Raw genomic sequence first — 144179 nt, forward strand, 5'->3', positions numbered from 1 at the left:
AGGAACCGAAAATACAAATAAAATGGAATTAACCTTTACTTTTGAAAATGACAAATATATGGTGCAACTTCAAAGACCATGTAAATGTACATAAAATATGTACATAAGGTGGATTTTGTTATAGGATCAAACGTATGTATAACACACGTTTTGAAACGTCTGTTTTACATGCGTTTACGTTTTACGTCTGTTTACCATGCGTATTACGCATGTTTAACACACGTATTACATAAGTTTCGTACGTACGTTTTACATGCGTGGTCCTCAACATGCGTTTTACATGCGTTTTATAACGTACGTAAAGTGTATGCACTTTTTCCTGTGTATGCATGTTCCTATATTGTACTGTATGGGTGAAATGACTAAATGCACGAAAAACCTCTGCAAACTGTTTTCCTCTCCGTGACCATATTTGGAAGTAATAATTTGATTTGCCAATCCGAAAGATCACAATAAAGTTACCTTTATAAGTGGATGCTATCAGATCATATATAAAAAGGAATTAGATTAGTAAAATTTTTATGACAATGTGATATACAAAAAGCATTTCTCTTTCAAAATTATTTTTTATTAATATTATTAACTTATTGTCCTTTTCAACGATAACAGGCTATAGTGAACGAAAAGATTATGACAATTAAACTCATTCACCCCTGAAGACCCATTTAGTCTCTTCTAAATCAAATCAAAATCATTCGATTATAAAATTTCAGGGGTGAAAGTAAAAAGTAAAACAAGAAAAAGTAAGTAATATATCGGGTATTCTGTATATCTAACGTGCACATTTAACAGCCGATGAATCTTAAATACAAAATGTATCTAGAGTTATCAAAGATTCTGTACTTGGATCATTTACATCTATCGGAGCGATTTCCATTGTGATGTCATTATTTTGTGAGTGAAAATAACGTCGCCTTATCTTAAATATATGACGTTACACTTACAAACACATGACGTCACAACCAATAACTACCCCCAAGGGAGGAAAACTGTAATAATATTCAAGTACAGAATGCCACGTATACATGTAACTATTTCAATAATGTATCTTTAAAAATAGATTAAGCACGACATAAAAGTGTTAGATGTTATACGATATATTCATCTTACAACACAGAAGTAATCCTTCCACTGTTGACAAAGATTGATGTCCAAATGTCAAAGTTATCGTACGTCTCGTTCCTCGTTATCAGGGCACATAGAGCACAAATATGATCAAATATCATAACAACAGCACTTGAGACATATTGCTAATATATGTATACGTTATAAAAAGCATAATATCACTGGACAACAATAGAATATTGTCACAGAGTAAAAGTTATTTTTGGCACTTAGACATTGTTTTCTGTAGATAAAACTTATGGTCAAATACCATATAAACAACACTTGAAGCATACTGCTAATTGATATACAAATCATAATATCACTCAATAACAATAGAATAATGTCAAGATGTAAAAGTGAGTTTCAATTTGGTACTTTGACATTGTTTTCTGAAGATTAGATTTACGTTGAATCGTTCTTTAATGCAACGCTTCGGATACAGATAGAATGAAAATATCACTTCTAAACAGTTCATATGTTTTACTCTAGATCAACAGTACCCTGGTGACCAATCTTTTTCATCTGTTGATACGGTAATATTACATCAAAGATATTCCGCTGCCAACAAAGCGCATTTGTACTTCATTTAATATAGGACATAGTGCCATGGATTTTTTTTCGGGATGCAAGTTATCATTTTAAATACTTTTATATTGAAGTAAAATGCGAACTCAGAATGTTTCAATGATAACAATTGTGTAAAAGAAGTAACTTATGCTATCGCAGAAAAATACTAGATCATGTGTTCCTGTTTTTGATAAAAAATACCATATTACCATTCGTCGGTGGTGAAGCATCTTTAAGCTTTCTTTGCTTCTCATAAACAACTAGTGAACACTACCTTAAATGTATCGACCATAATCAAAAGAAAACATTACATCAGCAGGAAGAACAATTCATTAATGAGTTAAAAGGATTTTTCCTTTCAAGAACACATTTGAAGTTTAGGACTACTCTTGTACCATACAGCAATTCAATAGATTTCTTAATGAGATTAGGAACAAGAAGTGTTATCTTGAGTGAATTACCTCTTTAATTGCAGTAATAATGTCAGCAAGTATGTGTAAACATAAGTTAACAGAATACCTATCAAAAAATTCCATATATAAAGACAGTAAAACGTTAGGCAATCAAATTTGAGAACAAAGAGTTAGCTCCCTTGTGGATAGATGTCCATTATGACGTCATTATTGTGTGGGCACAATTCAGGTTTACTCCGACATATATGACTTTACGCTCGCAAACACATGGCGTCACCATCGATACCTATTTGCAAGGACAGATAACTTTAGAATAACTGTAAAATAATGAATATTGCTAAAATAATATTACCGCTAAAATATGTAGGTCTACAGAAATGTGATATAAAATATTATGTCTACATAAATGTGATATAAAATAGTATGTCTACAGTAATGTGATATTACCATTGCTAGATTATTTCTCATATCAAAACATTTACAGCATATATATATTTTATAAAACATAAAAGAACCATGTTAAATCAATTCACAATTTTTAAAAGAAAGAAAGACTTAAGTCCATTGTTGTGTTGTTGTTCGGTAAGTAGTAAATGCCGAGATTAAGGATAATCTGCGGGTTTTTTTTTACAAACATTTGAACTTTTGAACAAACAATGTCTTTAACAGCTCATAATTGCACTTCATAAAATTGGTTTGGAGGTTTATGTAATGAGGTATATAGAAAAATTTACAAAATCCGGGGAGAATATCAAAGTGGTAAAACATGTATATCTATAACAATTTCCATAAGGACAAATCAGCAAGAGTTTTTTCAGCACAAAATTTTCTTAGAATCTTAGAATGGGAAGACAAGCATTTGAAACAAATAATAAGATAACAAACAGGATATCAATTCAAAATTAATAATCGAAATCAATATATGATCAAAACTTATTTATCTACATCTGTATCACTCCATCGATATGTCTTCCTACATCCTATAAATATTATTTACCACAATCTAGCTAATAAAATTCGTAGTAACGTATTCAATTTTAAAAGCTAATAACTAATCTCTTCATATATTACATTTTATATGTAATAATACATGGACAACAGTGAATATCCATAAATTCGGTACGAAACCCCAAAATCTCCTGTAAATATTGTAAACCAACTTATTTTCGCATGTGAATAAATTTCCTGTATTTCGCAGTAGTTAGAATTCACGAAAAAAAATCACGACGAAGGAGTTTAAACTACAAATACAATACAGTTTTTATCGTGTGAAGTGCGAAATTAATATCGCCGTGAAAAATTGTTAGGTGCGAAATTCAGTCGCTACTAAAAAATTGTTTGGTGTGAAAACGCGAAATTCAGTCTCTGCAAAAAATTATTAGGTGTGAAAACTCGAAATTCAGTCACTGCGAACAAGTTGTTTGGTGTGAAAACTTGTAATTCAGTCGCCACGAAAAAGTTGTCATGTTTACTATATGTGAAAACGCAATATTCAGTCGCCGTGAAAAAGTTATGTGTGAAAACGCGAAATTCAGTCGCCGCGATAAAGTTGTTAGGTGTGAAAACGCGAAATTCAGTCGCCGCAAAAAGTTGTTAGGTGTGAAAACACGAAATTCAGTCGCCGCGAAAATAAGATGGTTGGCATAACTATTCTTCTATACACTGTGATGTACAATGAATAATGGACTACTGGGTTCTATAGAATGACCGTCAGCTACATCATTAACATGTAAAGGTCAAACATTTCACATAAAGGGTCATTTAGGAGTAAAATCCCTCAAATCCATTAACATTTTGTTGTCTGGACAGAATAATGCATGCTAATAGTGTAAAATAAATATTATTTATAAATATTAAAATATGTTTAATTTAGCAATAATGTGGCCATATGTTCATAATACGAGTAAGATGAAATGTTACGTACGAGGCATCAATTAATGCTTATCAAAAAATAAAATTAGGGAGCTCAATAAAAATGGTTTGAAACTTTCTAAACTGGGATTAACTTACGCAAACATATATTTATATATGTTTTTAAAACATCGCCAACATTTTGAATATGTAACACAACCATTGATCAAAACATTTCTACATTTGACGAAACACTTCTACTTTTGACGGAAATTTCTACATTTGACGAAACACTTCTACTTTTGACGGAACATTTCTACATTTGACGAACATTTCTACATTTGACGTTGACAAACGCTTCTACATTTGACGAAACATTTCTACATTTGACGGAACATTTCTACATTTGACGAAACGCTTCTACATTTGACGAAACATTTCTACATTTGACGGAACATTTCTACATTTGACGGAACATTTCTACATTTGACGAAACACTTCTACATTTGACGAAACACTTCTACTTTGACGGAACATTTCTACATTTGACGGAACATTTCTACTTTGACGAACATTTCTACATTTGACGAAACATTCTACATTTGACGAAACACTTCTATTTGACGGAACATTTACATTTACGGAACATTCTACTTTGCGGAACATTTCTACATTTGACGAAACACTTCTACATTTGACGAAACATTTCTACATTTGACGAAACACTTCTACATTTGACGAAACACTTCTACATTTGACGAAACACTTCTACATTTGACGAAACACTTCTACATTTGACGAAACACTTCTACATTTGACGGACCATTTCTACATATGAAGGAACATTTCTACATTTGACGGAGCACTTTTATTAACAGTTTTAGGCGGGAGGGGCCATACAAAAGTTATGGAACTTTCCTTTACTTCTGTAATACTTTCCTAAGGCGAACTTAAGTATTTTGTTTTAATTTAAGATTGGTAAAACTGGGCCAATGACTGTACTTCTTGATAGAGGTCGGGTGACTACAACTTATTAATCTGCTATAGAGCATTTTCTATGGTGGCATACATAGCGTCTTGCGTCTATTATGCAATATTCATTGTTTTCATGAAGCTTCTTCTTGATAGCGCCAGAGGACTGAACCAGTCAAGTGCCAACCTTGAAGGCAAACAAGTAACAACCTTAAATAATCTCGGTTGTATTTTAATCGTCCAGTACGTCTAACAAGCTAACTGGTCCCAATGATAGAAATTATCTTGGCAACTTGTGTCTCCATCACTCCAAAAACATCGGTATCGGTCGCAAACACACACCTCATATGTCTATGGATTGCAGCAAAATTCCATCATTTGAATGGTCCGCTCTAGTGGCGCCATCCTAGGCCCTATTACTGTCCAATCTATATTTATTTACCCTTGTTTCAAAAGTATCCAATCATGGCCCGACAACCATGAACGTTCTGAAAGCTTTCCAATCAGATAATGAACCTTTCAATTAACCGGAATTGCGCTCCAAACAAAACTTTATAAATCGTCCAATCAAAATAAAACCAGCTACGTATTCGAATTGTCCAATCAGAAATAGATTTGTCTTCACACCGATCCTGTAGAGATAGTTTCAGCTGTTATTTTCTTAAACGTAAAATAGTGATGGAACAGGAAGTAGTCGTATTTTGTATTGACGTCACCAATGCCTTCTCTGTCTGTTAGCTTTCCGTACCGATAGGGCGAAAACTGGACACTGTGTCTGTAAAACGTCGAGGGCCAATGGATCTCGGGACGGCTTCGTACAAATTGTTCCCGTAAAGTTTTCAGCTCTTTCAACTTTTGACAAGCTGACCCGACAGCCTGCACAGCTCTTGCCTTTTCTAACATATTTCGGTGATAACTGAGATCGGCTTCCAGTTGATCTAGATGGCTTGTCATGTCGGCGTTTTTCTCTGTATAACAAGACTCAATTTGACGCAAAGTTGCATCTTTTTTGTCATCGATCATTGCGTGCAGTTCTTGTGCTCTCATGTTCGCCTTTTCGCGCATAGAATTGTGTGAACCTTCAAGTTTCGAGTGGAGGTAAGCCCAATATGCGCGGCACTTTTCCAATTCTTTAAGTGTCCTTTCTATGCCTTCTTCCAAACGGGAAATATCTCTTTGTGCACTTTCTACAGTAGATGTAAGTGGCGAAGCACGATGTCGCTCATGGGAGGAAAGACAACATTGATCACACACTGGCTTTCTACAGGGAACACAAAAACGCGTCATTCTAAAGCCCGGATGATCCGGGCAATCCTCGTCGTCCTTGCAACTTCTTAGTAATCCATATATCTTCGTATCTCGAATTTCATTAAGATCCATGGCCACATGCGCAGCATGAAGCCTCCGGTGTTTCTTTTCACATTTCCGACACAAATATCTGGAACATTCCACGCAGTAGTTTGTTGCTTGAACAGCTTCCGTGTCATCACACATTTCACACTGTTCGTCCTCCGGAATGTCTCTTCCTTCTTCGTCGTATTTTTCCAACATAGACAAACAATCCATGACAACATAGTTCTTTGGGAAATTCCCCGCGTTTTGTCCTTTGGGGAAAAATCTGGTTTTGCATAATGGACACAGGGCTGATCTGATCCCATCGTCATAGTTCAGGTAGACGGTCTGGATACATACAAGACAGAAAGTGTGACCACATTCCAGGATCCTCGGGTCCTTTAGTGTATCTCTACACACTCGACAGGTCAGACACTCTCTCGTCTCCTCACACAAATCCAACATAGGCCCCTGTCCACCAACTGCCATCCTACAAGTTCTGAAAGATAACAAAAACTGTCGATAAGTCTTAACGTGTTATAGATAAAAATGCGACTTCTATAATATTAGAGGTCCTTTTCAATCAAATAAATGTACATGCGTTGTTTAAATCAGAAAATCGCTAAAAATAAATGTACATGCGTTGTATCAATCAGAAAATCACTAAAAATTAATGTACATGCGTTGTATAAATCAGAAAATCACCGATACCTTTTGATCGAACGCATGGAACGTGACGGCCTGTCTTCGGTGCCTGTCAGAGGACCTTTCTAAATAATCGACGTAAAATCAATGGTTTATGGGCAATCTATTCCTTTCAAATCAAAGGTAGGTTTCACCCAACCAAATAAATATAGTTTTGTAAAATCCGATAAACGGGAGAAAAGATTAAAAAACATATTTAAAATACCTCAATTTAATTTCTTTATGCGTATGAGATTGAACACATGTGTTTTGAATACAAAATTGAAGGAAGTCCCTGATTTATTACGATGTCAGCCAGACAGAATAGTATGCAAATGAAGCTACGATGGATTGTGTTGTCGAAGTTTCGCGCATGAACAATGTTACGAATTAAAAGTAAACAAAATGGCTGAACGAAAGCGTGTGAGATGAAAAAAAATATATCTGAATCGGCAACAAAGAGGGGGGAATTGGAATGGAATCGGTAGCACCCTAGGATATCTCTAGTGAATGAAATTCAGAGATGGCATGTAGCAATCATCCTGAACTCATCGGGTATTATCGCGAAATATTCCCCGAAGAGTTCCGGATGATGTAGAAATAGAACAAACAAAAGCCACATCGAATCAAGCGGAACTTGCCCGGATCTGTTGGGACTCGTGTTGCACGTGGTGAGTTAACTTTCAACACATATGCCAGCGCACATACAGCCACAGACTAACTACATATATGTTTGGTGTACTAAGCTAGCGAGCGTATGTAAGTAACATGAAGTGTCATAGATTATATGATATGTATAAACAGTCCATCGCACTTCGATTTGTTGTTGTTATTTTTTAACTAAACATGCTCTGGCAAACTGTCACTGCTATCTGACTTTTTGTTGCACGCTTCTGTTTGTTGATGCGGCCTCGTTTTGGGAAAAAAATACATCATGTTCTATGTAAAGCTTGACTTCGCCTGTTCGTTTCAAATCTTTATCTCAACTGTTCACGTGTAACAAGAGAATTACAATGAAGGGGAATAACTCGTACGCGTGATACACGAAAACTAAATTATCTATTCTTAGACTGTTATACCAGTCTTGCAACACTAATACGGCTTATTTATAAACACTTAAGGATAAACTTGGATAGATTTTTTATGTTATGGAGATATACCACAAAAATCTGAGTGTACTCTAAATAAACCGCTTACACTAAGATGTTTGTGTTATATCTCCATAACATATTCTCTATTCAAATTAATCCTTATAATTCAATTTAATAAAGATAATCTCTTAAATATTCAAAATCCATTTTGAGACTATTTTGTCTATGAAATCATTACGCCATCATCTCAGCCAATCAGAAGCAACGTTACAAACGACGACGCCATTTTTCCCTTATGAGCTGATAAAGTAATTTTTTTAAACCAATGAAAATGCTCGTAACAAGCAAAGTTGAATTATTATTAAATAATGATAACCCAAATTAAGTCGCCTTTTACATCATATGTAACTCTTTCATTTAGATACTGAATGAAAATTCAAGCTTATAACATTAATCAAACTAAGACATTTAGATTGTTCAGACTACGCTATCGATGTGTTGGCAATACACGTATATTTAGATAACTTCTGGCGTGTGTATTCGTATAGATATAATTACATCTATAGATTAGATATAGATATATATACATAATTCTAATGAAAAATATGAAGCCTATTACAATTTTGGTGACAGCAGTACAAATATTGTACATACAAAGTTAAGACATCTATGTAGCCCGTTAAATTTCTATTTATTTCGTGTAAACCTAATCAAAAGTCCAAATTGTATCTGTTGACATAAGTATAAGAGTGCCTATCATTTTTTCTTCCAATGTAATAAATATGTAAATGGCAGAATTATTTTATTTGATAACTTGAGAAACTTGAATGTTGATGTAAATTTGAAAGTTTTACTATGTGGCAGTGAGCTTTATGCTGATCGTATAAGCCAAAGTATTTCAGACACGTATATCAATTTATAAAGTCCAGCAAAAAGATTTTGATTTTATAAAAAATGTTAATTTTGTATTAATTTTGTAATGTTATTAATATTGTCTGGGTCCATTGTCACTTGTCTCGTCATTGTATGCTAGGAGAAGGCTTTTATAAGTTGTAATAACTTTTGCCTTATCCCTTTTTCTTTTGTTTTGACAATAAAATATGTTATGATTATCCTATAGATGTGAGGAAGATGAGTCGTTTTAAAGGACAATTCAATACAATGGGTCCATCGCCGACAGAGCATAAATGATATTCATCATTTGAACAATAATTGGTGTTTAATCGTGTATATATATATGTCAAATTAACACAGAAAATAATATAAAATAATTCATTTTGCCTTTGGTACATGCGCAATCAGTACTTCATTCCGTATAGGATATAGTGCCACGGATTCTTTTCGGGATGCAATTAATTACTTTTCATACTTTTAACTTGAAATAAAATTAGAAGCTCAAACTTTTCAATGTTGGTAATGGTGTAAAGTAAGTATTTCTTGTAACTGAAGAAAAATATTAAATCGTCTGCTCCTGTTTTAGATAGTGAAAAATACCATTTGTCAGCGGTGGAGCATCTTTAAATTATTCAGCGGTCTACTGGAATTCTCTATTAGAAAAGTCTGAGCAGCTGCCGCATCGTTGTAAGTCATATATGTGCGTTGTTATAAACATTGTGTATTACATGTTCGCTAAAGCAGACAGTCTGAAGTATTCAAATGTTTGATAAAATAGTATGTAATGAATGTAAACCGTGAACTGACACTGGAGACTTCCTTGTAGCTGAACAGGACATACTCAGTGTAAAGCCCTCTACGTGTCTAATTAAAGAGAATAATATTGACAAAATATCCGGATACAAACGCTTTAGCTCTCAATTCAAGATGGTTAAGCATTAAATGAACACTTTTAACTATCTTATTAAGAAAATTAATATTTTCGATACCCCAGGCATGCCATGGTTACTTTCACTTTCGTTATTTGGATTTATAACGACAGTGATAGTAACCCCTGAAATATCGAGGATGACATACTCATAGAATATAGCCGATTTCTGTTCATTCTACAAAAACTGCTCCTTTGTATAAGGTAAATAAGAATCTCGTTTTAATGTTGGTTTTTCACATGGAGATTTGCGCTATTGTGTAAGTTTAAAAAAGTATCGTATTGGATTTGAACTTCTTACACATTAAAAGACACGCGTACATGTGTATGTGACGAGTAACGTATATAAACTTATAATATATAGATGCTTCGAGATATATAATCACTTGAAACCGAACTCGTAGTTAAAAGTATACATTGTCAAGCAAAATACTTTCAGTCAGTTTGAACTGAAAAGAGATGGACTTGAAATTAACATGAAACTCACATGATGAAAATGAACTTAAATTGAGATCAATTTCACGTGTCTTTAAAAAAATTAAGGACAATTGATGTACGTCAATGGACTAAATTACCTGTTCTGTTCTGTTGCCTTCAGTTTTACTATGAGATAGTCCAGGGGTGTAGAGATCGGACTAAATTACCTGTTCTGTTCTGTTGCCTTCAGTTTTACTATGAGATAGTCCAGGGGTGTAGAGATCGTAAGTGATCGGAACCCCTGGAACATCGAGGATGCGTTTTCGCAAGCTAGAGCTTTAAGATGTACCAGTGACAGCTGACAGAGCGTAAATAATGTTAATATTTGGATGTTCAATCGTGTGTATATTTCTTATTAACATAAAAATCCATACATGTATTTTTTTTCTTTTTTTTTTCTTTAGTTGTCTGCGCAATCATTACCACATTCCATAAAGGGTGTAGTTTCAATGATTTTTTCGGGGTGTAAGTGAATATTTCAAATTATTTTAAATATTGAAGTAAAATAAGAAGGTCAAATTTTTCAATGATTTTAATGGTGTAAAGAAGGTAACATTTGTTTTTAAAGAAAAATACTAAATAAAGTCTTCTGCTCCTGTTTTGAAGATGCTCCACCGGCGACAGAGCATAAACGATTCTCATCAATTTAACCATAATTGGTATTTAATCGTGTATATACATTGTATATATGTCTAATTAACACAAAAAATAATATATGGTAATTTATTTTGCTTTTGATGCATGCGCTATCCGTACGTTATTCCAAATAGGACAAAATGCAACGTATTATTTTCGGGATACAATTAATCATTTTTGATATTTTTATTTTGAAGTGAAATTAGAATCTCAAACTTTTCACTGGTGATAATGGTGTAAATAAGTAACTTTTGTAACAGAAGAAAAATACTAATTCGTCAGCTCCTGTTTTTGATAGCGAAAAATGCCATTTGTGAGCGGTGGAGCATATTTAATACAATATACACAGCGCCATATATATCTACCAACCGGCTCAACATATGCCTTTGTTTTGAATAGGTGTACGATCATGCATTTATTTTTTTGTTTCTCTTGTTTTTATTAGTGCAACCAATTTATCTAAATTATATACATGTATACATGCATGCATATTATTTTATGTAATATACAAATAATACAAAATGTATTATATAATTCTATTGTGAAATAAAGATCTACCAAATTGATAACTGCTTGCGATAATGACGCCATTTTGACTAGCAAATCGAAATGAGAATGCTGAGGGGCGTGTCTCATTAGTCTAGCTGATACATAACGTAAGTCTATAGATTTAACAGAGATTAATTTTATACAACTAATTGTAAGGCTAGTTAATTAGTTGATATGATTATTTGAAATACTTACCACAGGAAAGTGGAGACAGATTCGACACTGTAAAAGCACTGGCTCCTACTCTAGATATGTCGTTTCCTGGAAGAGGTTCACTCTGTACTTTAGTTCTATAATTCACACATGTCCGACACTCTATCTCAATGCTACCGTTTAGTGACATAAAATCACAAAACAAACAAACATTCGGAGTAACGGTTTGTTTACAACGGAAAATATTTCATCAGTCCTTCACACTTTCCATTTCGCTGAGGCAATATGGATCAGTGGAAATACCCTCTTTCTAAATTTAACTCGCTGACTTTCTGTAAGCCTGTTCGAGTTGTCTCCCTTCGTACGTCATCCATCAAGGCTTTTTATTTTTTTCTAATATATAGTCTATAGGCCACAGTACGAAAAAAAAAGAAAAGCAAACCTAATAGTATAAGAGTATTTAGTGGACTTTTAGACTATTACAAAATTATCAATTTCAATTTTATTGTCTTGGGGATCAGGTACATTTTGTATCAGTGAAGACAACGGCGTATGTTCTAGAGATGTGTGTTCATACCATGAAGACTGTTGGAAGTTTTTGCGGTCGACGAATTCCTTTTCATTATGCCACACTATTTCAGACTCTGTTCCGACCGATTATATATATAACTCGGATTTGACTTATTTGAAGTTGTGAGCTTACAGCTTACTCATCCTCGATACTCCATGGGTTCCGATCACTTACGATCTCTACACCCCTGGAAATATCTCATAGTGAAATTGAAGGCAGCTCAGTTGAAAATAATTGACCAATCACAGGCTAGCAAAGATTTCCTTTGGAGACTACAGAGAGAGCGACGCCTAACATCTAAGTCACACAGTCAACCACAGTGTACCGTTATACGCCTCTTTGGATGTACATCAAATGACTAAATTACCTGTTCTATTTTGTTGACTCCAGTTTTACTATGAGATAGTCCAGGGGTGTAGAGATCGTAAGTGATCGGAACCCCTGGAATACAGAGGATGGAAACACATTTTTTCCACATAAACAGACAACACCATCATGAAGTATTCATCAACAGCTCCAGACATTCGGAAATCTGGACGCACAGTGGACTAGAACATGCACACAGTCACGAACGACTACTGGTTGGGTCCCAGTACTGAGTATAAGCTTTATATCCATTGTGTCTTGAAGCATTTTTCTTCAAGTCAAATAGACAATTATCGGTTTTTTTCTCTCTCTAAAATATCAAGTAACTTCTAACTAACAAAAAAAAAAAAAAAAAAAAAAAAAATGAAAATCACAGAATGTCTTTTCAAATTTCAAAGTTGGTAAATCATTACTTTGAAACAATACTAATCTATGATAACAGAAACACATATTAGAGAGATTGGCAACTCCGCCTTTTTACGATCGGCAGATTTACCTCTGTGTTTGCTTAGGGGCTTTTAGATATACTTTTAAATAGTTAAATACAAGGGAATAACTTTGATATGTTACAAAAGTAATTTTCAGATGGTTTGAGTACGATTTTGGAAAGAAAAACTGATATTTTAACTTATATACTAAAAAAACAAAATGCACTTCCTGTTTTGAATGGTTGATTTTCGAAAAAAACAACAGGTAAAATTGGTCATTTCATGTTTTCAAAAATCATTAATAGGGAAAATTGGACATATGAATCAATTATGTAATATTAAACTTTGTATTGATGCAGAAATATCATGTTTCTTTTGTTAACCAAGGCAAAATGCCTATTTATAAACCGGTAGCCCATGGGCATCTGCCTGTCAGCAAAAGAAAAGGAGTTTCCAATCTCTATACATATGTTTTTAATGATACCAAAGTTTGCTTTTTAATCGGCGACTAATATTCTGTACTTGCATATTGAGTCATCTGCCCTTGCGGGTAGGTAATGATTGTGAAGTCATGTGTTTGCGAGCGTAATGTCATATTTTTTGGAGAAAACGACGTGCGCTCACAAAATAATGACGTAACAAATCGATACCTACAGTGTACCCACAAGAGAGCTAACTCTGTAATATGTCAATTGTTGATGACGTCATTGGTAATGACGTTGGCTTTTGACGTTTTTGGAAACGTCACATTTCTTGTGTATCTACGGTGGACCTTGTCCTTCATTGAAAAAGTCGCAAGTGTATGATATTTCTTCGTTCACGGTGCCTTCTCAGACGATGTAAAGTATCGATAAAGTTATTTCGGCGAACAATCGCTTGCCTTGGAACCAGGGATTCAGAACATAATTGTGTAAGGGTGATTTTTGTCGTGTAAAAACAGCTGTATTTATTTTCATGCATTCATGAACGGTTGAAAACGTCGGTTGCTAACCTTGGTTCCTTTTGTCAGTTGCCATATGGGTTAAATTTTAACGCAGATTAAAATGGAAATAGACTTCATATGGTGTCTACCTTGTCTAGTTCCATGTCTGATTTTGTCTTATTTGACAAGTTGGTGGTGAATGGATTTAAATGGACTTTTTCGATTATTTAAAAAATGACCGAAACTGGGAAAAACCACTTGCGTACACTCGACAATGAATTAGGCCTACGATGCGTTCAAAATTTCAGGATATAAAACTAAATAAATTACTTGACGATGCATGGACACGCATAAATCCACTTAGAGTTGCAGAGATACAGTAAATGGTGTGGAATATCTACCATGCTCCATGCAACGTTAGACGTCTAGGCCTAAATTGTACGTTAGTAAATCCTTATTTTAAAACATCTAGGCCTACTTGATCACATTTTTCAAAGTCATAGCGTTGCCTTGAAAGATGATTGAAAGATGAACAAAGCCTAAATGTGTTAGTTGTGATGGATCTAGGCTAACAGATTTGATAGTAGGCCTACAGTACACATTATTATTAATTTAAATTTCCCGCCATATTTAGTTTATTTTATACGAAACTAATGCATTCAAAAAAATAAAACGTTAAAATTGCTGCAATGAACGGGCTCAAAGCCAAACCAAAATATGCTATCAAATGTACATTATTTCAGGAATGTTATAATATGATTTTTAAATATGCCCGGTCGTTAATTCGAAGGTTATTTACATCGGTGCAAGGTCACCGATCACTTACCGGAAGTATGCATTCGGCGACTTGAAGGTTGTCTGTAGCTGAGCGAGGGAGATTCGTAGAGAAAATTTGTGCTGATAAATTAGGTGCATCTTCGTTGACAACGTATTTGGACTAAAGCAGAAAGGTGATTAGACACAGGGATTAAATGTTTTCTCATTTTAGCACTTTTACCTGTTGAAACTAACAAATTAACTCGAGTTTTGGTAGGTTCATTGTAAATATCAACTGAGTATTTTTTGACTGGCCATGCTCCATCGGTCAGCTGTTCACGGATGATGTTTTAAGCAGTTTAGTGAGTTTACGTGATTTATTATGACCAAAATGTCACACTGTTTATGTAACAACCGTTGTGTATTATAATAATATTGTCAATTCACATGTTCCCATGCTCATATTTATTTCTGTGATGATTTATGACAAAGCCTCAAACATTGATTCGCTTGCTTTTTGTGTACCTGACACTGTACACAGCTGTACAATGAATCATATTACACTCTCTAAAACCTACGTGTTGATACTCATGCACAGTTGTAACTACAGTTCACTCTTCAATATACAATGTCCATGTATATCAGTCTTATAAACGGTGCTGTCTTTGTTTAAAAAAAAAATAATTTGAAAAATCAATTTAACTTCATTTAAACCCAATCACCCCCCACGCCCTCATGAGTTACCCTAGAACATCAGGATAAGCAGTACAATTGCAATTTCATAGGGTACTTTTCTGTACTATCTGTATGCTATCTAATGTAATTTAGCCCAAATCAGGCGGTACCGCAGCCAGGTTTAACCGGCAAAAGTACCGGGTACGGCCTGATATTGAAACCCCAGAATGTATCATAGTACTTGCATAACACGGGAGTTGACTGATCAGTCCATTTCTTAAATAAATTATCAAACGTTATTTTTCTGACTGTCGACGCGACATGATGTGTCAAAAGTTGTATTGCGGTGCTATACCTTTTACCATTGTTGGAGTAAGTTTGCCAGCAGACATGTAAATTTTGCAAGCTGCTAATATATACACATAACAGATTTGTCAAGAACGATTTGTTCCATAAGACAAATTAATTTCTGAATTTCAAATTTGAGTCCACCAGTAATCTTATGCATTTATGTCCCTGGAGGCAGTGTGATATGAAGGGCAAACCCTCGGGAAATATTCATATCACACAGTCACTGGGAATAAATTGTATATTATACCAAAAATCCTTGATTTCCTATTTTGGAAATAATTTAATTAATTTGTAACTCCATTAGAAAGATGGGCAGTCACCATTCAGTGCTTGTAAATTTAAGAACTTTATGTCAGCTAATTATCCGTTATTGTGAAAGATTTATGTTCAAAAGCCCAGTCTAATATTTTGAACAATAAAACTGCTCCAGAACTGGGTGTGTATAATCACATTTCTTTATTTCAGTAAAATTCAATATGAATGCTGACTGTTTCAGCTACACTCCGACTAATGCTGTATTCCGAAAAGCAAAGAAAGCAAATGCATTGTAAAAATTGATACCTAAATGAAGCAAAATTGTTACAGGATATGAAATTATGTGTTTGTGTTTATTTTGCAAAGAATTTCATCATAAAAAAGCAGATATCAAATTTATTCATATATGTCGCGCGTATACGTATACCTCCCTTATTTCAGACCAAAATCCCTTAAAATGGTTATCAATCTCCCTTTTTTTTTTTAATTACCAACCCTAGAAAAATATGGCATGTATGCCATTGGGGCTTGCGCCCCAAGGAAATATGATGCTTTATTTCCCGGCTTTGTGATCTGTGTTTCAACTAATCACAAACACTGTATGTTAAAAAATGTTAAAGGTAGGTTTCGCCCAACCAAATAAATTTTTTTTTGTGAAATGCGATAAGCGGAAGAAAAGATGAAAAAACATATTAAAATATCTCAATTTAATTTCTTTATGTGTTTGAGATTGAACAAATGTGTCTTGAATACAAAATTGAAGGAAATCCTTCGGAATATTACGGTGTCCGTCAGACAAAATAATATGCAAATGAAGCTGCGATGGATTGCGTTGTCGAAGTTTGGCGCATGCGCATTGTCACGCACTAAAAGTAAACAAAATGGCTGAACAAAAGTGTGTGAGATGAAAAAAAATATCTGAATCGGCAACAAAGTGGAGGAAATTATAATGGATTCGGTAGCACCCTAGGATAGATCTATAGGGATTTAAATTCAGAGATGGCATGTAGCAATAGAAGAAACAGAAGCCACATCTCAAGCGGAACTTGCCGGGATCTGTTGGGACTCGTGTAACGGCATTGCACGTGGTGAGTTAAATTTCAACACATATGCATATGCCAGCGCACAGATAGCCGCAGACTAACTACATGTATATTTGGTGTACAAAGTTATCGAGCGTATGTAAGTAACATGACGTGTTTTAGATTATATGATATGTATAAACAGTCCCTCGCACTTCGATTTGTTGTTGTTGTATTTTAACTAAACATGCCGTGGCAAGACTGTCACTTCCATCTGACATCTCGACATTTTGTTGCACGCTTCCGTTTGTTGCTGCGGCCTCGTTTTGGAAAAAATACGTCATGTTCTATGTTGGGAAGCTTGACTTCGCTCTATTTTTAGAGAAGTATTTTCCTGGTCAAGCTAGGCAACTGACCACCCATATTGTTCGCTGTATGCATTGAAAATGATCTGAAGATTATATCTATGTATAGGATAAATTTCAATTTCGTAGTCTTTATATTTCATTGGGCGAAACCTACCTTTAAAAATTTGGGGTGTACATTGAATTATTTGGTTTGTTTATTTTTACGTCCTATTAACAGCCAGGGTCATGTAAGGACGTGCCAGGTTTGTTGGTGGAGGAAAGCCGGAGTACCAGGAGAAAAACCACATTGTACATTGTACAGTGTACATTGAATGGGCTGATTTATACCTGAAATGTGATCATGAACAGGCAATCTCATTGAAATACAGACTCTTATTCTTAGTCTGTTTTATTATTCTCAGAGGATCAGACAACATCATTTTCCCAGTAGAGGTCACATTCTGGTGACCTTTCAAATTGACCAATCAAATTATTTTCATTTATGAAGTCATTTCACCCTAACAGCACAACACATACGGTACCTACATCTATAATATACATGCGGTGATGAATTTTTTTCAGTTGATGTACAGGGAGAAAATGTTTATGAACAGGGCTCGAATTTTGCATTTTTTGTCACTTGCTAAAAATAGCAAGTGCCCTAAATTTTTACTTGCTGAAATATATTTTTACTTATAATTAATATCCGTATTCAAATTACAGTTATGTTATATATAAAATCCTTTATTTTTGCATGATGATGTAAGGTGTATAAGTACATAATGTATATCAACAACATGACTGTAAGAACTGGGTCCCCATATTTTTCATTAAAACAATTTTTCACAATTATTAATAATTATGCCATTTTTACAGTTGTCCCTGATAAAACCACTTGCTAAACTATGCAAGTGCATATTTTTCCACTTGCTATTCTGGTATATCTACTTGCAAAAAGCAAGTAAAACAGCCTGAAATTCGAGCCCTGTTTGAATTATTGACTTAATATAGGACTCATAAAGATCACAAGAACGTAGTCGACCTTGCATAAATGCAATGTTTTCAGATCCTCTATTAAACAAAGTGAGGCCATATTTGAATCAGATTGGTGAGGAGGTAAAATAGCTATAAGTAAGCTTAGGGCAAAACAAAATGTACTAGGCAGTATTCAGATTGTGCTGCGACTAAAGGTCAGCTTGTGTGGCCAAGAAATTCTATAAATATTATATATATATTTATGTAAAAGTAGATGGCCATTGGTTCAACATTTCGTGTGAAACAGTTTGGGCGAGAGCAGTCTGCCGCCAGCCGGGATCAAAGCTAGAAAGCGAATATATTGATCACTTATTTTTGTTTACTTGCAATTAATAACCTGCTCCATAGGATTATAATGAGTGGATTTCGCCATTGAAGAATTAAATTTAGGTAGAGTATCAGTTACACTGGGATAATAGATTTGGAATACCAGTATATTGAACAACCCTAACCCTGCCATCGCCATGTCATGAGATATATAATTAATCTTATGTATGGCAAAATGAAACAAAACCAGGGTGTCGACAAATTTTCAAAAGATGTTGATGAAATTACTAGGGGCTTTTTTTGGGATTTAACCCCATAGATATCTATGGATATAAATGATTTCATTATTATTGAGAGACAAGAGGGGCGTTTTGTTGATGAATTACGTGCTATGGTAGTTACCGTAATATTATCTTCTATATTAATAATTACATGTATATAATCAGAAAAGATATGGTGTGAAAAGTAAGTTATAAAAGTTGGCCTGACTGTAAATATGTAAATTCCTATAAACTTATGATCTGTGATTTGATGTCTCCTCAGTGTATATTTTATCTTTAATCAAGGGTAATATGGCTGCATATATCATAGACAATTTTATGATTGTATTCAATAATTATAAGTATCTCTTTGATGAAATCAAAGGTTTCATTGATCAAAGGGAAATAACTCTAATGTGAATTACCTGGATGACAAGTACAGTTTGTTCTTTTCTATCTTTTCAGATGGCTGCCCAAAAACAGGTGAGTAATTAATTGTACAGTTTAATATTCATTCCTTATGTACTGAAGAAATAATTACAATGCATATAAACTTGTACATTATAGAGAGTGAATTAAAAAATAATTACAATGCATATAAACTTGTACATTATAGAGAGTGAATACAATGTACTCGTATACATGCTTACCCTGCAGGGTTTCGAGATCCAAAAACGACTGTGGCTATTAAAGAAATATTTATATGTCCAACTTGGTTTCGGATGATTGTGACGTCATATTTTGATGATTTTTGTGGTGTCATAGACCATATGGTACTCCATAATGGAAGGTAAATGATCGTTTTTAGTTCTCAAAACCCCCATATCAATCATACAGGTAAAAACCTTATCATTTATGAACATATTTATATAAAAATGTTGATTACCAGGTATTACATACAATGTATTTATACAGGAGCAGGTTGGGCATAGTTTGACGTCGTTTCAAACTGGCCCCAACACACTCCTGTTACAAAAACCACACGACTCGCTCCTTTTACAAAAATTATATCTCTAATTTCGAACTGCAAGTATTACAAGTTAAAAACTGATCATTGCTGGCTAAATACATACTACAAACAGTGATACACGTCTACAAAAAAAACCTACCAGGCGTGGGAGTGGGAGGGGGGGGGGGGGGGGTCATGGTCAGCTTATAGTTCATAAAAACTGTACATACTGATAATACAGTTTCAAATAAATATTTTAATATATTAAAGTTAACATTTCTCTCCATATGGTTGTTCTGGAATAAATTTAAAGATCAGAGTTCATTTGTAAGAGATTTATATGTATGCCAGTATGGAAATGAACTGCATCGATCAGCATGGATCATACATTTATAATCCACCTACACTTGATCAAAGGGATGGATGTGTAATTGAAATACACAACAACATTATATCGTAACACATTGCTTGCATATGGTGTGCACATTGAACTGCTGTTATACTGATTTACTATATTGATCAGTCAGGACTCAAATTTCAGGCTGTTTTACTTACTTTTTGCAAGTAGATATAGCAGAAAAGCAAGTGAAAAAAATATGCACTTGCTTATTTTAGCAAGTAGTTTTTTTTCATGGACAACTACAGAATTGAGATAATGATTGTGAGAAATTGTTATAATGGAAAATATGAAGATATAATTCTTACAATATTGTTGTTGATATTCATAATGTACCCATACACCTCATATCATCATACAAAAATAATTGATTTTATGTTTAACAAAACTGTGATTTGAATTCTGATATTTAATTGCAAGTTAAATTTTTTAGCAATTACAAATTTAGGGCACTTGCTATTTTTAGCAAATGACAAAAAAGGTAAAAATTCGAGCCTTGGATCTAACAGGAGATAATTGTAGAGTGATCTTATTTCTGTGACAATTTTAAAAGGATTCTAGATCTGTAATGTGGAGATGCATGATTGTATATTTTCCAATGATGGCAAAACTCGCAAACTTATTTCATTTGCTTGTTGACATAGCAGGGATTTTTTTTAGATACATTTGGGGTTAAATAAATTTAAGGTTCCAATCCCTAGAAGAGAAATTTTGCTGTATTTTGCCAATTTTATACATTTTTCCAATTTAACAAAAACTCTAACGTATATATACTATGTTTCAAGAAAGTGTGAAATGTTTTTTTTCCCCAATTTAAAAGATACAGGCCTCTGAAAAAAATTGAGTAAGAAAGCATGACTTCTAGCTAGATTTTGTGGAGTGATTGGTACATAGTAGTAAACTTTCCACTTCATTTGCTGCGGCTGGGATCCAGTCTGTGTTCACTTGCTGAATTGAATGAATTTTCTTCTGGCCCACCAGTTTCCTCCCTTTCTTAAGACCCATCATATGGTTATATATATCCAAGCCGTCAAAAGTGATTGGTATAAGTTATACGCTTGTTTCACGATCAATGTAGTAGAAGTAAAATTTATACAGTAATTTTATAGCTAGATACCTGGTATGTTTCCCTGTAAGAGAAAACCAGAGAGTGCTTTGGTATGCAAAAGAAAAATGGTGTATAGTAACCGTGATGAGGAATTATGCAATTTAACATCAGGTCGATGGAATTGAACTAAGCTGACATCTGGCTGACTGTCAAACCGGAAAATATGCTGATTAGTCGTCACTTACCATAAATAGCTTTAATTCACCTACATTACTGTTACACCAGCTATTACAGAGGATTTTAGTTTACTTAATTCATCAACCATGCCCCTAGCTATATATATATTAATTACTTGATTTAGAATATAGTTTTTATTGGAAATTGAATGATTCTGGTTTCTGTATTTATCCTATATGCGATTATGTATCACTGCAGTTTATACTCCACATTTCACCTTTCCTTTAATATCTGTTTGTACTATTTCTTTAACATTGTAAGAATGCTGAATAATAGATTAAAGGTAGGTTTCGCCCAACCAAATAAATATTTTTTTTGTGAAATGCGATAAGCGGAAGAAGAAAAAATGAAAAAAACATATTAAAATATCTCAATTTAATTTCTTTATGCGTTTGAGATTGAACAAATGTGTCTTGAATACAAAATTGAAGGAAATCCTTCGGAATATTACGGTGTCCGTCAGACAAAATAATATGCAAATGAAGCTGCGATGGATTGCGTTGTCGAAGTTTGGCGCATGCGCATTGTCACGCACTAAAAGTAAACAAAATGGCTGAACAAAAGTGTGTGAGATGAAAAAAATATATCTGAATCGGCAACAAAGTGGAGGAAATTATAATGGATTCGGTAGCACCCTAGGATAGATCTATAGGGATATAAATTCAGAGATGGCATGTAGCAATAGAAGAAACAGAAGCCACATCTCAAGCGGAACTTGCCGGGATCAGTTGGGACTCGTGTAACGGCATTGCACGTGGTGAGTTAACATTAAATTTCAACACATATGCATATGCCAGCACACAGATAGCCGCAGACTAACTACATGTATATTTGGTGTACAAAGTTAGCGAGCGTATGTAAGTAACATGAAGTGTTTTAGATTATATGATATGTATAAACAGTCCCTCGCACTTCGATTTGTTGTTGTTGTGTTTTAACTAAACATGCCGTGGCAAGACTGTCACTTCTATCTGACATCTCGACATTTTGTTGCACGCTTCCGTTTGTTGCTGCGGCCTCGTTTTGGAAAAAAATACGCCATGTTCTATGTAAAGCTTGACTTCGCTCTATTTTTAGAGAAGTATTTTCCTGGTCAAGCTAGGCAACTGACCACCCATATTGTTCGCTGTATGCATTGAAAATGATCTGAAGATTATATCTATGTATAGGATAAATTTCAATTTCGTAGTCTTTATATTTCATTGGGCGAAACCTACCTTTAAGAAATACAAACCTTTAGTAAATTTATACATTTTTGAAAAGTAACAAAATTACTTTCAAAAATTTATTGACGTAAGCGGGTCTGCTTTTTTAATTAAATAAACCAACTAATTTACTGTTAAATCTGTGTGCTGCCTACAGGTTAGTATTGACTGGTAGATCTTGCTGAATTTCCTGTGTGTAAATTGCATGCTTGAGTTTTGTTGAATGATTGTTAATTCCATCCCACTCTGCAAACACAAAAGGTAGTCTACAGGTAATATACTGAATCCAATTTGTTTATATTTCGTTTGAACATGCTTGTAACCAAACTAGGCCATTTAATGAGGTGCCAGCTAGGTTAAGAGATGGAACAAGTTGGAGTACTTAAAGAAAAACCACCAACCTGCAGGCAGTATCTGTCAACTATCCCAAGTAGGGTTTTGAACTCGTGATCCAGAGGTTGAGGGCTGCTTTGGTAAAATTTTTGGATGACAACTTGGCTACAGCTAATTCACTGTTATAGATTTATTTTGAGTAAAAAAAGTCTTAAGTTCACTGGATACTTATCTGGACAGAAGTTTCATATAAGTGCACATATATGTACATGCCTACTTCCTGATATGTGCAATTACGTGATTAATGTACATGTATATGTATGATATGATACATATGGTAGGCAATTTTATTAATTTGCATATTTTATTACCTTCAAGACTTTATACTCTTAAAACTGTTTATGCAGTATGCAAATATGATATCAGCAAGATAATTTTACCTGGTGTCAGTGTCAACATATACATTGTTGTATATTCAATTTTAAAATATATTCGTGTGTTGGTTTAATTTTAAAATATATTCGTGTGCTGGTTTAATTTTAAAATTTGTATTGATGAATATTTCAATTAATTTTTTCAGTTATGATATATATATTTATAAGCATCAGTATATGATGTATTGTAAACTGCAATGAAGTAATCAATAAGTAGATCTACTAGATATAAACGAACAGGAGGCACGACTGTAAGCTAGTAATGTTGTTACAGCGAGACCATGCATACAATTGTACATTGTCGTGTGACATAAGGTAAGGTAAATATACCATATTATTCTACTTGTAATATAGACATTAAGTTGTATTGATGATTATAATTAGCGAGGAATTTTCATAATTTTTGCAACTGATTGCCACAATCGACTAAACTTTAAATCTGCAAAAATTGAGAACATTTGTACAAAATAATATGCATACTACACTATAGCCACATCATCAAATCTTGACGAACATTGTCTAAAAAAATTACGCAAATTTCATCGTTCATTGTTTCTTAGGTCAAAATCACCAAAAATTTAACCCTCGAAAATAACCGGATACAGTAAGTCAGTATTCTATTATAAAATGAGTATATACTTAGTTCTTATATAATTACCACTGATGTTATAAACCACAACTCAGATAATCCTATCATTTTTGTTTACATTCTGTTGAATCTTGTGAATTGGAATTTTCTAAGACATTCAATGTAAATCTCTTGCGCAGGACTTGATTGATAGGCACAAGTAGCTATTTGTATTATAATACCTCTTTGGACCATATCTCTTCCATGCTTTATCAAATGAAGTATCAAGTTTTGCCTTGATCTGACAGTTCAATGTATGGTGTATTATCAGGACAGATTATGATTTGCCATTTCTGTGAGTGCCATATTTTATATCTGGCTTTCATCTAATGGAAGTGTTGTGCTGGCCAAGTTGTCAAAATATCCCGACATATTTATCACAAGCCCTTCACCTGTCCTCTGAATTCCATGTAGGGTACATAGTTGATCCTTCCATGCGATCTCTTTTACTTATGATTATGAATCCCATGTGGGGCTATTGTAAGGTACTGACTACTTCTTGGTGGTTTTTCTGTGGGTACTCTGGCTCTCCTCAACTACCTAAATTGGGCCTGTCTTTAAATGATCTTGGCTGTTGATATGGTGATGAAACAAACAAACCATCTGATAGATACACCTTTTTGTCTATGATATGTCTGGTCTCCAGTCCACATTCTACAGTTTCTTCATGTACTTCTTGGGGTGATTCAGAAATCATTGAACCTAACAATCTTTAAGATTTTGATGTTAGTGCTATCTATCCTCTTGTATTCATCTGTCATTATACTGTTGAGGGTATCTGGGCCCAGTTTATGAGCATTCCTTAAGTTTAAGGAATCCTTTAACTTAAAATTCTCGATTGGAAAGCATTACAGATTTTATGAAGGTTCCTTCACTTAAGATTTTTCTTTAACTTTTTGTAATGGTTTTTCTATGGAGAAGATTAAGTTAGGTTTAAAGTTAAGAAATGTTCATGATACTTGCCCAAGCCCCTTTCAGCTGCCTTTGTATGCCCATATCGATATCTATCGGCTACTATTCTGTAAAGGACTTGCATTGTGTGTTAATTTCAATCACTTAAAATTGATTTGTAAAAGACCTGAATGTTAATTTCAATCACTCAAAATTGATTTGTAATGTATCTGTGTGTTAATTTCAATCACTCAAAATTGATTTGTAAAGGACCTGTATTTTAAATTCAATCACTCAAAATTGATATGTAAAGGATCTGTGTGTTAATTTCAGTCACTCAAAATTGATTTGTAAAGGACCTGTATTTTAAATTCAATCACTCAAAATTGATATGTAAAGGATCTGTGTGTTAATTTCAATCACTCAAAATTGATTTGTTTCATCATGTCAAGTTCCAACACAATTGTCATTTAATTTCATTCTTTATTTCTTTTTTCATACGCTTCATGTAATATGTAATATGAAGACCCATTATTAATGCCTAAGAATTTTATATTTAATTATAATGTACACATTTTTACATAATAAAATAGTAAATTACTAAACTGCCTGATAATGCGAACTTATTTATGGGGGTATATATGGATAATAAACCTTTGTATTCCCATTTATGAGTTGTACTTCATAAATCTTTGAAATGGTCCGTTAAATACTCTTATGTGAAAAATTTTATGAAGCATTTTATTGAAATCTGGGATAATTAGTAACTTCTGTTGTCATGGGGGCAACAAATGGAATACACACACAGAAGATAGATGGAAGCATAAATTGATAGCAAAAAAAGGCAGACAAAAACACACACACAAGGATTAAAATTGATCATATGTAAATTTGTATCCAAAGTTTCTTCAATTATTTCATTTTGCACCGATGCTGGGACTAAATCTAGGACCTCTGGCAAAAGTCAGTTAAATTGAAACCTGTGATGCTCTAATATGATATATAATGACAGGCAAGCTTAGTTCATCTTAATAACCAGGCAATTTTTGTGTGGTATGGTAAATGTTTGTTAAAATTTACATGCATGACAATAGATAATGTGAACTGATGCATAAGTTTGATATTGTTGACAGGATGGTTATAGTGAAGTGAATTTCCTGTTATGCATAGTTGTACAGTGTCTAAGTAGTTTTACAATATAACTTAAGGTCCCAGGAACAAATACATCTTAATTTGGTTTGCAATGGGTCGTTTATATCCAATTAACTACCCTTAAATCTGTTTAATTCTTCATCCCAAACTACCCTACATGTATTATAAACTATTGTAGGCCCAGAACTACTTCAGTGTACGTTACAAAGACAGTAGCTATATATATAGGCTATACTGTTATACTTGTACCAGTAAGGATAGTCCTTTTGTCTAAGTGAGGTGTCATAGTGGCAGACCTAGACATTAGGTGTGTTTCAGTGAAATAACACTATAATGTAGTTAGCCCAGAAATACTTCAGTGTATATACATCACAAAGTAGTCTGTGTCCCTTTTATACTTGTACCAGTAAGGATAGTCCTTTTGTCATCATAGTGGCAGACCTCGACAATAGGTGTGTTTCAGTGAAATAACACTATAATGTAGTTAGCCCAGAACTACTTCAGTGTTGTAATCACAAGTACATTTACTTGTACCAGTAAGGATAGCTTTTGTCTAAGTGAGGTGTCATAGTGGCAGACTCGACAATAGGTGTGTTTCAGTGAAAATAACACTATAATGTAGTTAGCCCAGAACTACTTCAGTGTAATACATCACAAAGTCTGCGTCATTTTATACTTACCGGTTAAGGATGGTCCATCTTTTAATACATGTATGTCTAAGTGAAGCATCCTACTGACAGTCCTCAGCAGCAGGTGTGTTTCAGTAAGATAACACTATAATGTAAACATGAACATACTATTGACAGTGTTCCTATATTCTTAACCAGGGTATCTTTTATATATACATTGTAGATCCAAACACATTGCTCTTACATACAACTTAATAAAATAGTTTAACACAGCACAAAACAATCATTTGAACAATTTATCACAACTATCCTGATATTAATACTGTAATATATATAGAGAGCTTATCTGTCCTGTCTTAGAACTAGAATGTCCGGCTTACATAAACAATACATTATGGCATTCCTGTTTCTTTTATTGGCACAGCTTCAATCTTTATCCTAATGTACCAGACCTCAGACTGCTTAGAAAAAAAAACTATGTTTTGTGATGCATAGCAAACCTGTTAATCAGAAAATATAATCCATTTTCTTCTTCAATTTGAGACTGTGATACAGTGAGGTGCTGCTGTATAAATCGAGATGACACTGGGTAGATCTGACGGATGTCGTGTTGTGTAAGTCTGTCTGTAATACCAGATTTGTTATTCAGAATAACCACTTGTGTGGGATTTTTGCCAATCCTATATTCCTGTTTCCATCATTGCCAGTGATGCAGTGTGCAGCCTGGTGGTTGTTTGTGTGTGGGTCTATAGGTACACATTGTCTGAGACATATGTACACATATTGTTACAAGTGAAGGGCGTTAATGTTCCTGGCTAGGCCTGCCAAACTCAGCAACAAGATACCAACGCAAGGTCTGCAGTTTGTGGACATATCTATCTCAAGGTAAATATATCTGTTGTCATTGATATTGACCTTAATTGTCATTTAAATCTGCTGATAACTGCGGCGGTCAGTTTGACCTTGTCTATCTGACCAATTTACTTCCCTGCACTGGACATATGACTGTTGTGTAGAGTGAGCAGAAATCTGATCTAAAAGCTTTCTACCACCTGTTGGTTTTAAGGCAATTGAAGATTCTACATTATCATCAACAACAAAAAAAAACACTTGCTATAAAAAAAAACCAACTGTTAAATACTCACAGGTAAGATAGAACCAGGTAATAAGGTAATCCTGGCACTAGTTACTGAAGATCACTCATTTCTGACTCGGCCAGGAATGACATGATTTGTTTCTGTAGGTGTTATGTACATGATCCTGAGTACTGGTTACATCAGTCAAACTCCTCATCAGCAAAGTCTCAATTTCCTTACAGGAGTTGCTTCCCTTTGATCACACTTCACTCTGTATTAAAACAATAATGAATTGCATTCAAATTTTATCTGACTGCGCCAAATCATGGGTATATACACTATATATATATTGATAACGTACTGATTTTTAGCTCACCTGGCCCGAAGGGCCGGTGAGCTTATGTCATGGCGCGGCGTCCGTCGTCCGTCCGTCGTCCGTCGTCCGTCGTCCGTCTGTCCGTCAACATTTCCTTTAAATCGCTACTAGTCATAGAGTTCTGCATGGATTGTAACCAAATTTGGCCACAAGCATCCTTGGGGGAGGGGGAACAGAACTTGTATAAATTTTGGCTCTGACCCCCCGGGGGCAGGAGGGGCGGGGCCCAATAGGGGAAATAGAGGTAAATCCTATAAATCGCTACTTGTCCTAGAGTTCTGCATGGATTGTAACCAAATTTGGCCACAAACATCCTTGGGGGAGGGGGAACAGAACTTGTATAAATTTTGGCTCTGACCCCCGGGGGCAGGAGGGGCGGGCCCCAATAGGGGAAATAGAGGTAAATCCTTTAAAACGCTACTTGTCCTAGAGTTCTGCATGGATTGTAACCAAAATTAGCCGCAAACATCCTTGGGGGAAGGGGAACAGAACTTGTATAAATTTTGGCTCTGACCCCCCAGGGGCAAGAGGGGCGGGGCCCAATAGGGGAAATAGAGGTAAATCCTTTAAAATCGCTACTAGTCATAGAGTTCTGAATGCAATGTAACCAAATTTGGCCACAAACATCCTTGGGGGAAGGGGAACAGAACTTGTATAAATTTTGGCTCTGGTCCCCCGGGGGCAGGAGGGGCGGGGCCCAATAGGGGAAATAGAGGTAAATCCTTTAAATCGCTACTAGTCATAGTGTTCTGAATGGAATGTAACCAAATTTGGCCACAAACATCCTTGGGGGAAGGGGAACAGAACTTGAATAAATTTTGGCTCTGACCCCCCAGGGGCAAGAGGGGCGGGGCCCAATAGGGGAAATAGAGATAAATCCTTTAAATCGCTACTAGTCATAGAGTTCTGAATGGAATGTAACCAAATTTGGCCACAAACATCCTTTGGGGAAGGGGAACAGAAATTGTATAAATTTTGGCTCTGGTCCCCCGGGGGCAGGAGGGGCGGGGCCCAATAGGGGAAATAGAGATAAATCCTTTAAATCGCTACTAGTCATAGAGTTCTGAATGGAATGTAACCAAATTTGGCCACAAACATGCTTGGGGGAAGGGGAACAGAAATTGTATAAATTTTGGCTCTGGTCCCCCGGGGGCAGGAGGGGCGGGCCCAATAGGGGAAATAGAGGTAAATCCTTTAAATCGCTACTAGTCATAGAGTTCTGCATGGAATGTAACCAAATTTGGCCACAAACATCCTTTTTGGAAGGGGAACAGAACTTGTATAAATTTTGGCTCTGGCCCCCGGGGGCAGAACAGGTGGGGTCCAATAGGGGAAATAGAGGTAAATCCTATAAATCGCTACTTGTCCTAGAGTTTTGCTTGGTTTGTGACCAAACTTGGCCATAAACATCCTTGGGGGAAGGGGAACAGAACTTGTATAAATTTTGGCTCTGACCCCCCTGGGGGCAGGAGGGGTGGGGCCCAATAGGGGATTTAGAGGATAATATTATAATTCCTTCAGAAAAGAAACAATGAACCTGTATTCAGAACATTACCGTACTTGGCATTACAAACCAGGTGAGCGATACAGGCCCTCTGGGCCTCTTGTTAGGGTGGAGGTCAGATTATAAGACATTGACTCTGATAAACACTGTACTGGACATACAAGTAGCTGTTTTAGAGTTAGCTAGACTATACTGCCAACATAACTAGGTGATTACCGTGTACTCTAGATCTGGACTTGTGAATTTTACACCATTTGGACTAATAGCCTTTAACAGGTTTTCCAGTCTGTTTATGAGTTTATGGGTATCGCTATTTAGCAGGTTTTGATTGTAAATATAGTATACAGTAAAACATTGTTAAACAAACACAAACAAATTCATGGTTATAACATAGTTTTTTTTGTTCCTATAAGTTGTTTTTAGTAATTATATGTATAACAAATTTCCTTGGTCCACTGGAGATTTGTTAAACAACAATATTTTAGCGTTCAGTAATTGGGAATATTATCTTTCATTTTTTAGCTGCAGAATTTATTTAATAAACATTGTTAAGAAATTCTATTAAAACATTAAACCCCCCAAAATCTATTATGCTTTGAAATCTCTTCACAACAAACTTGTGGTACCTGTTTCATTAATGAAAACAATTTTTGATTATGCACACACAAAAAGTAATTGATAGACAATTGTCCTGGTGATGAAATGTGTCCAATTTAACAAAAAAAATCTGTCATATGATATGAATGCATCTAATTTTACAACAAAACAGCTGTCAGGTGCTTATAATCCCATGGCTTAGCTGTAAAACCATGTGTATCTATACACGTGTGTTATTATTGCATACGTAAATAGCATTGAGGGGAAAACAACATAAGCTTGCAACATTTCTGTTCTGTTGTTTGGAGGCTCACACTCACCCTGGAACAGGAGTTGGCATGTTGAAATGTGGAGATGAGTTTTAATATTTCATAGGATTTAATGCAAAAAGGAATTGTTTGTAAGTATATGAATAACTTTGTAATTGGAGTGGTTGTAATTGTAAGCTTTATTAGTTCATATATTTTGTATGTTGTAATCAACACATCAAAATACCAATTGTTTTATGTAACAGAATTTAAATCAATATTATTTTTCAATTATGATCTCGATTTGTTTGTCACAAGGTAAAAAAAATATGCATTCAGATTTTTGTAAACATGATTGGAGGGAAAGTGTGGGGATTAATAGAACCTCGCATGGGTCTGTCAATTGGACAGGGATATCTCAACCCGAGTGAAAGATTTTGGCTGGTCAACCCAAGGCTTGCCAACATCTTTCATGAGGGTTTGAGAGATATCCCTGTTCACTTGACAGACCCATGTGAGATTCTTTTTTCTCTCCATACTTTCACGAAACATTGTGAAAATGCAGTTTATAGAAACATTTCCAAAGCGCCGCCATCATAGGAACGTCACAGTGCGTCCTGTATTGATGACGTCACATCATTGTCTAAGCGCGTGTGAGCTGTCTTTTTTCCCTACCCCGGTAAAATTACAGAGTTATGTTTTCCCTAGTAACCGCGGGATAACCCTGTCAAGTATGGGAGTAAATTAGTTTATTGTGTAGATGCCGGGATGGCTGCGTGTTCTTAAGAATTCTCAATACCATATACTTAATATGTATTCTAACCTATAAATTACCCAGGATACATCAGCTTGTGTTGTAAAATATTACACATGAATAGCTCCTGGAGAGGAGAGTTACATAATTCATCATATGGTTTAGTACTTAGCTAGGAATAATGTCCCTACATGCACTATAGGTACCGTGTTATATGCATCGTAAGATCAGAATGGTCAGCTTTGGCTATAGTGATCGGGAAATGAGGAAGGCGATAACACCAGAATGATCAGCTTTGGTTATAGTGATCGGGAAATGAGGAAGGCGATAACACCAGAATGATCAGCTTTGGCTATAGTGATCGGAAATGAGGAAGGCGATAACACCAGAATGATCAGCTTTGGCTATAGTGATCGGGAAATGAGGAAGGCGATAACACCAGAATGATCAGCTTTGGCTATAGTGATCGGGAAATGAGGAAGGCGATAACACCAGAATGATCAGCTTTGGCTATAGTGATCGGGAAATGAGGAAGGCGATAACACCAGAATGATCAGCTTTGGCTATAGTGATCGGGAAATGAGGAAGGCGATAACACCAGAATGATCAGCTTTGGCTATAGTGATCGGGAAATGAGGAAGGCGATAACACCAGAATGATCAGCTTTGGCTATAGTGATCGGGAAATGAGGAAGGCGATAACACCAAATGATCAGCTTTGGCTATAGTGATCGGGAAATGAGGAAGGCGATAACACCAGAATGATCAGCTTTGGCTATAGTGATCGGGAAATGAGGAAGGCGATAACACCAGAATGATCAGCTTTGGCTATAGTGATCGGGAAATGAGGAAGGGCGATAACACCAGAATGATCAGCTTTGGCTATAGTGATCGGGAAATGAGGAAGGCGATAACACCAGAATGATCAGCTTTGGCTGAGTGATCGGGAAATAGGAAGGCGAATGTGTCCAATTTACAAAAAAAATATCTTTGTCTATGATATGAATGCAGTCCAATTTACAACAAAAACAGCTGTCAGGTGCTATAATCCATGGCTTAGCTGTAAAACCCAATGTGTATCTATACATCGTGTGTATATTGCATGACGCAAATTGCATGAGGATGGAAACAACATATCAGCTTGCAACATTTCTGTTCTGCTTGTTTGGAGGCTCACAACTCACTGGACAGGAGCTTTGGCATGTTGAAAATGTGGAGATGAGTTTTAATATATTCATAGCCATAAGGATTTTAATGCAAAGAGGAATTGTTTGTAAAGTATATAAATGAATTAACTTTGTAATTGAGAGTGGTTGTAATGAAGTAAGCTGATATTATATTATACATATATTTTGTATGTTGTCGGGAAATCAAGCACATCAAAATACCCAATGTGTATTATGTAACAGAATTTAAATCAATCAATATATTTTTCAATTATTGATCTCGATTTGTTTGGTCACAAGGTAAAAAAAATATGCATTCAGATTTTTGTAAACATTATTGGAGGGAGAGTGTGGGATTAATCAGAACCTCACATGGGTCTGTCAAGTGGACAGTGAAATCTCAACTCGATTGAAAGATTTTGGCTGGTCAACCCAAAGGCTTGCCCAACATCTTTCACGAGGGTTAGAGATATCCCTGTCCACTTTGACATACCCATGTGAGATTCTTTTTCTCCCATACTTTCACGAAACATTGTGAAAATGCAGTCTTTATAGAAACATTTCCAAAGTGCAACGCCATCATAGGAAACTCGCAGTGGGTCAAAATTAATGATGCCTGTATTGATGACGTCACACACACCATTGTCTAGCGCGTGTGAGCTGTCTTTTCCCTACCCTGGTAAAAGACCAGGAGGCAACCCACGGGAAAAAAAAAAATAACCCGCTTTGGAAAATTGGGTTTTAATTTGTGTATAGGATACTGACTTGCGTTTCTTTAAGAATTCTCAATGCCTATACTTAATAGGAATAAATAACATCCCAGAATGATCAGCTTTGGCTATAGTGATCGGGAAATGAGGAAGGCGATAACACCAGAATGATCAGCTTTGGCTATAGTGATCGGGAAATGAGGAAGGCGATAAGATCAGAATGATCAGCTTTGGCTATAGTGATCGGGAAATGAGGAAGGCGATAACACCAGAATGATCAGCTTTGGCTATAGTGATCGGGAAATGAGGAAGGCGATAACACCAGAATGATCAGCTTTGGCTATAGTGATCGGGAAATGAGGAAGGCGATAACACCAGAATGATCAGCTTTGGCTATAGTGATCGGGAAATGAGGAAGGCGATAACACCAGAATGACATGTATTTATAACTGCTGTATAGACACAGCTTATCGTGACAGAGACATCAAAATTACCTCCGTAACTTCCTCAAAGCTAAAACATTGAATGACAAACATATCTATAGTGGAAACTTTTAAGTGTTCTGTTTACATCCACATTACATCAATGTTTAACTTCCGATAAGTGATGGCCCATATTAAATGACATTGGTGTAGGTTGTTACATTACTGTCAATTGACAGATGATCAACTTTCTAGGTTCTCCATTGATTGATTTTATGAAGACCATTTTTCTTTGGCCCTTGAATGGACTTTTTAGACAGGTTCAGACTGATTTAGTTATATAGAGTTACCCACCCTTAGAGCATGCACAGGTAATAATTGTTCCAAGTCATACTGTAAAATAAGTGCCTTCTCACAAGATAGCTTGGCAGAAGAGGAAATTGATCAGACTTAGAGATTATGATATTCAATCTTTTCTTCTTCTGTATGGTCCTACTGACTCTATTGCTGACTGTCCTGTCCTGCTCCTTGTTGACCCCTGTGACCTTGATTAATAAGGTCAATAATTAGCATATCAATTACATACTCAGGTAAAGGTAACGGATGATAAGCATACTGTTCTTTCCCTTGATTCATTTTACACCTGTGACCTGGAATAAAGGTAAAGGTCACTGATGATAGCATACTCTCTATTGATTCATTTTACACCTGTGACCTTGAAGAAAAGGTAAAGGTCACTGATGATAGCATACTTTCTATTGATTCATTTTACACTGTGACCTTGAATATTAGATTTTAAGGTTAAGGTCACTATTGATAAGCATACTGTCTCTTGATTCAATTCCTACCTGTGACCTTGAATAAAGGTTAAGGACAATGTTATTGTCTTACTTCTTCGGTCTGTGAATGACACTGATAGTTGGCAGCACTGTTCCTTTCTGTCTGTCCCAACCACTTAGCAGACAGAGAGTGTGTATAGCTGTTTATGATTGATTAAGTCTGTGGTCCAGAGGCTGACTAGACACATCAGTCCATACACCATCACTCAAGGATCTGTAGTGCTGTCAGGATGACAGTAGGGCACTGATATTGGAATATTGTATGATCAACTCGTCAATGTATTGTAGTGTTTAAGGTAGGTTGATATCAGGAGAGTGTAAAAATGATTCTATCCTAGATATTTTAATGTTTAAATAATCAGAAATGCTGTCCATTAAACATTATGCTTTGGGAATTGAAATATAGCAATGGTGTATCGTTAGTCTGTATCATCACCACCAGTCAATCTAGGGCCATTCTAGTTGGGTAGTACTCGCAGTAGTTGATCGTAATTCATGTACACTCAATTCACTAATGAACTAATACGTTTCTTTGGATGATTGTGATTTTTGCCTTTTGGGTTCAATTTTAATTGGAAATAATAAACCAAATTAAAATTTTGAGCTTGACAATACTTTTCTCAGGGTAAACATGACAAGTAGACTTACAAGTATACTTATCTAGCCATTGTCCCCCTTGACGGTTGTGTGTAACTCTTAATCATTGAGGCTGTTAGCTTCCAACCCCCTGATCACCTAGCCCACTGCCACAAGGAGGATTGTTGATAAAGACATATAAACATGGTATGTTGTATTGAAAGTTTCCAGTCCCATGATTTCACTGTAAATTGTCATCTGTTTACATTTTAAATTATCTGACACAGGTGTAATTCTTCCTGAAGCTGGAGTGTACTTGTATAATGTTTGACAGTGTCCGTTTTTCTCTCTTCTTTTCCCAAATGTTGTATTTTCTGACAATAAATTGTGACTGTGAGTGTGTTTGAAAATAGTTTTTTTTTTTTATAATTTTTTTATTTTTGAAATCATTTTCATTTTTACAGACAATACAGACAAAGTACAATTAAATTGTACATCATAAATACAAAACAAAAATTATGTTCATTTGTATCAATTTTACATGACATTCACATTTATACTTTTACAACACACAAACACAATCACCCTCACACATATACCAAAGAGTTTACTTAAATTATTATATATATTCAAAGGTTTCCATACACCCACCATTCGTTCAGACAATACATGAAATTTTATAAGAGGTAAGAAAGATAGGTTAGAGAGGAAAAAGTTGTACTAGGAGGATAGAGTCGAGATGTGGAAATATGTTATTTTTTTATCTAATGGTAGCAGGAATTTGTTGTGAAAATAGTTATCTGAGTAGTAATGGCCACATTGTCATAGTTTTGGGGATGAGGGTTCAAACCCCACATTTGTAATTATTTAGGTCATCAAACCCAAAGGGTCAGGATAGCTTATAGTTATCATGTTATGTCCATCCATCGCCATCCGCTATGCTAATACTCTTTCCATTTAAAACAACTTCTCTTCTCATTTAATCAAAAGGCCCCACAGTACTTAAACTTGGTCTGTAGCATGCTGGGACGAAGGGCTAATTACCATGTTTGTTCAAATGAATGACCTTAGGACTTTTATTGAAGGTCACAGGGATAAAATAGACTGAAATCTTTCAACAATTCCTTGTTTAATAAACTAACAGGCCTAGAGACTGATATTGGGCCTGTGACATGCTGGGATAAAGGACTACCAAGTTTGTTCAAAAAGAATGACGCCCTTGACCTTTACTTTGGTATAAAAAAAATCTTTCCTACCGATAACTATGAGGTTTAGAGGTCTCATATGAGGGTCTGTGACAATTTCTTCTGAAAAGTTTTTGTGGTAAAAAAAAGTCTTAATTGTTTGTCAAAGAAAAACAAAAGATAAGGAGGTTTTTGCCCAATTTGTGTTTATTTTATCATGTTTCTTCTATTACTGGTACTGAATAGACTGTATGTTGTATTGCATTAAATGGTAAAGATGACTGTTAAGGTCCCATTGGGCCTCTTGTTTTGGTCTAAGTGTTAAGTGTGATTGTGTCTTCTGTGATTATAGAAGCTCGGCAGTCCCCACAAGGAGGACAGTTACGAACAGGATTATACTGCAGTCTCCTAAAGTACCGAATGGAAAACGTCGCCACAAAATGGTTAGTAGAATGTCAATGAAACTAATTTATAAAATTGCTATAGTTTACTAAAAACACCATAACTGTTTGCCATCGCTTTTAAGACACTGTCATTATATCTAAATTGCTAATGTCTATTTTTGTATACAGAGTAAGTTTGTTTACGCAGCAATGAAATATAAAATTGTACCCAAACCTGTCAGGAACAGAATTGGAAATTATAAATAATATATGGCGCTGGATGAGACTTTCTCTCAGATCCAAGTGACCTGCTGAAGATTCCCGTAGTTGCTCCAGTTTTGTTGTGTTAACAGTGGTTCATTTAAAGTAACTTCTCACACTGTGAATTGATCGTACCGAGGAAGGGCTGATTATTTTACTCTCTAAGTCAAGGTGTATGAAGTCCAAGTGTTTTAAAAGTCATCACATATGTTCGCTACTGTAGTTACAGCAGGATATCTACATTATAAACTCCAGTGGTGCACAGCCATAGACTTTTGGACGTTGTGAAGTTTTACGTAATTAAAAGTTTAATTGAATTGGATTATTTGTAATCTTGATCACTGATCGCTAACATCGTGACTTGAAGTGATGTTATGGTCACTGCATTTTGGATTCTTTAATTTGTAACTCAATTCTGATTCCATGATTGAACTTTGGAGTGAGATCAATTTTATTTTTTGAATTGAAGACTTAATTTAAAACTGATTTTGCGGTCTAGTAAGTCCATTCGGACTGGACAACGGGGAGACTGACATAGAGAAAATAAAGAAGTTTATTAAGAAGTGTCACCAATTTTTCTCACCTGGCAGATGTTAAACAAATTTGTACAATATTGTCTGTGATATGGTGTACTTATATATCGAGGGACTGCATCCACTGGAGCAATTGACATGTTTTCCTGGGAAGAACAGGAAAAAGACTTTCAGAAGAAAAACTCCCTCATTCATCCATCCGATGAAAGTACTTCATCATGATTATCAGAAACACAGCAGTAGTGAGTGAGGTGAATATGGATCATTTAAGTTATAATTTAGGATTTTCATTCAAATTAAAAAAAACCATGTTTACGCATTCTCAACTCAGAATAATGCTTACATATATATATGTGTATTGTGTTATATGACGTGTAATGCTAGATATTCTTGAAATGAGATGTTGCAATATATATTTTACTGTTTTTAATCAACAAGTGCATCATGGAACTTCAAACAATGATTGTTGATAAATTTTTATCCTGGGGAATTACTAATGTTTCATAAAATTCTACACATTTAAATTCAGCTTGGTAAATTTTACAAAAATCATCCTTATAAATGTAAGAATCTTAAGTTAAAGAATCCTCTACTATGGTATTTGGATATTATGGCTTAGAATTGAGGAATAACCACTCGAATGGCTGTAAGAATTACATACATAATGTTTAAGCTAACGAATGCTGCTGGTGACTTTTGCGTGGGGGGGGGAGGGGTTACCCTCGCCATTGTGATCGTGGTTGCAAAATTCTGTCAAACGATCAATTGTTTCCTTCAATTAAGATTGGCTAAGAACTTGCTATCGCAGAAATTAGCGCTCCTAGCGGCAGTGGTATTTCAAGAGTCAACTTTTGATTTTTACCGGGAATTTTAAATAGCAAGAATTTTGAGTAAGTGAAAGTTACTGAAATAAGCGTATCTGTAATGTTGAAATAAGGTAATGAGTAGATAACTGCGTACAGCATTCATTATCCTTATTCCATATACAATCTTTATGTCCCCAAATGATCTTAGATTTGGAAAATTTTTCACTTGAAATTGGTGTACAATGTATCTAGACTTTTCGTCCTGAAAAATGTTGTTTTCAATACATGAAGACGTTTCGTCCCCGAAAATGCTTCGCATTCGGCCCCACGCCGTTTAGTCCCCTTACTAAGTGACGAATTATCCCGCAACGGAAAAAATGAAATCTAATTATATCAACCTCAAGACTTTAAAAATTGTTACAATGAATAGATTTTTGCACTTTGAATCACATTAGTTCGGGAGCAAATATTATTTCAGGACGATATGGAGATTTGTTTATCCGACCGCGTGAGGTCTATGCACATCAATGTACGTGTAAATCCACAATGGAAGAAAGATACAACTCTAACAAAATTTTGGACAAAACTTGGACTACCGATAAATTTAGCACGTGACAGACGGGAACCATTATGTAAATGTCCAAGGGTGCGTTAATCTTTAAACTAACGGGCAGTTAATATAGGTGATGAATGTCTACCCACATCCATTATTATCGATAATTTTATAAGCACATGTATAAATATCAGGAAAAAAAATTATATCTAATATAACTAAAAAGCAAGTTCAGAGATTACCCACGTAAAACCATACTTTATAAAACATTTTAGTTATTTTCACCACAGGAGCTTGACGTTCTGATCATATACATACAGCGATATTCATTAAACTAGGTAATACGAAGTATAAATTTTGGAGCCCTGGCCGAATGACATAAATCATATGTTGGAATGTTCAATATAACTCGAAGTGATATTTTTTGGACTACTAGATCGACGAAAATGCTGATTTCTTTCTTAATAAATTCTTCCGTAAGAAACGGCACTTTAAAAGCTGTTTCAATCTGTAACAAATGTAGGAGAAAACAGGTTAATTGTTTAGCATATTATCCTGAGTTATATTTTACCAACAAGCATCAGAGATTAGCAATTAAAAACTTACATAAACATATTTCCCGACTCTTCACTTGCATTGTGTGATCACTCGAGCGGAAACTAATCTCTACCACCTGGGCAACGCCAGTCTTACAAATGCCCACATGATCACTGTTTTTAGTGCGGATTACATCTTAGGGTGTGAAACAATGTTAGTTTTTTTTAACTTTTTTACTCAACAAAATAGGACTTTGATCAGCACCCTCAATTTTCTGTATAACTTATTATATTTACACTGTACCCCATGCTACGTGTGTATTTTTCTATACTTCTTTGTGCACATTATATAACAACGGCTAAAGACTGTATATTACAATCAATTTTATGAAGGACAAAACTCTTACATGTAAGTAACAGGAGGACTGAAGAACAGCGGCGAATTAAACTTCAATAATATTTCCTCTATGCTGGTATTGCCTATTTATGATTAAAATGGTTTTGATTATATGATATTAGCCTTTTCAGTAATTACTCTGTTAATTACATTTATTTGTTTCCTTATGTTTTTACAGAATGTCAGCATGCATGTATCTATTTCAACTGGTGAAACAGCCTAGGAGAAGATATTTGTGTGAACAAAAAGAAGTAAGTTATTTTCAACTGTGGAAGCTTAATATTGTAATGATTTTCAAATCCGAAAATAATTACTATCATCATCTTCAAATTCCTAATTCTGAATTTAACTGTAATATGATTTTAAGCATATACCTGATATTTGTTTAATATTCTATGACAAGGTACATGCTTGAATGAAATGGAATGAATAAATAAAAGATTAATTTAAATATAAAAACACATTACTACATAAGCTCGTTTAATACTTTTTGTCAAAAAATATTAAGTCTTATCGTTCATAAACACACTCGTCATCACCGTCGTGGACCAATTTAATGAAAATCAATTAAACATTTAATTTGTATAACACAGGTCGTCTTATCGTTTTTCCCCGCCTTGGCTATCAATGTATCCCTAATCTCTCTGAACCTTTTGATCGTTTACCACTTTTTTTGCCTTTAAATCAATCACATCCTAAGATACCATCTAACATTAACTTCATTCATAAAACACTTTAACTTAAAACCTCTTCAATAACATCTAAACATTTTTATATAAACCATCCACACTACCCATCCCTACATTCCCCCCTTTTTTTTTTCCCCTATTTTTTCCTTCCCCCCCCCCCCCTTCGCCCCCCCCCACCCGTGTGCCCCGGTACACGATATGTATGGGCAACAGGAGGAGGAAGAAAATATGTAGCGGGCATAAAAGACCGGGATTACTCGATCCCGGGACTCTCCGAACACATAGCAAAGTGCTCTAGTCACAGCAATCTACGACTGAAGCTACCTGTCGTCATCGATAATCGAACCCAGTTCCGAGTCCCGCTACAACTCCTCCCTCATTTTTTGAATAAATACTTGATCGAGACCCTTTTCAAACAACACAAGCCGTTGGTTATTTAGTTGGGTGCCAATTCTGTAAAACAGGAGGGAAGAAATTGTAGCTCATCTTCTGACATGAGCTTACCTGAAATCGCCGATAATAAACCCAGTCTGATCCCGCGCAACAAATATTTATCTATGGTTATTTTATATCCCTTCCCTTTTTTCAAATCTACCTTTATGATACTTAGAATCTTACCATGGTGGGAAGATAAAGAATATTTTGTCTTACATAATCTTGACAAATTATGCACAAATGTGATTGTTGCAAGCTAAAACTACGTATCCGCTAGCTAGGTTGCTGTTGATATTGTTAAATGATCTCAAACACAATAATAATATAATTACTTATTGTGCCAATTTAAGTAAATATATTCTACTCTTTTCAAAAATATTCCTGATACTACTATTCATGTGTAATTCTCAAAAAATTGAACATGTATGCACCGGATAGGTACGGCGGACCAGACCGCCAATGTTTTTGGACTTCTGCTAGATATTTCGCAGTTTTCAGGTTACGGATGTTACCATTAAAGGAAAAACCAAACAACTATGCGGAATTCGTTTTTTCAATATGTTAGTTTCATTCTAAATAACAGAACACTTTTTGTGCAAGTTGTCAAGCATTTTGATGGGGAATATTTTGCCATTGAAATTGTCTCTCTTCATACATCGGTTCTTGGTGACTTCCTGGACATTGTTTTGCCCCATTTGTTGATGCGCAAATTATACTGATTGTAGATTTTTTTACGCATTTTCAGCCCTAAAAAGTACCTGCGCAAAAATTATACACAGTTTTTTCGGTATATGATTATTGGAATGTATCCCAAACTTTTTATCAGTCTATTTGCACATAAACACTGTTTATGATATCAGAAATATGTTATGGTCTACAAACAAATGTTACCTGAATTTTAACAAATATTGCATAACATGGAAATTAGAACTTAATATCAGAAAGATAAAAAATTGTGATATTCTCAAGACGTAAATCGGCTCACAACACCAGTTGATGGTTTTGGAATACAGTATTAGATTTATACAGACTTGTTTACATTTCTAGGTACAGAACACATTATGTTAATGGTAGCAGTTTTTAAAGATAAGGGATAAAACTGCTGAACAATACATTTTAATCGGTTTTTGCTATTTATAAGAAATAGAGGAATCGTATCTCTTCCTGTTTAATCTTAAACTGAAAATATTGATCACTTGTAATGACAGTTTTAGTATACTCATCAGAGGTATGGGGATTTGAAAATAAAAAAATGTTGTAGAAAAATTCAGTTGTAATTTTGTAAAACAATCCTGAAGTTAAGAAAGTGTACAAACAATTTCATGGTCTATGGTGAGCTAACAAGTTATCCGGTTTGAATTGAAGTTCGGATACAATGTATATCAATCAACTTGCTGTTTTACAAAAGAATAGTTACAAAACTTGTTAAAAGTAGACCAATTGACCAATTTATTAAAAAATCACGTGGTGATATTGATAAGTCTTCTAGAGGACAGACATATTCTATATTTAAGACATTTTGTCATAGAAAAGTACGCCTCTTGTCTTTCTCTGCTGCAAACGATACTTGTTAACTGATACTGTGGTCCCAGGAACTTGATGACAATAGTCATTAAGAATGGATATTTTCATTAACATCAAATTAACAAGGAAAATGCTGAATGTGTTATAAAATCATTTGACATATAACATCATAGGAAATATTAGAATAGGCTTCCAAGATTTTAGTATTTTAGGAACACCAGCCAAATTTATTTCTTATTGTACAAAACTACAGTAGTATTGACCTTAAAAATATATTTCTCCTATCATCAAGACCGAGCCATTTTGTACTTTCGAGTACTGTTGTTTATTTCTGAATAGGTCAAATTCAATTATTTGTTTTAACCTGTGTACGACATTATTATTTTTCGGTAATATATATATATTACCTTGGTATGCATCATGGATATATTTTATTTCCATTTGCTTTTACATCTTCATTTTAAAAATGGAGGGCGGTGACAATAAAAAACCTAGAGCTACAGATGTACGAAGGTTGTCCATAATTCAAATCACAATTAATCCAATTTGAATGTCCTAACCTAGGTTGTCAGTAAGACAATAGCAAATACCCGATATTGTCCTCCGAATAGCTAATTGCCCGGAGGCCAGGTTGTAATTACAGGTGAGTTCGATGAATGGCGTTGTGTTGTAAAACAACATCCTGGTCCAGTATACATAACCATCAAACCAGAGGCCATGCTAATTATTATATCTATATCTACTCGTTTATCGATTTAAAATGAACGCTAACCGCACGGTCCATACGTCCTGAACAATATAATTAGTTTTATTTTGCTTAATATCTCAATATTTTGATCTTTTATAATATCAAAAATAAATTCTTTTACCTACCAAATATTGAAACGTTTTATCGGTACTGTAATAAATGTATCTCAATTTATATTCGGTTAGCAAACACACAACACAATGTTTTGTAATGATCAATCATTTGTGTAACGTTAACGGTCAGGCATCATACATTGATGCTTGTAATCAAAGATTTCTTAAATTTTTTACGTAAAATTTCATTTTAACAGTCACAAACTTTGCAATTCACAATGTAATCAAAGATACAGACTACAGGAAAATATTATCTAATTAAAGCTTATTCGTTGCTAAAATCCGAAACTTTATTTTTGTATGGAATTTCTTTCATAGTTACACGAAGATCCTGCTTTCTTAGTGCATTAAATGTAGAGTATTTGAAAAAATAAAAATTCACTCTTTTAGTTATTTTCATATTCTGAGCCAAAGTCTATTGCTCAAGCGATTAATTACATCACTCAAAAGTAATCATAAATAGAATCTATACGAATATGATCAAGGCTGTCTTCCTCTGTGAACCGGTTGTTGTAAGTTCGTTGATAGCACAATCAAAGTATAGTGATCAGCCTATATAGCCAACGGACTATTATGCACGCTCACAGCGAACGTTTTCTAGATGCTAGAAAATATGCATAAGGGTCGCGTGTGCGTCAGAAAAATTTGACCTCATGATTAATCGGCGGTCAGTTTACAGGTTTTTCCGATCGCGCGCAGTCGGAGTCGGTTTATACACGTGCTGAATAAAGCCCTTTCCAGGCATAAACTGAAATTATCATTTTTTGATGCACAAATCCTTTAAGGATATATGTGTTGCAGCAGGAAAGGAAATTATCTTTCCTCATTGAAGAAACCCCTAATTACTTCCAATGTATCATCACCATGCAGCCTGAACTGGTTTTCAACGATTCAACCCATGGCCATTGATTGATAGATAGAAATAACGATCTCGACCACGACTACTTCCCAAACTACTTGATGTACTTACACAAAATGTGGCTTTTGATACAGTAGTTTGTAGTGATATAACAATATGATAATTTATTTCGATAGTTTTGCAAGGTTTAACTTATTGCAATAGTTTTTGCTCTAGATTTAGCAGTGAGTTTGATTGTATATTTTCAAGACCATAAATATCACAATATTTGCGATTAGAGGCCAAATGTCCTATAAAGAGTAACCTTTCCGAAAAGGCGTTTAAGGACGTAGTGAATTGAGTGTAAAAGTAAATTGATTAAGATAGAAATTTTACCATAGCAAACTTTTGTAGTTGCAAAAGTGATAAGCTTTCTGTTAATACTTTTTCACTTTGTACTTTGATTTGCTTGATGACAAAACTGATAAAAAATTATTTTTAGTAGGCCCTGATTTTATACATAAGGGTCAGTGGTTATCACTCAATATGGTTACCGAAAACCTTTCCAAAAATTTATAAATTTTTGTATGTTATGCTCGCAAACACATGACATCACAATCCATGCTTACTTGCAAGGACAGATACTCTGTTATATGCAAATACAGAATACTATATCATGAATATCAAAGGAGTCACTTGTGTTGCCTATATAGACCGAAATCAGGTAAATCAAGTCACCCCTCGTAGTCTGTGTAGATTTGCATAATCTATATATATTGGACAACAAGATACCATACACTAACATCCAACTTTCAGAGTTTATCCTTTTGTTTCAAAACAATTATGACTATGCCTTCCTCAATCTAATTTGGCCTTAATCTTTCAACTTCAATAGTAGTAAAATTAATTTTGATTACATTATACCCCAATAAATATAATTTCCACTTACAGATTGGTTGTCAACTTGTAAAGTCTCAGATGTGGCTTTTAATATAGTAGTTTGTAGTGATTGTAACAATATGTTAACATTTATTGCTACAAGTTTTGCTCACAGATTCTGAAACTGCCACATATTACAGTAACTATTCTTGTTTTATTTGTTTAGGAAAAGGGTATCAGAGCCAACACAGCCCAGTTCCGCACTACCAAGTTATCCGACACAGACCAAGTTATCCGACACAGCCTAGTTATCCAGGCCAACCTCCTGCTGGATACCCACAACACTACCAACAGCAAATGCCGCAAGGCTATGGTATATGGGGGCCATATCAACAGGCACCAAGTAAGTTTTTCGTCGAGGGACATGAGACTTGATACTAAAGGGTTTCACTCTTTCACTCACCGTCTTATGTTATTGTGCCATAACCGGTATATAAATTTGTTCTGGTTAAATCTCTTTGTGAGTTAAAGATTCATTTAAAAAATGTTTATTTTCTGTCAAAAAGTATGCCTGCTATTCAATCCTTTTGATTGCAACATCATGTCAATAAAATTTGTTCAAATGGAATGAAAAAAGTATGGCTTCAAACATTATGAACAAATATTTGTTAGAGTTTCCAAAGTATAGTATATATAATACAAACTCTTATCAGCTTCTAATATAGTCTACTTAAAGCTCATGTTACTACATAATAAATCTGGAAATGTGGAAAGTACTATAATTATTCAATGATTTCAACAACATCAGGTGTAAATAAATCAGTGTTGTATTTTCAGTGATGCAGCCTCCAGCTTATGCTTCTGCTCCACCACCACCCTACACACCAGTGGCCCAGTTTGAGTGTATGACAATATTTGAGTTACTGCCCTTTTTAAAATGAATGGTTGATTTTGTTCTCAATTTAATCAATAATATTATAGTCTTAATAAAACAACAGCGGCTGTACAAAATATAGACCAAATGCTTGAAAAGACTAAGTTTCATCATTTCTCTAAGCAAAGGCTGTTCAAAAGATTTTTGGCAAGGATCCCAAAATTAAAAATAAATCGGTAATTAGTTGTAAAGTTAATTTTGAAGAACACACTGCCCTGTCCATGTGTAAACTTACCTATCAGTTATTTTGGTTCCTCAAATCTAATACATATATATATATAATTGCTAATGTTTGGAAATTACCGATATGTTATTTAGTCCCACCATTATCAGATGGTTGGCTATTATTCAATCGCCTTTCGTCCATTAAATTAATTCTTGTAGCCGCTTTTTCTCTGGAAAGTACTGAAGGGATCATGTCTCGAATTTTATATTTAGGTTCTCCTACAGCACTAGTTGTGCATATTGCACAACATTTTGGGACCTGACAGGTGTAAACAAGATGGCTGACTGACAGCCATCTTGGATTTTTAGCCCACCCCATCATCAGATGGTGGGCTATTCAAATCGCCCTGCGTCCGTGGTCCGTGGTCCGTTGGTCCGTCCGTCCGTCAGTAAACAATGCTTGTTTATCACTTATTTCTTAAAAACACTGCTGCAGGGATTTTGTTCAAACTTCACATGGAGGGTCCCCTTGGTCCCTAGTTGTGCCATACAGATTTTGAGGCTGGGGGGGGGGGGGGGGGGATCGGGAAAACAAGATTGCGCCGCCAGGCAGCCATCTTTGATTTTGGCAGTTGAAGTATTGTATACCCCGATATTTCTTGAGAACTACTGAAGGGGCTATTTGTCAAAACATCCACATGAAGGTGACTCCTTGGCCCCCTAGTTGTTCCATACCGATTTTTGAGGCTGATCAGAAAACACAAGATGTCCGCCAGGCAGCCATCATATGATATTGGCAGTTGAAGTTTGTTATCGATATTATCCTTGAGAACTAACTGAAGGGATTTTAGATCAAACATCACATGGAGGTTACCCCTTGGAGTCCCTAGTTGTGGCCATACAGATTTTGAGGCTGATCGGAAAAAACAAGATGGCCGCCAAGCAGCCATCTTGATTTTGGCAGATGTGAAGTTTGTTATCGAATATTTCTTGAGAACTACTGAAGTGGGATTTTGTAATCAAACATCACATGGAGGTTACCCTTGGATGTCCCTAGTTGTGCCATACAGATTTTGAGGCTGATCGGAAAAACAAGATGGCTGCCAGGCAGCCATCTTTGATTTGGCAGTTGAAGTTTGTTATTCGATATGTCTTGAGAACATACTGAAGGGATTTTGGTTCAAACTTCACATGGAGGTTACTCCTTGGTCCCTTGTTGTGCCGAATACAGAGTTTTGAGGCTGATCGGAAAAAACAAGATGGCCGCCAGGCAGCCATCTTTAGATTTTGGCAGTTGAAGTTTGTTATCAATATTTCTTGAGAACTACAAAGGACTTTTTGTTCAAACTTCACATGAAGGTTACCCCTTGGTCCCTATTTGTGCCATAACAGATTTTGAGGCTGATAGGAAAAACAAGATGGCCGCCAGGCAGCCATCTTTGATTTTGGCAGTTGAAGTTTGTTAACGATATTTCTTGAGAACTACTGAAGGAATTTTGTTTCAAACTTCTACATGAAGGTTACCCTTGGTCCCTATTTTTGTGCCATACAGAATTTGAGGCTCGATAGGAAAAACAAGATGGCCGCCAGGCGGCCATCTAGGATTTTGAATAGTATAAGGTTTGAGTATCCCCATTTATCAAAAAGTGCTGAAGGGATCTTTCTCAAATTTAATATGGTAGGTTCCCCAAAGTCACCTTGTTGTGCATATTGCATTTTGGACAAATCGCCGGTGAACAAGATGGCCGCCAGGCCCCCATCGTGGAAACATGTGCTGAAAATATCATGGTAAATGGTAAATGTTACTTTGCAAAACTCCACCCATCTTTGTGTATATAGTCTCTAATATAAATGTCAAGACTGTATACCTGATTCAACAATTGCACGCCCCGCTCTACTTTGAATTATACTCCATCTTTCTTTAGCTCAACTTCCTTTTTCCTGTTTTTTTTCATACACGTAAGTCTCCAAAATCAAACTTACTTTAGTTTTGATATCTCCATTGGCGGGGGATCTGACATGACTATGTCCTTGTTATGGCTATTTCTTAGATAGTACTGAAGGGATCTGTCCCACAAATTTCATATGTAGGTTCCCCTAGGGGGACCTTTTAGTGTTGTGCATATTGCATTTTGGGACCCGATCGGGTTAACAAGATGCCCGCACAGGCAGCCATCTTGGATTTTGTTATTCAAAGTTTGTTTATCGCTATTTCTCAGACAGTACTGAAGGGATCTGTCTCAAAATTCATATGTATGTTCCCCTAGGGCCCTAGTTGTGCATATTGTGATTTGGGACCGATCGTGTCTACAAAATTGCTGCCAGGCAGAGCCATCTTAGATTTTATAATAATAAAAGTTTGGTATCCCAGGCTATTTCTCAGAAAGTATTGAATGGATCTTTCTCAAATTTCACATGTAGGTTCCCCTAGGGCCCTAGTTGTGCATATTGTGATTTGGGAACCGATTTGATCAACAAGAATGGCCGCCAAGGAGTCATCTTGGATTTTGTATAGTTGAAGTTTGTTACCGCTATATCTCAAAGGTACTGAAGCGATTCTGTCTCAAATTTTCTAATGTAGTATGGTTTTTTGAAAAAAGTTTAAAAAGTTAGAAGAAAAGATCCATCTTTCCTTTGTCATATATAGGATCATTCTTTGGTGGGAGCCAAGATCCTTCTGGATCTCTTGTGATAGTTAAGAATATGTTACTGCTATTAAATCAATAAGTACCTGAGGTATTTTTCTCAAATTTTATTTGTAGGTTCCTCAAGGGCGCTAGTTGTGCATATTGCATTTCATGATAGATCGTGGTCAACAAGATGGCCGACTGGCTGCCATCTTGGATTTTTGTAGTTAAAGTTTGTTACCCACTATTTCTCAACAAGCTACTGAAGGGTTCTGTCTTAAATTTCAATGGTAGGTTCCTCTAGTGCCCTACTTGTGCATATTGCATTTTGGACCGATCGGTCATCAAGATGGCCAACATGACAGGCGCCATCTTGGATTTTGATAGTTGAGGTTTGTTAACACTAATTCTCAGAAAGTGCTGAAGAGATTTTTTTCGCTAAATTTGCATCTGTAGGTTTTCCTCTAGAGCCCAAGTTGTTGCATATTGCATTTTGGGACTGATCGGTCAACAAGATGGATTTTGAATGATTGAAGTTTGAAAAGCAGGGAAAAATACCTCTCATTTGTCAGACAAAGATCATTCTCTTGGTGGGGCGCCAAGATCCCTCTGGGATCTCTTGTTCTTTGAAAGTTTCTACAAATGATCGATGTGTATTACATGGAAAAAATGACATACAAAGTAATAATTAATCTGGAATTTATTTGGAAATAAACATATTTCTGGTTTATTCTTCAGAACCCAGTTCCACAGGGCAATGCACCACCCCCTGCTGTGTACTACCTTCAAAGGATGCACTGCTGATTTAGAATTATTGAAATTGAATTTGTCTAGATTTTGAATGATGTAGCATAATTCTCTGGGACCTGATATAGTGGGTAGGATTTCTTTTCCATATATGGTATTGACTATCGAACTGTACAACCCTTCTTTTTGTTGTATCATTCCTGGTAATTTTACTGTTCATTTCACTACGGTATTTTTTTGTGCAATTTCAACATTATCTAGTCTACTATTCAGGTAAGTCTTAAAATTTATCTAATTTAATCTTATATTCATAGTTATATAATCTGATATTAGAGTTTATATCACTTACATTGATATTTTGATTATGGTTATTAGATAATTTTTGATTTGTTTGAATAACAGTAAATGGGGATGTTTTTTAAAATGCAAAAGCCAATAATTCTTGAAAGTGATACACTTTTAGCTGGTTAGCAATACAAATATATGTTTTCAATGTGAGAAGTTGCTTAGCCATAAAAAAAACTGAAAGAAAATGACACATTTTGCCTCATATTTGAGAGTGTCAGAATGTCTTTTGTATGCCAATTCTAGTTGCAGTGATAGATAGAAATATTTGATTTAATATATAACAACATCTTAAATTCTTGAACATGCTTGACGCAAATTCCCTCGGAAAAAGATTTTAAGTCATGTTGCCTTGGCAATTTTGTTAGTTTGGACAGTTATGTTTTTTCTGTCCATTCAACTGAAACAAAACGGTCGCTTTAATATGCGTAAATAACATTGTTTATTCGCAAGTTTTTATTGGCAAAATGCAAAAGACAAGTCTGCTGTCATGAATCCAGTGTAAGTATATATACATACATTCAGTAGAATAGCTATATCATAATTTCTTATTTTTTCGGAACTGTATAGCAGTTGAAAAAATTGTGTGGATGGTTTTTGTGTGTCTAAGATAGCTTAAAGAATTAGTGAACCTCAAAATTTAACCACTGAGTATATGATCGATTATATATATAATAGGATTTAAAGCGTTATACAGTATTTAACTCCAGCATAAGTTTCTATACTTTCAATTATTTTGCTCCAATTAAAACAAATGTGTTCTGCAATATTTTTTTCCAGAAATCGATGTATAATGAATTGTATATAGAACTAATATACAGTTTGTATGTATGTATACTGGTACATTTTACAATAGTAATGGTATCTAAACATTACTAACTGACTCAGAGCTATAACCGTCCCATACCAGGTCTTATGTAAAGGGGTTTTGGTGTAAATTACCATAATGTTTTATTATTGTTGAATCTCACTTTAAATAGTGTTTTGGAGACAGAAACAAATTTTAATTTCGCCTTCATTTGTTAAAGAATAACAAATGTTCAATTCTATTAATATATATACATTTGTTATTAGATTGCCAACCCCCGTAAATGATAATTGGTCGATATTTAAGCTATTGTTTAGCTGCAACAATTAAATGATTTTATGCTTTAATTGAGACAAATTAACCATTTCTAGCAACCTATGTCTCTCAAAGTATAACAAAATTTTCGTAGTTTTTTTCGAATCCTGATGGGGTCTCAAGTTTATTTACTGTCGATCTTTCCCACATAACAACAAATCAGTAGATTGTGTGACAACATGTAACATCAACAACTGGAAATTACAATACAGTGTGCACTTTGTAAGATTTTATTTCTTTAAAAATTAACATGCATCAAATGAAAACCACAATATCTATCAATTATTGAATTTAATTTTATATTTACATATAAAATATATTGTGTAAATTCTTTTTGTTATAATCATTAATGTAAATTCTTGCTGACCATTTAGGTGTTTAAATTAAAATTTAATTTGTGTAAACTTAATAGAAAAAATAGAATGATTAAATCTCACACAAGCAAGAGGATTTTCTGGGAATTGGGAGACTTTTGATAATTTTGGTCTTATAAACTATTTGAACTGCAGACAATACATAATTATAGTCCATTATACAAATCTCATAAGCATCAACTAATGATCAGGTGCACATGTGGACTGCATATGTGTAGCAGGATAAGACTGGATCGATAGTCGATGACCAAGTTGCTCAGTCAGCTATGTTTTGGAGGTTCTAAGTTTGAATCCCTGGTCTGGCCAGCTACGTATACATTTTCTAATTTCTTCGTACACATGTATATATATGGACCTCTCAGGTGTACTGACATACATTGTATCTACATATTGTACGCAACCATGGTCATAACTATTTAAAAAAAAAACCCAACCCCATTCCCCTCACTTTCAAGTACTGTCATGTAGGGTATGTATGTTTACTACAAGAGATGGGCTTGATCCCTGATACAGTACTGTACACTGGCAAACTAATGAATTTGTATTATTACTATCATATTATTGTGATGTATTATACATACTATATTATTTCATTATTGCAGGCCCCAGACCTTCTGAAGAACTGAAAAAATGTGTCTTAATTCAGCTTGTTATTATACAAAACATGATTGGTTAGTATTTTGTTTAATTATTATTGATTAATGAATGACTGCTTTAATCACTGTGTGCATGCATCAGAAAAATGGAACACAAGTACTTGGGCAACCTTGAAGCAAAAATCAATTCTCATATTTATTTTTTCATTTTAAATTTCAAAGTCTTCAAATTGTAGATCTGTACTTATTAAGTCCAATACAATTATTATATATATGTTGTCCTTGTTTTCGAACAGAGTGATAAGGCGAAATACAAGGCAATAAATAAATAATCCAGTTCAAGTTAAAATGTGATCTCAAAACCCTCTGACTTATATTTAACAGAAATGTGGATAATTCATTCTATCTTCATAACTTTATTCACAGTATTAAGTATAAACATGCTAATAATATGTAAATGAGCCAAGTCTGTTTTGTTGTCTGAGAGCTGTTCATGGGAGGCGATATTGATAGTCACTTTTCTTACATGTACAATAACAGGTTGTCCAGAAGAGCAACAGGTATTGTATGAACTTGATGGAAGGGAGACAACTGGCAAATTTAGGTTTAGTCAATAGCTTATATATACGTATATTACATGTCTAAGAATTATGAAAACCTAAGTGTCAGTTAACAAGATCAGACAGTATTTTTTTCTAATTAGTTGTTTATTATTGATCACATGTGTACAAGATAATTTTGTAAATGAAAAACTTCAAGAGTTAAACCTTTTTTTTCTTCTATAACTAGGTGACTGTTCAGGTATCCATGACTGATTGCCAGCTCTGAAATGAAGTCAGTGCCTTCATTAGATGAAACAAGGCTACACTAAAAGGCTGTAGCAAATGAGTAGTGAGGGAAGGAAACAAAATATATTCCACACTGTTCACTCTGGCCTTCTCAACCAAAGTATTAACATCAGGAAGTCTTCCTTTTGAATGGACGCTTCAAAAGATACCTGGAGGATTTTATGTAGAGGTATTGTCTATAAGCTATAACATTAAACATTACTTTATTAGTAAAGCTGTGGATTTTCATTTGAAATTTTAAGATTTTTTTTCCAAATCTTAAGGCTTTAAACATTTGCTCAGAAATTATCAATATTTTACAGCTACATATGTCTCAGTTATTCTTTTTTTATTTTCAGGTTTTGTAGACTTATCATCAAGGTAGCCTGCACTTGGAAATGACTTTTCAATAAATTACAAACGTCAGAAGGACTTTTTCATGGGCAATTTATCAGAGGACTTTTTCATGGACAAACATACTACTGCTGTTGTGTGGGAGTTTGTCACGGAGATCCAATGACCTTGTATACAACCCTTGTCTATCAAGGTGGCATACTTTGTACAGGAATTTGTTCCTTGACCAAACATGTTTCATTCATATTATAGATGCACTTACCCTATTCTGAAATGGAAGTGTACAATATCTTTATTTGATGCATTATCTTTAATTGATGCTTGGATTTTAAAATAGCAGCCACTTCAATAATTGTAACTAATATCAAATGAATATTTTTCACTTCAATTGCTGATTCACTTGGAAATGCAGGGTCTCACAGTAAAAATTGATATGTCACTCTAGATTAAATAAAGTGTTGATAAATAATTTCTTGTTGTATTTTGCTTTCCCAAGTATCATTGATGAATTAATAAAATATACACTTAAAAATCAACTTATTATCAGATTGTCAAATGATATACATTGTGTAAGAAAAATGAAACAGAATAGAGAAGGAAATATCAGAAAACTTGGATGGCAGTGCAGTGATCTGAAAATATAAAAAATTAGAATAATACAAATTCAAAACCAATCTAATTAATTTGATAGATGTAAACACGATTTTATGTACTCTGGTATTCCTCGCTGAAATTTGTTTGTTCTGCTTCAAGAGATGATCTCTACCAATGTCAGAAGGCCAGGCACTTGATATTGCCATGCTGGCACCAGATATTTCGATTTAAAGGTTTTTACTATTTTCCCTGTAAATAGAAAAAAAACTTCACTGACAGTGCTCTGTATATGAAACAAACTACCTCTTCTTATCTGTAGACACTACTGTTCAGAAAGATATTTTTTTTAAACCAGTTTACATATCATTACCTAATATTGCATTTGTATAATCTCCTTATATTTGTTTTGTTTTAAAACAGTATTTAAATAATATAAATTATTTTATGGTAATTGTTAACATCTTGTGTACAAAATACATTTTTTCATAATCAATAATACAAATAATATGAATTTGAACATTTTGTAATATTCATTTCTGTATTTCACTATTTGTATTTTACATATTTTAAACATTTATTTAATAACACATTCTCATATCTGTAGTTGTGTTTTGTATATTATTTGTTGCTGGAGAAAACAAATAATGTTACATTATAATTGATAATAGCAACATCTTATAGTAAGATAATAATTATTATAAATATTAATAATCACAGATATGCAAAACTCAAAAAAAAATCGAAACAATGACAGAAGGGAAATAACTCTTATACAACATTGAAAAAACCGGAAAATCATAGTACAAGTACCTGTTCGTTTTAGAATGACTTTTTGACATGCGCAAAGATCATTGAGTAATAGTTCCAAGATGGCGGCAGAATATGAATCGTTTCTAGTGGCATCCTAAATAAAGGTATGGACTACCCTGTTCATCGAATACCTCCCTGAAATGTTTCTCTATTCTTGTTTTGGGTACATACTTTTATGTTTTGATGATATGTAGTGCAGTGTAATGGGGTTAAAAACATGAGAAAATAGACCGTCGCACGGTGACATTGTAGGAGATTGACGAAAATAACACCAACTTGCCGATTTCAAAGTCTTCATTAAAGCATAATAAAATCGATCACTGCTTCAAAATTTGGTTTAAATATCGCGGAAATGCATTTTTTATGGACGACATATATGTACGTTTATTTTAAACGTAAAAAATGTGCATGCGATAAAAAGAGCAATTTTCTCGAATCCGTGATCCGATTTGGGTACTGATCCGATTTGGGTACTGTGACTTAGTCTAGGCCTAAATTGTACGTTAGTAAATCCTTATTTTAAAACATCTAGGCCTACTTGATCACATTTTTCAAGGTCATAGCGTTGCCTTGAAAGATGATTGAAAGATGAACAAGGCCTAAATGTGCTAGTTGTGGTGGATCTAGGCTAACAGATTTGATAGTATAGTACACATTATTATTAATTTAAATTTCCCGCCATATTTTTTATTTTATACGAAACTAATGCAATCAAAAAATAAAACGTTAAAATTGCTGCAATGCGAGCTCAAAGACAAACCAAAATATGCTATCAAATGTTCATTATTTCAGGAATGTTATAAAATGATTTTTAAATATGCCCGTCGTTAATTCGAAGGTTATTTACATCGGTGCAAGGTCACCGATCACTTACCGGAAGTATGCATTCGGCGACTTGAAGGTTGTCTGTAGCTGAGCGAGGGAGATTCGTAGAGAAAATTTGTGCTGATAAATTAGGTGATCGTTGACAACGTATTTGGACTAAAGCAGCAAAGGTGATTAGACACAGGGATTAAATGTTTTTCTCATTTTAGCACTTTTACCTGTTGAAACTAACAAATTAACTCGAGTTTTGGTAGGTTCATTGTAAATATCAACTGAGTGTTTTTTGACTGGCCATGCTCCATCGGTCAGCTGTTCACGGATGATGTTTTAAGCAGTTTAGTGAGTTTACGTGATTTATTATGACCAAAATGTCACACTGTTTATGTAACAACCGTTGTGTATTATAATAATATTGTCAATTCACATGTTCCCATGCTCATATTTATTTCTGTGTGATGATTTATGACAAAGCCTCAAACATTGATTCGCTTGCTTTTTGTGTACCTGACACTGTACACAGCTGTACAATGAATCATATTACGCTCTCTAAAACCTACGTGTCGATGCTCATGCACAGTTGTAACTACAGTTCACTCTTCAATATATGTATTCAGTCTTATAATAAACGGTGCTGTCTTTGTTTAAAAAAAAATTTGAAAAGTCAATTTAACTTCATTTAAACCCAATCACCCCCCACGCCCTCATGAGTTACCCTAGAACATAGGAGGCACATAGTTTATCTGTTACTTTAGTATGTAGATGCAGGGGTTTCATTTTTTCTCAGGATAAGCAGTACAATTGCAATTTCATAGGGTACTTTTCTGTACTATCTGTATGCTATCTAATGTAATTTAGCCCAAATCAGGCGGTACTGCAGCCAGGTTTAACCGGCAAAAAGTACCGGGTATGGCCTGATATTGAAACCCCTGAATGTATCATAGTACTTGCGTAACACGGGAGTTGACTGATCAGTCCATTTCTTAAATAAATTATCAAACGTTATTTTTCTGACTGTCGACGCGACATAATGTGTCAAAAGTTGTATTTCGGTGCTATACCTTTTACCATTGTTTGAGTAAGTTTGCCAGCAGACATGTAAATTTTGCTAGCTGCTGATATATACACATAACAGATTTGTCAAGAACGATTGTTCCATGAGACAATTTCTGAATTTCAAATTTGAGTCCATCAGTAATCTTATGCATATATGTCCCTGGAGGCAGTGTGATATGAAAGGCAAACCCTCAGGAAATATTACACCTTTATTTGGGTAAATAAACCTTCATATCACACAGTCACTGGGAATAAATTGTATATTATACCAAAAATCCTTGATTCATTATTTTGGAATTAACTTTATTTGTAACGAGAAATTTTTTGATGTTAAGTATATATGTTTCGCCTATCTTCATTGTACAACAAAAGGGAAGACAACTCTGTGTGAAAGATGGGCAGTCACCATTGGGGCACACGCCCCAAGGAAATATGATGCTTTATTTCCCGGCTTTATGATCTGTGTTTCAACTTATCACAAACACTGTATGTTAAAAAACATGAAGTGTACATTGAATGGGCTGATATACCTGAAATGTGATCATGAACAGGCAATCTCATTGAAATACATAATCATACTCTTAGTCTGTTTCATTATTCTCAGAGGATCAGACAACATCATTTTCCCAGTAGAGGTCACATTCTGGTGACCTTTCGAATTGACCAATCAAATTATTTTCATTTAAGAAGTCATTTCACCCTAAGAGCGCAACATAGCTACATCTATAAAATACATGCGTTGATGAATCATTTTCAGTTGATGTACAGGGAGAAAATGTATTTGAATTATTGACTTATATAGGACTCATAAAGATCATAAGAACATGGTCGACCCTGAATGCAATGTTGTCAGATCCTCTATAAAACAAAGTGAGGCCATATTTGAATCAGATTGGTGAGGAGGTAAAATAGCTATAAGTAAGCTTAGGGCAAAACAAAATGTACTAGGCAGCATTCAGATTGTGCTTCGACTGTAGGTCAGTTTGTGTGGCCAAGAAATTCTATAAATATTATATATATATATTTATGTAAAAGTAGATGGCCATTGGTTCAACATTTCGAATGTAACAGTTTTGGGCGAGAGCAGTCTGCCGCCAGCCGGGATCAAAGCTAGAAAGCGAATATATTGATCACTTATTTTTGTTTACTTGCAATTAATAACCTGCTCCATAGGATAATAATGAGTAGATTTCGCCATTGAAGAAATTTAGGTAGAGTATCAATCAGTTATGCTGGGATAATAGATTTGGAATACCAGTATATTGAACAACCCTAACCCTGCCATCACCATGTCATGAGATATATAATTAATCTTATGTATGGCAAAATGAAACAAAACCAGGGTGTCGACAAATTTTCAAAAGATGTTGATGAAATTACTAGGGGCTTTTTTTGGGATTTAACCCCATAGATATCTATGGATATAAATGATTTCATTACTACTTAGAGACAAGAGGGGCGTTTTGTTGATGAATTACGTGCTATGGTAGTTACCGTAATATTATCTTCTATATTAATAATTACATGTATATAATCAGAAAAGATATGGTGTGAAAAGTAAGTTATAAATTCCTATAAACTTATGATCTGTGATTTGATGTCTCCTCAGTGTATATTTTATCTTTAATCATGGGCAATATAGCTGTATATATCATAGACAATTTTATGATTGTATTCAATAATTAAGTATCTCTTTGATGAAATCAAAGGTTTCATTGATCAAAGGGAAATAACTCTAATGTGAATTACCTGGATGACAAGTACAGTTTGTTCTTTTCTATCTTTTCAGATGGCTGCCCAAAAACAGGTGAGTAATTAATTCTACAGTTTAATATTCATTCCTTATGTACTGAAGAAATAATTACAATGCATATAAACTTTTACATTTTAGAGAGTGAATTAAAAAATAATTACAATGCATATAAACTTGTACATTATAGAGAGTGAATACAATGTACTCATATACAAGCTTACCCTGCAGGGTTTCGAGATCCAAAAACGACTGTGGCTATTAAAGAAATATTTATATGTTGAACTTGGTTTCGGATGATTGTGACGTCATATTTTGATGATTTTTGTGGTGTCATAGACCATATGGTACTCCATAATGGAAGGTAAATGATCGTTTTTAGTTCTCAAAACCCCCATATCAATCATACAGGTAAAAACCTTATCATTTATGAACATATTTATATAAAAATGTTGATTACCAGGTATTACATACAATGTATTTATACAGGGGTAGGTTGGGCGTAGTTTGACGTCGTTTCAAACTGGCCCCAACACACTCCTGTTACAAAAACCACACGACTCGCTCCTTTTACAAAAATTATATCTCTAATTTCGAACTGCAAGTATTACAAGTTAAAAACTGATCATTGCTGGCTAAATACATACTACAAACAGTGATACACGTCTACAAAAAAAACCTACCAGGCGTGGGGAGTGGGAGGGGGGGGGGGGGGGGTCATGGTCAGCTTATAGTTCATAAAAACTGTACATACTGATAATACAGTTTCAAATAAATATTTTAATATATTAAAGTTAACATTTCTCTCCATATGGTTGTTCTGGAATAAATTTAAAGATCAGAGTTCATTTGTAAGAGATTTATATGTATGCCAGTATGGAAATGAACTGCATCAATCAGCATGGATCATACATTTATAATCCACCTACACTTGATCAAAGGGATGGATGTGTAATTGAAATACACTACAACATTATATCGTAACACATTGCTTGCATATGGTGTGCACATTGAACTGTTGTTATACTGAATTACTATATTGATCTAACAGGAGACACAATTGTAGAGTGATCTTATTTCTGTGACAATTTTAAAAGGATTCTAGATCTGTAATGTTGAGATGCATGATTGTATATTTTACAATGATGGTAAAACTCGCAAACTTATTTTATATGCTTGTTGACATAGCAGGGAGTTTTTTAGATACATTTGGGGCCAAATAAATTTAAGGTTCCAATCCCTAGAAGAGAAATTTTGTTGTATTTTGACAATTTTATACATTTTTAGCTCACCTGACCCGAAGGGCCGGTGAGCTTATGTCATGGCGCGGCGTCCGTCGTCCGTCCATCCGGCCGTCCGTCTGGCCGTTCGTCCGTCCGTCAACATTTCCTTTAAGTCGCTACTAGTCATAGAGTTCTGCATGGATTGTAACCAAATTTGGCCACAAACATCCTTGGGGGAAGGGGAACAGAATTTGTATAAATTTTGGCTCTGACCCCCTGGGGGCAGGAGGGGCGGGGCCCAATAGGGAAAATGAAGGTAAATCCTATAAAACGCTACTTGTCCTAGAGTTCTGCATGGATTGTAACCAAATTTGGCCACAAACATCCTTGGGAGAAGGGGAACAGAACTTGTATAAATTTTGGCTCTGACCCCCCCAGGGGCAGGAGGGGCGGGGCCCAATAGGAAAAATAAAGGTAAATCCTATAAAACGCTACTTGTCCTAGAGTTCTGCATGGATTGTAACCAAATTTGGCCACAAACATCCTTAGTGGAAGGGGAACAGAACTTTTATAAATTTTGGCTCTGACCCCCCAGGGGCAGGAGGGCGGGGCACAATAGGGGAAATATAGGTAAATCCTATAAATAGCTACTTGTCCTAGAGTTCAGCATGGATTGTAACCAAATTTGGCCACAAACATCCTTGGCGAAAGGGGAACAGAACTTGTATAAATTTTGGCTCTGACCCCCTGGGGGCAGGAGGGGCGGGGCCCAATAGGGGAAATAGAGGTAATCTTATAAATTGCTACTTGTCCTAGAGTTCTGCATGGATTGTAACCAAATTTGACCAGAAACATCCTTAGGGGAAGAGGAACAGAACTTGTATGAATTTTGGCTCTGATCCCCCGGGGGCAAGAGGGGTGGGGCCCAATAGGGGAAATAGAGGTAAATCCTTTAAATCGTTATTTGTCCTAGAGTTCTGCATGGATTGTAACCAAATTTGGGCACAAACATCCTTAGCGGAAGGGGAACAGAACTTGTATAAATTTATGCTCTGACCCCCTGGGGGCAGGAGGGGCGGGGCCCAATAGGGGAAATAGAGGTAAATCCTGTAAATTGCTAATAGTCATATAGTTCTGCTTGGATTTTAACCAAATTTGGCCCAGAAACATCCTTGGGGTTAACAGAATTTGTATAAATTTTGGCTTTGACCTGCTGGAGCAGAAAGAGTGGGGCCTAATAGGGAAATTCAGAAAAGAAACAATGAACTTTAATTCAGAACATTCCTAGGCATTACAAACCAGGTGAGCGATACAGGCCCTCTGGGCCTCTTGTTCCAATTTAACAAAAACTCTCTAACGTATATATACTGTTTCAAGAAAGTGTGAAATGTTTTTTTCCCCCGATTTAAAAGATACAGGCCTCTGAAAAAATTGAGTAAGAAAGCATGACTTCTAGGTTTTGTGGAGTGATTGGTACATAGTAGTAAACTTTCCACTTAATTTGCTGTGGCTGGGATCCAGTCTGCAGCAAGTGAAAAAGTCTGTGTTCACCTGCTGAATCGAATGAATTTTCTTCGGGCCCACCAGTTTCCTCCCTTTCATAAGACCCATCATAGGTACTGTAATATATATCCAAGCCATCAAAAGTGATTGGTATAAGTTATAAGCTTCTTTCACAATCAATGTAGTAGAAGTAAAGTTTTATACAGTAATTTTATAGCTAGATACCTGGTATGTTTCCCTGTGAGAGAAAACCAGAGAGTGCCTTGGTATGCAAAAGAAAAATGGTATATAGTAACCGTGATGAGGAATTATGCAATTTAACATCAGGTCGATGGAATTGAAATAAGCTGACATCTGGCTGACTGTCAAACTGGAAAATATGCTGATTAGTCGTCACTTACCATAAATAGATTTAATTCACCTTCATAACTGTTACACCAGCTATTACTGAGGATTTTAGTTTACTTAATTCATCAACCCTGCCCCTAGCTATATACTTATTAATTACTTGATTTAGAATATAGTTTTTATTAGAATTTGAATGATTCTGGTTTCTGTATTTATTCTATATGCGATTATGTATCACTGTAGTTATACTCCACATTTCACCTTTCCTTCAATATCTGTTTGTACTATTTCTTTAACATTGTAAGAATGTTGAATAATAGATTAAGAAATACAAACCTTTAGTAAATTTATACATTTTTGAAAAGTAACAAAATTACTTTCAAAATTTATTGACGTAAGCGGGTCTGCTTTTTTAATTAAATAAACCAACTAATTTACTGTTAAATCTGTGCTGCTACCGGTTAAGTATTGACTGGTAGATCTTGCTGAATTTCCTGTGTGTAAATTGCATGCTTGAGTTTGTTGAATGATTGTTAATTCCATCCCACTCTGCAACACAAAAGGTAGTCTACAGGTAATATACTGAATCCAATTTGTTTATATTTCGTTTGAACATGCTTGTAACCAAACTAGGCCATTTAATGAGGTGCCAGCTAGGTTAAGAGATGGAACAAGTTGGAGTACTTAAAGAAAAACCACCAACCTGCAGGCAGTATCTGTCAACTATCCCAAGTAGGTTTTGAACTCGTGATCCAGAGGTTGAGGGCTGCTTTGGTAAAATGTTGGGATGACAACTTGGCTACAGCTAATTCACTGTTATAGATTTATTTTGAGTAAAAAAAGTCTTAAGTTCACTGGATACTTATCTGGACAGAAGTTTCATATAAGTGCACATATATGTATATGCCTACTTCCTGATATGTGCAATTACGTGATTAATGTTCATGTATATGTATGATATGATATATATGGTAGGCAATTTTATTAATTTGCATATTTTATTACCTTCAAGACTTTATACTCTTAAAACTGTTTATGCAGTATGCAAATATGATATCAGCAGGATAATTTTACCTGGTGTCAGTGTCAACATATCACATTGTTGTATATTCAATTTTAAAATATATTCGTGTGTTGGTTTAATTTTAAAATTTGTATTGACAAATGTTTCAATAAATTTTTTCAGTTATGATATATATATATTTATAAGCATCAGTATATGATGTATTGTAAACTGCAATGAAGTAATCAATAAGTAGATCTACTCTTAATGTTATAACGAACAGCAGGCACGACTGTAAGCTAGTAATGTACAGCGAGAGCATGCATACATTGTACATTGTGTGACATAAGGTAAGGTAAATATACCATATTATTCTCTTGTAATATAGACATTAAGTTGTATTGATGGTTATATTAGCGAGGAATTTTCATAATTTTGCAACTGGTTGTCACAATCGCTAAACTTTAATCTGCAAAATATTGAGAACATTTGTACAAAAATATGCATACTACACTATAGCCACATTATATCTTGACGAAATTGTAAAAATTACTCAAATTTCATCTTCATTGTTTTCGGTCCAAATCACCAAAATTTAACCCTCGAAAATAACCGGATACAGTAGTCAGTATTCTATTATAAAATGAGTATATACTTAGTTCTTATATAATTACCACTGTTAAAAGTGTTTAAAGTTAAGAAATGTTCATGATACTTGCCCAAGCCCCTTTCAGCTGCCTTTGTATGCGTTTATCGATAGATATCAGCCACTATGCTGTAAAAGACCTGTGTGTTAATTTCAAACACTCAAAATCGATTTGTAAAGGATCTGTATTTTAAATTCAATCACTCAAAATTGATATGTAAAGGACCTGTGTGTTAATTTCAATCACTCAAAATTGATTTGTTTCATCATGTAAAGTTCCTACACAATTGTCATTTAATTTCATTCTTTATTTCTTTTTTCATACGCTTCATGTAATATGTAATATGAAGACCCATTATTACTGCCTAAGAATTTTATATTTAAATATAAAGTATACATTTGCACATAATAAAATAGTAAATTACTAAACTGCCTGATAATGCTAACTTACTTATGGGGGTATATGGATAATAAACGTTTGTATTCCCATTTATGAGTTGTACTTCATAAATCTTTGAAATGGTCCGTTAAATACTCTTAATTATGTGAGAATTTTATGAAGCATTTTATTGAAATCTGGGATAATTAGTAACTTCTGTTGTCATGGGGGCAACAAATGGAATACACACACAGAAGATAGATGGAAGCATAAATTGATAGCAAAAAAAGGCAGACAAAAACACACACACAAGGATTAAAATTGATCATAAGTAAATTAGTATCCAAAGTTTCTTCAATTATTTCATTTCGCACCGATGCTGGGACTGAATCTAGGACCTCTGGCAAAGTCAGTTTAATTGAAACCTGTGATGCACTAATATGATATATAATGACAGGCAAGCTTAGTTCATCTTAATAACCAGGCAATTTTTGTGTGGTATGGTAAATGTTTGTTAAAACTTACATGCATGACAATAAATAATGTGAACTGATGCATAAGTTTGATATTGTTGACAGGATGGTTATAGTGAAGTGAATTTCCTGTTATGCATAGTTGTACAGTGTCTAAGTAATTTTACAATATAACTTAAGGTCCGAGGAACAAATACGTCTTAATTTGGTTTGCAATGGGCCGTTTATATCCAATTAATTATCCTTTAATCTGTTTAGTTCTTCATCCCAAACTACTCTATATGTATTATAAACTATTGTAGGTCCAGAACTACTTCAGTGTACGTTACAAAGACAGTAGCTATATATATACGCTATACTTGTACCAGTAAGGATAGTCCTTTTGTCTAAGTGAGGTGTCATAGTGGCAGACCTAGACATTAGGTGTGTTTCAGTGAAATAACACTATAATGTAGTTAGCCCAGAACTACTTCAGTTTATGTACATCACAAAGTAGTCTGTTTCCCTTTTATACTTGTACCAGTAAGGATAGTCCTTTTGTCTAAGTGAGGTGTCATAGTGGCAGACCTCGACATTAGGTGATTTTTCATTAAAATAACACTATAATGTAGTTAGCCCAGAACTACTTCAGTGTATATACATCACAAAGTAAGCTATATCCCTTTTATACTTGTACCAGTTAGTATAGTACTTTTGTCTAAGTGAGGTGTCATAGTGGCAGACCTCGACATTAGGTGTGTTTCAGTGAAATAACACTATAATGTAGTTAGCCCAGAACTACTTCAGTGTATATACATCACAAAGTAGTCTGTGTCCATTTTAAACTTACCGGTAAGGATGGTCCATCTTTTAATACATGTATGTCTAAGTGAAGCATCCTTCTGACAGTCCTCAGCAGCAGGTGTGTTTCAGTAAGATAACACTATAATATATACATGAACATACTATTGACAGTGTTCCTACATTCTTAGCCAGGGTATTTTATGTATACATTGTAGATCCAAACACATTGCTCTTACATACAACTTAATAAAATAGTTTAACACAGTACAAACCAATCATTTGAACAATTTATCACAAATATCCTAAAATTAATACTGTAATATATATAGAGAGCTTATCTGTCCTGTCTTAGAACTAGAATGTCCGGCTTACGTAAACAATACATTATGGCATTCTTGTTTCTTTTACTGGCACAGCTTCAATCTTTATCCTAATGTACCAGACCTCAGACTGCTTAGAAAAAAAACTATGGTTTTGTGATGCATAGCAAACCTGTTAATCAGAAAATATAATCCATTTTCTTCTTCAATTTGAGACTGTGATACAGTGAGGTGCTGCTGTATAAATCGAGATGACACTGGGTAGATCTGACAAATGTCGTGTTGTGTAAGTCTGTCTGTAATACCAGATTTGTTATTCAGAATAACCACTTGTGGGATTTTTGCCAATCCTATATTCCTGTTTCCATCATTGCCAGTGATGCAGTGTGGTTGTTTGTGTGTGGGTCTATAGGTACACATTGTCTGAGACATATGTACACATAGTGTTACAAGTGAAGGGCGTTAATGTGCCTGGCTAGGCCTGCCAAACTCAGCAACAAGATACCAACCCAAGGTCTGCAGTTTGTGGACACATCTATCTCAAGGTAAATATATCTGTTGTCATTGATATTGACCTTGTCATTTAAATCTGCTGATAACTGCGGCGGTCAGTTTGACCTTGTCTAGCTGACCAATTTACTTCCCTGCACTGGACATATGACTGTTGTTGTGTTAGGTGTGAGCAGAAATCTGATCTAAAAGCTTTCTACCACCTGTTGGTTTTAAGGCAAGTGAAGATTCTACATTATCATCAACAACAAAAAAACACTTGCTATAAAAAAAAACCAACCATTATATACTCACAGGTAAGATAGAACCAGGTAATAAGGCACTCGTGGCACTAGTTACTGAAGATCACTCATTTCTGACTCGGCCAGGAATGACATGATTTGTTTCTGTAGGTGTTATGTACATGATCCTGAGTACTGGTTACATCAGTCAAACTCCTCATCAGCAAAGTCTCAATTTCCTTACAGGAGTTGCTTCCCTTTGATTACACTTCACCCTGTATTAAAATCACAATGAACTGCATTCAAATTTTATCTGACTGCGCCAAATCATGGATATATACACTATATATATATTGATACGTACTGATTTTTAGGGTGGAGGTCAGATTATAAGACATTGGCTCTGATAAACACTGTACTGGACATACAAGTAGCTGTTTTAGAGTTAGCTAGACTATACTGCCAACATAACTAGGTGATTACCGTGTACTCTAGATCTGGACTTGTGAATTTACACCATTTGGACTAATAGCTTTAACAGGTATTCCAGTCTGTTTATGAGTTTATGGTATCGCTATTTAGCAGGTTTTGATTGTAAATATAGTATACAGTAAAACATTGTTAAACAAACACAACAAATTCATGGTTATAACATAGTTTTTTTGTTCCTATAAGTTGTTTTTAGTAATTATATGTATAACGAATTTCCTTGGTCCACTGGAGATTTGTTAAACAACAATATTTTAGCGTTCAGTAATTGGGAATATTATCTTTCATTTTTTAGCAGCAGAATTTATTTATAAACATTGTTAAGAAATTCTATTAAAACATTAAACCCCCCAAATCTGTTATGCTTTGAAATCTCTTCACAACAACTTGTGGTACCTGTTTCATTATGAAAACAATTTTAGATTATGCACACACAAAAAGTAATTGATAGACATTGTCTGTGATGAATGTGTCCAATTTACAAAAAAAATCTGTCTATGATATGAATGCATCCAATTTACAACAAAAACAGCTGTCAGGTGCTATAATCCATGGCTTAGCTGTAAAACCATGTGTATCTATACACGTGTGTATATTGCATACGCAAATTGCATTGAGGGGAAACAACATAGCTTGCAACATTTCTGTTCTGTTGTTTGGAGGCTCACACTCACTGGACAGGAGTTGGCATGTTGAAATGTGGAGATGAGTTTTAATATTTCATAGGATTTAATGCAAAGAGGAATTGTTTGTAAGTATATGAATAACTTTGTAATTGGAGTGGTTGTAATTGTAAGCTTTATTAGTACATATATTTTGTATGTTGTAATCAACACATCAAAATACCAATTGTTTTATGTAACAGAATTTAAATCAATTTATTTTTCAATTATGATCTCGATTTGTTTGTCACAAGGTAAAAAAATTATGTATTCAGATTTTTGTAAACGTGATTGGAGGGAAAGTGTGGGATTAATAGAACCTCGCATGGGTCTGTCAAGTGGACAGGGATATCTCAACCCGAGTGAAAGATTTTGGCTGGTCAACCCAAGGCTTGCCAACATCTTTCACGAGGGTTGAGATATCCCTGTTCACTTGACAGACCCATGTGAGATTCTTTTTCTCCCATACTTTAACGAAACATTGTGAAAATGCAGTTTATAGAAACATTTCCAAAGCGCCGCCATCATAGGAACGTCACAGTGCGTCCTGTATTGATGACCTCACATCATTGTCTAGCGCGTGTGAGCTGTCTTTTCCCTACCCTGGTAAAAGACAGAGTTATCTTTTCCCTAGCAACCACGGGATAACCCTGTCAAGTATGGGAGAAAATTGGTTTAATTGTGTAGATGCTAGGATGACTGCGTGTTCTTAAGAATTCTCAATGCCTATACTTAATATGTATTCTAACCTATAAATTACCCAGGATACATCAGCTTGTGTTGTAAATATTAACATGAATAGCTCCTGGAGGAGAGTTACATAATTCATCATATGGTTTAGTACTTAGCTAGGATATGTCCCTACATGCACTATAGGTACCGTGTATATCATCTTAAGATCAGAATGACAGCTTTGTATGTCCGGAAATGAGGAAGGCGATTACACCATGCTATAGTGATCGGAATGAGGAAGGCGATAACACCAGAATGATCAGCTTTGGCTATAGTGATCGGGAAATGAGGAAGGCGATAACACCAGAATGATCAGCTTTGGCTATAGTGATCGGAAGAGGAGGCAACCCAAATGATCAGCTTGGCTATAGTGATCGGAATGAGAGGCGATAACACCAGAATGATCAGCTTTGGCTATAGTGATCGGGAAATGAGGAAGGCGAATAACACCAGAATGACATGTATTTATAACTGCTGTATAGACACAGCTTATCGTGACAGAGACATCAAAATTACCTCCGTAACTTCCTCAAAGCTAAAACATTGAATGACAAACATATCTATAGTGGAAACTTTTAAGTGTTCTGTTTACATCCACATTACATCAATGTTTAACTTCCGATAAGTGATGGCCCATATTAAATGACATTGGTGTAGGTTGTCATATTGTTACATTACTGTCAATTGACAGATGATCAACTTTCTAGGTTCTCCATTGATTGATTTTATGAAGACCATTTTTCTTTGGCCCTTGAATGGACTTTTTAGACAGGTTCAGACTGATTTAGTTATATAGAGTTACCCACCCTTAGAGCATGCACAGGTAATAATTGTTCCAAGTCATACTGTAAAATAAGTGCCTTCTCACAAGATAGCTTGGCAGAAGAGGAAATTGATCAGACTTAGAGATTATGATATTCAATCTTTTCTTCTTCTGTATGGTCCTACTGACTCTATTGCTGACTGTCCTGTCCTGCTCCTTGTTGACCCCTGTGACCTTGATTAATAAGGTCAATAATTAGCATATCAATTACATACTCAGGTAAAGGTAACGGATGATAAGCATACTGTTCTTTCCCTTGATTCATTTTACACCTGTGACCTTGAATAAAGGTAAAGGTCACTGATGATAGCATACTCTCTATTGATTCATTTTACACCTGTGACCTTGAAGAAAAGGTAAAGGTCACTGATGATAGCATACTTTCTATTGATTCATTTTACACTGTGACCTTGAATATTAGATTTTAAGGTTAAGGTCACTATTGATAAGCATACTGTCTCTTGATTCAATTCCTACCTGTGACCTTGAATAAAGGTTAAGGACAATGTTATTGTCTTACTTCTTCGGTCTGTGAATGACACTGATAGTTGGCAGCACTGTTCCTTTCTGTCTGTCCCAACCACTTAGCAGACAGAGAGTGTGTATAGCTGTTTATGATTGATTAAGTCTGTGGTCCAGAGGCTGACTAGACACATCAGTCCATACACCATCACTCAAGGATCTGTAGTGCTGTCAGGATGACCAGGGCACTGATATTGGAATATTGTATGATCAACTCGTCAATGTATTGTAGTGTTTAAGGTAGGTTGATATCAGGAGAGTGTAAAAATGATTCTATCCTAGATATTTTAATGTTTAAATAATCAGAAAATGCTGTCCATTAAACATTATGCTTTGGGAATTGAAATATAGCAATGGTGTATCGTTAGTCTGTGTATATCATCACCACCAGTCAATCTAGGCCATTCTATTGGGTAGTACTCGCAGTTGATCGTAATTCATGTACACAATTCACTAATGACTATACGTTTCTTTGGATGATTTTGCCTTTTGGGTTCAATTTTAATTGGAAAATATAAACAAATTAAAATTTTGAACTTGACAATACTTTCTCAGGGTAAAACATGACAAGATACTTATCTAGCCATTGTATAATGCTGTATGATACCGTGATCCAATAAAGGCCGACCTTGACGGTTTGTGTGTAACCTTGACGGTTTGTGTGTAACCTTGACGGTTTGTGTGTAACCTTGACAATATGTCATTGAGGCCTGTTAGCTCATCCCCCTCACTCCTCACCTAGCCCACTGCCACAGGTGGATTGATAAAGACATAAACACAGTATGTTGTATTGAAAGTTTCCAGTCCCATGATTTCACTGTAATTGTCATCTGTTGCATTTAAATTATCTGACACAGGTGTAGTTCTTCCTGAAGCTGGCGTGTACTTGTAAATGTTTGACAGTGTCCGTTTTTCTCTTTGTTTTCCAAATGTTTATTTCTGACAATAAATTGTGACTGTGAGTGTGTGAAAATAGTTATCTGAGTATAATGGCCACATTGTCCTAGTTTTGGGGATGAGGGTTCAAACCTCACATTTGTAATTATTTAAGTCATCAAACCCAAAGGGTCAGGCTAGCTGATAGTCATCATGTTATGTCCATCCATCGCCATCCACTATGCATACTCTTTCCATTAAAACAACTTCTTCTCATTAACCAAAAGGCCCAGAGTACTTAAACTTGGTCTGTAGCATGCTGGGACGAAGGGCTGATTACCATGTTTGTTCAAATGAATGACCTTGACTTTTATTGAAGGTCACAGGGATTAAATAGACTGAAATCTTTCAACAATTCCTTGTTAATAACTAAAGGCCTAGAGACCTCAATTGGGCCTGTGACATGCTGGGATAAAGGACTACCAAGTTTGTTCAAAAGAATGACCTTGACCTTTACTTTGGTAAAAAAATCTTTCCTACCAATAACTATGAGGCTTAGAGATCTCATATGAGGTCTGTGACAATTTCTTCTGAAATGTTTGTGGTAAAAAATGTCTTAATTGTTTGTCAAAGAAAAACAAAAGATAAGGAGGTTTTGCCCATTTTGTGTTTATTTTAACTGTTTCTTCTATTACTGGTACTGAATACTGTATCAAATATGTTGTATTGCATTAATAGTAAGATGACTGATAAGGCCCATTGGGCTTCTTGTTTTGGTCTAAGTGTTAAGTGTGATTGTGTCTTCTGTGATATAGAAGTCAGAGTCCCACAAGGAGACAGTACAATAGGATTATACTGCAGTCTCCTAAAGTACCGAATGGAAAACGTTCACAAAATGGAAAAATTGGGATTATACGGAGTAGAATGAAATGAAACTAATTATAAATTCTATATTTACAAATACACCATAACAGTTTGCATGGCTATTAACATGTCATATATCTAAATTGCTAATGTCTTTTTTATACTGTTAAGTTGTTAACCAGCAATGAAATATGAAAATGTCCCAACCTTCAGGAACAATTGAATTTATATATAGGCCTGATGAACCTTTTCTCAGTCCAGTGACCGCTGATGATCCAGTATTGTCTAGTTTGTTGTGTTAACAGTGGTCATTTAAAGTACTTCTCACTGTGAATGATAGACCAAGGAAGGGCTATAATTTACTCTAGGTCAAGGTGAAGTCAAGTGTTTTAAATGCATCACATATGTTCTGCGGTATTTACAGCAAGATTTATATTATATACCAGTGATGAAAGCCATTGACTTTTGGACTTGTGAAGTTCTACGTTTAGAGTTTAATGAATTTGAGTATTTAATCTGATCTAGATCGCAATATCTGACTTGAAGTGAAGTTTGTCACTGCATGTTGAGTCTTTAATTTGGAACTAAATCTGATTCCATGTTGGACTTGAGTGAAATCAATTAGTGTTTGAATTGAAGACTTAATTAAATCTGATTTTGTGGTCTGTAAGCATCGACTGACACGGGACTGACAGAGGAAATAAAGTTTATTAAAAAGTCACAATTTTTCTCACCTGGCAGATTTAAACAAATTGTACAATATGTCTGTGAATGGCTATACTATCAAGGGACTGCATCCACGGAGCATTGACATGTTTTCCTGGGAAGAACAGGAAAAACTTTCAGAGAAAACTCCTCATTCGATGAAAGTACTTCATCATGATTATCAGAAACATAGCAGTAGTGAGGAGGTGAATATGGATCATTTAATTATAATTAGATTTCACTCAAATTAAAACCATGTTTCTCATTCTCACAGAATAATGCTTGCATATATATGTGTGTTTTGTTTATACGTGTAATGTTATATTCTGAATAGATGTTGCAATATATATTGTACTTTTATCAACAAGTGCATCATGGAACTTCAAACATGATGTTGATAAATTTTTATCCTGGGAATTCTAATGTTCATAAAATTCTACACATTTAAATCACTTGAAATTTTACAAATAATCACATAATTAAGATTCTTAATTTAAAGATCTTACAATGAAATTGATATGGCTTAGAATTGAGAATTACCATCAATGGCTTATGGTAACGTACATATGTTAAGCTAACAATGCTGGTGTGTCTTTTTTTACATTCTCTGATATGGGGCCAAGGTTATATATACATGTTTTAGTTTCCATATATATATATTGGTCACCGACTTTTGTATGATAATGTGGTAGAGGTTTTAACAGCTGTGATATTAGTGTGTGTATATAAATAACAACTAAATATAGCACTCTAACAGTAATACAGTCAAAGCCAGCAAACTTTTTATTTGGGAGGGGGGAATTTGTTTAGAAGTCCCATTAACAGCCAGGCTTAGGAGGAAAGCCAGAGTACCAGGAGAAAAACCACCAATCAGCGGTCATGAGTATCGGGCAACTACTCCATTTGGAAATCAAACTTGTGACCCAGAGGTGTCGGCCTTGTAGTTATATGTTGGGACATATTAACCACTCACTGCGGCTCCCAGCAAACAGTAGCATATCGCATGACTATGTAGTCTACCACACTACAAAAGACTCCAGCACCTATCTATGCCATCAGTGTACCTTATAATCATACAGTACATCTAGATCTGTACTCCAGTATGTTGTTTCTCACTTCTGTTGATAAAGCTAGAGAAATTATATATGTGTGTGTGTGCCAAAAATATTATTCAGCCTTGTCGTAATTTTACTTCCGTATATATTGTATTTGATGCATTTTGACAAATTTTCAATTATACTCGTATGATTTTGTATTTGACTAGATTTTCTTTAAAATTGCAACAGTTTGAAAATAACAAATGGGTAAATTCTGATATTTTTATCATTCAGTGTAAAATAACAGACGTCACTTGGTTATTTATTCTTTAACTTCATAATTCCATCAGTGAAATTTATACAAATGTAACCTGAAATATCTTGATTACAAAAAAAATTATTTTACAAATTTTAACTTACAATTTTTCATATATATTCAAATTTCAATTAATGTGAATTTTAATAAAAGTTTGTTAAGAAACAAGCTCCCGAAAATATTAGATTGTGTAATTTAACGGAGATTATGCAATACAATATAGCTTTAAAAAATCTTTGAATTTATACGATAATTATATCTGCTGTGACACATTTAAAATTCTCATGGAAAATTAATCCTTTTCACTACTACATGTTATGGCAGTATTTTATGCATGGTTTATGCTATTTTAGTAGAGTTTCTTGTAGGCCAAGGATGAATGTGTTGCCTTATATAATACACTACTGGAATGTAAGACTGCCAGGGGTTGTAAACTCCAGACCAACTAAACTCTTGTTGGATAAGCTCAGTCATTACCAGTAGCTATTAGGGCTGGATCAATATATCAATATATGTAACACTGATACATATCAGTTTTCAGAAGCGTATCAAATATTGATATGCAAACATGCTGTATATCGCTGTAGATGATATATAGCTGTATCGTTTTAACAACTTAACTGACTGTTTTCCTTATAGAAAGAGGAAATTCCAAACAAAATTTTTTCTTAAACATCATTAAAGTAAGAGCATCTCAATTAAAAGGAAGTGTTTAAAGCATCTGTGTCACCTAGATGGATGAGGAAAGTCTTTTCATAACTAAGAATACTAAGTGACAGAAATTAATCAACACAGATGGTGAACTGAATCAAACCTTGGTAGGTTTTTGCCAGATTATAGAATGTTTGATCAAAATTGTCTTTTATTGTCATAATATTCAAAACACAATGGTCAACTGGATTTGATAAAAGAGGTCCAGTATATCATCAATACATATCATTTATTGTTTCAGTATATTGTCAATACCTATCGTATCGTTTTAGACCTTCCATTACCCAGCCCTAGTAGCTATGGACTGGCCACTTGTCTCTTGAATGTTAAAAGCATCACTAAAAATTGGCTTAATGATTTTTGTCTCTGCGGAATGTTTGATACTACATGTAGGGGGAGATAATCTAGTATTAGAAAATTTTATCAATGACTTAGTGATTATAGTCTTGATTTAGAACAGCTAAGCACATTAAATTGTTCTTTAAATGACCAGGTGTTCCTATTTATCTATTATGACCTGGTTGAGAGGACACTATTGCCTCCTAATATAGTCGAGGGATTGAATAGTGCCAGAGCCAAAAGCTATTCAGGTTTCTAGATTATACATGTTTTTTAAGGATTAACTTGAATAGATTTTTTATGTTATGGAGATATAACACAAAAACCTGAGTGTACTCTAAATAAACCGCAAAGCGGTTTATGATGAGAGTACACTCAGATTTTTGTGTTATATCTCCATAACATAAAAAATCTATTCAAATTAATCCTTATAATTCAAATTACTAAAGATGATCTCTTCAATACTCAAAATTCATTCTGGGACTCTTTTGTCTATGAAATCATTACGCCGTCATCTCAGCCAATCAGAAGCAACGTCACAATCGGCGACGCCATTTATTCCTTTATGGGCTGATAAAGTAAATTTTTAAGCCAATGAAAATGCTCGTAACAAGCAAAATTGAATTATAATTCCTATAAGTAATGAAGGAATAATGCCATACTATCACTCTGAAATACACAGAAATCAAACAAGAGAGGACTTAGACAAGTTACAGTATTTATAATGTACCTTTATTCATGGGAGAAATAAAATATGAAAGCAGAAAAAATATGAAGAAAGGTGTATTTTGATATTTTGCTTCAAGTAAATTACCGCTAGACTTGTGGATATAATTGCTGTATCGTCAGAATGGTTATAATGTGGGTTGGACAGATCCCTTCCATTATAGGAATTTAAAACACTACTGTTATTTACATGGTTGGAATATAAAACTTGGCTATATCTGTACTATTCGTGACCTAAATAGTTTGTTACTATCAGGAAACCTCAAGGTTAAATCTCTATAACTGTAAATTGACCGATTTTAACACCACTGTACCACTGTGCACCCTGTGACATTGACAACACAGGTGTGTGTATAGGTGTGCAGCTGGTGACCATCCCAAACTGAACATAGAACTGACCACACGACTGACCATAAGATTGGCCATAGGACTGATCATAGGATTGACCATTATGTACCGGAGGATTAACATGAGATTCCTTAGTTGCCAATACTCAGGTATTATTCACCTTCATGCAGGAAGTTATTATATATTTCATTTGTTTTTCAAATATTATGAAAAATTTGCTGGTAGCAGAATTAAAAACTGACTACAGTAGTTTTTGTTTTTCTGCTAGTGTAATTGAATATTAATTAACTTTTTGTTACTAAATTAAAAACCGCTAAGTGATTTTAGGACATCATAAGGCTTAGCCTTTATTGTGGAATATATTTAACAAAATGTACTCTCGGACCAAGTTGACTCAAACCATGCAGGATTAAGGTTCTACTAAGAATAAAGTACATGGGTATTTGACTTTGAGTTGTGAATAAATGGAATAAGATTTGCAAGACAATAACCTTTCCAAAATTAAAGCTTGTTTATTTAAGCATTATTGTGATCAGATGCCACTTTTGTTTTGCACATAAACAAATGAATTAAAGCCTTCAAACTATAACCTTTGTACAGTGTATTTGAAATAATGTAAATAAACAAATGAAAATTTTCAAAGCCTTTTATATGAAGCATTTCATACATAACACCTTCCAACAGTATTATGCAGACTTGGCATTGTCTAAAAACATAATTTCACCCCTTGTGCATTATAATGTATAGAGTCTGAGATAACATTCTCACTGAAGGTAGTACTTGCAGTTCCAAAATGGTATACATGTACTGGTAAGTAAATACTCATTCACACCTGAAATTCTAAAATGGACTATTCCAGACTTTGAACTAGAAGAATCTAAATACTTTTTAAGAGGTGAATTTGTTAACAGTTGTTGAATCTGTTACAGTTTAACATCCAGGATATGGAGCACTCCGGGGACTACTATGTCCAGTCCCAACAGAGTCAGACCGCCTCGGCCCGGTCACTCCTAGAACATATCTCCCAACTGGACATCGACTCCGAGCCACATGAGGTCAGAAAGTCTGGTATCATCTGTACCATAGGTAAGGGAGATCACTCATGTTCAATAAGGGAGCTCACTCATGTTCAATAAGGGAGATCACTCATGTTCAATAAGGGAAATTACTCATGTTCAATAAGGGAGCTCACTCATGTTCAATAAGGGAGATCACTCATGTTCAGTAAGGGAAATCACTCATGTTCAATAAGGGAGCTCACTCATGTTCAATTAGGGAGATCACTCGTGTTCAATAAGGGAAATCACTCATGTTCAATAAGGGAGCTCACTCATGTTCAATAAGGGAGATCACTCGTGTTCAATAAGGGAGATCACTCGTGTTCAATAAGGGAGATCACTCATGTTCAATAAGGGAGATCACTCATGTTCAATAAGGGAGATCACTTATGTTCAATAAGGGAGCTCACTCATGTTCAATAAGGGAGATCACTCATGTTCAATAAGGGAAATCACTCATGTTCAATAAGGGAGATCACTCATGTTCAATAAGGGAAATCACTCATGTTCAATAAGGGAGATCACTCATGTTCAATAAGGGAGATCACTCATGTTCAATAAGGGAGATCACTCATGTTCAATAAGGGAGATCACTCATGTTCAATAAGGGAGCTCACTCATGTTCAATAAGGGAGATCACTCATGTTCAATAAGGGAAATCACTCATGTTCAATATAGGAGCTCACTCATGTTCAATTAGGGAGATCCTTCATGTTCAATAAGGGAGCTCACTCATCAAATTAAGAATGATTATATAATCAAAATCTTTTTTAAAAAATCAATTTATTTATCATGAGAGAAAACATAATGAGATAAATATGTAAAGTGACATGCATTGGAAGATTTTGCAGTGTGATCAATTTTACTTATCAAAGAACCTCGATCAATTTGATATTTTTCTGCACTTAAAATAACTCCATTTCTACCATATTGGACTAAAAAGGGCCTATTTTCCACTAAAATATATAGGGTGAGAATTAAGAAAAAATGTTCATCAGGGGTAAAAATAAGGATTCACTTTAGCTGAAAGGACTTGCTCAAAAGAAAAAATACTGACCCTTCAGTGATTCTTTTTTAGAGAAATAATTTATATGTTAAGGGGAGATAGCTTTAGGTGAGAATTTATGTGTTTAAAACTGAAATTTTTGTACAGGCCCTGCTTGTCGAGAAGTCTCAGTTCTACAGAAGATGATCATTGAAGGAATGAACGTCGCCCGTCTGAATTTCTCACATGGAACACACGAGGTAATGCATTGTCACATGTAATCTTCTTAACAATTACAATAACCTACGTCACAAGCAAAGAGATTTGTATAAATCAATGCCTTGACCTTGATAGTCATTGTCTGATGTTTAACAGGTGGAATACAGCATCACTCCAGCTGTTTCTCTGTTAAACAAAACATTATTATAGAATATACTCAGCATGTAAATCACAAATGTTTGTTACTTAGCTGATTCACCCCTGAAAATTCATAATGGACTATTCCAGCATTTGAATGGGAAGAATTCAATTGTGTTTTCAGGGGTGGATAAGTTAATCAGGATAAGCAGCTTCTGTGCTTTAGCTAATTCTATCCAGAGAAGTACCCGGTATTGATTTTGTGGCAAACCATTGTTGTTTACAAAACAATAGTGATATTTTCAAAGGAACTTATAAGTAGTTAATGTTACAAAAAACCTGCTAAAAATAAGTGAGATATAAAGAAGATGATGTACACAATTATACTAGATTTTAATGATTATGAATAAAGGTAACAAAATATTGAATGGTGTTCTGACTGATGAAGAGAGATCATGGGAAAGTTTGAAACACATAGTTTCTTCAGAAATAATTCAATAAAAATATGTTAAATAAATCTAAGTAATATAAGTGATATTTATCAGATATTGTGATAAGGATGGAAAATGTTATGGTAACCATTTGAATTGTAGTTGGGATCAAACTTATCAAATCCATTATTAATCTATAAATTTATATTCCAACTAATTAAGAATCTTTTTTATTTGTGATGTTTGTTTTCAGTACCACGGAGGCACTATCAAAAACATCCGCACTGCTATTGAGGGCTTCACTAACCGCCGTCCAGTGGCCATCGCCCTGGATACCAAGGGGCCCGAGATCAGGACAGGTTTACTGGAAGGGGTCAGTAGGCTGTTGATGTTGGCAACACGATTTTGTAATAGGGAACTTATCATAAATATTAAATTATTTCATTAGTGGCCTATCAGGTTATTTAACAAACCAAAAAGGGCAATTTGTGTTGTTGGCAATTTCCAGCATTTCATTTGCTCCTCAATTAACCTTCAAATCACCTAAAATAGAAAAGGTATTATTTTCCATGTCAAACCTGTCTATAAAGACGACCAAAGGGACTACGAAAAAGTGTCTTTATTGTCAAGTATTCTTGTTAACTCAGCAGTAAATGCTTATATGGTAGACCATAGAACAATGAAAGGACGAGTCGGATATATATGCCTAAATGGCAGCTCCTGCTGAGGATCTAAGCTTTGATCTAGCCCAAGCAAGAATGGCTGATTTAGAATTGTTTACTTATATGATTTAAACAGTGGTCATTGGTTGACAAGGAAAATATCCTCACAAGATTTTCTGGTAAAATGTTAATTCATAATCATTTGCAAGAAGTCTGTTCTTGATATATGGAAACATTTACATGAAAGAAAAGTCATAGTCAGGTAGTGTTTATGTGAAAACAATATTTTGCCTGTTTCAATTGAGATTCAAAATTCATTATGTACAGTTTAACCTGTGTTAAGAAGGGACCAAAGGAAATGAGAAAATCTGGACAGATGACCGATTAATTCAATTAATTAATTTAGTTCAGTATACAGTGGGATGGTCATAAACTGACCACGTAATTAATTTGACCATTAAGACAGGTTTGGCCGTAATGTATTTGACCCTAATATTGTCTCTATGATATAACACAAGTTATGATAATGGACAATTTTCACATGACAGGGCCCATCAGCAGAAGTGACCTTGACTGCCGGCGCTACCATTAAAATCACCACCGACGACCAGTACAAAGAGAAGTGTTCCAAGGACCTGCTCTGGCTCGACTACAAGAACATCACAAAGGTCATGAAACCCAAGGACAGGATTTTCATTGACGATGGTCTCATCTCGGCTGTCGTACAGGAAGTCGGTAGGTAGTGTGAAGCCTTGGTCAATCTGAGATCTATATGTCATACAGGAAGTTGGTAGGAAGTTGGCAGTCTTGGTTAATCTGAGATCTATATGTCGTACAGGAAGTTGGTAGGAAGTTGGCAGTCTTGGTCAATCTGAGATCTATATGTCGTACATGAAGTTGGTAGGAAGTTGGCAGTCTTGGTCAATCTGAGATCTATATGTCGTACAGGAAGTCGGTAGGTAGTGCAGTCTTGGTCAATCTGAGATCTATATGTCGTACAGGAAGTGGTAGGTATGCAGTCTTGGTCAATCTGAGATCTATATGTCGTACATGAAGTTGGTAGGAGTTGCAGTCTTGGTCATCTGAGTATGTCGTACAGAAGGAAGTCTTGGTCAATCTGAGTCTTGGTCAGAGTTGGAGTCTGATCTATCTATATGTTGTCAGAAGTGGAGGTAGTGTGCAGTCAGGTCAAAGTTATGGTAGTTGGTAGGAAGTTGGCAGTCTTGGTCAATCTGAGATCTATATGTCGTACAGGAAGTTGGTAGGTAGTTGGCAGTCTTGGTCAATCTGAGATCTATATGTCGTACAGGAAGTTGGTAGGAAGTTGGGAGTCTTGGTCAATCTGAGATCTATATGTTGTACAGGAAGTTGGTAGGTAGTGTGCAGTCTTGGTCAATCTGAGATCTTTATGTCGTACAGGAAGTCGCTAGGTAGTTGGCAGTCTTGGCCAATCTGAAATCTATATGTTGTACAGGAAGTCAGTAGGTAGTTGGCAGTCTTGGTCAATCTGAGATCTGTATGTTGTACAGGAAGTTGGTAGGAAATTGGCAGTCTTGGTTAATCTGAGATCTGTATGTTGTACAGGAAGTTGGTAGGTACAGGGTTCTTGTTAAAAGCAGGTTGCCGGCAAAAACAGCCGTGTATTTCCTTGTTTACAACCGGCTATTTTTGTCAGAATTAATACTGGCCCCATGGGGGCTTGTGGCCCTCAACTGCCTATTGTTAATTTTCAACCATCTATTAAAAAATTAAGTGAGAACCCTGAGGTAGTTGGCGGTCTTGGTCAATCTGAGATCCATATATGTTGTACAGGAAGCCGTTAGGTAGTGTGCAGTCTTGGTCAATCTGAAATCTATACAATATTATTGATCGCCACATGGGCTGCAGCACTGGAAATCCTGTCATCATCCCACAATGTCTATTCCTTATTGACAAGATTTATCAAAGCTTGAGGGAGCAATTAAAAAGAATAGTAAAAACTTCAGATATTGAAATCCTTGTAATATAAAGGTTCAAGGGACTTTTCCACCACCTGACTGCTGAGGAAAAAGTTTAATGATTTAAATATTGGTCCTTATTCTAACGAGGGATTTTAAAACATATTTGTTCTAGAATAACTTGATTAATTGCAGTAATATTGTATCGCTGTTTGATTTAGGTGCTGACTTCCTGATGTGTACGATTGAGAACGGAGGAGACCTTGGTAGTAAGAAGGGCTGTAACCTGCCAGGCATAGCTGTAGATCTACCAGCCGTATCGGAGAAGGATAAAGCCGATCTCAGATTCGGTGTGGAACAAGGTGTAAGTATACCAAGTCTGCACTATTTTCCAAAATCAGGGTCAGGAAACGCAAAAACTAACCAAATATTTAAAAATGCTACAACTCTGACAAATGGTATTTTCTCTCTAGCAAAACAGGAGCAGACAAATTAATATATTTTTTTCAGTTACAAAAATTACATACTTTACACCATTATCATCATTGAAAAATTTGTATTTTTTATTTTCCTTCATAAAAACAGTTATTAGTTAATTGCATCCCAAAAAAAGTCCAAGGCACTGTGCCCTATATAGAATGAAGTACTGATTGCGCATCCATCAAATGCAAAACAATCTGTTTTATATTATTTTTGTGTAAACTAGACATATATTTACATAAGTATAAACACCATTTATTGTTTAAATGATGAGTACTGTTTATGCTGTCGGTGAAGGAGCATCTTTAATAAGGCTAAGATCATATACGTGCTCTTTGAATGCACACAGTATGAACTCCAGTTTATCACAATTGACTGGCCCTTCCATTCATGCAATAAATTTTGTAAGACATGTGTACATTAACCCTATTGTGTCATTACAGGTGTAAATGACAGCATATGTTGATGTCATGATAAAAATATGATGTTGCACAATTAATTATATTGGTAGACAAAAACGTCAAATCTGAGCCTGATTTCGCCATTTATTGAAAAGATGGCAATTAATTTAATCTTGAATTCTTACTTTTTACCTCACCAATCACAGATGATGTTACAACCAGTTACATCAATTTTGATTTGACTGAGGAAGAACTTTTGCTTTAGGATTAATTAAATAGTTATAGTGACCTTAAGTTATTCACCCTTGAAGACCCATTTAGGACCTCAATCATTTGTTTATGGTCTGTTACTTAATCCAACAGGTGGACATGGTGTTCGCTTCCTTCATCAGAAGTGGTCAACATATCATAGACATCCGCAATGTCCTCGGTCCCGAGGGCGCAAATATCAAGATCATCGCCAAGATTGAGAACCACGAGGGAGTGAAAAGGTAATAACATAGTATACAGTGTAACACAGATTTATGTAAAAAGTCTCAGTCCCGAGGGGGCAAATATCAAAATCATTGCCAAGATTGAGAACCATGAGGGAGTGAAAAGGTAATAACATTGCATACAGTGTAACACAGATTTATGTAAAAAGTCCTCGGTCCCAAGGAGGCAAATATCAAAATCATTGCCAAGATTGAGAACCATGAGGGAGTGAAAAGGTAATAACATTGCATACAGTGTAACACAGATTTATGTTTAGTTCTGTTTAATACTTGTGCAGTGTGTAGATGTATGTTATCTGCCGTACATCAGAATAACATGGCTCCAATTGTTTCAGAGTTATTGCCCTTTGTTACAAAACGAAGGTGGGTGGGGATGTATAAGTAGGACATAGGTTTTGTTAAAAAAATTAGTTTTTTTTTTTTTTTAATGCTTAATTTCTTCGAGAAAACCCCCATGAATACAAGTTCTAAAGAAAAGAATAAAAGAATGTGCTTACTGATTTTAATGTGAACACTCCATTGTTTACAGATTTGATGAGATTCTCAAGGAAACAGATGGTGTCATGGTGGCCCGTGGTGATCTTGGTATCGAGATTCCAGCGGAAAAAGTTTTCCTCGCCCAGAAGATGATGATCAGTCGTTGTAACCGTCAGGGCAAGCCAGTTATCTGTGCCACACAGATGCTTGAAAGTATGGTGAAGAAACCACGTCCAACCAGGGCCGAGTCGAGTGACGTCGCCAACGCTGTCCTGGACGGAGCTGACTGTGTCATGTTATCGGGAGAAACTGCCAAGGGAGATTATCCACTTGAATCTGTTAAGATGATGCACAAGGTATTTAGGAATATTTCCCTAGGTGTCAAGTTGTACTGAATCAAATTCTGGTTTATGTTAACATATCAAGCTGGCTCTGGTTTTTTTTTCAAAAACAGAAGTTTTAGAATTGTTTATCTTAAATAAAGAATTAAAAAACATATAATTAATACAGTGAAGCCTGAATGTATGGGATAGACTCAATGTGTCTGATTTGTTTTCTTTTCATTTCTTGCATAAAATACATTTTAATACAAATAGTACATAACAAGACATATTCGTTGATTACAAACACATTCATTTACATGTATTAAAATCATGCAATTCTAAATTCTGTTTCAATTAAATCACATGTCTGCCTTAATATGTAAAATGTGAAAATGTTTTGCTTGAAGTTTGTTTTTAGAAATCAGGACTAGCTACTTTAGTTGAGACGTACTTTATTAAGTAACCCATCGGTTGTCCTTTTCTGTACCTGTACCTTTGTTGTCCACAGATCTGTCGGGAGGCCGAGTCGGCTGTGTATACCAGTCAGTACTTTGAGGAGATCCGACAGGACACTGTTCTTCCTATTGAGGCCACACACACAGTGGCTATTGCCGCTGTCGAGGCGTCCTTCAAGTGTATGGCCGCCGCCATCATAGTTATCACAACCACTGGACGGTAGGTATCATTCAAAGCCTGTGGTATAAACTTTCAAGAACAGAAAAAATCAATAGTAAAAAAATGATATCATCGGTAAAAAATGTATATTCTATTAAAACAAAATGTGAAATTTTCATGGCATGTGTAGTTAAATTCAACTTAAAATAGTAACATAAAATGGATTTGAGTATATATATAAATATATATATAATATGCTTAGCTGTTTTGAAAGAATTTTTGAGATTGTGATATGTGATGTAGAAATAAATTGTTTATACCTAGACTGGGCACCAGTCTCTAGAATATTGAAAAAATATCACTAAAATTTGACTTGATTATTTTTGTCTCTACTTCCTGTCTGATTCCTAAGTTTCAAACTAGGGGGAGATAATTTAGTGACAGAGTCTGCTGAGAAAATCTTGACAGGAGACTTCCAACGAGGCTACACACATTGCTTCTGTCACAGTTTTTTATTTAGGTTAATCAGAATCTTGGTAGTACAGTGTTATACTGATGTCCAAGTGTTATATAAACTGAGTGACTGTGTTGTGTTACAGATCTTGGTAGTACAGTGTTATATAAACTGAGTGACTGTGTTGTGTTTGTTACAGATCTTGGTAGTACATATAATATATACTGAGTGACTGTGTTGTGTTACAGATCTTGGTAGTACAGTGTTATATAAACTGAGTGACTGTGTTGTGTTACAGATCTTGGTAGTACAGTGTTATATAAACTGAGTGACTGTGTTGTGTTACAGATCTTGGTAGTGTTATATATAACTGAGTGACTGTGTTGTGTTACAGATCTTGGTAGTACAGCTTTCCACTGATGTCAAGTGTTATATAAACTGAGTGACTGTGTTGTGTTACAGATCTTGTAGTACAGTGTTATATAACTGAGTGACTGTGTTTGTGTTACAGATACTGGTAGTACAAGCTTACCACTGATGTCTAAGTGTTATATAAACTTGAGTGACTGTGTTGTGTTACAGATCTTGGTAACAGGTTATAGATACAAGTGTTATATAAACTGAGTGACTGTGTTGTGTTACAGATCTTTACAGTATACTGCAAGTGTTATATATACTGAGTGACTGTTGTTGTGTTACAGATCTTGGTAGTACAGCTTATCACTGATGTCTAAGTGTTATATAAACTGAGTGACTGTGTTGTGTTACAGATCTTGGTAGTACAGTGTTATATAAACTGTAGTGACTGTGTTGTGTTACAGATCTTGGTAGTACAGTGTTATATAAACTGAGTGACTGTGTTGTGTTACAGATCTTGGTAGTACAGTGTTATACTGATGTCCAAGTGTTATATAAACTGAGTGACTGTGTTGTGTTACAGATCTTGGTAGTACAGTGTTATATAAACTGAGTGACTGTGTTGTGTTACAGATCTTGGTAGTACAGTGTTATATAAACTGAGTGACTGTTTTGTGTTACAGATCTTGGTGTAAGTACTGTGTTAATGTTATATAAACTGAGTGACTGTGTTGTGTTACAGATCTTGGTAGTACAGTGTTATATACACTGTGTGTGTCAGAAGTAAGGTTATATAAACTGAGTGACTGTGTTGTGTTACAGATCTTGGTAGTACAGTGTATGTTATATAAACTGAGTGACTGTGTTGTGTTACAGATCTTGGTAGTACAGCGTTATACTGATGTCAGTGTTATATAAACTGAGTGACTGTGTTGTGTTACAGATCTTGGTAGTACAGTCCAAGTGTTTATATAAACTGAGTGACTGTGTTGTGTTACAGATTTGGTTGGTAGTACAGTGTTATATAAACTGAGTGACTGTGTTGTGTTACAGAGTAGTGTTATATAAACTGAGTGACTGTGTTGTGTTACAGATCTTGGTAGTACAGTGTTTTATAAAACTGAGTGACTGTGTTGTGTTACAGATCTTGGTAGTACAGGTTATACTGAGTCAGTTATATAAACTGAGTGACTGTGTTGTTGTGTTACAGATCTTGGTAGTAAACATGACTGTGTTGTGTTACAGATCTATGTAGTACAAGTGTTATATAAACTGAGTGACTGTGTTGTGTTACAGATCTTGGTAGTACAGTGTTATATAAACTGAGTGACTGTGTTGTGTTACAGATCTTGGTAGTACAGGTTATATAAACTGAGTGACTGTGTTGTGTTACAGATCTTGGTAGTACAGATACTTGTGTAGTACAGTGTTATATAAACTGAGTGACTGTGTTGTGTTACAGATCTTGGTAGTACAGTGTTATACTGATGTCAAGTGTTATATAAACTGAGTGACTGTGTTGTGTTACAGATCTTGGTAGTACAGTGTTATATAAACTGAGTGACTGTGTTGTGTTACAGATCTTGGTAGTACAGTCAAGTGTTATATAAACTGAGTGACTGTGTTGTGTTACAGATCTTGGTAGTACAGTTATACTGTATATATAAACTGAGTGACTGTGTTGTGTTACAGATCTTGGTGTACAGTGTTATATAAACTAGGAGTGTTATGTTAAACTGAGTGTTTACTGTGTTGTGTTACAGATCTTGGTAGTACAGTTTATATAAACTGAGTGACTGTGTTGTGTTACAGATCTTGGTAGTACAGTGTTATATAAACTGAGTGACTGTGTTGTGTTACAGATCTTGGTAGTACAGTGTTATATAAACTGAGTGACTGTGTTGTGTTACAGATCTTGGTAGTACAGTGTTATACTGATGTCCAAGTGTTATATAAACTGAGTGACTGTGTTGTGTTACAGATCTTGGTAGTACAGTGTTATATAAACTGAGTGACTGTGTTGTGTTACAGATCTTGGTAGTACAGTGTATATACTGATGTCCAAGTGTTATATAAACTGAGTGATACAGATCTGTAGTACAGTGTTATATAAACTGAGTGACTGTGTTGTGTTACAGATCTTGGTAGGTGGTTATAGTACAGTGTTATATAAACTGAGTGACTGTGTTGTGTTACAGATCTTGGTAGTACAGTGTTATATAAACTGAGTGACTGTGTTGTGTTACAGATCTTGGTAGTACAGTGTTATACTGATGTCCAAGTGTTATATAAACTGAGTGACTGTGTTGTGTTACAGATCTTGGTAGTACAGTGTTATATAAACTGAGTGACTGTGTTGTGTTACAGATCTTGGTAGTACAGTGTTAAAAACTGAGTGACTGTGTTGTGTTATAAGATCTTGAGTAGACAGTGTTGTTACAGATCTGGTACTGTGTTGTTTACGTTTGGTAGTACAGTGTTATATAAACTGAGTGACTGTGTTGTGTTACAGATCTTGGGTAGTACACTGTGTTAATATATAAACTGAGTGACTGTGTTGTGTTACAGATCTTGGTAGTACAGTGTCAGTTTATATAAACTGAGTGACTGTGTTGTGTTACAGATCTTGGTAGTACAGTGTTATATAAACTGAGTGACTGTGTTGTGTTACAGATCTTGGTAGTACAGTGTTATATAAACTGAGTGACTGTGTTGTGTTACAGATCTTGGTAGTACAGTGTTATATAAACTGAGTGACTGTGTTGTGTTACAGATCTTGGTAGTACAGTGTTATATAAACTGAGTGACTGTGTTGTGTTACAGATCTTGGTAGTACAGTGTTATATAAACTGAGTGACTGTGTTGTGTTACACTTGGTAGTACAGTGTTTATATAAACTGAGTGACTGTGTTGTGTTACAGATCTTGGTAGTACAGTGTTATATGTGTATATAAACTGAGTGACTGTGTTGTGTTACAGATCTTGGTAGTACAGCTTTCATGTGTTAAGTGTTATATAAACTGAGTGACTGTGTTGTGTTACAGATCTTGGTACAGTACTGATGTCTGTTATATAACTGAGTGACTGTGTTGTGTTACAGACTGGTAGTACAGTGTTTATAAACTGAGTGACTGTGTTGTGTTACAGATCTTGGTAGTATCTGTTTTCGACTTGTATAAGTGTTATATAAACTGAGTGACTGTGTTGTGTTACAGATCTTGGTAGTACAGTGTTATATAAACTGAGTGACTGTGTTGTGTTACAGATCTTGGTAGTACAGCGTTATACTGATGTCCAAGTGTTATATAAACTGAGTGACTGTGTTGTGTTACAGATCTTGGTAGTACAGCGTTATACTGATGTCCAAGTGTTATATAAACTGAGTGACTGTGTTGTGTTACAGATCTTGGTAGTACAGTGTTATATAAACTGAGTGACTGTGTTGTGTTACAGATCTTGGTAGTACAGTGTTATATAAACTGAGTGACTGTGTTGTGTTACAGATCTTGGTAGTACAGCTTTCCACTGATGTCTAAGTGTTATATAAACTGAGTGACTGTGTTGTGTTACAGATCTTGGTAGTACAGTGTTATATAAACTGAGTGACTGTGTTGTGTTACAGATCTTGGTAGTACAGCTTTCCACTGATGTCTAAGTGTTATATAAACTGAGTGACTGTGTTGTGTTACAGATCTTGGTAGTACATGTACAGTGTTATATAAACTGAGTGACTGTGTTGTGTTACAGATCTTGGTAGTACAGCGTTATACTGGTGTCCAAGTGTTATATAAACTGAGTGACTGTGTTGTGTTACAGATCTTGGTAGTACAGTGTTATTTGTGTTACAGATCTTGGTAGTACAGCGTTATACTGATGTCCAAGTGTTATATAAACTGAGTGACTGTGTTGTGTTACAGATCTTGGTAGTACAGTGTTATATAAACTGAGTGACTGTGTTGTGTTACAGATCTTGGTAGTACAGTGTTATACTGATGTCCAAGTGTTATATAAACTGAGTGACTGTGTTGTGTTACAGATCTTGGTAGTACAGTGTTATATAAACTGAGTGACTGTGTTGTGTTACAGATCTTGGTAGTACAGTGTTATATAAACTGAGTGACTGTGTTGTGTTACAGATCTTGGTAGTACAGTGTTATATAAACTGAGTGAGTGTTATATAAACTGAGTGACTGTGTTGTGTTACAGATCTTGGTAGTACAGCTTTCCACTGATGTCTAAGTGTTATATAAACTGAGTGACTGTGTTGTGTTACAGATCTTGGTAGTACATGTACAGTGTTATATAAACTGAGTGACTGTGTTGTGTTACAGATCTTGGTAGTACAGTGTTATATAAACTGAGTGACTGTGTTGTGTTACAGATCTTGGTAGTACAGCTTTCCACTGATGTCTAAGTGTTATATAAACTGAGTGACTGTGTTGTGTTACAGATCTTGGTAGTACAGTGTTATATAAACTGAGTGACTGTGTTGTGTTACAGATCTTGATAGTACAGCGTTATACTGGTGTCCAAGTGTTATATAAACTGAGTGACTGTGTTGTGTTACAGATCTTGGTTAGTTAGATCTTGGTAGTACAGCGTTATACTGATGTCTAAGTGTTATATAAACTGAGTGACTGTGTTGTGTTACAGATCTGCACAGTTAATCTCTAAGTACCGCCCACGTTGTCCTATCCTGGCCATCACACGCCAGGCCCAGACCGCACGTCAGTGTCATCTCTACCGCGGCGTGTTCCCCATACATTACGCAGGTGGGTGTACACTACTACTTAACTTATCTGTACATCTGAAGTCTCGCTATAAACTTTTATTTTCAATTTTTATCTGTACATCTGAAGTCTCACTATAAACTTTTATTTTCAATTAGCATTTCACAATTTACTTTACTTCACATTAAGTTTGCTTTTCTCAATTCACTTCACTTCATATTTAGTCTGCATCTTGCAATGTTTTCTTTCACAACTTTTTGTTTCAAAGAATTCTTTACATCTCCAACATTCATCCAGAGATTTAGACAATGAAGTTTAGATATAAAAATTACCTGAACTGTGCCATTTTTTTCATTTAACAAAATATTATTACACTTTACTTTACCAGGGGTAATTGAAATAAAATGTTGTAAAATATATTAAGATTCATTTTCAAAATTACATCATAATTATGTAAAATGATTGAAACATACATTTAAAAATGAAATTGTGAATTCAAAGTTAGCTCTAATTTATCATAACTTCAGAAACAGGTGGAGATAGAAATCATTGTTATGCATCTGCTATGATTATTTTCACCATAATCCATTAAGTATATAGTTTTGTCCTGTGTACTCACCTATTTTATTAATCATGCATTCTGCTTATGTAACCAGCCTGCTGCTTCTGCTAGTCTGTTTTAGTTAGCCTCCATTACCTCTGTATGTGTGTAGGTATAAATTAGTACAGAAATGTGTTTCAGGTTTCAGTGGACTTCAATGGCTTAAATCTTTTACTTCATCTGACACTCAAAATTTCCATTACCAGTAAATTTTTATTTTCTTAAAAAAGTGAAGATCAAACTTTACAGAAAATATCTGACAGGTATTACTGATCCTCTTATACCAAACCTCTTTGCCTTAGGTGGGTTGAAGGTCAAGGACACATTACCAAATATAGATTTGATTTTTATGTAATAACTTAATTTGCATGGTCCACTTTTATAAAACTTCTTAAAGATTTCCTTATATAATCCTTCATTTTCCAAAACCAATGCATTGCTTGAGATGTTCCTTATCTTTATTGTATTTTCTACAAGTGGACCCGGGCTGGGCCCAGGTTTACAAACATTCCTTAACTTACAATTTCTATACTGGCATATGAAAGCATTACAAGATTAAAGGAAAAATTTAGGTTCAGGAGCCTTCCTTAAAATCTGTTTTGCTTTCCTATAGAGAATTTAAAGTTCAGAAATTCCTTAAAAAGAGGAATGTTCGTGATACTCCTTAATTTTAGAGGATTCCTTTTAAACTTTAAATTCCGCATAGTATTACAGAAGTGAAGGAGAAAATCAACCTTGCTGTCCTGTTCTGTAATATTTTTCTACGAAAAATTCCAAATTCAGCAATGTTGATGAAACTGGAGCCTGTGACGATTATGCATCTGTGAAATTCTTATCTATATTTAGCATGTGGCCATAACAAAGTCAAAGTAAGAAACCTGAAACACATCAGATCGGAGTGGGTTTTTTCCTGCCTATACATGCTAGTGCAATGTAGTATGGTCCCTAACCTGCATGTGGCTGGACATTTGAACATTTCAGAGTCAAGAGAGCGCCTGTGGACGGCTGACATGGATAAACGCGTCTTTGAGACGCTGAGTTTTGGGAAAGAAAAAGGCATTCTTAAAACGGGTGATGTGGTAGTGTTGCTGAGTGGCTGGCAAGCCGGGAGTGGCAACACAAATACACTGCGTATACTTAACGTGACGGACGGAGATAATCCGCCAATACACCACTATCTACCTAACACAAACCACAACGATTAAAGGAACTATATCATAGAGAAGTGATAAAAACTGGGGGTTTTCATCAGAGAATTTTCAAGAACATCCTGAGATTTACATAATATAATACCCATAGTGATTAAAGAAACTTGATACAATTTCATAGCGAATGTGAAAAACTGTTGTTTTTTTCATCAGAGACTTTTCATGAACATCCCGAGAATTACATAATACCATACTTGCAGCAATTAAAGAACTTTGTCGTATATTATGTGTAGTTTCAAGACCTGTTTTGTTTGGTGGAACATTTTTCTTGAATACAAGTGGAATTTCATGTTTAACAGTGAACAGCCAAAAACTCAGTAGTGAATATTTCTATGGACAATAGATAAACTTTGATAATCTGTGATATGATATGCCATATCTGTGATACATTCATGTAGCTCCAATTTGGTTCTGATAGACATTTATGTGTTCTTTTATTGTTATAACTTTCAAGTATTATTTATTTTGTTAAACTTTGAACTGATCTTAATTTACCCTCTTATTCCTTTTATGATGTTACATTGTGCTATATTCGTTTAAAATGTTTAAAAGATTTTCATTTTGTTGTGTTTTGTTCAGGTCAGAAGATGAAACAAATATATTTGTCAGTGTGAAAATCCAATATTTTATGATTTTACATCCTTTAGTTATACTATTCAGTACAGTATCATTGAAAGATACCTCTTTCATCATTAAGGTCATCTGACCCAAAGGGTCAGGATGACCTATAGTCGTCACGTTTCGTCCATCATCGTCTGCCGTGCATTAACTTTTCACATTTTGAACTTCTTCTCAAGTTCTACCAGGTTGATCTGGCTGAAACTTGCATGAAATGATCCTGACATGGTCCCGACAAAGTGTTGTTATTTTTCGGGTCGATCTGAAATCCAAGATTGTCGCCACAGCCGCCATCTTGAAAACACATTTTGAACTTCTTCTCAAGTTCTACCGGTGCGATTTGGCTGAAACTTGCATGAAATGAACCTGAACTGGTCCAGACAACGTGTTGTTACATCTCTGGTTGATCCCAAAATGGCAAATGGCTACCATGACACTATGTCTAATTAATTTCCTATATATGGTTATTGCCAAGGTAGTCAGATGACCGTTAAGGTCCTTGTGCCTCTTGTTTGAGTTATAACATGCAGGTTTTTATCTGGAGCTGTATATTCCTATTCTGTCTGTGCCTTAAATACCCTTGTGGGTAGGTATGCATTGTGACATTAATTTATTAATTTGTGAGTGCAATTTACAATGTTTTCTCTGAAATGTAGGATATTACGCTTGTACGCACATGATGTCGCATTATCAATATCTAACCGTAAGGGCAGATAACTCTGTAATGTGCCGATACAGAATAGTCTATAGAACAAGATACCGTGTAAGTTTGGGAGACTTTGCAGTGGTTTGCCTTTTCACTCTTTCAAGTTAAAGTGTTGACCCATCATTAAAGAATAGAAAAGTATATCCAAGTGTCAATCTCAGAATTGCTGAATATTTTTGTATTTAAAAGGCAATTTCATCTCTGAAATGAAGCATCTTCATAACTCAATTAAAATCTAATTATCAGATTGAGATTATAGTATCTTGGTTCATCTTCGCAGGCCATTAAGGCTTTTGATTACCAGCATGTTACACTTGAACGTTTGTGGGTTATAAAGTAATCGGATGCCTTAATGGCTAATGATGATGGTCTTCATGGTATGATTTCCTGTGGTCTACAGTCAGTTTGATAGCGTGTAGAAACAGATTTCAAATACAGCTAGTTTCAGTATTTTCCGGTTAAAATTTTGGAGTCAGAATTGCATAGTTTATAAAGTTGAAGAAATTACTGCATGCGTTCTTTATCACTTTTATCATCTGAATTGATATTCAAATGATTTCTGTCAAGCATGTTTGCTGTTCATAGTATAAACTCGTGTCTCTCTGACGCTACAAACTACAGTTTTCTGCTCATATAGGTGTAGTTATCAATAAATTCATCATTAGTTGGTGTAAAAGTTATTATTTTCCTCTGAAATCCATAATGTTACATTTGTAATGACATATGATGTCATATTCAACACCTTTGATTCTTAATGTAGCTACTCACAAGGGCAGACAACTTTGTAATCTGCAAATGCTGAATATGTTCAATACAATAATGGATATTTCTTATTTAATTGTGGGCTTGTGAAAATGATAACTTCCATGTAAACTTGAGCGAGGTCCACATCATTTTCTTTATTGAAATATCATTTAGACAGACTTGAATAAATTACCCCAACAAAAGAAAAAGAAAAAATATATATATAATTTTAAGATGTCCTGTTTAAAGCTAGTCTAGATTGGATGACTTCAAATGAAAACTATATTTGGACGATAGAAATGTGTACATATATTTGGATACTTGAAAGTTTCACATATTTTGATTATTCAAATTCTTTTTAAGTGTTACCTCATGAGTTAGAATTTCCGTCGGACAAACCAGGTACAGTGAGTTTGATCCTGTCCCTAGTCTTTTCATTCTGTTCCTATTATGTTGTTCGTTTGCGTTATAATTGCTTGGAGAAGCATGCTGTTGTTGACCGACTCTTTATCAAAGTTCTAGTCTTTAAGTTGGGTTCATGTCCACTATTGCTTGGATATTTTCATCTTATCCCCTGTCGCCAGGATGGTTGATTGAATCCCTTACTGTCATGGGACTGTGACAACGAAATCACAATATGATGGGTAATTTGTTAATGTCAAACGAGAGGCTGGTGGGACACAGAGTAACTAATGTCTGCCCTGTCCCACTGTGCCCGCTCTGATTCATATGGAATTTAGTTAAATTATATCTTATTGATATCTCAAGTTAGGTAGTTGTCTTCAACTTTTTCACCCCTATGTAACTAAAGTAAACTCTACCATACATTGATCTGGAAGAGTCCATCATGATCTACAGTGGTGAAAAGGATAATGACCTATGAACAGCTATTTAGGGTCATTTAGTAATAAGGTGCCTGGATTTGGAGATTCAGTTAGGCCAAAATACCCAGAGAAAAACCACCAAATCATGGTTAGTTCTTATAATTTCACCACACTGTTTTCAAACTCATGGCCTAAAGTAAGGACACTTATACTTAGTTGACCATCCTTCCCCTATCTCCTTCAAAGTTAAAAGATCTAGAGAAGAGATGCTAGGTTAGCAGAACACTTGTGATATGATTTTTCTTTCTGAAATCTTGTAATAATACATAGATACCACCTACTCTGTCAGTTTTTATGATGCCAAGGACCTATTGGATTGGTTTGCTTTATCTTGATATCTGTACACACTGCCATGTTTTACAGCAATGCTGCGTTTCTAACATTTCTTTTGTGTGTATTGTTATGCATGTGTTAAAGATTCTGTTAAAAGCTGATTTTACCTCCCCACTTAAGTGTTGTACTAGACAGTAGACGACAGGTCCTAATACCACGTAACTATAGTGAGTCAGCAAATGATTAGAAGACTCTTTCATATATTGGGGTATTAAAGAGTAGGAAATATAGGGTCTGCTCAAGGGGTCACTAAATAAGGTAAGACTTTAGGCTCTGCTGTAAGAATATTTTTCCTTTTTATTTTGATAGAGTAGAGTATTTTTATTATTATTTTGAAAGATATTTCTACTTATTTTTTTGAAAGAGCATTTTTTCCTATTATTTTGAGAACTTATTTGCTGGCCATACGAGTCCACTATTTTTAACGACTTTATAATACACGAAACATTGATATACTCATTGTGAGATGATAATAACACTTTCTTACCAAGGCGATTGTGAATAATTAGAAACAGGTATAATATCCTTGATATGTATCTGGAAGATATGAGAGAAAATCTCGGATTTAGGGAGATCGCTGCAATTAGATGATTGAACTTATTTGTTGACAGTGGATGGGAATTGTTTGCCTTATTGCCCTAGTTGTTATGTCTTTTGGATGGCATGCTCTGAAATATAATACAAATACTCTCATGTAGTCTTACCATAATTCACCAGCAATAAGCACTGCTTTTAATGAAACTGAATCCTTTTAGAATTAGGGTAATGTCCAGCAACAGCCCCTACTTATTTTTGTGCCGCTTGCAACGCAAGGGCGTCACTTAGGTATCACTATGTCGGCGTTGGTGTCAGGGAAACGGTTTCTGTGCGATAACTTAATTATTTATTGTCTGATTTCAACCAAATTTGGTATACTGCTTTATATCAATGAGATCTCGGATGAGTTTGATAATGGTCAAAATCCATCAATATTTGCAAGAGTTATGGGACTTTAAAATTATCAAAACAGATAAATCAATGGTTTCTGCTCGATAATTTAAATATTTATTGTCCAATTTCAACAAAATTTTATAAGTTGCTTTATATTAATGAGATCTCAGATGAGTTCAATATTGGTCGAAATCCGTCAATATTTGCAAGAGTTACGGGACTTTAAAATCGTCAAAACAGCTAAATCCATGGTTTCCACTCAATAACTTTAGTATTTATTGTCCAATTTCAACAAAAAATTTTAAGTTGCTTTTAATCAATGAAATCTGAGATGAGTTCAATAATGGTTGAAATCCGTCAATATTTGCAAGAGTTATGGGACTTTATAATCGTCAAAACAGATAAATCCATGGTTTCCGCTCAATAACTTTAGTATTTATTGTTCAATTTCAACAAAATTTTATAAGTTGCTTTATATCAATGAGATCTTAGATGGGTTTGATACTGGTCAAAATACATCAATATTTGCAAGAGTTACGGGACTTTAAAATCATCAAAACATGATTTCCGTTATATATAAATTCAGTATTTATTGTCCGATTTCAACCAAATTTGGTGTATTGTTTTATATCAATGAGATCTAAGATGGTTCGATACTGGTAAAAATTCATCAACATTTGCAAGAATTACGGGATTTGATTACTTTACCTTTTTATTAACAATATTTTCAACTGTAAATAACTATTTTTTGTGATGCTGTGCAGGCCACACATCCACTTCCTTGGAATTCTTGTCTGATTCTGTTTGCTTGTAACCTTGTAATGAAAAAAAGAGGTCTAGAATATTTATTCTTGTTTGATTTTAAAGCTTGTGGAGTTTTCATCACCACTTATTACCATGTTATTGCAGAAAAAGTTTTCTTTTCAAATATTTCTACAGCACCAATAATTGTTCTTTCTGATATAGATCATCTTGAATCTTATACTAGTGAATTTACTCAGTAAATTGTATCATAAAGAAATTCATTAAAGCAGAAGACTCAAAATAATTTGCAGGAAATTTTTTTGGTTAATTCATGATTTCTAATTTACACATAGTAAAATGTCTATCATTATTTGTTTAGTCATTGTATGCAAGTGTATGTTATCGAGTGCTGAAGTATTTGAAGTAATTATACAAACCTGTTATGCCTAACATGCTTATCTCCCTTGTTCTATTGCAGAACCTGTACTGTCTGAGTGGACTGCTGATGTCGATCGCCGAATCTACAAGGGAATTGACGTCAGCATGAAGCGTGGATTTGTCAAGGTCGGTGACCCCATTGTCATAGTAACAGGATGGAAACCAGGCTCTGGATCAACAAACACAATGAGGATTATCAACGCTGTGGAAACCGGAAATATGGAACAGCTAGCCCCGATCACTGGCGTGTGTAAGGTGCCGAGCTTCACCAGCATCGAGGCGACAAAGTAAACACTCAAACAGGATGAAGTTCCGATTTTTAAGTTTATAGCTGGTCTTGTTTTTTGGATTGTGCCCCATGGGATGATATTTGTGTGTAGAAGTCATAATATGTATAGTTATACAGGGACATAGTACTCCTACACTGCATTCCAAACGTTTGTGTCGTATATAGAGTAGCTGAGCGGGAAGAATTTCCTGCACATAAAAACAATATTTTGTTATAAGTTGAAGTAGTCTGTGCAAACATTGAGAAGTGCTTAAATTTCCGAAAAGTGCTTAATAAGACCCCGAAAATACTGAATTAGTGTATGATTTCATACTGCCATAAAGGTGTTTGATACATGGATAAGAAGAGATTGGCTTTCTAAGTGACAAATTCTTGCCAAAGTAGAATTTAATGCCATGTACACTTCCCACCTACCCTCAATGTCTTGGGAGTCCTGTCAAGATCAAAGTATGGCCAAGTCCATTTGTCGTAGAGAGGGTTGTCCACTTTTAGTTACAGGTTAATGTATCCCAGCTGTAAAATCTGTTTTTCTGGTACATTTTTGGTGCAAGTTGAAATTTTTTTCTATTTGGAGTCAACAATGTGAAAATGAGTAGTTGTAGGTTTTTCCACTCAAGTACTCAAGTTTTTTCCCTATTTTTTGTTTTTGTGAGCTATGTCTGTTTTTTCTGGAAAGAGAAAATGGGATTTAATGTTAATTTAATAGACTTATATGTTATCATTGAATACTTCATTTTGATCTATGACAGTTAATTCCCTTGGTTCGACTCCGGAGTGAAACAAAGGGAAGTTACTCTATAGATCTTAATGTAAATGTTTGGAGTTATGTTAAGAGAACAATGGTGAGACTAGTTCTGTTAGATTTCATTGTCAGGACTGTTAGTCTCTAATGCACTAATTTGTGTTAACTTATTCACCCAAGAAAGCACATTTATACTTTTCTAAATCAGTGACAAGATTAGTCTAAAATATAAGCCGGTGCCCATACTGTATCAATGTGATTAAGCTAAGTTACACAGCAAAATTACTATGTACTTGTAGAGGAAATATATGTCTGAAAACCGTTGATTGCTTTGTAAAAGATCGTGTTTAGAGTGATGTTAATATCCTTTTTTCTATAATTAGTATTATACCATACAAAGAAAGAAGTAATATCAAATTATGTAAACTGATAAATTGTTGATTAACTCGTTCGCCCCTCCAGACACATTTGAACACTTCTGTGATCAAAGGCTGGAACAGTTCATTGTGAATTTTTAGGGGTGAATGAGTTATAATTCTTTTGTTGCTATGGTTATGCTGATCTTGTTGAAATTGCCGTAACGTCTGTATAATAGTTCATATACAATATAGTTACTAAGTTAAATATCTTGTTAAACTTTGTATAGTTATTGTCGTTAACTTTAATACAAATAATATTTATCATGGTCCTGTCTGTATCTGTTCAGAGTTATTTTAACTGGGTGAGTTGAGTTGAAGGGTTAAACGTACCGTCGTGTAACTTGTTACCGGGTACGAGCTTAGCTAGGTTGCGATCCTCAATGTTTCAAAATATAATACATATGCCCAAGTACACTGTATATTGAAAGATTATACACATGTAAATGTACTGTTACTTGTGTTGTACATGTCATATCTTGTATTTTCCTGGTAATCATATTTTAGCAAGCCTGATTCACAATACCAAATCTTATTTTTGTTAAAAAAGATAACAAACCTAATTTTTAAAGTGATTAGCATTTGACATCTAGTACTATACAAGTGATTAGATCATGTAGATCACAACTATTTAACATATCAATAAGTTTCTGATCAACAGTATGCATGCATATACGTATGATAATTATTTCATTACATTGTCAGTGAAGTTAGAAGACTGATAATATCTGAGTGAGATCACCAGTGGTAATTGTCACTATCAAATGAATCATCAGCGTCGTGCTCAAAAAGATCACAGACTTTCCATTTAAAAGAGAAAAGGATACAAGAATTCATAGTTATATTCCGTTGTGGTAGTAGATACCAGGTAGATATACAATGATCTCCACATATGGAGCGGACCTTTACGATGCTCATTATAGACATTAACTCAATTTATTAAGGACAAAGGCAGAAACTTGTCAGGGTATTCCGATCACCTCGCAGGTTTCTACAAGACATGTAATTAAATATATTATGATATTGTTGAACATCTAATATTCTTATGAACAAAGTGTTCAAACGGCTGAACTCACGAAAATATCGCAAAACAAGTTGTGGTGGAGAGAGTTCTAAAATATGTTCCTATTTTCTGAACACATGACTATAGATATTAAAAGTGCTACTGGTTATTTTACACCCTGGTTCATTACATCAAGGTTCTGAATCCAAAGGAAGTGCTGTACAGAATGCTCTTTTTTGTGTTATATTTGTTAGCTTGCAAAGCACATACCATATGTAAATGCCATATTTATTTTACTTTCATTGTATCAACATTTAAGATACAATATATAAAGTTTTGTTTGTTTTAGATAGTTATCTCCCCTTACATGATTTTGTATGAGAATAAGAAATGAAATATTTATTTCCATGTGACCAATTTACTGCTCGTTTTGTATCAGACTGATGATGAGTGCGACTTCTAAAGACAAATTATGGTTCTCCACATGACTTGTTATATCTCTCCCCCATATTTGTTACTCCAAGCTATAGTACAGCTGTGAAAATTGTACGTTTTGTTTCATTGTAAACAAATAAAAATACAGATTAAGTTAAACGTGTCTCTGCATTATTTTGTCATCCTGATGTCTTGAATATTTTATCTTATATTGTGTAGCAGGTTTTAATTGTATATAGTGATAAGGTCGCCTTCTAGCTTCGTCCTACGGGAATTTCCCTTTAGCTCAGTCGGTAGAGAGGCAGACTAGTAAGTCCAGGGTCGCGGGTTCGAGCTTGGTTGGCGACACACTACTCTCTCCCCGTTACATTTGGGGCCGTAGACCGCTCCAAGCGAAAGTTATACGATCGCCCTGTTACAATCGTATAAATGAGTAACAGCAATCACTACAATCCATACGACACTTACAACAACATTTTGTTGGGTCATTTGGGTCAATATTTTGATCTTACTAAAAAAAAAAGGTTGGTTTCCAATTATCAAAATGACGCAATTTAAGTATGATTTACCAAGATTCATTTGTCTATATTATAATGTGATATTTGTTGATAAGGTAATGAGTTTTTCTAGTAATTTGCTGCAAACTTCTGGCAAAAGGTGATATAATAAGCACTGAAGAATTATATAAGTTGTTTAAATCAAGATTTGGTCAAAGAATACAATCAAACCATTGTCAAAGACCTACATTTGATTGCACAATACACACTATTTACAGGGATATGCTAGGTATTATCATCACCATCAGATTCTCTCTTTCCCTCCTGTAACACCTCAAATTTTACATTGACCCACGAGTGCATCAGTAATGCTGAGTATCGAGGATATGCGATTAGGTTCAGCCCTGCTGAAGTGTTCAGCATTTCCGGTCTTTCTATAGATTGTATAATGCAACATCGCTGGATGAAATGGACAGAAAACTAATTTTTGAAGCGAGTAGTTATACAACTTCGCCAGTCAAGGGTACAGTAGACTGCGATACTGTATCGTAGACTACTGTACCCTTGGCTAGCGAAGTTGGTACATATATAGATCCACAAGAGGACACGTCTAAAAGCTGTGCAAACTTCACTTCAGAAATCAGTAATCGTGTCATTCAAACTTGTCAACTATTTGTCCGAGAATAATGCATCTGCTCCATCTGTCAACGCATTAAGGATAGGTTAAAAGTTCTAGAAAGATTACCCAAGGATATTCCACCTGTCCTATCTGTCGTCTGTGTAAACCGTTACTACGGAGGATGTATATATAAACTTAATTAAGGGAGTTACAGCACCTCCCTTTTATGTTTTCTCTATATCGTATGAACTACATGTAACTGTATTTATACTCATTGAAGGAAATTATTATTGTCACTTAGTGTTGTAACGTATCGAGAAACTTTAAAAAAAAGGAAAAGTGCAAAACCGGAATGGAGATGTATCCATCAGCATTAACAAACTTAAACATGAATGTATCTTAACCCGAAGCCTGAGCTGGCTTTCGACTTTCAATTGATTAATCATTATAAGAAGGAGATCATAGTACATTTATCAGTCAACACCGCAAGACTCTGGCATGGCACTCAATGGGTTAACTGTCCTCAAATGTTGAAATATATATTACCTAATCTAGGGTTTGGAGTTGTGCAAATGTAACAGGGTGCAAGATTTACAATAAATTCAATACCTGCCTCTGCCAGGGATCGAACTCGGGACCTCTGGATTACTAGTCCTACCTACAGATAAGTTCTCTCTAGCTGAGCGGTGTATTGCGGCTAGTAGTGACCAGGGATACACAATGTTTATTTTAACAAGAGGCCCAGAGGGCCTGTATCGCTCACCTGGTTGGTAATGCCAAGTAATGTTCTGAATACAAGTTCATTGTTTATTTTCTGAAGGAATTTGAATATTAACCTCTAATTCCCGTATTGAGCCCCACTGCTCTAGGGGGTCAAAGCCAAAATTTATACGAATTCTGTTAACCCCAAGGATGTTTCTGGCCAAATTTGGGTGGTACAATCCATGCAGAACTCTAGGACAAGTAGCGATTTTTAGGATTTACCTCTATTTCCCTTAACAGGCCCCGCCCCTCCTGCCCCCCGGGGGTCAGAGCCAAAATTTATACAAGTTCTGGTCCCCTTCCCCCAAGGATGTTTCTGGCCAAATTTGGTTACAATCCATGCAGAACTCTAGGACAAGTAGCGATTTATAGGATTTACCTCTATTTCCCCTATTGGGCCCCGCCCCTCCTGCCCCCGAGGGGTCAGAGCCAAAATTTATACAAGTTCTGTTCCCCTTCCCCCAAGGATGTTTCTGGCCAAATTTGGTTACAATCCATGCAGAACTCTAGGACAAGTAGCGATTTATAGAATTTACCTCTATTTCCCCTATTGGGCCCCGCCCCTCCTGCCCCCCGGGGGTCAGAGCCAAAATTTATACAAGTTCTGGTCCCCTTCCCCCAAGGATGTTTCTGGCCAAATTTGGTTACAATCCATGCAGAACTCTAGGACAAGTAGCGATTTATAGAATTTACCTCTATTTCCCCTATTGGGCCCCGCCCCTCCTGCCCCCTTGGGGTCAGAGCCAAAATTTATACAAGTTCTGGTCCCCTTCCCCCAAAATGTTTCTGGCCAAATTTGGTTACAATCCATGCAGAACTCTAGGACAAGTAGCGATTTATAGGATTTACCTCCATTTCCCCTATTGGGCCCCGCCCCTCCTGCCCCCGGGGGGTCAGAGCCAAAATTTATACAAGTTCTGTTCCCCTTCCCCCAAGGATGTTTCTGGCCAAATTTGGTTACAATCCATGCAGAACTCTAGGACAAGTAGCGATTTATAGGATTTACCTCTATTTCCCCTATTGGGCCCCGCCCCTCCTGCCCCCTTGGGGTCAGAGCCAAAATTTATACAAGTTCTGTTCCCCTTCCCCCAAGGATGTTTCTGGCCAAATTTGGTTACAATCCATGCAGAACTCAAGGACAAGTAGCGATTTATAGAATTTACCTCTATTTCCCCTATTGGGCCCCGCCCCTCCTGCCCCCAGGGGGTCAGAGCCAAAATTTATACAAGTTCTGTTCCCCTTCCCCCAAGGATGTTTGTGGCCAAATTTGGTTACAATCCATCCAGAACTCTATGACTAGTAGCAATTTAAAGGAAATGTTGACGGACGGACGGACGGACGGACGGACGGACGACGGACGACGGACGCCGCGCCATGACATAAGCTCACCGGCCCTTCGGGCCAGGTGAGCTAACAAAAAAGTCTTCGTTGGCAATCACTTCTCACCTTAGTATGCGTGTCTGTACAGATTCTTGATGATGTTTTCATACAATGCAAAATTTTTTGAGTAATCTTCCGATAGGAGACACTTTCATGCAAATTTCCTCAAAAAATATTCTGAAATCTGTGTGGTCATACAAATACAGATGGGATTGTGAGAATAGATTTCATTATTTAACGTCCTATTAACAGCCAGGTCATAGAAGAATGTACCAAGTTTGTTACTGGAGGAAAACTGGAGTACCTGGAGAAAAGCCACTGACCAGCAGTCACTTCCTGGGATTCGAACTCACAACCTAGAGATGGGGGGGCTTATGGTAAATGTTGAGACATCTTGACCACTGCGACCGCTGTCAGTAGATGTTTCTGGTTGAATTAAGAAATAACACGACACCTATTTTACTTATATTTTGCATATAAAGATGCATCCTATTTATTTACATGACCAAATAAACATTGGTCCAAGAGTATGGTTGACCGAGCAAGGATAAAATTCTCCTCACAACAAACTTCACCAAAACAAGCTGGCAATGCTTCTCTCCCTATCCCACACACATTGTGATGAACACTTTTGTGACTTTCTAAGTATGATTTAATGTCTTGTGAAACAGACTTCAGTTGACTCTTGATAAATCTTTTGCGCCACACCTCAAAATTAAATGATATTAAATGCCCTAATAAAGGAGACTGAAAACATTATGGTCATAAATGCTTTCAAGTAAAATACATGTATCAAGAGTCAAATGAAAATCCTGATTATGCAATGAAATTGTCACATACAGTACCGTAAACCCATTGTTCCATGCAGAGTGGCTCATTCGGTGAAAATGTATTGTAACGTAAAAAGATGACTTCCAAAAAAAGTAAAGATAAAAATAATCAACCAGTCAACAGCTAATGGATCAATGGGTTGGACATGAAATGTATGTTATACATATTCAATTGAAATAATAACCCGTTCATCCCTGAAGTTTCATTATGGACTGTTCTGATCATTGAACTAGAAGATGTCAAATGTGTCTTCAGGGGTGAAAGAGTTAAAACTTTGACAAGATAGAATAATAGCTACCAAGAAACACATTTAGAATCATCAACAAGATTGTGTTATCAACTGAATAAATAAATATTGAAGAAAAGATGTATTTCTAAAATGTAAAAATAACGCTTTTTACTATTTTATTGTCAGTAATACCCACTTTCATAAGCATTCTTGGTGAAATCACCCTTCAAAAATATCTTTTCAATAGAAGAATATGGTGGATAAATGCTAACTCTCAAACCGCATTCACAATTTCCTAAATAACATAAAATCTGAAGTGATTTGTATATGAAATAAATTTCCTTTGATATCAACATGCTTAGCCTTTATCTAAAAATCAACACATAAAAGTCATTATTATGTACTAACTAAAGATCAAAATCAAAATATTTAAATGGTTTTTTAAAAACTCTTCGAGCATTAATACAGAAATTAAAGAGTTCGGACCAATTTTTCTAGATTAAAATTTCAAAGGAACTCTTTATGATAAATATTCACATAGGTATAGATCAGGCACTTTTCAAGTCATAACAAAACAAATTATCACTCTTGATTCTGTCTTTTGCTATTGTAGAGTTATCTCCCCTCATGAATGTATCACGACGTTACATCATGCAAGTTGTTATGACATAACAGCCAATGAGTAGTCATGATCAGTAGAGATAGCTCAACATAACAAAGATTGAAGGGCAGTATACAAATTGGATCTTTCATTATTTCATATTATTTTCACCTCTGTACAATGCAGTCTTATTAATGGTTAATTTTAAGTCACAATATTTATGAAATAACGAATAAACCAATTAACAGCACAGGAAATAAATTGTTTACAACTTGTATCTGTTTACAGAAGGGGAAAAAACATACATATCTACAAATCAATTTCTCAAAAAAAGAAAATTCAACAGGTGAAGTCCTACAGCGTCCGTCTATGTAATCTAAAACAATCACATTCATTTTTCCAAACTTCATCGGAGGCGAGGAATTGTATGTCAACAACAAACAGTACACATTCTATTCGGTCATATCCAGTAATTTGATGAGATCTTCACACCAGTGGTAGATTAAGCCCCTGCTCTATCTCCACATCCATCTTCATTTGAATTGTTGTAAATAAACTTTCTTTCATGATAAACCATAACTATTGCAGTTATCTGGTTAAATAAGCAAGGTATTTCTGAATCATAACGGATATCGAAGTATGATCATGAATGTTATCAGCACTTTGAAAAGTATTTTAGGAAATTTTGGAGTTGATACTTTGATATTTAATATGAAGAAGAAAGTTTTAAGACTAAAAAGTTATCTCACCAAATACATGCCATACAAGTTTTAATACCTATAAAACAAACCCTGCGGTTTCAATGCACTTATTGACATATTTTCACAACACTTCACATACAGATGGATGGGATAAAGAACGGAGGTCATACTAAATCACACACTTTAGACATCACTGATGATAGGTGCCACCAAGAAACTCCTCACCAAGTCCATTCCCGTCAACACACAAAGTCAATTATTTATACATAATAATGATGATGCGAGAACGTCAACTCATTGTCTTTCAATCCATGTGTTGGATGGAGTTTTAGATGAAAATGGAAATGAATATTTAAATGACGATGAAATGAATGACCCCCAATTCCCCCCATGAATGAACTAATCATCTTCCTCGTCTTCGCCTTCATCGTCTCGTTTCCTCTTCACACCTTGTGGTAATGCTTCACCTAATACACAACAAATTTCATACTGTTAAAATTTAATCTAACACAATTCATTTTATATTAGCAAAAAGATTTTCTTTTCATTTACTCTTTCTCTATTTCTAGATTTTGGTGACAAGAATTGGATGATTTTCTGAATTTTGAAATTTTATAATTTTTAAAATTCCCAAAGAGAAGTTTTTAATTTCCATCATGCAATGCACACCCAGAATTGGACTTGTGACCGTTAATGTTTTCAAGATTTTAATATTTTCATGATAAAAACCAAATTGTCTGACTTTACCTTCTTCATCTTCATCAAAATCTTCATCTTCATCTTCATCTCCGGGCTCAAAGTCTTCTCCTTCCGAATCATCCTGGATAAAAGACAATTCCATAAATTTTATGTCAACTTTTTCATCTTGGCCATACAGTCAATCCTGTCTTTAAAGGTCACCAAAGGGACATAGCAAAAATGTCCTTTATATAGAGGTCGATTACAATTAAATACACTACTTTGGGTTGACCAGTCTGGCTTTTATTATCAGGTTTGACTGTATTTTATTCTTAACTTTAAATTATTCTATGTAACAACCTGTGTGCCTTTATTTTTCGTTATTCTAAATTGCAGATCTATAATCTGAAAACTTGTGCACATGCAAGAATAGTTCATAATTCCGATACAAACAGTGCATAACTGCTCAAATGAAGCACTGCTGAAGTGGTGAAGTCATCCCCCACAATACATCAATACAAACGCTGTTAAATTTTCTTTAATAATGATATGGAATAAAAATTGTAGACTCGTACCACTTAACAAGTAAGCATGTACTTTGACCAGGTATTGCAAATTGATCTACTGGTTGGTGTATGTTTGGCCAAAATCACTCTGGGCACGCAAAAAATTAAATAATCAAATAAATACTGTTTGTAATTAACCAGAGAATATATGGCCCAATGCCCAGAAGAGATATGCACTTTGTGCTATGTATTTAGCCTACTTCACTGCATGTTTATAACTCAGTTCTGTAATGAAATTCTCTAACAATGGATTTTACCTCAATATTGTCTTTTTGTAACATCTGAAGGGCTGATGCCTCCTCCTCATCATCTTCTTCATCATCAATATCTTGTACTTCATCATCATCGTCCAAGTCTTCATCATCATCATCGTCATCATCGTCGTCGTCATCATCTTCACCATCCTCTTCCTCATCTTCTAAAACAACAGAATTTGATATTCAATAACAATTTAATATATAAAATATTAATAATGCAAGTATTTTTCTTAATATCTTTTGGGGTTATGCAGTCATAGACAGAAAACAAGAACATTTTTCATAGACACAATGCTATGATGCTTTTAGTATTTTCTCGAACAAGAAATCACAAAATCTAACAGCTAAATACGAAGTACTATTCTGTACCATGTTTAATTTTGCTGGTTCAAAATAAGCATCTTAAATTTTAGAATTGGACAGAAATAGCCAAACATTGAAAATACTCTGTACAACAATTTCAAGATACCAAAACAAGGGTCTAATGCAACTTGCTGTCAATTATTTCCACATTCTTGTGATAATATAGACGGTAATCGTACTTGACCCATGTTGTTTTGGAATCTCAAAACCATTAAATTGCAGTTATGGTTTTTTTTTATGGTGGTATATAAGCTTTAGGCTATTTTCGAAAGTAGTGAAAAGTACTAATCAGTGTCCTACCTTCGTTTTCATCTTCATCATCTTCTTCATCATCTACTTCTCCATCAACACCTGTAAATATGTAATTTACATTAGATTAACCATCCTTCCAGATATTGTTTCAATCTACAAGGTTTCAACTTAAAAGCCCTGTACAGTTCTATTATTCTACTAAACAACCTGTATGACAGGTGCCCTTTATCATCTAAATCCAAGTCAGTATCTTGGGTATTTTATATGTTTTACTGATTTACATACAGTGTTATTTGTTCCCAATATAATAAGTTATCTCCCTTTGTTAAACTTAAGCACCAAAATACATATTCAATGTCATTTGTAGCAGTTTCAAAAGATGATCTTCTGGTAACTCTAGATAAAAAAACGCGTTAGCAAAAGTTGCCAAAACCTTTTTTTTTCTTTAGCAAAAAAGAAATGTTTTTAAGCAGAACATACTTAGTGCCCAACAAAGAAACTTATCTCTTTAAAAATTATGATATCTAAAATAGCGCATAGGGCAACATTTGCAATGCTTTTAATTGCTAAAACTAAGAAAATAATAAAAAGAACATGATATTTTCATACTCCTCCACATATTCCTCCCTACTTCTCAAGGCCATCATTTTTTTCAGTGTAACACTTGGAATGACAAATGTTTAGGAACTTGAATTCCATCTTGAATCATATGGATTTGATAGCTCAGGTATTTAGAATGGAAAAAGAAATGAAATTACAATTTTTTTTATGCAGCCAAAAAAAAAAGAGCTTAGCAATAAATGCTAAAACGATTATTTTTATTTTAGCAATTAGTGTCTTCCATTAGCAAAATGCCCAAAATGCTATCCATAGAGTGAGCACAGTGATCCCCTTGAAATCACTACATAATCATTTGCTTTCCACAGTAAAACTCCACATTAAATTCACACATAATTTACTTGCCTTCGTCTTCATCCTCGTCAGCTTCTCGGTCATCTTTGTCATAGCCGTCTAAGAAATTTAGGCTAGGTAGCAATTCAAACATTTTCTCTTTATAGTCATCTAATGCTGTTACTTCACAATTAAATAGATCTAAATTTGATAGGTTTTCCAGCTCTGCCTGAAATAACAACGACAAGAATGTCATATCAAAATAATATTATCAGAATATAGTTATAATAAATCTCGCAGTTTAATACAGATCTGCTAAAAATTGTTGCTGACTTCACTGACCTCAATTTCTCGAGAAAAACATATCAGCCTTAAAATTAAACTTTCAAGTCACTTCATAATGGAAATTAATCAAATTGGTAAAAAATTCAACTTATATCCATTTTTTAATTTGGTCTGTTTTGAGAAATTGAGGCCATGTCTGTTAAAACTAAACATGAGTGTAGAACAGATCCAGTGCTTATTGAGTGGCTGTCACACACAACACAACTGTACTAGACCTGTACATTAATGTTGCACCAGAATGAGACACACAACACACAATGTGTAACATGACACTTTTTGGTGCAGTATAGTTACCTTCAGTATCATTTTCAGATCTAAGTTACACTTATAAGGGTTATTGCCACAAAGTTTTGTTGAAATCCTTCCAGTAGCTTAGGAGTAGTAGTCTTGTCAATTGTATCATTACACTTCAATATCAAGTCAGCTACCTTTTGTCTGTATTTTGATAATGATCTTGGCTGCCATTGTAATTGCCACTTAAATTGGCTTTGAATTGTTCATATTTTTTCCATGTTTGATTCCTGTGTGAAGGACTAAATGGCAACTTGCATCATCTTCATACAAGGCAACTTGCATTAGGGATGTCACGGTTCATGTTTTTTCAGCTCGGTTCGGTTTCAACTTTTTTTGATCGGTTTTTCGGTTTTTTTTCGGTTCGGTTCAGGCAAATCTCAATTACACTTTTTTAAGTCTATTTTCTATCAAAAGCAAGTTCTGCTTTAGATTTAAAGATGGTATATCACTTAAACAAATGTTGTTTTTTTTCTTTATCAAGATTTCACTTCTAATTAAAAACATATAATTTATTGCGCCCTGAAAAATAATCCACAGCACTATATCCTATATACGTTGAAGTTCTAAAAGTGCATGCAGCAAAGAAATTCATTAATTATTCTATATCATTTTGTGTCTTAATTAGACATATAACACGATTAAATACCATTTTTTGTTCAAATATTGAGTATCATTTATGATCTCTCAGCAGTGGAACATCTTTAAAAAAACATAATTGAACATTTTCTTATCTTTTTAACTCTTTCAGTACTATTGACACATTAATCAGTCACAGAGAGATATATGTCCTCGTATCCTTTATGATACATTATTTCGTCACTAAAACTTTTCTCGTATCCTTCATGACGCATTATTAATATTATGTGATGATTGACATGTGAAAATCGTAAGTTTTACCGCAAATCAATACATCGGTATTATCCCAGAAAAAGTGTTTTTAAAAAGTAATATGCATTTGAATTATAATAGAGATAAACATTATTACGTACCAGGTGCATGTTCAATCGTAAAATGGTTTAATTCACGGAATATTGGCCGACGGAAACGCGATTGTTTACAATCGGCAACACAATGGCGGCTTGATTTAGCTGCCGATATTCTGCGGGATTAATGTTATCGGAAAAAATACATAATAAAAAATTATCAATTATAAAATATCAAACATTTAGTGAAATATATCATTTAGATATTATGTATGTGAAAAATCATGTCCGCAGACAGCAAAAAACGATCTTCTGAATGACTGAACTTGCACACGTGTTACACATATATGTCGGTCAACAGGTGTATTTTCTCAGGATTCTGACAAACAACTTCGCCGTATTTTCAATGAAATAATCTGCAATACAGTTTATACATGTAAATTACAGGTATTATAGGACAGTTATTTTTTTAATGAACCGAACCGAAACTTAGAATTATCGTACTGAACCGAACCGTACGGTTGAATTTTTCGGTTAACCGTATTTTCGGTTAACCGTGACACTTCATACAAGGCAACTTGCATCATCTTCATACAAAGGGTACCAACATATTAGATAACTAATCATATCACTTGCCCACATTTTCGATTAAATATGTAATTAGTTTTTTTCCCCCATCACATATAAATGTAATCTCATTTTGATGGAGGTTGTATATTAGAAAGCAGCGGTTCGCCAATACCTACCAATGGTTTCAATGTGTCAATATCTTTGATTTTGTTCCCGCTCAACGTCAAGTGTTCAAGCTTCGGGCATCCTGCGAGTTGGTTGAGTGTGCCAGAAATTCTGTTGTCACTAAGTTCCAACTGGATAAAGCAATATCATGGAATTAATTTAATGTTTTTTTTATTTTATTTATTATACAATTGTTGATAGTACTTTAAGTATGCATCTTACGACATTTTTTCTACAGCATTTATGTTGTTCAAGTTTAAAAAAAACAATACATTTGACAAAAATAAAAACAAATCACATCATTTTTTTTCCACACAAAGCAACTTCACTATCCTCATGATGAAACTGGTTTAAGTAACTTGAATATTCAAAAGAAATTCCCCGAGATACAAAACAAACTGCATGACTTTCACAGTGTTCAATCTACGATTATTTTTCGTGGGTCCTTTTCAATGGTTTTTGTAAAAACAACGGGTCCCACAGTGTTATAGATACCCATTCCCAGAAATTTCATGGGTCCTTTTAAAATTCTGTGAGTCCAGGACTCGGGATGCGCATGTAGATTGATTACTGCTTTCATAATGCTTCATTCTGTTCAGAACAATATTTTGGAATGGATTACATACAGGTTTCAGTGAGCTGTATGAATTTTTTCTTACTTTTTTAAGATTTGGAAGGTTGGGGAAACCTTTTAATGTGGTCAGACCAACATTGATAAGGCTAAGACTTTTGAGATTTGTATATTCATCTGTAAGTCCTTCAACTTGTGTAGCTCGGCAGTTGTCAAGGTTCAACTCTAGAATCTGAAAGATAAGAAAACTCATTTTAAAAGTTGGAAGCACACATCAATCAAATATATTGACTTTAGAAAAACTTCACAATCTTCTCTTAGATATACTAAGGGACTATGAAGAACGAATATCCTATTACAAGGGTGAGTCGGGATCATAGGATTTTTCTTCTTCAAATTGCCTTAAAGATGCTTCACCGCTGACAAATGGTATTTTTTACTATTAAAAACAGGAGCAGACGATTTAGTATTTTTCTTCAGTTACAAAAGTTACTCAATTTACACCATTACCGACACTGAAAAGTTTGAGCTTCTAATTTCACTTCAAGTTGAAAAAAATATAAAAAATAATTAATTGCATCCCGTCAAAATTCCGTGGCACTATATCCTATATGGAATGAAGAACTGATTGTTCATGCACTGAAGGTAAAACAAATTATTTTGTATTATTTTTTGTGTTAATTAGGCGTATATATACACGATTAAAAACCAATTATTGTTCAATTGATGAATATCATTTATGCTCTGTCGGCGGTGGAGCATCTTTAAAAAGGGGATTTTTTCCCCCTCAATTTTCACTGGATTTTTTTAATTTGCAAAATTTTATAATTACATATAATACATTAAAATAAAATCGACAATTCGTTTTAATTTGCATCTTGCAGATAGATAATATATTGGCCCATAAATTTTTATCCTGACAGTGAAAAGTGCTTAGTACCATTTTTCATGAAAAACGGGGAACTAAAATGACGAACTATTTTTCTGTCTTCCGCGTAGCGATACATAAATGAACTTACACCGGTCACGTGACCAAGCACCTTGGCAAGGCATCGCTATGAACGTCTAAGAACAAGCAAGCGAAATCGAAGGGTTTCACCGACAATTTATATTAAAATGTTCCAATTTTGTCCGTATGTTACTACAGTTATTACAAAAATCACTGTCATCAATGTAAAGTCGGCGAAACTGTCTCATTCGAGAACCTCTCGCGAGGCGGTGGGGTCTACTTTAGCTTGTGCGCAGTTAGGACGCCTTGTGTACAATATGCGAACAAAGGCACTTTATCTCGGCAAGCCTTTGACGTAGCACCACCACGTAAAACGCTACGTTTTATCCTGAATTAAAGAGTGAATTACTCGCGCTTAGGTATTTGGTAAGTTTTCTACCAACTTTACTTGTAACATAAATGTGAAAAATTCAAGAGAAATTGTCAGATGAATTCAAAATTGGTCGGGATAAAGTCGACCGGGATGCCGATACTTTGTAGCAAGAATTCAATATGGCGGACCGTGAAAGGTAACGCTAACAAGATGCGAAGTGAGAAAATAACTTTCTATAACATTTTATGAATTAAAAATAATATCAAAAGATTAACAATCAACAATTTCAAGGCGAATTTTCAATTATATTTCAAAATGCCCAATATTTAGTCCGCTTATGAGCAATCGATTTTCAGTGAAACATGGTCCAAGTACGTGGATGATTCGTTTGTATGACGAAAGTAGGTCACAAAACTATTTCTGGTTTGCACCTCCCAGTCTCTCAAAACTTACCAAGACAAGACTCGTATAATTCTTCTTGATACATACGATCTAAATAAATCAAAGTTAATGAAAGTGAGAGCTGTAATGCATGATTTTGTAGTAGATGAATCCAGACAGGCTAATGGCGGACAAGCCAAACACAAGTCACTGTGACCGTAGCCGTGCTGGTAGGGTGCCACTGTTAAGACATCGTTTCTACAGACGCGCTTGAATATAAATGAGGCCGCTGCTTCACAAAAACGATTTTTATTATATTTTCAACATTTCATACATTTTCAAACGTCTGATAGCCGGGAGAATGACGTGAAGGAGATATTCAACATGGCGAACCTATGTTGTCGTTGGACGGTTTTGCACTGTAGCAAGACCACATCAAGCCATTTTACACTTATGATACATGGTTGCATTTTGTGTGTTGTTATAATTATCGTAACAATGGTGACATTAGCATGCACATAGATATGAAAATCAAGTTTACAAGTCTCCTATGATGCAGTCTATATCAATGCCGGACAAAGCGGACACACCACTAGTCTGAAAGTTTTCATCAGCAAGCACAAGTTGTGGTCCAGTAGGCTGGTGACCGTGTTTTTGGAGTTTCAAGTAAAAACAAACATGTCATATGATACGTACACGTCGATATTACAATCATCATCGAGTTTGTATACTTGAATTGATATTGAGATAAAGGTTACAAGGAAATTATGAAAATTGACAACTCATTTCCCTACAAACAAGAGGCGCCATATTTGAGCCGACACTAGAAAACAGACACAAAAACATGGCCAATAAAGCAATTTTATACACTTATTTACACCTGGACATACTGTCAACGCCATTGATAATATCCTAATGAAAATCTTGTATCTTTAACTTTCGATTTCAAACTCTAAAACCTCAATTATGTTCAAAAATAGCCCAATACCCTTCTGTAGGCTCATTTGATAAGCACATGTTCGGCTGCCCCGAGGTCATGTAAACACTAAACAAACTGATAAACTGCAATTTAAATCAGGAAAAAAGTAGAGTTATAAAGTGTACTACCTCGCCCGCTGGTTTCTGCCTCCTTTCCAGCTCAATCCTTTTTGCCATATCCATGTTTGCACGTTTTTAATATACAATATCACCACCTACTTGCGGCAGAAGCGATTGTTGAGAATCCAGAGTGCGCGGGCTGATCAATTGTTCCTAGAGGGGTCTCGGAATTGGTCAATTGTAACACCCCAAACATGTGAATCGGATATGAATATGAATGAGGCATTTGACTGTTCGACCAATCGACGTCGAGGGATTCTATGATGTCATCCTACATTTCCCACAAACCACAACAAATTTTACACACACGTTTTACTACGATCATCGACAACAAAAAAGTTCATTCAGAAAAAGAATTAATTAATTGACTTTTACCACCACATTTCACAGGGGAAATAGTAACTACTGAATTAAAGACGATATTTTATGCATACTTTGTCAATGTTATGTCAAATTAATCTATGAAACATGTAATAATTAAATTATTGAGTCGCTAATCGACATGATATATAGATTCTATATATATACGTTTAAAATACGCGTATAGTATAATAACGTACAGATTCAACCTAAAAAAAACTTAAGTAAGGTAGAATAAATATATATACGTACACGCTATTTGGTACACGAATTAAGAGGGTACGGATATCAGCAGTGGTCAAGGTAAGTGAAATCCATTGATTATAAATAAAATTTGGAATAAGATGCTGATCAAGAAAAAAATATGCGAACGGTTTTGGAAAAAAAAATATATTAAAATCGTAAAATCTGCATCAATTGTGTATACAAATGCAAACATAACCACAGGGACCTCGAAATTTTTTAACCAACAGTATACATATCAAGGACGTATATAAATCCTTGATACATATATATCTATATGTATACTGTTGGTTAAAAATTTTCGTGCCAGGTCCCTGTGGACATAACTGATACACAATTACTAATTTAGGGTACATATAATTATATAAATATTTATTGAAATATCCATCAATTTATAATTTGGAAATGATTAGTTTCTTAAAGAGAAATTTTGATAAATATAACTATAATGTTGACTGTTTATAATGTTTCATATACAAATGACGTCGGTTAAAGTCCCTCTATCACCATCAGAGCATAAACGATACTCATCATTTTAATAATAATTAGTGTTTACTCAAGTAAATGTATGTTTAATTAAAAAAAAACATTAATAATAATAATAATTAGTTTTTCTTTCGGTGGATAGGGCATAGTGCTATGGACTTGTTTCTGGACACAAGTATTTTTTAATATTTTCATTTTTAAAGATGCTCTATCGCCGACAGAGCATAAAAAGTGTCCATCACATGAACAATAACTGGGCTCAGTTTCATGAACATTCCTTTAAATTTAAGGAATCCCTTAACTTAAAATTCTCCATAGGAAAGCATAACAGATTGTAAAGAAAGCTCTTTAACTTTTGTTTTCCTTAACTTTTGTAATGCTTTTCTAAGGAGAAATCCTGGGGAATTGGGGAATTCCTTAAAGTTAAAAATTCTCCACTGCCGACAGAGCATAAAAGATACTCATAAATTGAACAATAATTGGTGTTTAATCGTGTGTAAATATGTCTAATTAACACAACAAATAATATGAAATAATTTGTTTTGCTTTTGGTGCATGTACAATCAATACTTCATTCCATTTAGGGCATAGCGTCATGGTTTTTTTAGCTCACCTGGCCCGAAGGGCCGGTGAGCTTATGTCATGGCACGGCGTCCGTCGTCCGTCCGTCCGTCCGTCCGTCCGTCCGTCCGTCGTCCGTCCGTCAACATTTCATTTAAATCGCTACTAGTCATAGAGTTCTGGATGGATTGTTACCAAATTTGGCCAGAAACATCCTTGGGTTGAAGGGGAACAGAACTTGTATAAATTTTGGCTCTGACTTCCAGGGGGCAGGAGGGGCGGGGCCCAATAGGGGAAATAGAGGTAAATCCTATAAATCGCTACTTGTCCTAGAGTTCTGTATGGATTGTAACCAAATTTGGCCAGAAACATCCTTGGGGGAAGGGGAACAGAACTTGTATAAATTTTGGCTCTGACCCCCTGGGGGCAGGAGGAGCGGGGCCCAATAGGGGTAATAGAGGTAAATCCTATAAATCGCTACTTGTCCTAGAGTTCTGTATGGATTGTAACCAAATTTGGCCAGAAACATCCTTGGGGGAAGGGGAACAGAACTTGTATAAATTTTGGCTCTGACCCCCAGGGGGCAGGAGGGGCGGGGCCCAATAGGGGTAATAGAGGTAAATCCTATAAATCGCTACTTGTCCTAGAGTTCTGGATGGATTGTTACCAAATTTGGCCAGAAACATCCTTGGGGGAAGGGGAACAGAACTTGTATAAATTTTGGCTCTGACCCCCAGGGGGCAGGAGGGGCGGGGCCCAATAGGGGTAATAGAGGTAAATCCTATAAAATCGCTACTTGTCCTAGAGTTCTGTATGGATTGTAACCAAATTTGGCCAGAAACATCCTTGGGGGAAGGGGAACAGAACTTGTATAAATTTTGGCTCTGACCCCCTGGGGGCAGGAGGAGCGGGGCCCAATAGGGGTAATAGAGGTAAATCCTATAAATCGCTACTTGTCCTAGAATTCTGCATGGATTGTAACCAAATTTGGCCAGAAACATCCTTGGGAGAATAAGAACTGAGTTTGTATAAATTTTGGCTCTGGTCCCCGGGGCAGGAGGGGCGGGGCCCAATAGGGGAATTATAGGTAAATTCTTTAAATTGCTACTTAATTGTTCTAGAGTTTTGTATGGATTGTAACTAAATTTGGCCAGAAACATCCTTGGGGGAAGAGGAACAGAAGTTTGTATAAATTTTGGCTATGATCCCCTGGGGGTAGGAGAGGTGGGCCCAATAGGGGAAAGGTAAATCCTTTAAATCACTACTTCTCATAGAGTTCTGCATGGATTGTAACCAAATTTGGCCAGAAACATCCTTTGTGGAAGGGGAACAGAACTTGTATAAATTTTGGCTCTGACCCCCAGGGGGCAGGAGGGGTGGGGCCCAATAGGGGATTTAGAGGTTAATATTAAAATTCCTTCAGAAAAGAAACAATGAACCTGTATTCAGAAAATTATTTGGCATTACAAACCAGGTGAGCGATACAGGCCCTCTGGGCCTCTTGTTTTGGAACGCAATTAATTATATTTAATGTTTTTATTTTGAATTAAAGTAAGAAGCTTTTCGATCGTGGTAATGGTGTTTTAACTTTTTTTAATACTAATTCATCCTCTATTTTTTATAGAGAAAAATACCATTCGTAAGCGGTGTAGCATCTTTAAGCCACCAATTCAACTATATTAAAACAAGGGAGAACAAAACGATTTTATCTTGATTTCAGATCGTTATTACTTTCCTAAAGCCGCATCATTTTTCATTTGCGAATTTAAGCTATTCTTTTAGTTTGTGCAGATTGTATCACCAAGCTAACCCAAGCAATTTAATACTTCAAATTTTCTACATCGTAATTCATATAAATACATATATAAATACATTTATATGTGCCAATATTTCAATAGACTTGTACATTTCTAAGACATTAAGGAGATGTTAAAAACATCAGTTTATGGGAGAATTCGGTAGTTTCACGAATATTCCTTAACATATGAACTTGTGAACTTAAAATTCCCCATAAAAGTTATTATAGAAGTTTGGGAAAAAAGCTTATGCTTTCAATAGAAAGCGAATGAAAATTAATTGAAAAGATGACGAAAATCGACCAGTGCTCCGTTTCTCTTATTACACATTACCAGATACATATATTTTAGGATACAATTATTTTTTATCCTGTTTATTGAGTGAGTGACATGATATGCACATAAAAGCGATAGCGTTTCTGATAAATCAAAAAACATAAGGACTATGTATATAAATAGGCTGCGTTTTTTTGGCCCTGGTATTTAGTAATCAATGTTGAATTTCAAATTTCAACTGCCTAATAAATACCTAGCCGGGATGGTTATGTATTATACATCTTGAATAAAATATGGAAATTCTGATAACTTTTACCATTTTTTGCAAAGGTTTTCATTTAAAAACCATAGAGCGCATCCTTGAACCAACTTCATATTTCTCCTAAAGGTGTATCAGAAGTGTCTACATATTCTCAGTAATTATACATCAGAAGTGTCTACATATTCTCAGTAATTATACATCAGAAGTGTCTACATATTCTCAGTAATTATACATCAGAAGTGTCTACATATTCTCAGTAATTATACATCAGAAGTGTCTACATATTCTCAGTAATTATACATCAGAAGTGTCTACATATTCTCAGTAATTATACATCAGAAGTGTCTACATATTCTCAGTAATTATACATCAGAAGTGTCTACATATTCTCAGTAATTATACATCAGAAGTGTCTACATATTCTCAGTAATTATACATCAGAAGTGTCTACATATTCTCAGTAATTATACATCAGAAGTGTCTACATATTCTCAGTAATTATACTGTGCTCTATTGTTACTTGAACGAAACTAAATAACAAAATAGTCAAAAAAATACATTTAGGCCTAAATGATGCATTTCGGATGGTAACCATGGCGACTAAAACTGCAAAATTAGAAAACTTTCATTACAATTTAATCAGGAATGTACTAAATATTTCAAATACAATAACTTAAATCACATAGTTAAAAATATGGATTCGGGCACCAAAAATGGCCCAAACCATGCATAGTCCTTTAGCGAATAAACAAACGAATATTTTAATTATTTCCCATAATAGTATACCAATTTGGGACGCAACATGTCACCACAAGTATTCCACCTCTGGGTCGCGAGTTCGAATTCTATGAGGGACATTTGCCAGGTTTTGACCACTTGTTTGTGGTTTTTCGCCGGGTACCCTCCCCCACTATCAAACATGAAATCTCTTAATACTTTCCTAAAGTAAAGAGACCTTTAAGTTAAGGATTTGTTTTAGAGTCAAGGGATGTTCGTTACACTGTACCCTGGTTGTTAATAGGACGTAAAACAAAAACTAAAAACCAAAATATTACCCATAGTACCATAGTATACTAGTATAATCTTCGTACTGGAGCATACAGTATCGGGGCGTAATCGAAGATATGATTTTAATCAGATTGATACCACGCTGGGGGGGGGGGGGGGGGGGGGGGTTGTAGCGTTCAATTTCCAAGTCGCGAGATAGAGCAATCATGAGACAATTCAGCGAAGAAACAAAGTGGGATTTAGTATATATTAATGGCCTATTGACAGCATGGGTCAAGGACAGGTAACGTCAGTGTTAGTAACCTCTGAAATCTCGAGGATGTCACTGTTGTGGAGATAACAGGATGGTTAAGGAACTGCCAGATGCTGGAAGAAAGCCGCAGTACCCAGAGTAAAAAAAAAGAGAAAAAAAAAAAAAAAAAAAAACGGCCCCCCCCCCCCCCCCCCCCCCCCCCAACGATCAGTACCTGGCAACTGGCCCAAGTGGGGTTCGAAATTGCGATCCTCACCTCCCAAAAATACTTTAACTCAATGATATTCGGGACATATTAACCACTATTGGCCACATCCTCGATACTCCAAGGGTTACTATCACTGACGTTATAATCCACGTGATAGTAACAAATGGAGTATCGAGGATGCCGCAGCCCCTGACATGAGTTATCTGTTGCACCTTGTTAGCACTATAATGTTGACGAGATTCCTAGTATCACAAAAAGACACACTAGAACATGAAAAGGATTCCCGGCCGGGACGCCGTACTTTTACGCGGCCTTGTCAATTAATAGAAACATTGATACATACCCACAAGGGAAATAACTCTGTAATATTGTACAAAGACGGAATAGCAATCGAGGAAACCATTAATAAACCTAACGACAGAATGGTGACTGCAAAAAGACATACCAAGAGTAGTTGATAGTCATGTTACACAACACCTGTACGCACTACGCGCCTTACTATATACCAGCGGTTAACAGCAGAAATTAAAGCAAGCGAAAGGATATACTTTCAGGACTAGGGCAAGACAAGACACAGAAGAGTCTACAGAGACATTTGGAATATCCAACAGAAAAAAATGTATGTGTTTCAGGTAACCCTACCGATAATATAGAATAAGTGCTACACCAAAACTCCTCATCAGTCCACCATTAAGTAAAACTGTTTTGTATGTTTTAAGGATATTATGATGTACAGATTTTGTATAGGATGCCAAGGAACCAAATCTATGGCCTAAACCAGGTTAGATGAAGTCTTCATTTCGTCACAAGAAACCAACTCGTACACTTTTTAATAGTTAATAATTTTTCATAAAAATGTATTGGACAATTCAAACTTCCAGTCGGACATGTAGGCTTTTATGGCTTTAAGGCTTTTCATCTGTCCGACAAGACAATTCCTTAAATTAAAAGTTAATGTCGAGCCCTGTTTTTGCATCTTTTTATCCTTATGCTGCCTGGTCATTTGTCTGATGAAGGTGTACACATTGTACAAGTCATCGAAACATCGTACTAGTCATCGAAATGTCATTCATACAATCTCCAGTGCTCGTGTTACTGTATCATTGTAGAAAGAAGGGTTAATGAACTCTTCATTTCAAACATCGTTGCAAGAAACACAAACGAAGAGAAGAAAGGAAAATATGTCCTTCTACCGACCGTTATTTTAAAGGGCTTTAACGAAAATACAGATGAAATGTGATGTATCATAAGGCAGATATTACCTCTATCTCAAGTAGAAAGCACAAATATACCACAGCCTCCCTAACATACCACAGCCTCCCAAAACATACCACAGCCTCCCAAACATACCACAGATCCCAAAACATACCACAGCCTCCCAAAACACACTCACACAGAAGAGGCCGTCCTTGCATGACTCGGCTGATGATGGGAGGTTAAGCAATACAATACCAAGCCTTAAAGGGAGATTGGCAAGTCAGACCAACTTAAATGCGTTATAGATAAATAGAAATGAAAATTTTATTTCATGATGGTTCATTCTTTTATCCAATGTTTTCCCTGACTTCGCCTCATTTTGGCCATGGCGCTCGCCTCTATGAGAAAGACCCTAGGTTCTTTGCCCTGGCCGAGGCACACCAAAGTACAGTGGTCGATTCTGCTCATGTTTAGTGCTCAGTATAAAGGGAGTGGGACGACTGGTTTACCGTTTGTTCTTGTTTGTTTGTTTGTTTGGTGTATTAGGCGGCATGCTTCAATGCTATGGCACTATAAAAAGGACAAGAGTAACATACTGCAGTCTCCCAAAGTACACACACACACACCACATACACCACAGGGACATGGCACGATTTTTTTAACAAACAGTATACATACACACTGTTTATACATTATAGTATCTATGATATATAATACTACCTATATGTACACTGTTGGTTAAAATTTAATGCCAGTTCTCTGTGGCATACACGAGAGATTGTAATTAAATGACTCTGGCTGTTAATTGGACGTTAATTTAATCGACCAACTAACACAAAATGGCGGTATTCTCTTCAGTAGATGAAGCTCACGGTTTTCCAGCAGGATTTTGTTTTGGAAAATGCATATTTATAAAAGGTTTGTCTCCTATAGTTTGTCGAGACATTTTAAGTGGTAAGGCGTTCGCACTTTTTTGACATTTTTGAACTTTAAGTAAATGTCACATGGTGTTTGAAACACAGGGTGACAAATGCTTAAAGAAATGCTATATTTAGACGTTTTTGTCGTCGGAGGCCCACGGTCGACTGCACTGCGCAAATGTCTGCTTCATATGGTATCATAATGACAAACGACTATATACGGTTTAGACCCTTTTTGGCCCCAAAATCTCTGAAATTTTCAAAAAAGTTCTTTAGTGATTAATTTGTTGTATTCTACAAAGTACAACTCTGATTTAGCTATAATGATTGTTATCTAATTTTGCTGATGTAATTGCTATAGTAACCATCTAAAATAATGAAAATGTGGAAATTTGGACAATTTTGGCCATTTTTGCTAAGTTTTTGTCTATGAAACTATATAGCGCATCCCTGAACAAACTTAATACTTACTGAGAATTACGTTTGCACTTCAAATAAATCTTTAGGAGAAATATATAGTTTGTTTAAGGATGCGCTTTATGGTTTCTAAAACAAAACTTCACAAAAATGACTAATATTGTCAAAATTTCCACATTTTCATAATTTATGCATATAACGAGTGGTTATCATGGAAACTGAAACTGCAAAATTGGATAACTATTTTTACAGATATAATTAGGGTTGTCCTTAATATGTCAAATCTCACAATTGAATACTAGAATACAGTTTTGAAAATTTGACCAATTTGTGGGTCAAAAATGGCCCAAACCATATGAAGTCCTTTGGAAAATAGTAACAATTAGGGGTTTGTGACCTTACAAGGGTTTACGAAACACTGACAACGGTTTATGGTATGATCGGAATAAAATTCCAGATTTTCATTCAGAGTTTCCATAATTAACCAAAAATGAACTTAAAGTGTTATTGCAATAGACTTATAAACAAACACATTGTATCCTGATGCAAGGACATAGGAAAAAGAAGCTTATCAACCTCTGGGTACAGCTAAACTGACAACAGAATCCCCAATTTAGAAATCTAACTATTTTGATGACACTTCCAACTTATCAATAATGGGCAAAATTTACTTAACGTATTACATTTTTAATGTATATTGCTATAAAAAATACAACCAAGATTACTATAACTGCATGGTCTGAAAGAAACTAAAAAATTGAAATGTGGGTCAGGATCCTTTTTTTGCGATACTTGTAACAATACCAGCCTCTCATGTTTAACGTTCAGCATACATTGAGTGGGACGACTGGTTTGTCCATTGTCAGTATGATGTGATTGGTTAGAATGCGTGCTTAATTGGGTGACTTCTTTGGTGACATGCGTCATTGAAAAATCCTCGATACTCCGTGGGTTACGATCACTTACGATCTCTACACCCCTGGACTATCTCCTAATTATTAAACCGATGGCAGCTCAGGGAGACAAATCTGAACCAATCACAGACCAGCGCAAATTCTTTGAAGCCTACAAACAGAGCGACGTCCTACTTCAAAGCCACACGGTCAACCACAGTATATCGTTATATGAATCTTTTGATGTATATCAAATGACTAAATTACCTGTTCTGTTGCTTCCAGTTTAACTATATAAGATAGTCCAGAGGTGTAAAGACCGATTGTTATCGGAACCCCTGGAGTATCGAGGATGTCATTGCAATAACACTATAAAGGTATGTTTACACTATTAAATGAGTAACAACACAAATAAATACCACAGTCTCCCAATGTTATAAGACTCTTTCATATGTGGATATGAAGAATTGGGAATTTCTATCCGAGGCCACAAAATGTTGTAAAGCCCGAGTTTTTTTTCAACCATTTGTGATAACAAGGGTAGAATATCCCTATCCTTCATATCCACATATGAAAGAGTATTTTTCTCTGCCATCGACGTTTTATTGCAACTTTACAACTATGATATTCCAGAATTTTGAAATAAGTTCGAAAAAGTGCGACTGCAAGTCAATTTTACATACAAAAAAAATTGAGTGATATTTTCAGCACAAATCACTTTGTTTGCATCTTTTATCGTAACACCAGCCTAGTTTCTTAAAAAAAGTTAAATTTTTACCAAGAAAATGGTTATTTTGTTGACGCCTTGACGTCACGAGGCTGTATTGCATTGTTTACGATGCAACACAGCCTCAGGCGATAGGACTGAATTACATGAGAGTAGTCTGTACTACACCTATATGTACGAGAGAAAGTATAAGGATTCTCCCTATCTGCAATGTATGCGGCGTGTGAATATCTGTATGCTTTCGAAGATTGCTTTATATCCGAGTTGTGTCTCCATGTAATACTGGAACTCTAGTCTTAATTATAAAGCTATCTCACTGATGCATGTCACCAGAGACAAAGAACGAGAACATCCCACCCGGTATCAATACACTTCTAACGGGAGAACCAGTCGTCCCACCCCTGCAGCTGAGCGCTACATAGCAGCAGAAAATCACTTCTATATAGACTGTGGTATGTCTCGGCAAGGGGACAGAACCAAGGGTCTACCTCACAAGGCGAACGCTCAACTTACGGACAAATGTAAGGCAGTGTCAATGGAGACGTTAGGAAGAAGATAGATGGGAAGGAAGGAATTGTCATTAGAATCAGGATATCTTGTGCTTGCACTCCCGCGACTTCTTTCAATAATTTTCATATGATTATGATTGTATTGGTTATTCTGATTTCTCTTGAATTATAGTGTTTTTTAGTATTTGAATAAATCTTGGGCTAACAAAGTATCACCAACAGTTTAAACTCAACATGTTGCAACTCCTTCCTTGAATTATATAGCAGTTCTAGTAATACACAAATAGCATTATCTTTATCTTAGGCCAACAAAGTAAGCCAACGGTTGCCATGACGACATAAGCCAAGCATATGTAGATGTGTCAACGAAGCACAGACACATGAGAACCTATTGAGCTTTTGTTGCCAGGTAGTTTGCATATACTAGCATGGAAGGAAATTAATCAAATCACAAGTAGTATCAATCGTGTTCAGATGCAAAATTCTTTAATGTACTGTTCAAAGGCACGGCAGATACGAAGCACCTTAGCGCCTTATAAAGCATCAAAAACTATTTCGGATTTGTCAATGGCGCTATGAGGCTGTAGACCAAAAATGCGATAAAGGTGTAAAGGTAAATTGCAAAGATTTCAATATTTTCAATGACAAAGCTCAAAAGAATAATAAGACCACAACGAACGATATCAAACTATTCAGTAGAAGCTATTATTATATTGTTATTCGGGAGAAGACTTATATAGGCTTGCCTGTTGTCTGATCCCTTTGTTATTAATAAAATATGTTGAAATGAAATTGTTATAACGACTTTACATTTCACGATTTTGAAAATAGCATTTTTTTATTTTTTGTTTCGTTTGGAAGAATCTTTAAACACATGTAAGTGCTGAACCACGTTGTAAGCATATATAGAAGCCTGAATACTAGTATCATTCCTTTTTAGTCTTACTTCAGTTCTCACATTTTCGCCAAATATTTAGGCTTATGTTGGCGATTTTTTATTTGTTAAACAACCATGTATCCGGTATCTATAGATAGTTACCCTTTTCTATAAATGGCTATTTCACTATTTTATTCTCCATATTCAAATGTCAAAACACTGCTGTAATAATACAAAGAAAGACACAGAAACTTTGCTTTGTTAAGATGAAGCAAATTATTGTAATAACTCGTCCAATACTAATAGGATATATTCAAAGGGGAAGACATACACTCAAGATTTATGAGAGAGGAAAAGACAATATCTTTCTTTTATATGTATATATATGTATAATTCAATTTTGCTTGTTATGAGCATTTTTATTGGCTTAACAATTTACTTAATTAGCCCATAAAGGGGAAAAAATGGCGTCGTCGTTTGTAACGTTGCTTCTGATTGGCTGAGATGACGGCGTAATGATTTCATAGACAAAAGAGTCCCAAAATGAATATTGAATATCTGAGTGTACTCTCATTATAAACCGCTTTGCGGTTTATTTAGAGTACACTCAGATTTTTGTGTTATATCTCCGTAACATATAAAAATCTATTCAAGTTAATCCTTAAATAAACCATTCAAATTTTATTAACAATCGGTCTTCGGTTAAGTGTTGCAGCATTTATACCTAACAACTTTGAAATCGGCTGATGATTGATGCTAAGTTTTATACTATACAAATATCAACCTGCCCACAGATAGATACGGTAATTTATCAACATGAGGAAGTGATATCATCCGCGGCCCCGAATTATACATTTTACACGATTGTCCCTTGCCTAAAAGCCGGTCAATAACTTTTATTGCAAAACATTTATGTTAAAAGTGTTTTTGAAAATGTTAGTTTCATTTATCAACATACTTCAGATAGAATGTTTTTCAGATATGACCTCTTTTTATTAATTGAACATGCCGTGTGCCAACAGTGACATTTCTTCATATCCAAAAGTAAGTTGGTTTTTTTTCAAGTTAGTTTAGATAATTATAACTATTGATTTTATCCATGAGATAATTGGGAGTTTTTTTCAAATAGAGAGATGTGATGTATGTAATACAGATCATGATTTTTTTGTGTGATAAGCCTTAGATGCGTAATAAAATATTCCGCAAAATTATCAATGGCGAAATCAATTCAATATTTGTTTTCCAATGTTTGATTAACATCTTGCACTAGCAAATGTTCTCACTAGTATGTCAAATGATGTTAGACATTACTTTCTGAATCATCCTTTTTTTATATATTCAAAGTAGAAGCATCTTTCTCCACAAACTAGTGGTTACACACAAAATTCAAATTTGACGCCCTTTAAGTCACATGACCACGTGATTGTAAGGGCAGTAAATGGCTGATGTCTGGTGGTCTCTTTGCAGGGAAAACAGACGAAATTTCCACAGATTTCGATATGAATTGATTACTTACCTAGGTTTAAGTATGGGCAGATTCCAAATAATGACGCCTAGCCATTTTCAATGTCATACATTCCACGCAAAGTGGCTCTTTTCCATGAAAAGTCAATATTTATACTGAAATCTGTTGAAAATACTGTTCTCTCCATTTTCATTAAATTCCCGATGAATCGTCTCTAAAAATTCAAATAATGCTTCGTTACTAATTGTTCTTAAAGCTGATGTACAGAAAACCTGGATGTAACTGCAAATCTCAAAATTCAATATGGCGGCCGTATGACTACACTGTCAATAGCTAACAACAGAATCTAGACATAGCTCGCTTTGCCTGGCTCGTTATCATTAGCCGCTACCCCCCTCTACCAAGCATTGCTGAGACGGCGCGGGCCTGTTTTATTACTAACTATACGTGCATGTAGTGTATATTTTCGGTAGGACTATATATCTACATTGATTAAAGAAACACGTGCTATGTAAGGACGGTTTGTGTATATATCGGACCAGAAAGAGCATGGATCTCTGTGTGGTAGTACGAGTCAGTGTTGGACTGACTGTACCGGTCTATTCTAGTGCTATCTAGGTCAAACTCACAGTCGGCGTACAACAGCAGACGCGCTTACACAACGCCTTTAATAATGACCTAAATCTCCACCAACTCCTTTGTTGTTTTGTTGTTTAGTGGCATACTGGTACTGTGTACGATTCATGGACGCAGACAAATTTGGGAAACAACATTTTTTTTGTAGTATTTAGAGAGCAAAAAAATATGTGTTAGTAATTAAAGCTGATAATGCTTTTTACGAGTTTGTTTAAATGTTTACACAGCGGTGGTAACAGTACTACTATTGCGTCCCGTGTCCCTAAACCCCGAGGCTGTTTACATGCCTTGTGATACGTCCCGCCCGCCGCGATTTTCACTGTTGTGTCGTCTGCTTAGAAATCAGCGAATAGCATCACGTGTTCTCGGGCACTGACGTTTGCAGCTAAGATAACTCAACTGCATGTTTCCCTGCACACAGTGTGTACCAGATACAGTTGCAAGATTTCGGTAATATATTATCGGTAAGATACGGAAACAAACGGTTAAATACGAGACTATAACGGATCGACCGAGTGATCTAAGCGATTGACACTATATGTTGCAGTTATCATCTCGTTACTTAAAAAAGGTCTTTGGATAAATTATACCGTGAATTCATTTGCAGCAACCCTATTCATTTGACCCACTGACCCCAAATGACTTTTTTGACCCCTAATGAACCGCATTCGACTTCAGCATCGATTAGATATCATGATCATTGAACAGGTGTTTTGCAGTCTGTTAAACATTAAAGATAAAGATTTCAAGGAGAGTGGAAAGGGAGGCTACACCCACGAAATGTGTACACAGCCATGAAATATTACAGTAAATCAACAGATTCTTGCGTATGTTTCGTGATTCATTGAATATTAATTTTCGTATTTTTTTTTTTTTTTTTTTTTTTGTAAAATTCAAATGGGGCTACTTCCATCTCAACATCTAGATCTACTACAGTCTCCCAAAATACACACACAAGGGGACTACTTCCATCTCAACATCTAGATCTACTACAGTCTCCCAAAATACACACACAAGAGAACTACTTCCATCTCAACATCTAGATCTACTACAGTCTCCCAAAATACACACACAAGGGGACTACTTCCATCTCAACATCCAGATCTACTACAGTCTCCCAAAATACACACACAAGGGGACTACTTCCATCTCAACATTTAGATCTACTACAGTCTCCCAAAATACACACAAACAAGGGCACTACTTCCATCTCAACATCCAAATATCTACTACAGTCTCCCAAAATACACACACAAGGGGACTACTTCCATCTCAACATCTAAATCTACTACAGTCTCCCAAAATACACACACAAGAGAACTACTTCCATCTCAACATCCAGATATACTACAGTCTCCCAAAATACACAAACAAGGCCACTACTTTCATCTCAACATCCAAATATACTACAGTCTCCCAAAATACACAAACAAGGGGACTACTTCCATCTCAACATCTAGATCTACTACAGTCTCCCAAAATACACACACAAGGGGACTACTTCCATCTCAACATCTAGATCTACTACAGTCTCCCAAAATACACACACAAGGGGACTACTTCCATCTCAACATCTAGATCTACTACAGTCTCCCAAAATACACAGTCTTCCCTAACATTAGATCTACTACAGTCTCCCAAAACACAAGGGGACTACTTCCATCTTAACATCTAGATCTACTACAGTCTCCCAAAATACACACACAAGGGGACTACTTCCATCTTAACATCTAGATCTACTACAGTTTCCCAAAATACACACACAAGGGGACTACTTCCATCTTAACATCCCAGATCTACTCAGTCTCCCAAAAATACACACACAAGGGGACTACTTCCATCTCAACATCCCAGATCTACTACAGTCTCCCAAAATACACACAGAAGGGGACTACTTCCATCTCAACATCTAGATCTACTACAGTCTCCCAAAATACACACACAAGGGACTACTTCCATCTCAACATCTAGATCTACTACAGTCTCCCAAAATACACACAAAGGGGACTACTTCCATCTCAACATCTAGATCTACTACAGTCTCCCAAAATACACACACAAGGGGACTACTTCCATCTCAACATCTAGATCTACTACATTTCCCAAAATACACACAGAAGGGACTACTCCATCTTAACACCAATCTGATCCAAATCACAACAAAAAAATACATCAACAAGCATTTACATCTACTACTACATTCCCAAAATACACAAACAAGGGGACTAACATTAACATCTACTACAGTCTCCCAAAATACACAAACAAGGGGACTACTTCCATCTCAACATCTAGATCTACTACAGTCTCCCAAAATACACACACAAGGGGACTACTTCCTTCTACTTCCATCTCAACATCTAAATCTACTACAGTCTTCCCAAAATACACACACAAGAGAACTACTTCCATCTCAACATCCAGATATACTACAGTCTCCCAAAATACACAAACAAGGGGACTACTTTCATTTCAACATCTAGATCTACTACAGTCTCCCAAAATACACAAACAAGGGGACTACTTCCATCTTAACATCTAGCGATACTTTAGTCTCCAAAATATAAACACAACGGACAGATTCCATCTCAACATCTAGATCAACTACTGTCTCCCATAATACACACACAAGGGGACTACTTCCATCTCAACATCTAGATCTAATGCAGTCTCCCAAAATACACACACAAGGGGACTACTTCCATCTCAACATCTAGATCTAATGCAGTGTCCCAAAATTCACACAGAAGGGGACTATTTCCATCTCAACATCCAGATCTACTTCAGTCCCCATAATACACACACAAGGGGACTACTTCCATCTCAACATCTAGATCTACTAGTCTCCTCAAATACAATCACAAGGGGACTACTTCCATCTTAACATCCAGATCTACTTCATCCCCATAATACACACACAAGGGACTACTTCCATCTCAACATCTAGATCTACTAGTCTCCTAAAATACACACACAAGGGACTACTTCCATCTCAACATCTAGATCTACCGCAGTCTCTCAAAATACACGCACAAGGGGACTACTTCCATCTAAACATCCAGATCTACAACAGTTTCCAAATTTACACGTAAGGGAACAACTTCGATTTCAACATATAGATCTACTACATTATCCCAAAATACACGCAATGGTACAACTTCCATCTCAATATCTAAATCTACTACAGTCTCCCAAAATACACACACAAGGGGACTACTTCCATCTCAACATCTAAATGTACTACAGTCTCCAAAAATACACACACAAGGGGACTACTGCCATCTCAATATCTAGAACTACCGCAGTTCCCAAAATTACACGTAAGGGGATAACTTCGATTTTAACATCTAGATATACTACAGTCTCCCATAATACACACACAAGGGGACTACTTCCATCACAACATCTACAGATACCATTTGCTCTGATAAAACTTCTTTCATTCCACCTCGTTATATTACGCTACTATTTCATCACTCTACATAGATACTCTTTCAAAACGGCATAACCCTATCTGTTCGATTTTCGGTCCGTGCTTCATACTTGATGCCAGCATCTCTGTTTGCAATGTCAGCGTACTCATGAGTGTGTTTTGTGAGGCTGCAGGTATAATCTTAATAAAGGTATTTCCTCAGGTAAGTATATTTGTATATGATACCATTAAAATTTTCAGTTTTCATTTATACTCCTATTGCAGCCATTTACATCATTATTTCAGAACTTCAACATTTCAATGAGTATCTATGATTTACCTTTTCGTCATATTTTTGGCGATAACAAAATCACAAGGATTTGATTTTGACGACTTGTATAATAACAAATAATGTAGGATGGAATAAATGTAGTGATCTAATTAATATATTTTACTGTAAAACAATTGTTGATATTTGCGGGGAGTTATAATTTCGCTTAATAAGTGGATTCACCCCGATTCGTGAATTGCAATACCTCGTGAATGGTTTTTTTTGTCCAAAATGTGCATCTTTATGTATCAAACTATATCACGTAAATGGCGCTTTTAATGGCTACAAAAACTGGCGAAAATAATTTCCCGTGAATACGTTTTTAAAAATTAGATCGTGAAATTTAATAGCTATACTCTATAGGAACTGCTCAAGCAATGCTACAATGCAATCGGTGTAAGGTGTTACGAGTTATCTACCTTTAATCGGAAAGCCGAATGTAATAGCGAAAATACCCCTCCCCCCTCACAAGAAAAAATGAATAAATTAGTAAAAAGATGTTACGAGTTATCTACCTTTAATCGGAAAGCCGAATGTAATAGCGAAAATACCCCTCCCCCCTCACAAGAAAAAATAAATAAATTAGTAAAAAGATAATGAATATACGGTAGAAAATATTTAGGATTGATTCTCATTCGCTGCTAGTTTATTCCGAATATTGTTGCTCTATTTTGTGTGTCAAGAAAGTCTAAGAAAAAATATAGATTTTTATGAAGCATAGCGCCGTTATTTCTTCAATGCTATTTCAAAAGTAGCAATTTTGAATACATGAGGTAAATTTTGCTCCACATCTGACAAATAGCATTTTTTTCTCAATGAAAAAGGGAGCAGAAGAATAAGTATTTTTCTTCATTTACAAAAGTTGCTTACTTTACACAATTACCACTACTGAATAACTTCTATTTTATGTTTTATTGCATAAAACATTTTACATATAAACAACTTGTACAAAGTCATCATTCACTTACTTATTCATCTGTCATTTATTTTTTAAGCATTTTGTTATATAATCATCTTGAATTCAGCGTATTATTACACTAATATTTCCTTTCATTTTATATATATCTCTTTATCTCTCATTTATATTTAAATCACTCAGATACTATTATACTCTTATTTACTCGTCTCTTATTCAATATAATAACTTATATTTCAGTAATGCTAATTAGGTTGTGTATATTTTTACATCCCTTTCAATGACTCTTTCTACATTCTCTCATTCTATTACAATCACACTTCATTTTCTAATGTCGTAATCAATATTTCCAATGTCCCATCCAATCCAAAAAATGTTTGCTGTTATGATTAAATTAATTTTACTGTGTCTGAATATGAAATTCTCATCATGGTCAATGATTTGATATTTAATAATATTTTCTTTTTTCCAAATTCACCATTTATAATAAAACTGGTAATGCTTTGCTGTTCTTTGTTGAAATTTATATTAGTAACATAATGTGTTTTTCTTCAACAATACAATTTGGGAGGGGGAGGGGGTAGGTTTTTTTGCCATAGTATTTCAATTTTTGGGCAAAAATAAAATAAATGACTTAAGGTTTCTTCATTCATTTTACAGAATATACAAAGGCCATTTGAATTATTAAATTGTTTAAGTTTATGTTCTGTGCTTACTATTCTTTGTATAAGCTTCTATTGAAAATCCTTACATTTTTTTATCTACTACTGAATATTTGATTGATTGCCAAATAAGTTCACAGTTCATATCCTCGTTATTCAAGTAGTGTTCCCATTTGATCATTTGTTAAGTTTTTGAGTTATTGCTATACAATATGTGTTTAACATGTTTTGAGGTTCTAAGTGTATTTATAATTTTCTCATTGCATATTAGACTTACATCATTGGTGATCTTAGTTATTTCTTGGGCATATTCTTGTTCATTTTCTAAGATATGTAACCAATGAATAGGTATTGCCTTCTTTATTTTAGCAAATTCTGATACCAGTTATGTCTGTTTATTTATTTATTCTGTAATGCTTCTGAGGTAATACATCTGCTTTCTGTATTATTCAATACATGTTTGATTTTAGAAATTTCGCTCATATACCATTTGTTTAAAGAAAAGTGGTTTGTGCTTAATAATACTATTTTGCTATTGCCAAAAAGATTCATATTCAATATGCCTTGCCGGGTATGATGAGAACATTTTTGTGTAATAAACAGCCATTGAATAAAAGCTTGTTGAAATATATCTGGTATTTTCCGGAGGTCTAACCCTTTCTTTCTCTGTACATCAATTAAAGCAAAAATAAATTATCTTGTATTATTTTGTGTGTGTAATCAAACATCTGTATACACGGTTAAACATTAATTATTGTTCAAGTTATGAGTATTGTTTATGTTGTGTCGTCCGTGGAGCACCACTAAGATTACCTAGAATGTATTAATATCAGAGTATTCTCTCAGCGTATGATGAGAGTTCAGTTACATTTTAATGTTATATCTGAGTATTCTCTCAGCGTATGATGAGAGTTCAGTTACATTTTAATGTTATATCTGAGTATTCTCTCAGCTACTGAAGAGAGTTCAGTCACAATTCAATGTTACATCTGAGTATTCTCTCAGCGTATGATGAGAGTTCAGTTACATTTTAATGTTATATCTGAGTATTCTCTCAGCGTATGATGAGAGTTCAGTTACATTTTAATGTTATATCTGAGTATTCTCTCAGCGTATGATGAGAGTTCAGTTACATTTTAATGTTATATCTGAGTATTCTCTCAGCGTATGATGAGAGTTCAGTTACATTTTAATGTTATATCTGAGTATTCTCTCAGCTACTGATGAGAGTTCAGTTACATTTTAATGTTATATCTGAGTATTCTCTCAGCGTATGATGATGGTTCAGTTACATTTTAATGTTATATCTGAGTATTCTCTCAGCGAATGATTAGAGTTTAGTCACATTTCAATGTTATATCTGAGTATTCTCTCAGCGAATGATGAGAGTTCAGTCACATTTTAATGTTACATCTGAGTATTCTCTCAGCGTATGATGAGAGTTCAGTCACATTTTAATGTTATATCTGAGTATTCTCTCAGCGTATGATGAGAGTTCAGTTACATTTTAATGTTATATCTGAGTATTCTCTCAGCGTATGATGAGGGTTCAGTTACATTTTAATGTTATATCTGAGTATTCTCTCAGCGTATGATGAGAGTTCAGTCACATTTTAATGTTATATCTGAGTATTCTCTCAGCGTATGATGAGAGTTCAGTCACATTTTAATGTTATATCTGAGTATTCTCTCAGCGTATGATGAGAGTTCAGTCATATTTCAATGTTACATCTGAGTATTCTCTCAGCGTACTGATGAGAGTTTAGTCACATTTTAATGTTATATCTGAGTATTCTCTCAGCGTATGATGAGAGTTCAGTCACATTTCAATGTTACATCTGAGTATTCTCTCAGCGTATGATGAGAGTTCAGTTACATTTTAATGTTACATCTGAGTATTCTCTCAGCGTATGATGAGAGTTCAGTCACATTTTAATGTTATATCTGAGTATTCTCTCAGCGTATGATGAGAGTTCAGTTACATTTTAATGTTATATCTGAGTATTCTCTCAGCGTATGATGAGAGTTCAGTCACATTTTAATGTTATATCTGAGTATTCTCTCAGCGTATGATGAGAGTTCAGTCACATTTTAATGTTATATCTGAGTATTCTCTCAGCGTATGATGAGAGTTCAGTTACATTTTAATGTTATATCTGAGTATTCTCTCAGCGTATGATGAGAGTTCAGTTACATTTTAATGTTATATCTGAGTATTCTCTCAGCGTATGATGAGAGTTCAGTCACTTTTTAATGTTATATCGGAATGTTCTCTCAGCTACTGATGAGAGTTCAGTCATATTTCAATGTTACATCTGAGTATTCTCTCAGCGTATGATGAGAGTTCAGTCACATTTTAATGTTACATCTGAGTATTCTCTCAGCGTATGATGAGAGTTTAGCCACATTTTAATGTTTCATCTGAATATTCTCTCAGCGTATTGTGAGAGTTTAGTCACATTTCAATGTTTCATCTGAATATTCTCTCAGCGAATGATGAGAGTTTAGTCACATTTTAATGTTACATCTGAGTATTCTCTCAGCGTATGATGAGAGTTCAGTCACATTTCAATGTTATATCTGAGTATTCTCTCAGCGAATGATGAGAGTTTAGTCACATTTCAATGTTATATCTGAATATTCTCTCAGCGTATGATGAGAGTTCAGTCACATTTCAATGTTATATCTGAATATTCTCTCAGCGAATGATGAGAGTTCAGTCACTTTTTAATGTTACATCTGAATATTCTCTCAGCGTATGATGAGAGTTCAGTCACATTTTAATGTTACATCTGAATATTCTCTCAACAAATGATGAGTGTTTAGTCACATTTTATTGTTACATCTGCGTATTCTCTCAGTAGTCGAAAACCTGTATATCAATAGTTGCAGTGCGTGACCGGTAACAATTTCCTATATATATGTTAGACAAGATATAGATGAACGCTTATTGATTATTAATATTGAACTGGCGGATAATTACTATACGCTATTAAATATGTATGCGCCAAATGACGAAAAATCACGAAACATATTTTTTCAAAAATGTAAAGAAAAAGGACGATGAGTTCGCTCAAGGCTCTATTATTGCAGAGGGCGATTGTAATGAAGTTATTGATCACGCCGATAGAAATTTTAGAAATAATAACAAAACCGTATTGAGAAAAACCTACGGTTTTAGCCAGTTCTTAAAATCTAATAAGCTTATTGATATTTGGAGGATTAAGAATTTTTTTAAAAGACAATTCATATGGTGGCGGAAGAGTACAGGTGAGGCTAGCCGTATAGATATGTTTTTGATTTCAGAGAACCTGGGCAACATTGTCTCCTGTGACATTCGTCCTGCTCAAATCAAATGTACTGACTATTTAGCGGTATCTCTTAAAATACAACGTAATGCAAAGGCCCAGGGCATGGGGATATGGAAATTAAATAACAGTTTATTACAGGAAGCTGGTTATAAAGCAATGGTAAGAAAAGTGATAAAAGATTTAAAAGAAGAGCAGACCGTGCTAAAAATGGGGGAGGCCCAGTTTTGGGATTACTGTAAAGTAATTATCAAACATAAGACTATAGATTACTGTAGGAATAGAAGTAAAAGTGATTCAGTAAAGATACGGCACATGGAGAAACAGTTAACTGATCTACAAATACAAAACGATCAGAGTCCAAATGAAACGCTGAAAGAAAGAATATCGGAATTAGGGAGAAACTTAGGATCTCTTTATGAGGAAAAAGCCAGAGGTGCACAGGTAAGATCAAGGGTAGCATGGGTGGAAAATGGGGAGAAAATACGAAATATTTTTTAGGGATGGAAAGACAAAGGCAAACAAAAAATAAAATAACAAGTATCAGGCAGGGTGATGATGTTGTAAGTGACCCCGAGAAAATATTAAAAGAAATCGAATTGTTTTATTCAAATCTCTATAGCAGTTCATGTATTGATAAAAGGGAGATAACTACGTACATCGAAAACTGTGATGTTAATTATACAGAGTGTTATCGGAACACGAAAAGTTATCATGTGAAGGTGAGTTGAAATTAGAGGAATGTACAGCAGCAGTGAAGAACTTCAAGTTGAACAAAACTCCTGGTAGTGATGGTGAATTTTATAAAACTTTTTGGAATGACATCGCAAATATCGTTTTGGAGTCTCTAAATGACGGATTCAGGAAAGGTGAGTTAAGTAATACACAGAAAATTTATAAGAAGAATGACCCAAAATTGCCGACCAATTACTCTGTTAAATCTAGATTATAAAATAGCGGCTTATGTATTGGCAACAAGACTTAAAACACTGATGCAACGCCTGGTGAGTACAGATCAAAACGGATATATTAAAAACAGATATATTGGTTATAACATAAGACAAATTCATGACATTATAGATAATTCCGAGAACTTTAATATTGATTCGTGTTTGCTCTTTTTAGATTTCACAAAAGCGTTTGATACGATAGAGTGGGATTTTATGTTTGGATATTTAGATATGTTTAGTTTTGGCCAAGCTTTTATTAAATGGGTTAAGGTGTTATATACCAATATCAAAGGCTGTGTTAAAAATATAAACTGGTTAACCGGAAGTTACGTAGTGTCACGTGGTTTCCGGCAAGGTTGCCCCCTCTCATGTTTGACCTTCGTCCTAGCAACGGAAGTGCTGGCACAGAAAATGAAAACTGATGCAAACATTAGTGGTATCAAAATACGAAGTAGGAAAATAATAATCTCTCAACTGGCCGACGTCACTACGTTATTTCTGAAGTATAGAGACATCAATAGAGCATTAGATATTGTTGAACAGTTTGAGAAAGTATCTGGTTTAAAATTAAACAAATCCAAAACGGAGGGGTTATACTTGGGTTGTAACAAAAATAAAAATAATACCTTCGTGGGTATAAACTGGGTTAAGCAAGTCAAATCGTTAGGTATACACTTTGTACAAACTTAAAGGTATGTTCAAACCTTAATTGGGCAGACAAAATAATAAGTATTGATGCCTTAATTAAAAATTGGGAAAAAAGAAAACTGTGTATGCTAGGAAAATCTGTTGTGGTACAGTCTTTATTCATACCACAAATTACCTACTTAGCAAGTGTCCAATTTATAAGTAACGATCAAATTAAGGAAATTGAAAGGAAGATTTATCGATTTATTTGGAACGATGGACCAGAGCGTGTTAAACGTAGTGTAATGATTGGTGATAAATCGGAAGGTGGTTTATTTATTCGGGATGTTGAATCCCATATTGATGTTTTAAATGTATCCTGGATAAAAAGGTTATTATCTACTGAAGATTCGTCCTGGAAAGTGATTCCAAGTTATTATTTGGACAGACTAGGTGGAACCAGAATATTATTTCAAATGTTTCCGGGACACATACGCAATCTTCCAAAAAATGATGTTCCAAAATATTACATCAATATATTGCAATCGTGGTTGAAAATCAGGGAAAGTAATAAACCACTCGTTGATTATAATTATGGAGATATTTGTAAGGAGGTCATATGGGGAAACAAATGCATCAAAATTAATGGAAGTTCCCTTATCTACAATACATGGATTGAATCTGACCTAATCTTCATTAATGATATAATTGGTATTGGTAATGACGGAATAGATGAATTGAAAATGTATCGACAATTAAAATTGGATAAGTGAGGTAATTCAGGTAAAGAAAGCTATTCCAGAAGAATAGAAAGATAAGCTGAAGGGAGATAACGCACGTACGATTGTACAAATATGTTCTGATCTACTGGTGTTTGATAAAGGTGTTGGTGTTAAATTGCAAAATGTGAATAATAAATTTCTTTATTCTACTTTTATTAGAAAAACAAATCTCTTTCGTACTGTAGAGGTATGTGGGAAGGTATTTTTCAACTAGAAAATACTGGTTCGATTTATCATGGTTTATTTGAATTTATCAATAATAACATCATAGAGAATGATGAAAAAATATCCAAATGGAAACTATTTAATAATATCCTTCCAAATGGAATTTTGCTTAAAAGATGGAATATTATTGAGGATGATACATGTTTGATATGTTAAATTAGGGATGATTATATACACTATTTTATTGAATGTCAATGTTTAGATGCTTTGTGGAATTTAATTTATATGATTTTAGAAAAATATCACTACCATGTACAATTAAGGATAATAATGTTCATTGTTATAGGCTATAAGATTGTTAATCAGAATTACAGCGAATTTAATGTTCTTTTGTCCTTAATTGGCTATACAATATACAAACATTATCATATTTCTAACAGAAGAGTTGAAAATTGCTCTATTGTCTCCTTATTCAAACTATATCTCGATAGAAAGTTACTGTTACAACGATACAGAGATATGAAATTATTAAAGAATGTGTCAATGCACTTAAATGAAGAACAAAAAAATAAAGAAATGATTAAAAGAATAAATAAATAAAACATTGTGCAATGATGATAAACCTTGGGGCTCTGAGTGCTTACGCTTAAAATATAGTTATAACAGTTGATGTATAGATTTTTAATGTAAAAGATGGTGGTCGAGATAAGATCATAGAGATAGTTGTAAAGGAGAGAAGGTGGTTGAGGTGAAACGGTAAATGAGACGAGATGGTGAGAAAAGTGAGATAGCGGTTGAGACGAGATGAGTCTTGGTAGAAGTGAGATGGCTGTTGAGACGAGATGGTGGTAGAAGTAAGATGGCGGTAGAAGTGAGATAGCGGTTGAAACGAGATGGTAGTAGAAGTGATATGGCGGTAGAAGTGAGATGGCGGTAGAGACGAGATGGTGGTAGAAGTAAGATGGCGGTAGAAGTGAGATAGCGGTTGAAACGAGATGGTGGTAGAAGTGATATGGCGGTAGAAGTGAGATGGCGGTAGAGACGAGATGGTGGTAGAAGTGATATGGTGGTAGAAGTGAGATAGCGGGTGAGACAAGATGGTGGAGTGATATGGCTGATGAGACGAGATGGAGGAGTGATATGGCGGATGAGACGAGATGACAAAAATGAAATGGTGAGATGGTGGTTGATACATATACGAGATGTTAGTTGGGATGAGAGGAGAGAGATAAGTAGAGAGCATGCTGGGATGTACAATGTATGTATAAGAATATATTGAAAATGAATGTGTAAAATCCAAGAGTCAAAACGAAAAATATAATACTTGTTTTATATACGTCTGAGACTATATGAATGAGATTAGATACAGGTGTAATGAGCCAATATCTGATATAAAAAAAATCTTATATTTCTTATATTATGTTTGGTTAAAATACATAATTTTTCAAAGGTGAAATTGATAAGTGACTCAGGAAGATAAAACGTAATTAGGGGCAAAGGTACTGAAGATTTTGGACATTCTTGATTATAATTATATAGTTAATTATTTAATGACTTACCCGAAATTAAAAGAAATAATTGAACACATAACACGTGCTGTGAGCACATTTCATTTAGGCGATTGGACAAGTATCGCAATGTATTATGGATAAATAGAGAGCTATGTTTTTTTTCTTTTAATTTTCTTATATATTAATTTCATATGTTACACTCATTTCTATTGGTTAAATCGTGGAGATTATTTTTCCATCGACCGAAAGAATTGTACGTCAAGTATCATGACTTCCTCATACAGAACATGTTCTCGGGGAATTTTAAAAGCGGTGCAGTCATTGGCCAAACTGAATTATTGGATGAGACAACTCGATTTTTTTTATAGTAAAAGTAAGTAAAATCACGGAAGTTTATGCTTGTTGGTACCTGATTCAGTTATCAGAATTAAATTATAATCGTTGTTCTATTCTAAATACATATATGTTCGGATAAACATGGAATGAACATGAAAAAGTAAGGCGAGTTTAATTTGTTGAATTTGTTTTTTGAGATAACCCCCGAATTTTGGAAGTCCGTGTCGGTGTCGGTGTCCGTACTCCGTGTCTGACAAAATGGGAGATGTCTATTAGGACGTTAGTTAATCGAAAAAACAAACAAACAAGTTTTGACTTAAGGATCATTTATAAATTGATTTGCATTCAGTTGTCATTCATGGGAGTACGAATGGACAGCGCCAAATTTAACGTGATCTAGGACTGTAGTCAACTGAGTTTAAGATTGCATATATAGTGGTGCTGCAATGGAAAAGGAAATATTCATTAATGTACAATGGACAATGTATAATGTACAAGAATCTTTCATACGTGGATATGAAGGATAGGGATATTCTACCTGAGGGTCACAAAATGTAAGGCTTGCCGAGGGTTTTACAACATTTTGTGATCCCGAGGGTATATCCTTCATATCCACGTATGAAAGAGTGTTTTTCTCTCATACCTCGACGTTTTCTTTCAATTTTACTTCTATTAATTTCCGCCATTTTGAAATAAATCCGAAAAAAACGCGACTGCATGTCAAATCTCCATACATAAAAAAATGCGTGATATTTTCAACGCAGATCCCGTTGTTTGTATCTTTTCAAGTAAATCCACCTTAATTTCAAAAAGAAATTTTATAATTGTGCCTAGAAAATAATAATTTTGTTGACGCTGTGACGTCACGAGGCTTTATTGCATGGGTAGCCATGCAATACAGCTTCAGGCGACATGGGTGTATTGTCCTGGACCAGGCAGTATTACACATGTAGGTATGAAAGAAATGTTGTTATCACTCTCACCCAGTTTTCTATGTCTTGTATATATAATAGATATGTCATCCAACGGTCGGGAACCTTGATTACAAATCAATAATTTCTGGATCCAGCATTAACACTCCTTCCGACCACTTTCCGCTGCGAGAAATCATTACAATGTCAGCTGATAAATAACAAGTAAATATGATGACACGCATAGACAAAGACAAACAACACTTCAAACATATTGACGATCTAGTCAGACCCTGTCACCGGAAGTTCAGCTAATTGGGGTTTTATGCAGAATGTCACGTTCTTCTTGGCCTAAGTCACGATCGCAAAGGGGTTAAATGTATTTAATGCACAACAATGTAAATGTAAGGTACAACCAACTTGATAATGATTATTGGAAACAAGTATCTGATTACTTATACAGTGAAACACGTTTAAAACGAACACGTTTACAACGAATTCATGGTTATAAGGTAGTGAATGTCATTCCCCATTTAGGTTCATACAAGATTTCTATAATGTGTGTATAACGAACTATACTTAAAACCAAGTGATTTTTCCCCATTTAGGTTCCTATAAGATGACTATAATGTGTGTATAACGAACTATACTCAAAACCAAGTGATTTTTATTCCCCATTTAGGTTCCTATAAGATGACTATAATGTGTGTATAACGAACTATACTCAAAACCAAGTGATTTTTATTCCCCATTTAGATTCATAAAATATGTCTATGATGTGTGTATAACGAAATATACTTTAAACCAAGTGATTTTCATTCCACATTTAGGTTCATATAAGAGGTCTATAATGTGTGTATAACGAACTATACTTAAAACCAAGATATTTTCATTCCCTCTTAACATTTCTGTGAGATGTTTGTAACATGTGTAGAACGAACTATGCTTATATCGAAGTGATTTATTAGGTCCCTAAAGGCTTGTACTGTACATAGCCCTTTTCAACATGTAATTAAACTATAGTGTAATTGACAATACATGTATGCGAAATCTTTTGAAATTCTATGAAAACATTTAATTTCGTTAGGCTCAATTTTTGTGGAATATAAAATTTTACAAATTGTTGACGTCGACAATGTCACCTGCACGGTGTAAACACTCTAAACATCTAAGACCCTAACTATTAAACTCACATGACATTTGTTAACATTCATTAAAAATATCATTTTTTGTAATGTGTATTCCATAATGTCGGTCAATAATCGAAAACCATGAAAATTAAATTCCTTCCAAAATTAATAATTTAAAAGCAGTCCTTGCTTATACTGAATGTACAAAAATCATATCTCAATTGCAGAGATGACAAAAGAAGCAATTGCTTGATTGTCTGACCTTGTAGTCCATTCTGTATGATATTCCGCGGTAACCATATGTCAGTTTCTTTGTATTGATACATTATATAAACCTATATGAACATGCAGTCTTTGGCATCATTGAAAAGAATAGTGCCATAGGAAGTTGTAGACCGATACTGACTGGATTTTTGACAGACAGGAATTCCATTGTAACAAATGAAAGGGTCTGACCCTGATTTCCCGAAACAGAATTCAAGACTTAACTCAAACGTTTTCTTTCCATTAGGTAACTTATACGAACAAAGAATGTTATTTAAAAAGTCAGGTTTTGACAACAGTGTGTTTCGAGAAATCGGGGCCTGACACTGTAAAATAATTCAAAATTAATTCAAATAACAAAATCGTTTTTTACTATACATATATGTATAAATAATTCAAAATGCTAAGATCGCGAAAATTTGATTCAAGAAATATTGATGGTTGATGGTTGAATATCGATAGTTGATGGTTGAATATAGATGGTCGATGGTTGTATATCGATGGTTGATGGTTGAATATCGATGGTTGATGATTAAATCGTATAAATCCTGATCGCGAAAATTAAAACACGCTAGAATTGAATTCCTCGAAAGTCTCGAAAATTTCGACCCGCATAGATACCAAGCCATGAGAAAGGCTTTTGACGCAAACTTAATATTCAAAATGTACTTCAAACATATATGTTAATGGTTGGTGGGCCAGCATCAACAGGACGCGCTTACATCCGGGCCATCGAAAGATATTTGCATATGCTGACTGTAAACTTATATAACTTGTTTCGAAAAATAATGTAAAATCTATCATTTTTATTTATATCAGCAGTGTATATATTTAAGCATTGGTTGTCATATTTTTGAAATGCATTGGTGTATATCATACATTGGGTGTTCTAGCATATCCAGTGGTGCGCGTTAGCGCACCATGATAGTATGCTAGAACACCCAATGTATGTTATACACCAATGCATGTCAAAAACATGACATCCAATAGTTATATTTACATTTAAAGTAGTCATTATCATTTTAAAAAAAAATAGATAAAAATAAAGCATGAAAATAAAACCTATTCGTTATTACTGAGAAAAACATCAGTCGATGGAACAGCCTAAGATTTCGCGGGAAATATTGGGTGGCACTGGTTTCCGGTCTGTTGTCCTGAACAACCGACTAAACAATAGCAGTAGATGAAATAGTCCTATCGATAAACCAGACATACAAAGATAAATACAACACTTCAATACATTTCAAATATTTTAACTAGAATATATTTTCACATTGATCAATTATAAGAATATTTTAGCATTTATTTTGGGAATTCTCACACTGACTACAACCCAGTATTCTCGTGACCTCTTGAACTCTGATTGTGGTATAAGTACGTCAGAGCTTACTGCCAATGTTGATATTGGAAAATAACATACATTGGGGTTAGTAGCAACATATTGGTTATGTGCAGTGGCAACGTAAATATTTACAAATACAAAGCTTTTAAGCATCCCCGGTTCAACAGAATGATTTCATATATATTAAACATTCCCTTATCTCATGATTGACTCTTTAACAATACGTCAGCAATTACTGGGTAGTAATATCGCCAGTATACACAAACATCAATGATGTAACAAAATGTATTAGCGAGACATGCAGCAGCAACAACAAGCACTTACCTCAAGGAAAATAACAACATATCTAGCTGTGTCCGTGTCATCATTGGGGACGCGTGACTACTGTATATGATTACTGCTGCTGTTTCTATATAATTTACAACAAACTATATACTGTGAAAGCACATTGGGACAAACAATTTTAGCGCTAAAATATGTACATATGTTGTCTTTATGAAATATCATTTTAATTTTGACCCTTTATTTAGGTGGTGGGCTATCCAAATCGCTTTTCGTCCGTGGTCCGTCGTCCGTCCATCCTTTCGTCCTTCCGTCCGTTAACATTTCTTGTTACCGCTATTTATCAGAAAGGGCTGAGGGGATCCCTCTCAAATTTCATATGTAGGTTCCTCTTGTGCGCTACTTGTGTATATTCCATTTTGGGACTGATTGGTGAACAAGATGGCCGACAGCCCTCCATCTTGGATTTAATAGTTGTAGCTTGTTAATGCTATTTGTCAGAAAGTACTTAAGCAATTTGTACTGAATAAATCTGTCTCAAATTTCATGTACAGGTTTCCCAAGGACCTTAGTTGTGCATGTTGCATTTTCGAACAGATCGATCATTAAGATGGCTGACAGGTAGTCATCTTGGATTTTGATAATTGAAGTTTGTTACTGCTAAATATCCCAGAAAGTACTGAAAACATCTTTCCCAAACCTCATACGTAATAATATTAAGTAAAAGTTTGAAAAGCAGAGAAAAATCCATCTTTCAATTATCAGATGTAGATCATGCTTTGGTGGGCGCCAAGCTCCCTCTGGAATCTCTTGTCTGTAAATGAGACCAGTATTCCCAATCGCAAATGATGAGGTCAAATACAAGACGTGACACATTAATATGTATAGGAAATATTTTGAATACATCTATAAATTATAATGTAATTTTTAATTATAGTATTAGGTGCCATTTTTCTTTTTTATTTACCGTGTTCAAGGTTTTATTTGCATTTAAATCCCAAAATTTATACTTATTTACGATTTAATTCTGATATTTTTTTTTAAGATTTGAATAAATTCGATGGTAATCAATTCAACTACAATTCAACGTTTTGTTGAATGCATATGTTTTTGCGCAGTTATCTGTTTTCATATTTTCAATACAATTAAGTGTATTTTTTAACTAATTTTAATGAATAAATTTCTTTATTTCACTATTTAATTTTCACCTTCTTTAACGTAAATATGTCATCTTTACCTAGATATGTTTATATTTGTCAACAGAACAACATTCAAGGTGACAAGCATTTTTTTGGAACAAATGCTATTGAAACTGTAATTGATCATTATGTCACAGACGTTTAAACATAACAAATTGATGTTGTATG

General features: G+C 35.0%; 3 protein-coding genes across 19 annotated transcripts; 1 reads left to right on the plus strand and 2 right to left on the minus strand.

The window, feature by feature from the left end:
• Positions 1 to 4601: 4601 nt before the first annotated feature.
• LOC138305551 (E3 ubiquitin-protein ligase TRIM45-like) lies at positions 4602 to 65683 on the minus strand. 5 transcript variants are annotated; one of them, XM_069245836.1, is made up of 3 exons: positions 65565 to 65683; positions 64487 to 64579; positions 4602 to 6741 (listed from the first exon to the last, which is right to left on the minus strand). In XM_069245836.1, exons 2-3 carry the CDS (start codon positions 64501 to 64503, stop codon positions 5532 to 5534), a joined length of 1227 nt encoding a protein of 408 aa, XP_069101937.1. In that variant the 5' UTR covers positions 64504 to 64579; positions 65565 to 65683; the 3' UTR covers positions 4602 to 5531. The 5 variants fall into 5 exon arrangements, 3 of the variants coding, with proteins under 3 accessions (XP_069101937.1, XP_069101935.1, XP_069101938.1); XM_069245834.1 differs by lacking the exon at positions 65565 to 65683 and adding an exon at positions 64933 to 65062; XR_011205718.1 differs by lacking the exon at positions 4602 to 6741 and adding an exon at positions 61080 to 61705 and having other exon boundaries at positions 65565 to 65614.
• LOC138305549 (pyruvate kinase PKM-like) lies at positions 13765 to 98652 on the plus strand. 12 transcript variants are annotated; one of them, XM_069245823.1, is made up of 13 exons: positions 13765 to 13929; positions 58122 to 58139; positions 75571 to 75727; positions 76853 to 76944; positions 77726 to 77845; positions 78683 to 78869; positions 80293 to 80435; positions 81316 to 81443; positions 81976 to 82279; positions 82755 to 82921; positions 88326 to 88444; positions 92643 to 92681; positions 95649 to 98652. In XM_069245823.1, the coding sequence occupies exons 1-13, from the start codon at positions 13822 to 13824 to the stop codon at positions 95897 to 95899; spliced, it is 1833 nt and encodes a 610-aa protein (XP_069101924.1). In that variant the 5' UTR covers positions 13765 to 13821; the 3' UTR covers positions 95900 to 98652. The 12 variants fall into 12 exon arrangements, with proteins under 12 accessions (XP_069101924.1, XP_069101927.1, XP_069101928.1 ...); XM_069245826.1 differs by lacking the exon at positions 13765 to 13929 and adding an exon at positions 14751 to 14891; XM_069245827.1 differs by lacking the exons at positions 13765 to 13929; positions 58122 to 58139 and adding an exon at positions 27582 to 27697.
• Positions 98653 to 102208: 3556 nt separating this feature from the next.
• Positions 102209 to 112958, minus strand: LOC138306373 (acidic leucine-rich nuclear phosphoprotein 32 family member B-like). 2 transcript variants are annotated; one of them, XM_069246812.1, is made up of 8 exons: positions 112799 to 112958; positions 110077 to 110220; positions 109429 to 109548; positions 107193 to 107349; positions 106278 to 106328; positions 105615 to 105772; positions 104861 to 104933; positions 102209 to 104580 (listed from the first exon to the last, which is right to left on the minus strand). In XM_069246812.1, the coding sequence occupies exons 1-8, from the start codon at positions 112850 to 112852 to the stop codon at positions 104513 to 104515; spliced, it is 825 nt and encodes a 274-aa protein (XP_069102913.1). In that variant the 5' UTR covers positions 112853 to 112958; the 3' UTR covers positions 102209 to 104512. The 2 variants fall into 2 exon arrangements, with proteins under 2 accessions (XP_069102913.1, XP_069102912.1); XM_069246811.1 differs by having other exon boundaries at positions 105615 to 105775.
• Positions 112959 to 144179: the final 31221 nt, after the last annotated feature.

The sequence above is a fragment of the Argopecten irradians genome, chromosome 13, assembly GCF_041381155.1.
Source record: "Argopecten irradians isolate NY chromosome 13, Ai_NY, whole genome shotgun sequence".
Lineage (NCBI taxonomy): Eukaryota > Metazoa > Mollusca > Bivalvia > Pectinida > Pectinidae > Argopecten > Argopecten irradians.

Coding starts and splice junctions, on each gene's coding strand:
- LOC138305549 (XM_069245822.1), top strand. CDS start 71,221: ATGTCTGTGAATGGCTATACTATCAAGGGACTGCATCCACGGAGCATT. Junction 81,444..81,975: donor AACCACGAGGGAGTGAAAAG/GTAATAACATAG, acceptor CATTGTTTACAG/ATTTGATGAGATTCTCAAGG. Junction 88,445..92,642: donor GTTCCCCATACATTACGCAG/GTGGGTGTACAC, acceptor ATTCTTTTTAAG/TGTTACCTCATGAGTTAGAA.
- LOC138306373 (XM_069246811.1), bottom strand. CDS start 112,852: ATGGATATGGCAAAAAGGATTGAGCTGGAAAGGAGGCAGAAACCAGCG. Junction 105,776..106,277: donor TGATGAAGATGAAAACGAAG/GTAGGACACTGA, acceptor CTGTTGTTTTAG/AAGATGAGGAAGAGGATGGT. Junction 104,934..105,614: donor TACAAAAAGACAATATTGAG/GTAAAATCCATT, acceptor TCTTTTATCCAG/GATGATTCGGAAGGAGAAGA.